At 43.9% G+C, this 121896-nt stretch overlaps 4 protein-coding genes across 7 annotated transcripts; 3 read left to right on the top strand and 1 right to left on the bottom strand.

Annotated features, from left to right (window-relative positions):
* The first annotated feature begins 1189 nt into the window (after window positions 1-1189).
* LOC108154583 (vesicle-fusing ATPase 1) lies at window positions 1190-5192 on the top strand. The gene is made up of 6 exons (XM_033392273.1): window positions 1190-1498; window positions 2123-2211; window positions 2273-2491; window positions 2570-4198; window positions 4270-4428; window positions 4585-5192. The coding sequence occupies exons 1-6, from the start codon at window positions 1490-1492 to the stop codon at window positions 4715-4717; spliced, it is 2238 nt and encodes a 745-aa protein (XP_033248164.1). The 5' UTR covers window positions 1190-1489; the 3' UTR covers window positions 4718-5192.
* A 638-nt stretch (window positions 5193-5830) lies between these two features.
* Window positions 5831-7578, top strand: LOC108164972 (protein tilB). The gene is made up of 4 exons (XM_017300987.2): window positions 5831-5973; window positions 6058-6904; window positions 6975-7187; window positions 7287-7578. Exons 1-4 carry the CDS (start codon window positions 5964-5966, stop codon window positions 7396-7398), a joined length of 1182 nt encoding a protein of 393 aa, XP_017156476.1. The 5' UTR covers window positions 5831-5963; the 3' UTR covers window positions 7399-7578.
* Window positions 7579-9950: 2372 nt separating this feature from the next.
* On the top strand, window positions 9951-22179 carry LOC108162469 (actin-histidine N-methyltransferase). The gene is made up of 3 exons (XM_017297221.2): window positions 9951-11036; window positions 20882-21151; window positions 21216-22179. Exons 1-3 carry the CDS (start codon window positions 10117-10119, stop codon window positions 21736-21738), a joined length of 1713 nt encoding a protein of 570 aa, XP_017152710.1. The 5' UTR covers window positions 9951-10116; the 3' UTR covers window positions 21739-22179.
* Window positions 12178-94362, bottom strand: LOC108162452. 4 transcript variants are annotated; one of them, XM_017297198.2, is made up of 4 exons: window positions 93905-94362; window positions 79677-80258; window positions 15495-17580; window positions 12178-14646 (listed from the first exon to the last, which is right to left on the bottom strand). In XM_017297198.2, exons 2-4 carry the CDS (start codon window positions 80010-80012, stop codon window positions 13457-13459), a joined length of 3612 nt encoding a protein of 1203 aa, XP_017152687.1. In that variant the 5' UTR covers window positions 80013-80258; window positions 93905-94362; the 3' UTR covers window positions 12178-13456. The 4 variants fall into 4 exon arrangements, 3 of the variants coding, with proteins under 3 accessions (XP_017152687.1, XP_033244624.1, XP_017152695.2); XR_001775574.2 differs by having other exon boundaries at window positions 14567-14646; window positions 15276-17580; XM_033388733.1 differs by lacking the exons at window positions 79677-80258; window positions 93905-94362 and adding an exon at window positions 18002-18795.
* Window positions 94363-121896: the final 27534 nt, after the last annotated feature.

The following is a 121896-nucleotide window of genomic DNA, read 5'->3' as shown; positions in this document are numbered from 1 at the left end:
TTCTTTATAAATAATTTTTTCTTAACCCAACCTCAAATTTGGCTCGGAAATAATTGGTCTGGGCAACCACTTTTTGTTTTGGTGCAAACAGCTGACGCAGTCCGATTTGGTTATCAGAACGTTGACAAGAAATACATTTTTGCGCATAACAGCACAAATGTGCATTTAACAGCGCAGACTGTGCTTGTAACATGCGCGTAACAGAACATCTGGGTAAGGACATCTGTTTCCCGCCACATTTAACTCGTACTTAAAAATAATCTCGTTATGTTAATATTACGACTTTCTTGTGTATATCCAGGTGAAAGCATAAACCATCTCTTCAAAATAAAATCCTGGCAGGTTTCATGAGTGACAATCCGGACTTGGAAAGACGATTTGTGAAGGGCGACCGAGCTGTTGTCGATGCCAAGTGGGCAGAACTTTGCGGCGCTCTTTGCTGTTTGGGCGCCAATCAAGCATGAATTGGGTTGGAAAAAGGTATGTGTTCCACAAAAAAAGTAGCACACTACTATGTTAAATTCTACAATTTCAGGTTTCGGAAGATTGGAAGACGAACATCCGTAAGAAGTTGGCCAAGAACAAATTGCAAACTACTCGAGCTACAGGCGGAGGGCCCTACATGCAGCAATTGGTTGGGGAATTGGAGAAGGAAGTGGAAAAACTGTGTGGCCTGTATGAAATGGTGGAAGGAGTAGCTGGGCCATAAGCTTGACCCTTAGCAATTTAATTTTTAATGAGCATGCTGTTACTCACAGTTGGTTACTATTTTCTAATATACTGAAGGTCCACCAACTGACACATAATTTTATTAGTTTTGATGTGAAAACTTGTTGCCATTTATTTCAGAAGAAAGGTGATTGCGATAAAATTATCGTAGTATTCTGTGGCAATAGTTTGCAGAGATGAATAAATTTGACGATTTTCGTTGGACAGTGGGCAACAAAAATCATTTAAATTTCCGTTACAGCTGTATGAGACCCTGCTCACTGACTAGCTACAAATACAGAGAAACTAACATTATTGTGACGTATGTGGCTGCATTTTTTGCCATGTTGAAATTTGGTGTCACATCTCTCGGCTTTTGTGCGTTGGCAGTTTGAATAATCCCGCTTGCGCGCCAGGCCGTCATGCTGTCAGCCCTGTAGCACCTTAGAACCTGACAGCTCCGCGACGCCGCTTGAAGAAATCGATAGAATACTGCGCATAAAATCGTTTCGCCAGTCCCACAGTGCACTGTTACCTTTAATTCGCTTAAGGCCAATCAATTGTCTGAAATCGAGTGATACCAAAGCTAGTTAGTTTAACCGGACATCGAGAAGCTCTACATCGTGCAGTGAAGAACCGTCAAATTTTGGGAAAAAAACCCATTTCTGTTACCAAATTCAGTCGCGAGTTTGTGCCAGGAATTTGAATCGATAATCGGGGAGGCTGTAAACACAAGGCCCCCTTCCAAAGAAAACTTTCGCAGAGCGCAGCAGCAGGAGTCATGTCTTATGTGAGTGCAATTCATAACTTATTTAAGCCTGTAAATATTTTTGTATTACGAGTGTCTGTAAAATCATGGTACTTGGGTATATCTTTCCATCAGCTCAAAAGGTGGCTACAGCTTAAGAATCACGATAATGATTATGTATGTGCTATTGGATACCTATCCTATATACCTTGTACCTGACTGATACTATAGGGATAATTTATTTGTAGAGATTTCATGCTTTAGTGCTTACAACAGCAGAGTTTTCTATAGGTCATATAACTGTCATAGGAAAAAACTTAAGTTCCATTCCATTTATATGTATGTACATACATAGGTATGGTCATCAAATAGTTGTTTCTCAAGATAACTATATAATACATTTTTTATATAATTTTTCTCTTTTGAAAGTCTAAAAATTTTCCTCGAAATATAAATGCACTCTTAAATACTCATAAATACAGGTGGCCATGGAATAATTCGTAGTGATTTGCTGCAGATATAGCAGGATTATAAATAAAATAACCTGACTCCAGTAAAATACAAAGTTTTCCTTTAATATGTACGGCTTTAGCTGGGGTAAAGATACCGTTTTATCAGGTTGCATAGGCTTTCAATGGTACATTTTCTTAATTGGTGAAATTGCAGCGCTTGAAGGCCACCAAATGCCCCACGGACGAGCTCTCGCTCACCAATCGAGCCATTGTCAATGTGGGGGACTTTCCCGACGATGTGAAGTAAGTTCAAAAATCGATTGGAGACGCGTTTGACTACTTAATGCGTTGTTTATCTTAAAAGGTACGCGGACATCTCTCCGGCTCCCGGGCAGCACTTCATCTTTGCCCTGGAGAAGACGGTGGAGGTGCCCCGCGGCTATGTGGGCTTCTCCCTGGTGCAGCGCAAGTGGGCGATGGTGTCCATCAATCAGGAGCTGGAGGTGCGACCTTACCGTTTCGACGCCAGCTCTGATGTCATTACCTGTGTGTCCTTCGAGACGGACTTTCTGCAGAAGAAAACGTGAGTAGATAGATAGGCTACGAAATCGGCAGAAATCGGTGCAAAGAAAGAATCGAATTCTGTTCACTTCCTCCTCAGCGTGTCCCAGGAGCCCTACGACTCAGACCTGATGGCCAAGGAGTTCATTATGCAGTTCGCCGGCATGGCCCTCACCGTGGGTCAGTCTCTGGTGTTCAACTTCAAGGATAAGAAGCTGCTGGGCCTGGCCGTCAAGTCGCTGGAGGCCATCGACCCGAAGACACTGGGAGAGGGCAAGGAGGCTGCCTTGCGCAACGTCCGCTTCGGAAGGATCCTGGGAAACACGGTGGTGCAGTTCGAGAAGGCTGAGAACAGCTCGCTGAACTTGCAAGGGAAGTCCAAGGGTAAGGTGGTGCGCCAGTCGATCATCAATCCGGACTGGGACTTCGGTAAAATGGGCATCGGCGGCCTGGACAAGGAATTCAACTCCATTTTCCGGCGGGCCTTTGCCTCGCGAGTCTTCCCCCCCGAACTGGTCGAGCAGCTGGGCTGCAAGCACGTTAAGGGCATCCTCCTCTACGGTCCACCGGGCACGGGCAAGACCCTGATGGCCCGCCAGATCGGAACTATGTTAAACGCCCGCGAGCCAAAGATCGTGAACGGACCGCAGATCCTGGACAAGTACGTGGGCGAGTCGGAGGCCAATGTCCGAAGACTGTTCGCTGAGGCCGAAGAGGAGGAGAAGCGGCTGGGGCCCAACAGCGGCCTGCACATCATCATCTTCGACGAGATCGATGCCATCTGCAAGCAGCGTGGTTCTGTGGCAGGGAACAGTGGAGTGCACGACACCGTCGTCAATCAGCTGCTCACCAAGATTGATGGTGTCGACCAGCTGAACAACATCCTCGTAATCGGGATGACCAATCGTCGGGACATGATCGATGAGGCCCTGCTCCGACCGGGCCGTCTCGAGGTCCAAATGGAGATCAGTCTGCCCAACGAGCAGGGACGCGTGCAGATCCTCAACATCCACACCAAGCGAATGCGCGACTTCAAAAAGATCAACGATGATGTCGACTGCAAGGAGATCGCTTCCCTCACCAAGAACTTTAGCGGAGCCGAGCTGGAGGGTCTTGTGCGTGCGGCCCAGTCCAGTGCCATGAATCGCCTGATCAAGGCCGATGCCAAGGTCACCGTCGATCCCGAGGCCATAGAGAAAATCAAGGTGAATCGGGATGACTTTCTGCACTCCCTGGAGAACGACATCAAGCCCGCCTTCGGAACGGCCCAGGAAATGCTCGAGAACATGGTGGCCCGGGGCATCATCAACTGGGGCACTCCCGTGAGCAATTTGCTCGAGGACGGCATGCTGTACGTCCATCAGGCCCAAGCACCCGAGTCCAGCGGTCTTGTTTCTGTGCTTATTGCCGGTGCCCCTAACTCGGGCAAAACTGCGCTGGCCGCCCAGCTGGCCAAGATGTCAGACTTCCCCTTCGTCAAGGTCTGCTCCCCGGAGGACATGGTCGGCTACACAGAGTCGGCCAAGTGTCTGCACATCCGCAAGATCTTCGACGACGCCTACCGTTCCACTCTCAGCTGCATCGTGGTGGACAACGTGGAGCGACTGCTCGACTACGGTTCGATTGGGCCGCGCTACTCCAATATGACACTCCAGGCCCTTCTCGTGCTACTCAATAAGCAACCGCCCAAGGGCCGCAAACTCCTCATCTTGTGCACCTCCAGCAGGCGGTAAGTTCCCGTCCGTCCCCCACGTACCTAATGCACTCGAATGATCTAATTTCTGTACTCGTTCTCCCCAGTGAGGTGTTGGAGGAGATGGAAATGCTGACCGCCTTCACCTCGGTGCTGCATGTGCCGAACCTCTCTAGTCCTGAACACGTCTTGGCCGTTCTCGAGCACACTGACCTCTTCAACAAGGGCGAAGTCCAGGCAATTGGCAAGAAGATGGCTGGCAAACGGTAAGAATATAAGCGGCCCACATCTGCAACATTCCGTTTCTATCTGTTTGCTTGAAGATTCTCGTATTTTGTTATTTGGGCAGTGTTTAAATAGCGAGGATGGGATATCCATATGTGAGCCTTTATAATGAGAGATACCGTTTATCTGTTTTCCAGCGTCTTTATTGGGATTAAGAAGCTGCTGGGCCTGATCGACATGGCCCGACAAACAGAGCAGTCGCAGCGGGCCATCAAGTTCCTTTCCAAGATGGAGGAGGAGGGCGGCCTGGATATGGTGGCCCGACAATAAGCCGTCACCCTTCTCTCCTGCTGTCTCAATTATTAGCTTCTAAGTGCAATGATGGGAAGGAATGTCGACTCCAAATACTCGTATAGACCGCTAAAATTATACTCAATACACATATATGATCCCACAAATATCCGAGCTAGGATGGTGTTGTTTGTTCGGTCCCAGTCCAAAGAGTTTCCCGTGTCCTGTGCCCCAACCAGAGCGCAATCAAATCGACAGATATGTGAGACCCGTGACCTGATAATGGCTGATGGAGCGAAAGATTATTCAATTATATATCATGGCCGTCTAACTCGTTAATAGCATAATATATTCACTCTCGTTCGTTTTGGCAGCAGGAGGACAATCTTTCTCGTTATTATTGATTAGGCCGCAGAGGCCACGGAGGAAGAGATGAGCTTGAAAAATAGGATCTTTGTGAAATACCTATAAGACAGGCTTATCGATACATACATATGTGTATGAATATGTGCTTAGATACAATGAAATATGTACACCAAACTAAATTACAAGTTAAATATTGTTAATCGTCAATGTTATAGATATACCTTAAAGGAGGAACGACGCCGAAAGAAGCCTGGATAAGGAACAGAGAAGGTCGTTTATGTATGTACAATACGCTAAGATTCGTTAATAGCTTAATAATCTCTCTTGCTAATTAATTAATTTAATATGGAAATTTATCCAAGCATAATATAATTACTACCAAATATAATATATTGTTCACCGAAAATGTTATAAATATATCTCCAATAAAGAAAAACAAAACTACATACTAGATTCATTTCTAAAGAGTCTTGGAGTTGACTTGAATCGCTGAGCCAAAGTCGGATAGGAACAAATATGGCAGATCATCTACCATTCAATAGCCATAAATAATAGCCATAAATACGCTTCCAGGAACCTATTTGAAGATGAGTCGTACATTTTCGAACATGTCTTACAGCATTGCCTCGAAGTTGCCGCAAATAGCCAGAAACTGCCGCATTTTGGGAGTGTTGCACAAAATAAAAAAATTGGTTTGGGCACACGATACTTGGCAGAGTTGCCTTGGTTGCCAGAGGGATACCTGTGACAGATGCGTAGTATTCGCAGGATTCCTGAAATAGAAAGGGACGGAGAATAGCAACCACCTGGCAACGGAGTTGGCTATTGCCTCATTGTTTTGTTGTTTTGGTGTTTTGATATTTTGATGTTTTGATATTTTGTTGTTTAGCTGTGTTATATCACATATCACACATCGAAAATGGTGCGCAGTAAGTAGACCACAGTTGCCATTGCCGTGATTCCCAGTGGCAATCAGAAACTAGAAACCGCAGCTGACTTCGATCCTCTCACAGTCACGGAGGAGCTGGTGCGCAAGAAGTCGGAGCATAATGAGCGGATGATCAGCACGCTAGAGGAGATATCGCTGCACCAGGAGGACATCGAGCGCATTGAGCATGTGCAGAACTGGTGCAAAGACCTCAAGATCCTGCTCCTTCAGTCGAACCTCATTGCGCGCCTGGAGAACTTGCACAAACTGAAGCGACTGGAGTACCTTAACTTGGCCGTGAACAACATCGAGCGCGTCGAGAACCTGGAGGGGCTTGAGTCGCTCAACAAACTGGATCTCACTCTCAACTTCATCGGTGAGCTGACCGGCGTGGAGTCACTGCGCGGTAACTACAATCTGCGGGAGCTCCTGCTCATCGGAAATCCTTGCGCGGACTACCCGCACTACCGCGACTACGTGGTGGCCACCCTGCCGCAACTGCAGAGCCTCGATAGTCAGGAGATCACGCCCTCGGAGAGGCTGCAAGCCCAGCGGCAACTCTCCCAGCATCGCGCCGTTATTGTGCAGTGCCAGGCGAACCAGGCCATCGAGCGGGATGAGCAGCGAGTACGCGTGGCAGAGCAGCAGGCGGCGCTGGCCGATCAATGCGCCGACATTGAGGACGAGGAAGAGCGTACGCGCACCTTCTGGAACGCCAAGAGCGAGCACTGCCCGGAGATACGCACAGAGATCGCCCGCCAGCACCGGCTGGGCAGGGAGAAGCACGAGCCGAAGTCGTCACAGCCACATGCCAAGCGGCAGCCGCATCTCTTCGCCCCCTGCGGACGTCCTTATAACCTGAACCAGGCCAAGCTGCCCTTCAACTTTCAGGATGAGCCGGCTCACTACTCGCTCCAGCTACAGGTGTACAGGTGGGCAGCTTCTTCGATTTGCTCCAATCCCAGTTCATGCTCCTCATAACGTGTTCCCTCTTGTCCACAGACATCTGGACACTGCCCTGATCGATGTGGATGTCCAAACCAACTACACGCGCGTCATTGTCAAGGGCAAGATCTTTCAGATTGCCTACAACGAGGAGGTGCAGCCAGGTGAATCCACAGTCCAGCGATCTCAGACCACGGGCCATTTGATGATTCTACTGAAGAAGCTGAAGGTCAACGAAATGCTGACCATCAAGCGTAGTCCGTCCAAGGGGTACGTCCAAAGCATGACATCTGATATGTCGCGCGCTATGACTGTCTGATCCTGTTCTAAACGGATCCCTTTCTCTCTCTCTTTCTTCCCACTGTGCAGGGCTGTACACACTGCTAGTGCGGTGCAGACAGGACACGATCCGGTGCCCCTCCGCGGCGCTGTGGACATTGCCAACATTTGTCCGCCCGCCGATCTACCAGATTTGATTTAAGCCAAATCTGTTTTTCTTTTAACGTTTTAGTTCAGCAGTACTACGTATTGGGTTCTGCTACGTTCATTATCACTCATTCAATCAGTGTCCTACCATATTATTGTTTTGTCCATAGTCCAATTTTGTTACACATACACACGTAATACAATAAAGAGAGAAATATAAGGAATGTTTAACGAATATCTGTATGTACATTTACACACATATGCATACATATGTACATATATGCATATTGTTGTTGTGGAATTTTTATTTGAAGTACATCTTTTGGTAAGAGCTTACATAAATACATTTCCCGACTTATTTATATACCATCGTACGTGTTATAAAATAAGTAAGATATCTAAACAATGCATGAATCCGAAGAGCACAACGAATCATCTTGGGCGTTCCATCTCTTTCGTTCTTTCCGATAGATGTATCTATTGCTTCTATCTTGTTCTTTTTTTTGAGTACGAATTGGCCATAGAAACAAATTTATCTGCAGAATACACTCTCTCAAATTTAAAAAGCGTTTCAGTCAAATTATATTTCTACTTTCTAGACTATATTTTGCCTATAATAAATAGATTTAATATCAATTTTCAGTCTAGCAAAGCTGTAACACACATAATATATAAAAATATGCCTGAAACCTATAAGTTAATATTAAGCTGTTATTTGAAAGACTTATATATAAGGAATACTGACTTAAATTTACTAGATCCAAGCAGCAATGTTAATTTCGTAGAATTCCAGAAAATGAATTTGGCCGTTAATGTAAGCCTCGAAGTGTCAAAATTAGAAAGAAATTAAAAATATGAATTTTTCCACAGTCATTTTTCATCGAGTTGAGTATACAATTAAAGAAAAGGTTGCCTTTTAACTAGAAGGTTTTTAAGCTTCTCTCATTCCTAAACCCTGAAGACATAGTCAATGGCCAATTATCAGATTTCCTCAACTTATTAAAGATCCGCAGAGAATCGATAATGAATTTGTCCTCTTAAAAAATGATGAGGTTCTTTTTAGTTTATTAAAAACACACAAAAGCCCTGTCCATTTCTGGTATACATTAGGACAAATAAAAGATTTCAACAATGAATTAAAATATGAATAAATTTTAAAATTTGCACAAGTACTGCTTATATTGCCAGTTTCGAATGCATCATGTGAAAGAATTTTCTCCGAAGTGAACTTAATAAAAACAAGTACAAGAAATAGATTTAAGAATATAAATGTTTCAAATCTTTTATATGTGACACAAGGTCTAAGGAAGAACAACGGTTGCGAGAATTTTGAACCGAACACTGAAATGCTGTTAAAAAATTCCAGCGACATCGTTAGTGACGATAGTAATTAGTATATTATTAAGAATTTATTATTATTAATAAGTCTTATTAAGACTTAAGATTATTAAATGAAATGAATGAAACAAATATTTCGAATAGGCCAATCAAGTAGGAAATAGATTCACCAATCCTAAAAAATGATGTGGGCATGGCTAAATCTTCCATATAGCTGATATTCGACGAAAGATCAAAATTGAGGGAATCGTTGTATTTGTTAAATCGGTAATGGCCCGGTTGACAACATTTAAATCCTTGTCGCTCACATTCAAAAAAGTTAGATTTGGCGCGCACCACTCGTAACCAATCGATAGTATCGATAACCGAACTTGAATCGGGTAAGGACCTCTTTTACCCGATTGACAACAATGAGTCTCATTCCATGCACACATACCTTGGGGGAAATGGATGTTATAGAATTGTGAATATGTTTGTCATCCCAGGCAAAAACAATTTATTTTAAATATATTTTAATATTATTCGATATTATTTTCAATATTTCAACGATATTTTAAAGTTTATTTTCTTCTTGTAGGGACCAAGAATAGGTATCAGGATCGAGATATATATACAAAACACTCATCATGTACATGAATATGTCTAAAAAATGTCAATTTGAGAAAAGGTCTTTATTAGTTACGTTTTATCTTTATATCAATATATATACTTTCATATAAAATTAACAAAATAGGGTATACAAAGGCCTATACTACGGCTTACACGCAATATAGCGACTCTTTTTTTGTTGAACTTTTTCGTTTAAACCTTTTTTTACAATAAATACAAAAAAAGCAAGGATTAAAAACTATCCAATCTTGTAGAAAATTTATTCATTAATGGGATAAGACTATGTGGGCATTGCTGAGAGATTTAGTTAGTCAGCATTATTCAATGGAATATCAAAATTAAGCAATATCCTTTTTCGTTTGTTTTAATTGACCTATTTCGCTACTTGTTTTTTTTTTTTACTTATTTCGCTAAAACCATTTTTTACGCAAAATGCAATAAAAGCAAGTATTAATCAAGCAATCATCAATCGATTAAAATATGATGGCATGGCTAAATATTCTATATAGCTAGTAATATTCGACGGAATATCAAAAACGAGGAGTATGTATATAAAATAGAACTTGAATTCGTCAGTTTATTTACGGTATATTTTGAAAATGAGGCGGTATGTTTTGGTATATTTCTGAGGGTCGGACGGTATATTTTATCGATAAGTCCGCGGTCATACTGCCCAGCTGTTCGGCCATACACACGCACGTGCTGCAGCGTCGCCTTCTTAACTTGTATTTTCCATATTTGGCTACTGTTTTGGGACGCCGTCCCCTCCGCACTCCACACTCCGCACACCAAAAGCTGCTCAAACATCGCCGCACAAGCCGCCGAAATGGGCAAGAACAAGCGCAAGAACAAGCAGCAGCAGCAACAGCAGCAGTCGCCGTCACTGGCCCAGACGCCAACGCAGACGCAGTCGGAAGCAGCCTCTGGATCCGCTTCGGGGACGACCTCGGCATCGGGCTCCGCTGCGGGTAATCAAACAAGCGACAGCCATAGCGTTCAGGACAAGAACAAAATCGATGGAAAGCGCTTCCCCAGCCTGAGTGGCCAGCGGGGCGAGCTGAACGCACTAGTTGTGCGCCTCTTGGAGCTGGTGGCCATGCAGCCGGCCAATCCTAACGAAGAGTGGAAGCAGTATGTGGAGCTGCAGCTACAGCTGCAGCGAATCATGGTGCTGGAGGAGCCGTTGCAGAAGGCCGTCTGCCTGGATGCCACCGACGACCAGTCGCGCCAGGCCAAAGTTACCGCGTTTAGCGAATGGGCCAAGGCGGGCGGCGTGAAGACCGACTGTCTGGAGATAGCCATCTTTCCTGGCTATCAGCTGGGCCTGCGTGCCACCCAGGACATCGCCGCCGAGCAGCCAGTTTTGAGCGTGCCACGAACGCTGATCTTCTCCGAGGAGCACTTGCCCGAGACCGACCGCAAGCTCTTCTGCAACTTTCCTCTGCTGACTAACTTCAACCTGGCGTACGCCCTGGTCATCGAGAAGGTGCGCGGCCCGGACAGTGTCTGGCGTCCCTACATCGACGTCCTGCCGGCTCGCTACAACACCGTCCTCTACTTCTCCATCGAGCAGATGCAGCGGCTCCGCGGCACCGCTGCCTGCACCTCGGCCCTGCGCCAGTGCCGCGTCATTGCCCGCCAGTATGCCAACATGTACAAGTGCGCCCACATTCGGCCCGACGCCAGTAGCGCCTCCTCGATGGGCGTGCTCTTCACCCAGCACGGCCTCTGCTACGAGCTCTACCGGTAAGTGATCCCATTCCGATCTGATCGAATCTTCTCCGAATTCCTGCAATAATCGATTTGTGGTTCCTTAACAGTTCCCGAATCGCGCCTAAAACACTCTGCTACGATTGTTCATTTAACATGGTGTGTACCTGTTGAAGCACACTGTTATCAGCAATGAAAACCTGCAATGCCTGTGCTAACACATTGCTACAACAGTGCAGCTAACAGACCGGCAATCCAGTCGATTTTGCAAAGTATCTTTCGCACTTCTGCAGCTGCAGCTGTTTGCAACGCACGGAAGGAAGAATCTCCGACCCTATGAAGTGTATATGTACATTTTTATATATCCCTGATTATCATAAATGGGCGATCAGATATAGCCGTCCGTCGCTCCGTCTGTGTGTTTCTATAGAACTTTATCTTGCACTTTGCACAGAGGTCTTTTGAAGTTTTGAATAATAGTGTGGATAATATATCATATCAGTATTCATAAGAACGACCGGTCAAAATTTGTGGGAGAATACGTTTGTCTAAAACTGCCTCAAAATGAGTTTTGAAAGTGAGTTTGCTATTCATCGAGGGCTGTTCAATAAGTCGGCGACTCTATGAATGAAACATAGGTTCTTGGATAAAGAATCATTTTATTTTTAAGCAAGTAGAACTCTTTTTATCTCCTTGCTCTTTGAACAACGTTTCGCCAATTTTGTATCCGGAAATTCGAAAACTCACGGACTGTGCTTTTAAGATGTTCCAGATAGTTGTCGCCCAACTTGGGGGGTATACAATCTTCGGACCGCCGAAGTTGGATTCTTTCGTGGTTTTTTCAAAGCTATTTAGCTTCTTCAGAGAACCTTCTCTGAGCTGCTATATAATACTGCTGCTATAATAACGATCCCTCGATCCAAAGATCGAACCAAAGTTACATTGGATGAGTGCCTCTCAGTCCGTCGGAGAGGTCTGTAGCCATCTGGTTTTTTTTTTGACCTGTCTGAACTATGTACTTTGTGTCGATGTCTCTATGTCTATGTGACTTTACATATACGAATTTCCCCCTATTTGATAGATCTATGTATAGATCTATAGACCTGTAGGTCGTGGATCTGCTTCCCTCTCTGGTGTTCCTCGCTTTTGTGATGGGGAAATATTTGGAAGTCTTTGCCACAGTTTGCTCTACAGTTTATTTCTCAAAAAAAATCAAATTCAAACTTATTTACATACATATTTGAGCGTTCTTAAACATACATATTTTTATATTTATTTGTATATCTATGTATATACTCGTACGGTCGACAGATATTCTAGTGTATAGGACTCTGGAGTGAGCGGGGGGTGGATGGGGGGAATGGAGGGGGCATGGAAAGTGGGGTCGAGGCTGGTTGGAGAAAATCAAAATCAAAAGTGCCTGCAGCTAAAAAATAAATCAATTCTCTTATTGTTCTTGCAGTGCACTGAACATTTATACTATTAGTGTTGATTTAGTTGTTGTTGTTGTTGTTGTTGTGCTTGTGACCACACCCATCTATATATTTGCCCCAATCTAATATGAAATTCCCTCTTTTATTCGAGTATTAAAATTTGGTTTCTTTTCTTTTTTCGTCAGTGCCAAAGAAGGTGTTTCTTTTCGATTCGTTTCGTTTCTTTTCATTTTAATTCCTCTTAATTTTTGTTCGTTTAATATTTATTGTCCTCATAAATGGTTTTGGTTTCTCGAATTTCCTTATATGGTATTCGATTTGGGCTCTGTGCTGTGGATCGTGCGAACACAACTGTACTGTATTTTATCTGGCTAAGATTCTTTGCTACTTCTATTCGATCTATAAACTTTTTCGCTTGGTGATTTAGAAACCCATTGGAATGCCGTGTCCTATGTATGTATGTCCTGCTCGAAGGAGTCGCAATAGTTGATGGTCTATAGTGCTGCGTAGATCTGGTGTAGTTCGAAACGACAGTTTTCCGAGCTTACAGACAAAGTACAGAAGCGTTCATGGCCATGAGACAGTGTTGAGAGGGATGTCTTTGTGATGGGCTTTGTCTCTGTTTTCTCTTCTTTTTTTTTTAGAAATTCGAGCTTGGAGCTTAGGCTTGCGAGTGGGTTCCGTCCCACAGCTATGTAACGCATTGTACATATGTTTATGTATGTGTGTGTGTGTGTATTTTTTCTTTTGCTATGTTTAGGTTACTCGAAATTTGACCACAAAAAAAATGTTTCATTCTTTTTTTCTTAAACTAATCTAATTAATCATATAAATTGTATTCTCTCTATCTCTCTCTCTCTCTCTATATATATATATATATATATATATATATGTGTCTGTGTGGTGTGTGTGTGTGCGTGTGGGGAATCTGTGGATGTATTTATATGTATAAAACTTGGCCTAAACAGCAAAACCTATCGCCGGTGATCGCTCTTTCGATAGTTGAGTGAGCCTGCCTAGAGCCTAATAATCGAACGATTTGCGCAATGTGTCGAAGAGATACTCCTGCACCTCCGGCGAGTTGGGGTCCATGGTATTGAGCTTCTGGTGAGCACTGCGCAGCGACAGGGCCAGCGAGGCGGATGCCGAGCTACTGGAGCTACCACTGGCCACTGCTCCCTGGGACCGTCCACACAGCGCTGCTGTGGGTGGCGGTGCACCGCTCGCGGTGGTACCCGCTGGACCAGCCCCGGCTGTCGTGGTCAGGGAGGTGGCAGTGCTCAAGGTTGACGATCCGTCGCGTGTGAAGAGCATGGAGCTCTGCCGCTGGAGCTGGTGGACGGGCGTGCAGCAGGAGACGGCAGTCGAGATGCTCGCAATGCCCATTCCTGCTCCACCTCCTGCGGCTCCGCCTCCCGATGGCGATGACGCTGCCGCTGCCGCCTCTCCTCTGCTGGAGCCAATGACCAGTTCCTCCATGTGGTGGCGCATCGAGGAGCGACGCGAGGCCGAGGCGCCCGTCTGGGCCATCTGGGGAAGCTTGCTCTTCATCGCGTTGTAGGTCTTCAGATAGCTGCTTTTGCGTCGGCGATGCTGCTTCCAGCGACAGACCACAAAGATCACCAGGAAGGTAGCCAGTGCGGTGATCACAATGGCAGCACTGGCCACAATCGCCGACCGAATGCCGGACGGCATACTAGCGTATAGGGTGCCCAAATGCTGTTGGGACACCGAGGTGGCCGCCGCAGCTGCCGGACTGCGATGGAATCCGGGACCGGAGAGCTCCAGGTCGAGAAGATCGTGAGCCCGGGCCACCTCCTCTTCGATCTCATCGATCACATTGTCGTTCGGTGCCAGCTTGGTGTTGGCCAGCTGCGAACTGTTCAGTCCTTCGCCTCCTGCTCCACCGTAGGGACTCACGCTCAGGTCGATGTCGATGCTGCTGGGCTCTTGCTCATCCGGCTCCGTGTCCACCTCCACCTCCTGGGCACTGCCGTTTCCATCGAGCAGCAGTCGCGGCGGTGGCAAAAAGTAGGGACTCCGCTCCTCGGTCGCCGTGGACAGGGAGGCCAGAGCCAGCGTCTTCCACGAGGGGAAGAACCCGAGCGACTTCTCTCCGCGTGAATGCTGCTGCTTGTGCTGGCCGTTGAAGGATACTCCTGCTGAGGACAATGATGATGCGGATGCGGATGATGTCGGTGCATAGGCCGGTCCTGCAAATAGACGAAAGCGAGAAGCGGAGAGATGGCGGGGGCGGGAGAGCAGACAGACAGATTGGATCAGGGATAAAGCTTTTTTGCGTCTGTGTTTATCTGTAATTGAGTGTGTATATGGTGTGTATGTGTGTGTGTGTGCGTGGCGTGTGCGTGTCTGTGTCTGTGTCTGTGTGTGTGCGGCGGTTGCAGCGAGCTGTCGCGTGTGTTGTGTCTAGGATTGCCGGGGGACATTGCAACAACTGGCTGTGGGGCACACCACCTGTGTATTAATCGATCCATTCATGGGGGTACACTCCCGACTATCGATACATTTTCAATGAGCTATCAATGAGCGATTCGATTCATCTTACGGATTGATAATCGAACCATCATCTTTATCAATTTATTCAGAGTATTGAGAGTTAATGAGCTTGTGTTTGAAATGAATATTCAATATTTAACCGATACTCTTAATTTACGAGTACTACTGGTATTCCTGGCGAGCAGCTCCGCCTGGCTATTGCCTAGAAATGGTCATCGGTCAACTCGGAAGCATCGATGATGGCTATCGATACACCTGTGAGAGGGAGGTGCGCCCCCTGCCAGCCGCCATTCGAATATCCCTCGCACTCCTAGCCGTTACTTACGTGTGCTTCTGGTGTGCTGAGCCGCTGCTGCTGCCGATTGATAGATAGACTGATTGATTGATTGATTGAGAGGCCGCGGCTCAGCACAGCTCAGCACACTCCAAACAAACAACAAAAGGGGGACGGGACACTCGCGCCGACCAACTCACTGCCGCCGCTGGTGCTGCTGGCGTTGCTGCCACCGCTGGCGCTGGCGTCGGAGCCGCAAGGCGGTAATACCTCGGTTGCCGAGCTTCTCGCTGTCGTTCGGCTCGATGTCTATGATTGAGGTGAAGTAGCTGGAGCCCTGCGAGTCCGTCTTGATTTCGTCGGGCTTGACGCTCTTCAGGTCCATCAGGTTGAAGTGGGGGAAGTTCTCAAAGGCCGTGACAATGTCCATGTTGTCCTGCAGCACCACCTTCTGGCCAGGGTAGAAGCGTGAGTGCTCATCGCCCCCGCTCACGATTGTGGACAGGTGCAGCTGGCTGGAGCCGCGCTTTCGGTGCTCGATCAGCTCCTCGAGGGTCATATTCCGCTGCTCGAGCACCTTGAACAGGCGGTTCCCCGAGCGTCGATCCTCGATCAGTTCCAGGAGATCGGTGCGATCATCTACGTCGTCCACCAGACTCACTGGCGGCTGCTGTGCTGGTGCAGACGATGATTCAGTGGACGGTTGTGGTTCGAGTGGAATCTGGGCTTGAGATGGTGCTGGTTCTGGTGCGGGCACTCGTGTGTGGTGCGTGTGGCTCTCCACCTCGTCGAAGAAGTTCTCTAGATCATCATCGTTGTAGTTCAGCTCCTCACTGGCATTGCCTGGCTGCGGTGGTCCCCCTCCTTCTCCTGCTGCTGCTTCTGTGCTGTTGCTCTTCGCCACTTCTCCCTCCGCATCCATATCCACCTGCACATCTTCGATGCTCTCCACAACATTTCCATCGTAGTGGTGGTGGTGGTGGTGTTGGTGAATGAAGTTGTCCTTGAGCCGCTTTTGGCTCTCCTTGCTGCTGGCGGTGCGCAGCCGGTATCTGGGATTGTTGGTGGTGCTGGCCGTGCTGGCTGGGCTGGCCGGCGATGGGGAAGGTGCTAGTGGTGCCTCCGTGTGGGAGGATTCCCCAGACTCCACTTCGACCGAGTCTGGTTCAGGCTCGTCCTGCTCCTGCTCCTGTTCTGGTTGCTGATCCTCTGACTCCTCAATGCTGTTGGCCAGGGTGCTGGTGAAGATGGGCGTGCTCGTGTCCACCTCCTGCGTAGTGGTGGTTGCTGCTGTCGTGCTGCTGGTGATGCTGCTGCCGCTGGTGGTGGCAGACTTGAAGAGCCCCGGAGGTTTCAGGGTGGAACGCATGTGCTGCCTCTTTTTGTACAGCGGCAGGCGAGTGGTGCTACTGCTGCTGGGTCCGACCGTGCTGGTGGCGGTGCTGCCAAGAGTGTGCAAAGTGCGCCTTGTGGTGCTGCTCTCCCGCGAAGAGCTGCCGAAGAGCTTCAATCGCTGAAGTGTTGGAAACTTGGCCCTGGTCCTCAATGACTCCTCCTCGTCGCTCTCGTTGCTGCTGCTTTTGCTGGTGGCGCTACTGCTGCTGCTGCTAAGGTAGGCAGGGGGCAGGCGGCGCACTCCCTGCTTGCTCTGGTGGCTCTGCTTCCTGTGGGTCTCCCCCTGTGGCTGGGCGGAGGAGGCCGGGGCTATGGCCGTGGTCTGGAGGGCCAGCAGGGCATTCTGCTTTCCCTTGAGCAGGTCGTCCAGGGAGAGGTTCTTTTGCTGCAGGATCTCACTCAGGCTTAGGCCGCCGGAGTTCTTCAAGATGTTCTTCAAGTCCACCGATGTCTGCAGCTTGACTCCAGTCGGCGCATCCTGCTCCTTCTTGGACTGGCCGTATGGCCGGCGATAGGCCTTGCTCGGACTGCTCGCCTGGACGTTGGCATCCAGAGGGCTGCTGTGGGTGGGCTCCTGCCGCTGTCGCTGCTTGTCCCTCTCCCGTTCCAGGGCAGCCATTGGCTCCCTGACTAGAGGCTGCTTGCGCCTCCTGAGAGCCTCCGCATCGTCCTCGACATGTCCACGCCAGTAGGCCGAACTCGAACTCGAACTCGAATCCGCACCCGAGCCAAAGCCAGAGCCAGAGCCAGAGCCGGCTCCCGTGTCATCCTCGGTGGCCCCCATGGGGGCCATCGGCAATTGGGGTCGACGCTTTCGCTTCCGCATGCCCACTTGGGCAGTGCGACGACGACTTCCATTGGCGTTTCCGTTCCCATCGTTCCCATCGTTCCCATCGTTGCCATCGCTCCCAGCAGAGCCCTTGCCATCCTCCACAATCAGTGAAACGCCTGTTTGCAGCAGCTGCAGGAGAAAAAGATAGAAGACACGTGTGAGAGGAGTGTTGGCAGAGCACGGGTCTTATCAAATTGCTTTTGCTATTATTATTTCTATGTGTGTGTAGGAGTATGTATGTGTGTGTTCTTATAGGTTTATCGTCGGACTGATTGATGGACCGGATTGATTGATGGCACATCTGTACATCTGGCCCGCATTTTGATTTCGATTCCTCCCCCGTTTCACTTCCTCTTATCCTTGTTTGCTCCATAGATGTTAATGCTCCACGAAGGGGCTGCCGGACGCCCAACCCAAAGGAATAGTAATGGTGATTGACCTTTGGAACTTGCGCATTCAAGTATTGCATTCAACTTATCGTAATTCTTAGCCAGCCACGGCTGCAAGGTTTTACCTTGAGTGAAACGCGATCGGGATACCATTTATGTACCTACATACGCCGTACACATGTGGGCGTGAGTTCTGACCTGGTGGCCGTTGACGGATGCCACTGCAGACTGATGCAGTTTCAGGTCCAGGGTCCGTCGAGGGTTTCCATGTAATGCTGCTACCGATTTGCCATTGCTGATATCCCTTACCGACACACACTGGAGGCGGCCTGTTCTTCCGGCCCCCCCCCGCCCAGATCGTATTCCATCAACTTCGCCGACAACTTTGGAACTGCTTCCAGAGCAACTTCAGGCTCTTTTATGCTCACGTAATTAATTTTCAATTAGGGCTCAGAGCAGGAGCCCAGGACGGAGACAGAGACAGAGCCGGAGCAGGAGAAGGAGCAAGAGCAGGAGCAGGAGCAGGACGATGTGCTGCCGCTCAGGGGCTGAGATAAAGATGTGTATGCGATTTATGATGACAAGCACAGATAATACATTGTGGATACATGCGGGTGTACATATTGTGCGATGTGTATGTATTAAATTGATTAACTGCCGGACGACCCGGGGCCCATCATCGTCCGCATGTAATCAGACTAATGCAGATTCCTGATACATACATACATATGTATGTATATGCAGGCATATGCGAGCGATGTAAATCCATCTTCGAGTAGTGCCCCTTGAGGGGAAGATGGGGCTGGGCTGGGATACAAGCTAATAGTGCGGTTTTCCATTGAAAATTTGTCGGTGAATAGCTTTTGACCCGTGCGTGGCTGCGATGGTTGCATGAATAGGATAGTAGATGGATGGCAGACAGAAAAAAAATAATTGGAGAAATAATTAACCCAAAAGCTAGTGACAAGAAATGCCAGGAAAACGAAACTAAATTGTTGACAAAAAACTTTACTTGGCGACGGCAACAAAAACTCATTACACTGAGAAAAGGACTGTCTGTAAGAACACTGCAAGTTTTCCCCCAGTTGCGAAACGAAACTGCCACACAATGCAAAAATAATGAAGAAAATCGGGGAGCTGGAGAGCCGAAGAGCCGGAGAGCTGGAAAGCTGGGAAGCTGAGAAACGAAGAATGACACAAACACAGAAAGACAAGAAGTCGAAAGAAAGTCGAAAGAAAGTCAGGCATAAGCCTGGGAAAATCGAATCAAGGAGAAGGGAATAGAGAATGCCGGAGACCGGACCATTACATGCATTTCTCTCACGTCATTTGCCGGGACATCTCTCTTTCCTCCACTGTCTGCCTCCGCCTCCGCCTCCGCCTCCGCCTCCTTTCCATCTCCCGGCTTCAATTTTTTGTTCCTTTTGGTTTTCCTGTTTTGGAAATGCCTGAAAGGAGCCGAGCCGTCTGTCTATGCATGCATAATGAAGGTGGACCAAAAAGAGCGACATGAGCCGGCAATCGGATTGTATCGCAGCAGTCTCAACTTGTCCAAAGAACAGACGCGCCAATTTCAGGCCAATCGGAGCAGGCAAATAGCCATGGTTCTTACCCGGGCTTATACACGCATTGACCAGACCAGGGAATTAAATATGTACAGCTGTACATCTAAAGATAATATTTGTGTCACCGAATATAACGACCGCACTGAGAAGCAGAAATATTTTCTGGGGTAAAGGACTGGCTTTGAAAATGTTCCGATCCCATTAATGAATCCAAGGCTTCAAACCACGGCAGAAAGCCAAATCATGGGGGAGAAGACGTCGACAGCTTGATTCTCTTAAAAATGAGATGCGGAAGAGTTTATTAAATCAATATCATCCTTGGGTTGATATCCACGCACAGAGCCATGCGGCATTCGGCATTCGGCATGCGGCATGCTGCATGCTGGGACTGGGGTTTCGCACCATAAGACTGCCAGGACACACACTGCGAGCCTGTCATGCCTGTCAACGGCAGGCGCTGGCTCAGTAGGATGCTGCCAACATTGTTTGCCGTTTTTTGTGGCCTAGGCGGGTTAGGCAGCACACAGTCTTTGGGGTGTAGTAGTCGATAAGTGTCAGGTGAAGCAATGATTTTGTCGTCGATAGGGGTCTCCAAAGGTGGGACAGACACTCAGACAGGCAGCCAGCCCTTAGGCAGCAAGTACAGATATCAGATATGGCCGGACAACAGAAGTCACCAGATCCAATAGTCTGTCTACTTAGCGACTTAAGAGCGCATTCAAGCTCATTTATCCGCTTAACTGTGGCAAAGGGAAGTGGCAGTGGCATTGGCAGTGGCAGGAAGAATGAGACTTATGAATGCTGATTAACTTTTGCCGAGGTAAAGTCGGCTCAAAGAACCTGAAGCCCGCACACTCACTCGAGTCTCTCCAGCACTGGCATTGCCAGCTGATAACTTATTACTTTTATTAAAAATATTCGCCCACTTTCAGTCTGTGGAAAGCGGAAAGTAGAAGTTGTGTCCCGCCATTGGGACACAACAGCCAATACAAAGGAAAAGGTTGAGAGAAAAAAGTTGATAGAGATCCTCGTCCTCCTTTTGCTCCCTACTCCTTGGGACTTTCGCAGAGTTTTTTTGGTGATTTCACAAGCCAGAAATAAATACAGCCAACAGAAAAGAGCCAACTTCTGCCTTCTGCTGGTGTTGTTTTTCTGGTTTCGGTTTCGGTTTTTGTTTTTGCTCTGATTCTGGTTTTGGTTCTGCTCTTGTTCATGGTGATTTCTAACAAAGTGAGTGGCGGCGAGGCCAACCCTTGGCCTCCTCTTTAACCACTTCAAACAAGTTGCTGCTTTTCATAATTAAATTGGAAAATTTATGCACAATTAAATGGAAAAGTTTTCTTTGTGGTCAGGCTGCGGAAAACCAAAAAATGCATGAGCAAAAAGCTTTGCGACTGCTGATTTCTCAGCTTTGCTTTGCCATCCGATCCGATCTCTATTCTCGTGTGACCATCGTTTTTCTCATTTTCGTTGCAGGTGGGCAGTGTCGACGGTGATGACGCGTCAGAATCTGGTGCCTCGTGAGCTTCAGGCCAACGATGACGGTGACGACCTCAGCCAGTTGCCCATTTCGGCCTTGATACCCTACTGGGACATGGCCAATCACAGGCCCGGGAAGATAACCTCCTACTACGACAGCGGTGTCCACCAGATGGACTGCACGGCCCAGGAGGCCTGCAAGGCTGGCGAGCAGTTCTTCATCTACTACGGCGATCGATCCAATGCCGATCTGCTGGTCCACAACGGGTGAGTACATAACGGATGTCCCAATGATCGCTTCTTTAAAGCATCACTCTCTTGTTTCTCACAGTTTCATAGATGTGAACAACCGGAAGGACTACGTAAAGATCCGTCTGGGCCTGGGTCTCTCAGATGCCCTGGTCGAGCAGCGGGCCAAGATTCTGGCAAGACTTAACATAGAGCGGAAGGCGGAGCTTAGGGTGCTTCCGGCTCCCGATTACATCTCCGGCGAGCTGCTGGCCTTCGTGCGCGTCTTCAACATGAGCGCCGACCAGCTGGAGCACTGGGGCAGCGACTTGGAGCGCGCCGTAGATCTGTTGCACATCGACTGTGCTTTGGAGACGGATCATGAGACGCGCACATGGCAGTACTTGTACCAGCGGCTCAAGCTGCTGCTTGGCGTCCTCGAGGCGACTTTCAAGGAGTCGGACGAACTTCAGCAACTAGAGAAAATACAGCTTACGGAGAAGCAGGAGGTTAATAAGGAGCTGCCGGGCCAGGAGATCGATCTACTGGTGGTGCAGTACCGCCGGCTGGAGCGTCGCATTCTCACGGATGCCCTCGAGTATGCCCAGGAGCGGTGCAAGGTCTGAATTGCTCAGACCCCCTAAGATTAACCAAACCAGATGAATTATCTTTCGAGAGCATCACTTACGAAATTCGAGTGGCCATCTAAGCAGGAATAACTCATTTAGCAGTAACGACAAACCGCTTTTATTTAAGGTTAATTTATTTTAATTTCAGTTGGTTTTTTTTGCAGTAGATCTTAGTCGTGAAACCAAAAGAACACTTCTTCATTTATCGGTTGTAGGCGGTATTGATCGACTATCAATTGCACTAAACCGTCTTCACGATAATCTATATTGAAGTCTGTCTCGATCTTAACTCTTTTGTGCACAGCATAAGCCACGCCCAGAAATATGATTATGAATCTAGTTTCTAGCGATTATTTGTTTTGTTTTGTTTGCTTTTTATTTTGATTTCATTTAATATATTTTTTGTTTTCGAAAATAAATATGAAACTAAATACAGCACTGCGCCGTATTTTTTAATAAAACGGGAAAACAAAATTGAGTGAGACCGCACACAGATCCGCCTTCTATTTTCCGAACAGCTATGCCAAAAGACAGAGAGGGCAAAAGCATGCGGCACTAATTGGCTGCGATGCCACTTACAGTGGGGAGCAAAAGTGAGTACATACTCATAATCACTGACTTTCGCCGCCCATAACAGCCAAACGAATAAAGCCAAGCAAACCAAACTTTTTCCCCATATAAATACTTGTATTTTTAACAATTCAACAATAGTTAAAAGAACGAATAAGAATTTTTCAAAGAATGAAAGACAAAAGAAAGAAATATGCGTCTGAGCATGTCGCAATTTCATCGATCTCGATCACAAGAGGGAAGAGATGAAATCAACAAAGATAATTGGAACGGAGTCATTCGTTCCTTCGTCTCTCATTTGAGTACGAGCCATATACTGAATATTACCTTCATCCGAAAGTGCTGATTCTAGCTATGGACAAAGAGTGCGCTCAAATGCGAACATGAGGCAGATCGTATGTGTTGCGCATCAGAAAATTGAGAATTGAGACACCACAAGAACCATTGATCATCGGAGATTTAAAACTTGAACAATTAACGAAAGAATGGGCACCCATAACTAGCTTGCTGACAAGCGGCTTGAAAGCCGAACTGTACCTACGGTTCCAATTCAAACGCTTTTCATTTCCTATTCAATGAAATTTAATTCGATTCGCAATGACAGTCAATAACCTGCAAGGCCAAACGACTGACAAAAAATATCGTATACACGATTGCTCTTCAAAATGAATATTGATAATTTGAATGACCAATGGCCAACTCTTGCCAAAAGACTCTGTTGGGGCGAGTAACAGCGACTCGAACTCATACACGTATAATACTTCACTACGTTTTATTCAAGTTTAAAGAGCTAAAAGCTTATTGATGACCTAGCGCACGCTTGATTGCAGATTAAACAGCCGAGTAACCTCTTATGTTGGAAGAATTGATAAGCTTGCAACTTGTGGTGCATTCCCTACGGATTTGTGGCATATGGATGCGTGTCTGTGGGTATGTCGCTATTCAATTGCCAATAACTAATTGACTTGCCAGAGGTCCAGCTGTGACAGCCTCAAAAACCAATCAATTTGCAAAACTAATCCCCATACACCCTCTCAGATGCCTTCTGGTGTTGTACGTAGATGTAAAATATTTGATTACGATGTGTGCATGTGGGAGTGGATGTGTGTGGCAGGTCAACACTAGTGCTGGCGAAGCAGCAGTCCACCAGGCAACTCTAGTGGGTTAGTGGAATAAAAGTAAGAGATGCGAATATCAGTAGTAGTATCCTTTTGAAATGGGCCCATTAATTTGTTCTAGAGGCCATGTGAAGGCCAGTATGAGGGTATGAGGCTTATGAGGTTTGAATTTCTCCGAGAATCGAGGTTGTTTGCGCATAGCTTCCGATTAAAGTTCCTGTGCGCCCCTGTTGGACGCATCTTTCAGTAATGCCAACACCGAGTCGGCGAGTCTTCTTTTCCTTGCCCGTCAGAGAGCCGTTTGCAGTTGCAGTTGCGGGGCTCCAGAGTCTCGATGGCCGAGGGTCACCATCTTGCTTCATCGCCTTATGATCTCTTCATGACTAAATTGGGAGTTTTATTTTGTTTTGCTCATAATGGATCCGTATTGTATAAGAGTAGTGTCAAGTCATGTGACTGAAGCAATCAATGCTTTTTTGGAAGTAAAGCTAAAGATGCTCGTCGTTAAGATTACACATATTTCCATGTACTTGTCTACGAGTATATTTTTGAATATCTCAGGACTACTCTATCTAGCAAGAATGATTAGACTCGGGCTTCGACACTAGCCCATCTCAACGAGAGCCGGAGAGTCAGGTTACTAAATTAACAGCATAACGACAACCAAAACAAGAACAATACACTCCAAATAGCAGCTCCAAGTGATGTTAATAATGGAACCAATGAAGATGGTGATTCGGAGAATGATTATGATGATGTTGCTGCGGCTGAATATTTGGAGCTGAATACGAAACCGTAGAGGAGAGCTGCCAAATTGCAATAGCGCACACTTCGGGAATGTCATTAAAATGACTCGACGACCCACAAAACCCAATTCCTGAATGCAGTTGGCCCAGTCCAGGGGCACTACTCTTCTTCTCATTCCCCAGGAACCCAGGAACCTCGACTGACATTTGATTTGACACTCGAATAGCTATTTTCCGCATTCAAATTTCGCGTGCCACATCCAAACACCCGCCGGAGCCGCACCTGCCCCACTCGACAGTTGCCACAGAGTTGGCACTCAATTTTCACGCTCGTTTGGGGAAAAGGTTTCCTGAGTGGGTGGGTGTGGGGGGGAAAAGTGTTTAGGCAGTTGATTGAAATATTTGAAATATTCGAATGGGCTGGCGGGGAACTGGGTCGGGAGGGGCATCGGAGGGAGGGGCGGATGGTCATGGGCATCGTTATCGATTCGGTGAGATTCGGAACTCTGAACTCTGAACTCTGATCTCTCCCTCTCTTTTTCCCTCTAACTCTGCTAATTGCTTCCACAATTTTGTTGTGCCGGCCAAGCAATTAGCAAATGGCAAATGTCCTCCGATCCCAAACGACTCTGCCCCTCTCCAAAACACTTTCCGCCTCCCCATTCGGGTGGTCACAATGCAAACTTAAGCTGCTTAAAATGTATGCACAGTGGGTCATAAAAATGATGACCGCCCAGCCCCGAACAAAAGGCGAACCAAATTGTTGACATTGCGTGTGCCACAGCACCCACCAAGCTCGTGCAGGGTGCTCCAGACAGAAGTATCTCCGGTATCTCTGCTGCCTTCCAGTGTTTTCTGGGCTGGAACACGAACATTATCCGTAATTATCGGTAGTTTGCTCTCTTTTTTGTTAGTATTTAACGCCTCGAATATGAACTTATGAAGTATTCAAACGCTCGGTTCGATGCTTGTTGGTAACTGAGTTGAGTTTGCATAATATTTATTTAGACGATCCGTAATGCCGATGCTAAGGTGCTTAAGCAATCATTGCCTTTGCTCTTCAATATCGAAGGCAAGCTAAGATTCTCTGTCTTGGTAGTTCAGGTTCTTGATCCGACCTCGAATTAGGTAATCGTTCATCGTTCATCGTTCATCGCTCATCGTAAGATAACGATCGTGTTTGTTTTTCAGTGATTAAAGTTTTTAAAAATGGCACTCCAAAGAACTTTAAAATACATTTTCTTTGAGCTCCTTGTGACTGAGCTCGTATAACTTTGTCGACACCCTGTACTTGAATGAATTAGTGCCGGATAGTGTTCGAGTGTCTTCCTGTGTATGTTTCTCCTTGCGTACGAGTATACGCGTTATTTGTTCGGAAACTGTTGCCAACGGCTGGAATTCCTTTTGTGTGTGTTTTGCCTTTTATTTTGTTGTCGGAAATAAAGCTAGGCGTGCTGCCCTCCCCACTCACGACTCACCACCCACAATCACACGCAGCCCCATAGACCCGTGGTTAGGAGCATGTTTGCTTAAATCCATGCTCTGTCTCTGTCTCTCTCTCTCTCTCTCTCCCTCTCCCCTCTCCCTCTCTCGTTCTCTGTCTCTCCCTGCAGAACTGTATAACTGTACAACTGTACAGGGGTACCTCCCCCTTAAGCACTTAAGCGCATTTCCATAGATTTTAAGGCGATTTGATTTTCAACGCTCATTTGCATGCGACCAATTGATGTTATCGTTGTCACCATAGTGTTGTTGCCGTAGTGCTCATGTTTTTCGGCTTGTTGCTGGTTGCAAGTTGCTGCTGGCTGCTGCTGGCTGCTGCTGGTGTTGCCATTATTAAGTTATGCTCTCTGGTGCCGCTTTGTGTGTTGTCAATTGATTGCATTTATTTGCTCAACTTAAACGTTTCGAAATTGGATTAGTTAGCCTTTTGACATTTGCAAAAGTCAGAACAACAACCGAAAAAACAAATATGAACAAATTTGATCTTCCCATTGAGGGAAGCCAACTGATGTCAGGATGCATACTCGCAAGAATCGGCTCTTAGCTCGATGTGGAAATATTGGAAAAACCTTAATCAATCAAATCATTGCACAGCCCAAGCGATTACAAAATATGTACCATCGCCTCTAACAACGTCTGTGCGAGTCCTCTGAAATTATCTGTTGTCGCTTCGCATTTTTCTAACTCTCTGCCCAAACTGTCGCCCTCTAACTGGTTGTATTAAGCCATCGAACAATAAAACCCTTAATTGAAATCTAACAATCTAAACTCAGGACTCAGGAGTTGCCAAAAAGATGCCAAAGAGATGTATAATGAGTAGTGCTGGTGTGCGTCTGTATCTACATATGTTATCTGGAAGTCTTTTAGTAGCACAAAAGAAGCGCTGCCTATCCTAATCCAACCCCCTGCACTGGTGTATTCTTTATCACTTGATAAATCTCTCCATGTCCAGCCACACCTGTATGTACATAGTCCGAGCTAGTCCAACCAGCACAGGTGGCTCTGTTACTCCTCTGAAGCCAGGCTATGTCCATTTCATAGTGAGCAAATTTCAGAATCACATGTTCTTCTGTCCACGTGTCTCATTGTGTAAGCACTCGTAATTAGTGGTCTCTTGCTTCTAGTTTCAATGCATTCGAGGCAGATTACATTTCAGTCTTTGGAGCATTTTAGTCAGCTATAGATATCTGTGGGCATCGTTCTTTGCTTGCCCGAGATGGGATTATCATTAATTGAAAAATTTTCCAGGCGGACTTGAATATTTGCGGGATGTCGATTTAAAATTTTGGCTGTGTTTACTTTTTTCCTCCACATCGTTATCCTGGCCAACCGTAGTTTCTGCGCTGTCTTTGACTTTGGCGTGCATTCGACTGGAAAATAACGACCTGGAACATTAACGACTAGCTGGCATTGCCATGGGTAAACTGTAAGCGAAGAGTGCATTCTTACAGGCGTCTCAGAACTTTATATGTATAAGGCTGTTACAGATTAAAGTTATATATTCGGATGAGCTATTATTCTACAGCCAGTTATCGTTCCTTGTTTCACTTCTGACATTGCTCTACATACTTTAAAGATGGTCTGCAGTTCTCTGGCGCACTTTGCACACATCCATAAATCTAATAAAAAACGGCAGGCCAGGAATCCCCCCACACTGTTGGCAGCGGCGCGGAATTGGTTCTAGTGCTTTTGCTGTTCTGGTTCTCCTCGTTTAGCTGCATATTGCCTTGAAGGCTGGCGAACCATTCAAGTAGATTGTAATCTGCGTAAGTGTAAGCGCCAGGAGGCGCAGCAGGTGAAGCAGGTGGAGCAGATAAAGGCTCACAGTATGCAACAAAAGGTGACAGGTCAAACAGATCTAAAGCCAAACACAAATCCTTTTGTTTTTAAACAACTGATTTGTTTCGTTCTCGTGGCTTTGGATTCTAAGAGTGTTCCTTCCATGTTGTCTTCTTTTTGTGCAAGTCTTTGTTCCTTTTCGACATTTTGAATTGCATTGAAATTGCTTAGGGACCTCTCATGCATATTCCGAAACGCATCTTGTTGCTTACTTTTAGGCACTCGGTCCCATGAAGCAAGCATGAGGCAGAGGAGGGGCAGAGACAGAGACAGAGACAGAGGCAAGGGAAGAGAAGAGACAGAGACAGAGATAGAGGCACTGTCAGATGGCTCTAACAAGGTTAAGTTGAACGGAAACTAATTTGCATAGCACGTGACTGTACCCCACCAGAGTTGCTGCATCGTGTTTGTTTGCAATTAACTCGGCCATTGTTGTCAGCATTGTTGCTGCGCGAAACGAAGCAGGAGAATCGCGACTAGCAGGAGAAGAAGCAGTCCGAGGAAGAGAAGCAGAAAGGAGGCAGGGAGAAAAAAGAGATGGAGATTCCTGCACTTTACATCGGCAATACCCACGCAGCGAGTGCTACTTATTTTATTTGCTAATTGCAACACTCAAGACAGGCCAAGTGCAGGAGACGGCAACGACAACGAAGACGACGGCGACGACGGCGACGACGGCGACGACGACACGACGACAACGACGACAACGACGACGACGACGACGACGACGACAAGTGCTCGACAAGTTTGTTGCAACAAAGACAACGAAGACGAGGCCAGTGGCAGTGGTTGTTGCAGAAACAGAGGCCGATGCACAGGCAGCAGGCAAACAAATTAAAAGTGACGCATTTTCCTCACTTCGTCTTCGCTCGCCAAGTCTTCTCCAGTTTCTCCTTAAACAGGTACCCTGGATTGGGGGAGTTTTGTTAGACGCAAGCCACCCTCTGCAGACATGTCTCTACGCACATGTATTTCTAGATCTCAGGAAATATGTACCTATAAATGCCGGAAACTGATTCGCCTTTTGTGTTTCAGATTCGAAAACATCCTTTTTATTTGCTAAACTCGTTTAGTTGCTAGCCATCTACAGAACTACATAAACGGTAATCATCCCTTTCCCCAGTTTGTAGAGGACATTCCACCAATGGGTAATGTGTAATGGGTAATGGGTAATGGGTAATGGGTATCTCTTTCTACGACACCCTTTTGTTGCAGCTCTTCATTTTTATACTTTACCTTGTCTCTGCTTCCAGTAGTGGCAGCAACAGCATTTACATAATGGGAATGGAATGAGGTAAAACAAAAACAACAACAACAGCAACAAGAACTGGGGCTGCACTTGCGTAGGTGCTGACGCCGTAGGCGTGGCATTAACCTAAAAAGCCAGCAACAACCTGACGACGTTTGTTTTCTTAGGACCCTTGAGATGGCCAGAATTCAGAGGCAAAGAAAAGCTAGCGACCTGAAGTGCAGGGGACGCGAAAAGCGAAGGAAAACTCGCAGTTCTGCTTACTATTTGTGAGGGTAATTAACATATATTTTCACTCAGCTCAAGCAGGGCGTAGGGACAATTTGTGGATCATTGCAACGCAATTAGCATTTTAGGTTTAGATTCGCGAAATGGATCCATTCATTCTGTATGATCTTAACTGCACAGGCCGGGAAAATCAAACTTGCTGGGTTTGCTTCTCGTAGGCCTACTCGTACAGTAACTGTATTACGTTCGTATATGATGAGATGTTCTATATAAGATATACCTCATGTATGTATATACTCGATGCATCACTTAGCAGATCCTCAGCTGTTGATGCATCGTCCCCACCGCTGACTTATGGCATGAGGAGCATAGCTCGCTGATATAAATTAATTATTAGAAGAAAGAGTGAGATCTATTCACATTCTTGGGAAAAATGGAACAAATTTGTAGGTGCTAGAGAGCTTAGGAGCCCCGCGCACTTCGGGGAAGAGAATTTCATGAAATGGTCAACACCATTTCCCATTCTCTCACACATATCTTAGTCGCAATGTTAGCTATAAAACACTTTCCCCTGGTGCTTTTTTATCATAAAAGATACACAAGTAGATAGTTTGTACAACGATTGATTTCCAAAATGTTGGTAGCTTTCCTCGTCATCAAACACACAAATCAGCTATTCCCCAGACGCAACAACCTGCGTCTGCCAGTGTGAACGCCTGTTCTGTGTCATTGCGTCTATTCCGATTTCGATAGGAAACGCGCCTAGTGTAAAAAGGTGTAAAAAGGTTTTTTAGCCCTTTCTTTGTACAGTTTGCGGGATTTCTTCTTTACTGCATGAATATCATCGATGTTCTCCGCCTGACATAAACAACAGTGTCCTAATAGCCTTAAAAGATTGGCAGGAAAGGGCAAAAATAAACGAATATTTCGAACAGACGCACCTGCGTTCGAAAAGGACGCAACGTTTTGCGACCACTAGTTCCCCATATCATTCTTATCTTATGTAAGAAACTGTGTCTCCGGCGAGACGCAAAGGTCCATGACGCAGCCGTAGCCACCTATCAATCATTTTTAGCTCCAGAAAACATTTCCCACCACCCATGCTCTCCCGTTTATCAGCATTTTGCAAAACTTTCAGATGTCACTTAAGTGACGATTAGGTCCACTGACAGTCTGTCAAGAACGAGGGATTCAAGAGATTGTCTTCGCTATGTTAATAGCACGATGACCTTTGAGGGAAGATGGGCCAGAAAGATGGGCTCCACAAAGGGCCTGAGAACATATTTTTATTGCGTATTTTGGGCCGATTTGAACTATCGAAGCATGCACTCGAATGCGGAGAGCTTACATGCATAAGTCATGAATAATAACGTCTTGGGCCGGTCAAGGGGAAGGCATATTTCCGCATACTTTTGGACCTCAATTAATAATTGAAACGACTTAAGCATTTTAAGGGCCAGACCGACTGCCGGCCACGTGCATAAACACTCTCCATAAATCGTTCAGTTATGCCCAAGCACAATTACGTTCTGTCAGGACTGCCCTGGCCCAAGGAGAATTGTTTCATTTTGCTGTTAAATCTGTAATGTGCACATTACGCAATCAAGCAACAAAGCAACAAAGCAACAAAGCAACAACGCAGCAAAGCAGCAGCAGCAGGAGAGCCGCACAACATCCTTTGGGAGCAGCAGTGGCAGCAAATTGACAGATCTAAGGGGATCCGCTGGGACGGACTGGGTGGGGCAGCGTCCTCAGCGCGGCTTCATCTGACAGCTGTCTGGCAGGAGGCTCTCTCTGATAAATGAGCGAAATTGCACAATTTTTCACCTTATGACAGCTTTATAAATATTAAATATTTATTAATTGAAGACCATTAACGTGTTTTCCCAGAACCCAAGCACGCATTGAGGCTTGCCGCACTTGCTGGAGCAGAGTAAAATCCTTTTATACGATTCATTTATTTGTATTTTATGTCACTGATTCGTTGATTAGGAAGTTACTCATTCGCTATATGACCTCTTGCTATCCCCATGTATTTCTTTTTAGCAACTTTCCATCTCTGGATGAGTTCGCTACCTCACTGGACAATCCATGTAGAATTTAATCACTGACTGATCGTCTCAGAAACTGCTTTTCACGGTCCCTCTTGGCTCTAGATCTCATTGTTCAATCTCTTATTCGAACTTCTCTACGTCCATGCAGAGTCTGGTTCAATAGCCAGACGAGACCCATAACAAATAATCGTAAATAACTGCCTGGAAAAAGAGACGAATCTGCAACAAAATGGCGTCAACTGTCATTTCCGCTTGTCAAAGCAGAAAAAGCAATATGGCCTCTGTCCGCTGGCGAGGGCCCAGACCAGCCCAGACCAGCCCAGACCAGACCAGACCAGACCGAAGCAAACCAGGCCAGATGGGAGGGAGGTTGAGGTCTTCATTAACTGCAGTCAGACTGGGGGGCGTCCTCAGTCATGTAACACATGAGTCACGAACACACACGAGCACTTTGCTTGCGGTGTTTTAATTTGTTTGCCGCACATTAAATCAATTAATTTATGTACATAACTCAATACATTCTAAGTATTAAATGCGATTAAATGCTTAAACGAATGCATAATTGATTAATCGCTCCACTCGTTGCCAACGATGAAATATCTTTCAATTCTCGAACACACATATTTGCATTCTGAGCAGTGGACGACCGAAAAGAGAGCAGTCCAACGATTTATGACCACGATTAAAATGACAAAGTGCACCTATTTGCTGGATTGATATTGATGTTCGCGTTGATGGTTGAATTGTAGTGGAATCTGTGCTGTTTTTACGCTTTTTCAGTTTTTCAGTTTTTCCGTTTTTCAGTTTTTCAGTTTTTCAGTTGTGCATCAAGCTCTGAACAGGCCCGAACAAGTTGGGGCCTGTCACTAAAGGGTTCCGATTTCGATTGACCAAGCCAGAATGAAGCCCCCATAAAGTATATGTTTTGTTGTTCTTGATCAGCATTAAAAGTCGAATCGATATAGCCAGAGAGACTGCTAGTACTACTCAGGGACTACTACCTTCGTATAAAAGGTTTACCCCGCTCTTTAAAGTGCAAAGGTCAGTGACGAATATTGGTCACTAATTGGACGATAGACGAGGGGGGGCCGAATTCGTGGCCCACTTTTAGTGGTTCAACATAGCTCGTACATTTTATATTTACATTGCATTGGCTGCTCTGCTCTTTTTATACGAAACCGGGGCTGATGCACTCTCATAATAGAGCATCTATTTCTCGTTAATATTCTAGGTGGGATCTACTCTGACAGTTGCTAATGGACAGATGACAGTCTGACACGCTGTGCTTTGCACAGAACTGACTGAAATTACGATCCAGGGCTTTGTATTGACGGAGACAGTAAAGAAATATGTACATATGTATTTTTTAATGTTCTAATGGTTTCTAGTGTTCTCATCTCCGTATATATCATAAGAGTATTGACCGAACTTTGTCATATTCATTTAAATAAATACTTTGCCATTTGCACTGCCTCGTCACTTCCGTGACATCTGGGCATACCGTTTTCTTTGAAGCAAAATGCCTCGTGTACTTGAGAATGGGTTCTTTTTAGCACGGCTAGGAACAGCTGGCCTGCTGGTTAAATACTGCTTCAAGCATTCAACATTGGTTCAGTCTAATTCAGCGTTTATCGCAAATGAGTACAAACGTCCGGTGGGGTGTTGTCTGGCGATCGAAACTCCCGTGTCCCGACTCCCGAATCCCGACTCCCGACTCCCGACCCTGAACGTCAGGCAAATGTGGCGTGTTAAATATTTAATATTTCAATTATGAAACAGCAATGATAAGTTTCAAACACAAGTCCCTCTCCCCATTAAAAACCACACACACAAAGGGACAGCGTGGAGTGGGGGGTGTGCCAGGGGGGGTCAGCACGTGTAATGTGGGCCACACACGGCCCCCTTTTTATGCGACCTGGAAGGGAAGTCCGTCTTGAGCAGCAGCCACGCTGACATCCCGTGCTGTTGACGTTTTTGGTCGGGACTGAATAATTTAAATACGTTTTGAAAGTGAGGCAACGTAAAAACCGCAAGCAAATTACTGAAAATTGACCGCACTTCAAGCAAGCGGAGAACACACTAAGTCGCATAAATACTCGTACGCCCGCACACACACAAATCTGCAGTCGCAAATGTGCGCTCACTGTATAAAATACAATTTAAATATTTAATTGCGACCACAATTTAAGACCGTGTTAAAGCGAAAGGCAAAGTAAGAGTCGTAAAAAAACGCGCCGCATTGTGGAGCAAAATGTTGCAAGAGCCATGTTATTACAATACCCTTACGTGGTCGTGGTGCTTGCACGACCGCAGCAGAGTTGGTACAGATATGGAGATATGAGGACATGCAGATATGCGGATAGGGAGAGGAGCTTAGGATTTCCGGAGGGATATACTTATGACGCTGGGATAACCCCAATCCAAGACACCTACTTGAGGCTTACCTCTCGCTGCCCACACTCTTGCCCCTGCTGCTAGGGCATCCGGAGTGCTTTCACGCCCGACACTTACACAGTTTCGTCTAGCTTTGTGTTTCCTCTCTGCGTTCTCGGGGTCTGCTCCGGCTCAGGGCTAAAATATATTGCAAAACAACAGGCGCACGGAAATCTCCATCGCTGACCTACAGCATGATAGGCATGGGGAGGGGAGTGCGAGCGAGAAAGTGGAGCGAGAGCCAAAGTTAATGAGAATTTTGAATGCAAATCATTTGCCGAGGGCCGCGGTGCCTGAGGGTCTGGGGTTCTGGGGGCACGCTCTGGCGTGTTAATTGTCTCCTTTGGCATGTCGATTGGGGTGGCATTTTGTTGCTTCTTGTTGCCCGGCCGCCTTGGGGCATGCAAAACATAATTAAATGATTTCCATGGCCAGTGCCCCCAGTGGGTGTGCACTCTCCAACCCCTCAGTGCTTTCTTTCCTGCTGCAATGGGAGACCTAGAAACTTCATAGAAACACAGCCTCCTACTTCCTGCTTCCTGCTGCCCTGTGCCTTCTTACCGGCTGGCATACGAGTATTCATTTAAATTTCAATTTATGCTGCACTCGGAGACGGAGTACGTCCACCCGCATACACAAGTGCGCCCTATAGAGCTGAGTGCTTGCAGCAGCTCCCCTTTTCACCACCCCCCCGGATCACGAAGTGTCAGAACGTCGCTCAGCCCTGGCGAATGCTTGCAATAAGATATGATAATGTGGCCAAAACTTTCCCTGGGCCCCGTGCTCCCTTGGAGCATCCAGCGGGTTAATGATGTGTGCATTTCAGTTGGTTAAGCTGAGTACCGTTAGCGATGCATGAGCCTGGGCCTGTCTACGTGGGAGGGGTGGTGCCGAGGATTGCCGAGGACTGCCTCGGGTTGGATGGCGATGCAGAAGCAGATCGGGAAATCCATGTATGTGGAATGTACCTGAATTCCAGTTTACTTGGGGATTGGAGCATACACACGAAAAAAAATGTGTTGGAGTCAAAAGTCTCAGGGTCTTTTGTTCCTTTTGTTATAAAAAAATAAAATATTATGTTTCAGCCCGATTCGATAATGTTCAGAGGTGCCGACTTGAGGTCAAAACTAAAATAAGATCGATATTTGGCCAATGGCCTTTGCCAGCTATACTATAAATCGCTCTGATCGGATTGATTTTTCTTTGGGATCTCGAATATTAAAATGTAATCCAGCCCCCAAAATTTCAGATCGATTTGTTTATATCTAAGCCAACACACTAAATAGTGAACATACACGTGCAGTGTATTGAAATATCGAATTGACACAAAATTCATGGGGGATTGGGAATGAAATTAGGAGTAGTTGATCAAATCAGAAAAGCCTGTTGTGGTACAACTGTGTCCAATTCTGGGCGCTTAACGGGCAACTTAACGGCGCTACATTCCGCCTAGAGAAACTATTAGACAAAAGTCTCTTATACCTCCCACGCGGACATCACACCAGGGAAATACATTCGCGGGCAGCATTTGAGTCATGTGCCAAAGCTACATCAGGTACAAACGTTGCACTCTTTGCAGTTCTAAAGATTTCTGGAGCAATATTGAACAAATCAATTTTAAGTGTGGTGTGACTGATCGGTACGATGCAACGCATCTAAATGACAAGAAATGCAATAATTAACTTCTGTCAAGTGGAATTGAGAACACTCATGCGCGTACTGATTGCGTTGAATTGTTGGAGCTAACTCTAATATTTTTGGGATCGGTTCCGAAAGGTCGTTTTTCCGACTCCCTGGACCAATGCCCCATCCACGCTAGATGTACATATGTATAGGCGATTTATACCTTTAAAATATATATTTTTCGAGAGGAGTTTAAGTTGGCAGCTCGAGAAGAAAAATATTTGCGCGACAGTTCTATTTTTATAGTGCGTTCTTATATAAATTATTAGTTTCGGTCAACATTAGCTGTATAAGCTCAAAATCTGGACTTTAAATTTATATGTGAAATGTACTTCTATGAAGAATTTGATCCGAAAATTGCAAGCGTCGTTTTAAAAAAGACTTGCAGCCATTTGTGATATTTATCTGATGACAATATCGCACTTGCATTGTTTGACCTTAAAGTTACTTTCATGGAAAAAAACGAGATATGGCGAAGCAACTCTTGACACTTCGGGTTTTTAAAGAAAATAATTTTCCAACGTTTATTACAAAGAGACTATCCGATTTTGTGACACCTAATTCTTCAGAATGGCATAGTAATGAAGATTTTCAAAATTCTTTAAATATTTTAAAACCACTTTTAAAAAGTGGTTAATGATACAACCGAACATGCTGTTAAACTCATGCAAGACTATAACCAAATACTAAGCAAAAAATAGATGCGTTTCAGAAGTTGCTAAACGTCGGAAAAGAGTATGATAGTCAATATCCCCAGAATAATAAAAATGCCTTAATATAATAACAAAGCTGACGGTTAACTATTTAGTGTTGAATAGCTGCCATAGGGACCATTGGCCAAATATCGTATTTTTGAACTTTGACCTCAAGTCGGCACTTCTAAACATTATCGAATCGGTCTGAAACTTAATATTTTATTGTTTTAAAACAAAAGGAACATTTGTAGCCCCTGAGAAATTTGAAAATTAAACTTTTATAAGTGAGCGCAACCCTAATATACATACATATGTTAATCACTGTATGTCAAAATTAATCAGTCATACATCAAGGAACGACCCTCAGGTCAAGTGTACGCCAAGCGTACAACAATCGAACCACGTTATTAAATCTTTTTCCAAACATAAATCAACTATTTAGTAAGTTTTAGCTATTCTTTGGTATTTCCATGAAATGACAGAACGGTGATGAGCGCGACCGCTAGTTATGTGCTAATTTTAGTCCAACAAATATTTAAGCTGTTTCCGTACCGTTCGTTGAATATCTGAATCTCTCGCTATCTCTCGTTCCACTAACGAATCCCATCCGGTCGTTATATCTCGCTCACTCCGTCAGGGGGCGCACACGGGACGAGTGCAGTGTTTGAGAGATAGAGCGAGAATGTGCCAGAAAGTCATCCACGGGAAATTGTTATCTTCATTCGAGCTATCAAATTGGTCCGATCTGATTCTGAAATCTATTAGGTAAGACTATCGTCATTAACATGACGGAAATGCCCATACACTACATACATATGTATGAATAATGTACTTTACGGAGTCGGAAATATACACGAAAATATTTAACAAGCCGCTGTGCTCTTTGGGTACGTGGCGAACATCGGACGTACATGAAACCAATATAAAACCAGCACTACAGACAGAAAGTCTCTTTCGTGCAGCCAGTTGGGTTCCCACAACTGCCAGAGCAATCATCGTTTGTCGTTTATCTATAACCATTTTGCCATTTAACACGATTATAATTTAGAACATTTCTAATAGACAATAAAAACCGAATCCGATTGGAAGGGAAAGCCCAGGACAGGACAGGTCAGGAGGAAGTACACACAATTAGACACAGGCAGAGAAAGACACGTTTAATACCACAATCTGAAGTCAACAAATTTACGTATCGATTCACCGCTCTTCACGTCCCTGGCGAATCGATTTAGATGCATTTTTCATACAAAAATGGTTATTTTTTTTCCCCCAATTCAGGAAAACTTTATGCCGGGCCATAGCCAGAATCCAATTAAAAGGGAAAACAAAATACACAGACACACTTATGTGTCTGGACACTTATGGTCCATGATAATAATATTAATTCCTTGGCCATGGACCACAGTGCGTATGAGTGAGCAGAAGCATTGGATCGGTGACAAGAGAGAGGGAAGGAAAGAGAGAGAGACAGGGACAGAGACAGAGAGACGGAGGAGAGGAGCCGCATGCGGTGGAGATACAAATTTCAATTAAAGTGTTGCAATAATAACAGTCTCTATGGCAAAGGAAATTATAGGACAAACACACGTGCGGTAGTGGGGCCTGTCTCTCCGAACCCTTTTTCACACCGACACCGAAACCGACACCCCCCCCCCCCCCCCCTGTCAAATGGAAAAGAGTGAGTGAGAGAGCAACAACAATTGACAGCAACACACATAAAAGCTTTTAAATCTTAATAAATCTTGCATACAATTTAAAAAACACACAGACAAAAAATAAAAGCGAAAGGCAAAACACGTAAGTGAAGCAACATGGGGCACAGTTCAAGGAAGAGCTTTCCACCAGCCGGGGAAGGGGATGGAGAGGGTAAGAGGGAGAGGGATATGAGACAGTGAGGAGGAAGTGCTGCGACTGGGACTCGTTGATACCGCTACTCTGCCTTTCTTTCCTTTTGTGAATCTGTGTGTATTTCCGTTTTTTTTTCATTTTTTTTTTTTTTTTTTTAACTTTCGTGGGATCTGAAGTTGACACGGCACGGAGTGGGGGGCAGAAAGGAAGTCAAAGACCTCGTGGTTGCATTCTCGTTCTGTCATTAAAAAAAGTATACATAGCACACATACATGCATACACATATGTATGTACACATGTGTATGTGTGCCTCTCGCCCGTCTGTGTTTGTGTGTGTCTTACCTTGACAACATCTCGTAAATGTTGAAATGTATCTTGGGTATTTTCATTCTTGACTCTCTGGGACACCCTCCGCTTGGACCCATCAGCACGAACATAAAATATTTAAAATTGTATACAATTTTTAAAAGGAGAAATCTCAATAAGAGAGAGTGAGGGACACAGGGGGAGTACGAGAGAGAGAGACCGGGAGGTTGCTTGAAAAGTAGTTTCAAAAATTTTGTTGCCCACTTTCGAGGCGCCGCCCCCCGACATATCCTTCTCCGCCGAAACGGGGACGGGAAAAGCAAGTTTCATTTTGGCATTTGCCCCTCAATGGAGGCGGGCACACATACATAGCTCCATTCTTGCCACTTGCCTCTTGCCTTGTGTATATATTTTCGCCACTAAATGCGTCACATTTCGCATAAGTGATGGGATCGATTTCCGTTGAAGTGAGAAATGAAGAAGAGGTAGACGCCGAAGAGTGGCGGCAGTACCAGCAGAAGGAAGGGATCGAGGTATTTTGGGCGGTGGTAAAAAATCTCCAAGTCAGATTCTGGCATGGGTCCATTGAAAAGAATCGGAGCGAAAAAAAGTTGCCAAATATTGTCAACAGTTATTGCATGCTGGGGCGCTGGGACGCTGGGGCGTTGGGGCGATGGGGCAGTGGAATGGCGCAGGAGGCGTGGTGTGCGCGGACAGGGTCTTGGCCTCACAACTATGCGGCCGTATACAATGTATATGTGTGTATCTGTGTGTGCAGCTACACCTACGCCTTCAGGAGATGCTCCATCTCCAGTAGCAGCGGAAAATAAGTCAAAAGTGCCATAAAATGCTTGCATAGAGTTTCCAGGAGCTTGGTTTCCTTCCTTGCCTTCGTGCCTGGTGCCTGGTGCCTTCCTTTCGCGGCACCCAGTTCTTTCCTTCACAATTTCCTCCATTTCCCCAAATACATCCCTCTCTGTTTGCGTTTCTGCCGTTTTTAAACACGCCATATATTTGGTTCTTAGCGGCTTCGGAACCCAACTAACTCGTAATTTTTCTTCATCTCATTTCCACTTTGCTTTTTTTCGGATATTTCCTTTGTTTTGTTTGTCAAGAAAGCGGAGACAGCAAGCTCAATCCGACAGAGTGCAATATCCCCAGCAAATATTCAGAGGAATCATCTGCTAAAGACGGCTAAGGACGGCTACCCAATCTGCTGCTGGCTGCCGTCTTCCTAATCGTCCTTCCTTCAGCTGAACCAAGGGAGCCAGATCCTTGATGGCGGGATCAGTGGATGAAAGGCGGTTGCACCGGTCTAGAGGGTGTTGTCGAGACCCTGGAGATTAAGGCCCAGCAACAGCCACGATTTCGATGCTTTATCATCGTCGGTGTCTTCGGTGTTTTCACCGGATCCTGCCAGAGTTCCCGGCTGTGCATCCCGGTAATGCGCCTCGGCCTTGTGTGGACTCGTGCTTAAACTATTCACCCTATCCACAGATTCTTCATGCATGGAATGAATCGTTTTTAATTTCCCTCCATAAGAAGAGAAGCAAGTCTGACGCAAAGAATGATAGAAGTATTTCGAGATTGTCATCTACTCCTTAACTGTTTGAGAACATTTTAAGTCCGCACCTGCAACATCTCTGCAAATCATCTGTATCTGCAGCTCAGCATAGATTTATAAGGCGACGATCAACTATCACTTATATTATTATTGAAGGCTTTTAGGACATTTACAGAGAGATGTAAACCACTCTCTTCTAGCACACAGACTGAACCTGAGATGGTCTCAAAGAGTGCTCTTCAAAAGCTCTATCTCTTCACCAGTGAAGTTTACATCTGGAGTGCCGCAGGGCAAAAATCTAGGCCCCTTACTGTGTACACTCCGCAGCAATGACCTGCCTTCGGTGTTACCAAACTCTCGAGTACTCATGTATGCGGATGATGTTAAGCTCTGAGTCCAGGATACGGACATTTCACTTTAATCTCGCCTGCAATCCGATCTCAATAACTTTCAACCATGGTGCTGTGAAAAATTGTTGCCCTTAATGCCTCGAAATGTACTGTAATGACATTTCATCGTTTCAGCCCCTTGTTGGCTCCTTACACCCTATGCGGGAGTTCTCTTTTTTGATGATATACTGGTTTGGTGTTATACTAGATTGGATGACGCCTATATAACGAAGACTCTCCATATCTCCATAGTTCGACCTATTTTATCATACGGCTCCTGTGTATGGTGTCCTCAGTACAAAGAGCACCAGGACCGTATAGAATCAGTCCAGAAACACTTTGCTACTAATCAAATTTCCATCCAAAGTTAATCGTTGAGAGTGCTAGGTGTGACAACTTAATCAAGGGTGACGTAGATAGCCATGACTTGTTGAGTCCCATATTCATTCACGATTCCTTTTAGATCCACTAGAAACAATATACCGTTTTCCCTTCAGTTTTGTAGATCGAACTATTCCTTGCTTAACCGTTTCGGGTATTTCTTAGTTCGGATTATTATTCCATCTACCATATTATTACTATGTAGGTTGCTATTTATATTTCGGGAATTGGCAATACTAATGCCAATACGTAAAATCTGGCAAAGCCACAATAAACTTTGTCATATTCTAGAACATATGTACATACAATGTTTTTATGTACAATTGTTTTTTGCTTTGTTTACAATCAGTTACAAAAATTCATTTGGCAAAAAAATGGAAATTTTTCAAGATGGCTTTCGTTGGATTATATTTCACAACTTTCGACGTGGGTTATCCCAACAAGAATGTGTTGATTAACTTAGTTCTTTGTATGGCGAGAAAGTACCATCAAAAAATACAGATTATCGCTGGTTTGCTGTTCAGCGATGACGAGTCCCGTGAAGGTCGTCCAAAATCAGTTGTTGTGCCACAAAACATCGATGGTGTGCGTGAACTGATGGTGCACGATCGACATGTGACATATCGTAAGATAGAGGCATCCTTGCACCTTAATTGCACTTCAATACATTCCATTTTCCATGAACACTTAGTTGTAAAAATAATATTTGAATACCTTTCTCGTGTTTAGTAATTTTATTTGTATTTTGAATGCATGGTTTTCTATCAGCAGGATTATTTATATTTTTTCGCGATTTTTAGTGTATCTATCTTTTCTGAATGTTCGCGATTGGTTAAGCTATACGCGTTGCGCGTCATGCGGCAGCGCCCCTCGATCGGTTGGTTAGAAGAAGAGCCGCGCTCCTGCCTTGCTCCGCGCGTAACAGGCTTCGGCTTGGTGTCGCATGAGCCACTTGATGGTGCAGTCATTGCACATCAACGTCCAAGGATTGAAAGCCCCAACCATGTTGCTGTCTGCACATATCATACGAAAATTAAATTTATCATGTGGTGATTGAGTCAACAATCTAATTTTTTGATCCATGCGACCTGGTATCCTTTGTGCAAGCCATAAGTATATGTTAGATACCAATCTGCTATCCCAGGTTTTGTTGTTCAACAGCAGTAAGGCGCCCCTACTGTCCATGAGTATTGCCGCCTTTCTACAGGATGTTTTACTTGCGTTGTAGCCATAAGTTCTTTATTTACAGAACGCAGTCCTAGCCTTCGCTTCTTCCTTGTCTGTTTCCTTTTTGCTGTTTTTTGCAAACGTTATATTAATGTTTAGGTTCTTCAAAAATGTCGAATGCTCATTGAAACTACAAAAATTCTTAAAAAATAATCGAATCAGATCGCATTGGTTCTTATTACTACATAAAATATATCACATTGAACTAAATTACTAACTGATACCAGTTTTATAATAGACAAATCTAAACATTTTTAGATACTCTACACAAAAGAATAACTGAAGCTGTACTTCCGAAGTATGAAAGGTTATGCTCTGCTTTGAATAACGTACATAACTATATATTAAAGACACAAACAACTCTTTCCATTTTACAGTACTTGCCTTTAACTGGTAAACGTTGAATATACGGGGCCTCTGCCCCGAAAACCAACCAACAAAAACAACGAGCCGGAACGTTGTGAGTCGATGCTAGGGCCGCTTCACATTCATACCCGATACTCAGTCCCCTTCCACCAGAGGGCGCACACTGCACGATGGAGAGTATATGAGAGAGAGAGAGCGAATGAGATTTTCGTCAGGAGTTTTGTGAAAATGAGTTTCCAATTAGGATTCTCTTCGAGTGGAGTTAAAGGTTCCAATATATTGCATGTCTGATGTGCAGTCCTTTTATATATTTAGTTAGTTGTAGATGTAGTTGGAGGTGTGGAGGTTATGCTCAATGCAGGCTTCTTAACGATTAGTAGCATAAGTTATAAGATAGTAAATGCCGGGTATGTGTAGTGTGGTTTCGACTGGTTATGAATCAAACGTGTTCTGGCATCACATTTGGCAGGTCACAAATTGCAGCAGCTAAAACAGGCATCGGCATAAGGCAGGGACTTGCACATGTCACATAATAAGCTGAATAAAACTGCCCTTAACGATCGCATAAATCTTTAACTGGCCCTCACTTCACTCCACGTGCCCCAACCTCTTCCTGCCAGAGCATTGCGCTTGTGTGTGTGGGTTTCTTGGTGGGTTGTTTTTAATGGCATTATGTGCGCACTTGGGTGGCGCCTTAAAGCAGACAACGAAGCTCCTGAATTTTTGCTTGTGCGAAGGCAGCAAGAGGTGGTCTTTATTTGAAATTTAATGACCGCGGTGCCACTTTTGGGGAGCGACAGTGGCAGTGGGATTCTGACGGATGCAGCCGGATAGAGCCTTGGAAGAAGTTTCCTCACTTTTTAGGTTTCGTGTCAAAGTGAATGCTTTAACCAGCCATGCAATTTATGTTGTTGAAAATGGGACGTCTATGAAGGTTTCTATCTTTAACTTATATCTATATAAACATATAGATATCTTCATACACACCCCCTCGTTTTGTATCAAGGGAGAACGTTGTGAGAAGCTGCTATGGCCGCGGCTCTACACTTATACCCGCTACTCAGTATGGATCCCCTCCGCCAGAGGGCGCTCACTGCACGAGGAAGAGTGTGTGAAATAGAGGGAGAGAATGAGTTAATGCGTGGAAGACGTTGCGTTGCCACTGCAGTTTCATTTGTTCCTACTGGCTATAAGCCTGATCCTATCAAAATCAAATTCGGCAATTTGGTAGATGAGAATGTGAGTATATGAATATACATATATCTGCACTTTATGGGTGGGAAACGCCTCCTACTGGGTGTTACACACATCCACTTCCACCACAAGTCGAATACGCACACATACCCCTATACTCTTTGAGTATCGGGTATAAAAATATCAGGTGCAGTTATTCTGAAAATATTTTAGATTTGTACCAAATCAATTGGTAGTCGCAGCAGCTTACTGAAGTCAGTTAAATATTCCTTTCTCAACCTGAAAACCGATCACTGGCTGCGGCTTTTCCATTACATTGTAAATTCTCAAAAATTGCTTCAATTAAAAAAATACTCTTTACTGAATATGAAACAATTATAGCTCGTTAATATTGTCAGACTTTTAATATTGAAATAAGTTCAATTGGGCTTCCAATATTAGCTGGAATGAAAAATGAATTCCATACTTTTTCAGCGATACCTTTAACGAGCCTTAATTAATAGGTCTGTACGAAACAAACATAAAACAGTAAGAAACTAATATTTTTATTTGAAAGAGTAATTTTTCCCAACCGTAAGCCGACAGGTACTCATTATCATTCGAATTTTCGGTTCCTACACACAAACCTCTGAAAAATACTAACAAAATAAGCAAATAAAAAAGAAACATAACGATAGAATAAAGCTAAAATTTTGTATATAATCTTAAAAAGTTCTCAGAAAAAGTTCGATTTTGTTGCATCGTGATATTCAAACTTCGTCAACTGCCCAAAGATACCTCTAATTCAGTCGCCCTTCAGTATGCCCTTCAATGGTCATCCTGGATCTCAGAAGTACTGACAGTATGAGACAATGAGACAATGAGACAGTATGAGCTCAATCTGCTCTAGACGAAATACATATCTCTAGATTTAGGTCTAGAGAAACGACCACGAGCCGTGCCCTTGGCATAAATAGGGCCCTACGCTAGTAACTATTTTATCCATTTCAGCTTGCTAGTGGTTTAATAACTTCTGAACGAAAAAAGATACTTTATTGAAATAAACTGTGTTTGAAAGTTAAAAGCTAAAAAATCCAACACCATGCACGGATGCATGGTGCTACGATTCCTGGAAGCGTTACAAATTGTAAATTACCAAAAAAACCTGTAAGCATTTAACTCTGTTGCCGGTACATGTGGAGCATATGGAGCTGTGGAAGAAGCTCCTTAATACCACGCTGGCTGAAAACCATATGAGTTCGATGGAAACCACCCCCGAAGGCTACATGGAAAGACCACTGCGGGATGATCACAGCCCTCTCCGAAGGGTTCGACTACAGAAAGCACTATTGAAAGATCACTCGAACAGCTTAAGCACCCTAAAGAAGCCCGATGGACGCTACACCAACAACCCATGGGAATCCGACAAGCTATTGCTGGTGACCTATTTCATAGGTTCTTAGCCATGCACACGCCGGTCAATGCCCATACGCACAGGACAGGACAGCCACAGGACAGCCACAGGACAGCCACAAGAAAGCGGAAACCTATTGCGAGCAGGGGATGTCCCCCTCCTACCAGGTGCTCCAATGGGCTGCTATGGTGCAATGGGCTATATGAAGTCCATGCAAATCCCTTGAACAAGACACGGCCCTGCGACATGGAACAGGGGCCACATTAACTGGCACCAACCCTAGTCCGCCTATTCAGGACTCAGCTTCAATCTTGGATATATGCCAAGTAATTAGACTAAGACTAAATGGCTAAAGTCTTGTTGCTTTTATACCAAAGGCAGGGAAAAAAGACTCCCAAAAACAATGGAGAAAATCATGGACCAGCATAGAAGGGAGGTAAATCTCAAGCCACAATTCGGCTATCAAGCTGCCATGTCAACAATGACCTCACTCATAGCCAGAAGATAATGCCCACCTCATTGTGGGTATTCCCTTTTCTTCTCCGGGTATGGAAAATAGCCAACAATCTCCCAGGCAGCGATTCATGCGTTAGAAGGATGCGTTCGCGAATGCCTAGGCAGACGAATGCGAGGCACTCATATCTATATTTTCCCCGACAGCCAGGCAACGAAACTGGTCGATAAATATTTCCGAGAGATCAGTCAGGTACCAGAGAATGAGCGGGACGAGGGAAACTAAATGGCAGATGCCCTTGCCAAGAAAGGAGCAAATAGCAAATAGTTAATCGGTCCCGAACGGTTGTGTGAATAAGGACGATATTCAGACATTCAGACGAGATATAATATCACCTGACAATAATTAAACTAGCGAAGGCAGACTCCTGTGGAATCTGTGCGATGGAGCACCCCATGTGAATAGCCTGCACTCTACAGATCGAGCTCTCACCATTCGGGGAGACCCACCACAATACCCCCCAAGGTGGGTCCACATGATCCTACTGGCCGGTACAAAGATCGATAAATGGTCGAAGTGCAACAAGGGCTTGCCATAATACTAATACTGGAAGGCAGTACAGTACAGTATGTGCATATAAATTGTGTAAATTGTTGCACACTGAAGTTTGAATGCCGATATCTGTTAAACACGAAATGCGGTCTCTTTGAAGTTTGCGTTTTTCGTAAAACTGTACAAAATTTCGACAAAAGTGGTCGATTCATTTTTGTTCAGCTGATCTGGGATAAATACCAACTGTGCGCTTCTTCCCAGGCTCTCTTCTTTGATAGTTATAATATATATGTATGTATATGTAATATTACAGGCTTGTAAATAAATATCCCTTAAAATATGGATGGATGCTCAGCAGACGTTGCTCGGAGTGGGAATAATGATGGAACTTCAGGGTATATGTATTAATTTACCCCAAACTTCAAGCTCTCAAGGTTTCCGAAGCGTAGTTTTTGCATTTATTCCTACTTCGTTTTTTGTTGCCTACTTTTGCACACCATTAATTCAATTTGGAGCGCAGTAATGCATGTTCCCCAACTTCCCCTTGCTCGTTTTTCTGTGTGTGCCTGTGTGTAATTGCGCACACTACGCTCAAGTTTTAATATTCATGTGTGTGTGTGTGTATGTGTGTGTGTGTGTGTGCGTGTGTGAGCTGCCAGTGTATGCAACTTTAAATACTTATTTAATTGTGTTAAGTGTCATTTACACTCTTTTCGCCTGCATTTCGCCTCGCTCCTTTGCATTTTGCCGAGCCATTTTAGCGGCAAATACTTTTAGCTAACATTTTAATTTATGTTGTACACGCCACACCCTCTCCACACGTACAGAGGAGGGGGGAGAGGGGCAGAGAGGAAGAGGGGAAGCCTTCGGTGGGAGCGGTTTTGGAGCTTAGCTCTCGAAATTAGTTTTAGTGCCAAAAAGTTTTGGGAATGTCTTCATTACGCGAAGATAAACGCCGTCATTCATATAAGGATATATACATATACATATGTACATGATATGCATAGAGTGTGTATGTCTGCATGCACATGCATATGTATTTCGTCTCAGCTCGAGCTCGAGCTTGAGTTTGAGTTCAGGCGAAGGAATAGTCAGGGATAGTCGCACATGGTGCCTGGGAGTCCTTCACTCGTACTGTCTTTTGACTTTCTCATTTTTTCCCATTTCCATTTATGTTTATACCTAGTGCTCGTGGAATACAGGAGTATTATAGATTCGTGTAAAGGCAGCAAGAAGCGTTCCCGACTCCGACTCCGACTCCGACTCCATAAAGTACATACATACATACATATGTGTTTGCGTGTGTGTTTGAAATTCCGATTTTATAATATAATCTTGATCAGCATCGGCTCTCAGAGACTATACGAGCTGTTGTCTCAATGTAGTTTAGCAGACGGTGCGTTTTCATGTCCAAGCTGTAAGGCAACACCTGGGTACTCTTACCCATCTGATAATACCCTTACCGATACCCCCATCGACCAGAAGAGCGAACGGAATGGAGGAAATAAAAGAAAGGAATGACAAAATCAAGAGCTGTGCCACAAAAAATATGACCAACATTATAATATTGTGCATGGATGTCTCTATAAATGGTCTGGACTCAACCCAAAAATGGTTATGACTTAAATTTTATTTGAATTTTATGTTAAGCACTGTTGCACGCTAAATTCATTGCCATCAAGATTTATGTACATAATCGGATGTACATATTTATTGTCTCGTGTGCAATTGGGCCATTGTGATGGTCAGCAATTGAACCAGCGCTTTTGGTCAACTTTGATTATAATTTTCTGTGCTGGGCAAGCGAGCATCTAAACATACTATACTGAATAGTATGTACATGTAGGAAAGGCAGTAACGAGAGTACCATCAACACAGAGAGAATAGAGAGAATCGAATAGAAACGAGGATCGAGTAATCGGTGGTAGTAGAGTTTGAGCTATGAGAGAGAGAGGGTGTGTTCTCAGTGCGCGGCATTAGTGAAAGCGAGAGAAGAAAGATTATACAACGCTGTATAAGATTAAATATAAGAAGAAAAGATGCAATAAAGTTATAATCTATAAATGAATCCGTCGGCAACCATTATTACCAGAAAGTAACCTACAAATCAAATACAACCGGGACGGGATCGGGATAAGTCTCCCCACATACATATGTGGGTTGGTGTATTGTTTCGTGCGCAAATCCCAACCAAATGATAATCAGATCCCTAGACACAACGAGCAGCAACGATGATCTTATCGCTAGAAAAGCGACGAGCAAAGAATGAGTAATCCCATAAGAGAGAACGACGGTGAACGGAAGATGAAAAAACGACGCCGGGAACGCGAGAGTGTGTTCACAAAAAACACCTAACGAGTAGGACTCCGTAGACAGTGGAACGAAGAGGATGCTGTACAGAGTGTGTGCTTAGCGAGTGTCAGTGGAGCTCAGCAAATCGGTCTCTGGAAGGTGCCCGACTGCACCTGACCTGTACTCTTGGGAACATTTTCATTGGAGGCGAGTATATTTGCGATATTCAAAATATGGCTTAGCACCCAAATTTCTTTGCCTCGAAAGTCTCCAAAGACAGCATATTTTTGGATTGTTGGTATCCGGCTTGTTGTGAATTTGATCCAATGATCCTTAACCAACTTCCTCTCGTTCATAAGAAGGTAATTGTCTTGGCACTGCTTTTGGCTGGTAGCTAGAGCTAGTCCCTTGCAATCTAGCTAATTCAAAGTTCACTCGCAATTACCTTCCGCGCTCCTTAATATACTCCCACGGGACTTGGAAGACCTCAATTATTCAGGTCGTTGGGGACAACTCCTCCAAGGTCTCTCCTTTCTGTACATTTTGCTGTCCCTTTCTCCTTCTCTCTCTCTCTCGTTCTCTCTCTACCGCATTTAATTCCCGCTCTATTGCCTTCTCTATGAAGTTCCCCCACTATCTCTGGCTCTGATTTGTTGCGAGAGCTTTGCAATCGCAAATAACAAATAGTTGAAAGGGCAGCTAAACATCATTAGGCCAGACCTCTTGGCCCTCTAATTTGTTGCACACATAAATTAAAAGCCGGGCTAATAAATAACGGCTCATTAAACACGCCTCTACACTCACATATACGTATACAGAGAATGAATATTCTCTCATAGAGATAGAAAGCGGGAGAGAGAGAGAGATGGGGCAGCCATTAAAATGAACTTCCTTTTGACTGTGGAGCTTTTTTCGGGGGCGGCTAACTGCTTTCAATGAAATCCCAGTTCCACCGACCAGGCCCACTCCCACGCCCATACCACGACTTCTGCAAATCGCATATTTGTTTATGCAAATTGAAATGGGCTCCGGTGGCATTATTGTTCCTCACACACGGCCAGTTCTGTTAGCCGCACGGAAATCCAAAAACAAAGGCTGACCACTAATTATAAATCCGGCCAAACCTCTGCATGTCGCTCTGCTCTGGGCTGTCTGATCCCTTGACTCGTTTCTTGTGCAAATTTTTCATTAATTTGCAATTAAAACGCATAAATTACAAATGCAATCAATACAAAATGCAGCGCCAACAAACCTTAAATGTCCTTACTTTCCACTAACCAGCCACTAACCAAACAAGCAAAAAACTTGAAAGAAAGAATAAGACAGGAATAGCTGATCGATTCCAATGCGATCAATATCAGTATATGTACTAGCCATCTATGGATACCTTGAAAGCATGGTGAAACCAAATCTAGTTCTGCGACTCGTTAAGATCGTACAAATCAATTGGCCTATACTTTTTAGATATAGACATATAGACAGTGCATATAGACACTGTAACGACTGGCCACAATGTGCTGGTGTGACCAGCCTCCTGTTTAGACACTCCGCCGTTGAGCACACTCTTTGTTTTGGGGCAAACTTGAATTTGTTTTTCGCACCCGGCCAAATGATTTGTGTGCTGGGCTTAGTCCGAGCAGTTGCTGACATATGTTGATGACTGTGTCCGGGTGCGTACCCATATCGGTGTGCCTTGTTGGCCAAGGCAAATCCGTGCTCGTGGGCTTCACGAGCATATGTGCCTACATATGTACATACATATGTACATATGTATGTATGTACAGATGTTCGCAGAGCGAAAGTACAGATGGAAGCATGAATTGTGGGCTTATATAAATTATAATTAATTGAGTGCATTTCACTGGGCCGAGCCAAGTCAAACAAGTCAAATGGCTTGAAATAATTAGTTGTAACTGGCTGCCAGACACTGCTGGGCAACAGCAGTGGCAAGAGCTGGAGCAAGAACATCCTGCATTTGATGATAAGCAAAAACTAATTAAATGTTGTTTATGCAAAATTAAATGCAAGAACGAATACTGCGCATAGGCCAGAGTGCACGGTGGAGTCAGTGTAGCAGGGAGAGCTGGAATGGAAATATACTTTTGTCACGTCCATAATTACATAATGTATTATGCAAATTTTGCATAACAATTTGGCAAGGACTCTTTTGGACTCTGGCTCTGGCTGTGGCTGTGGCTCTGAGCAAGGAGTCAGGCCAAGGCAAGGCAACGCGAGGCAAGGCAACGCCAAGGAACTGTCGACAGGAACACTGGACAGGACAGGACACAAAAAGATGGAAAAAGCACTGTGCTAATAGCTGGAGAACTTTCTTCGCCATGTACTACTCCAATTCTTGCTCTGTCGGGCTACCCAACCCTACCCTCTGTCGTACCAAAGACTATGCAGTACTCTACAGTCCTTGGTCGTACCCATCTGCGGGCGTAGTCAACTTTGGCGAGGTTAGCGGCGAGGGAGCCATTGCTTGGGTATATGGCGCCCGCAATGGCGGGTCAGGGCTGAGGGCAGGCGTTAAGCATAAACGAAGTTCCAGCTCTCTTAGGGAAAAACTTAGGACTGGCTTACATCACGCAAGGCGATGCCAGTGGGGCTACTTCGTTATATTATGTATGGTATATGGTATATGGTATATGGTATAAGGTATAAGGTATAAGGTATAAGGTATATTGTTCACTGTACGGGGGGAGTGAATGGAGTTTCAAGTCAGTTAATAAAGAGATTAGGTGATGGTTGTTTATTCTATCTGATGTTGGGAAGCTCAAATTTGAAATCTGGTTGGATCTTCTACACATCTTCTCTGCGGTGCAACTATCAGAAGGGAATCTCTTGGGGAGGAAAGGGTGCTGATAGGAAAGGGTGCGTGCCACTGAGTGCTCGCCATATTTAAATCTGGCCAATCTTACGTGCAAAGTTTCTATTCTTGTCCGCTTATTGGCCATTAATCCAGACTCTATGCTAGCAAAAACTTGACGTATCACACGTAATGACAGATTAGCTAATGTAATGCAAGGAATGTGCCGCAGGAAGGAATCCAAGGGGGGTGAAAATGGCGGGCACCGAGTGATGCAACGAGGACAACGAACAAATTGTAGACTAATGCATTTTGCATATTTTCCAGCAGTAATAGCAGCATCGAAGAGAAACTAAGTGGATGAGGAAAGCCAGACGAAATGAAAGAAACAGAACAGCACGGAACAGAACGGAGCACAAGAAACGCACGAAAATTTAGCGGCGCTTACCAACACTAGGCAGAAAAGCCGAATCGACCAAGAGGAAGTAGTGGCTGCAGGAGGCGGCCGGGTGCAGCTATGAATATGCAAAAAGTGCAGCAAGAACTGCAGTACAACAAGGATGATGACGCCGCCCACGTCGTGTCTTTGTTTTATTAAGTACTTCTATTATTTTCCTTTTTTCGCTGCTCCGCACTTTGCCTGCAACAGCAACAGAAATAGCGACAACGATAGCAGCAACGACAGCGACAACGAAAACGACAACGACAACAGCAACAGCAACAGCAACAAAAACGTTGCCCAGAAGCAAACTTTGTGTTTTTGTTGAAATATTTTAGGCGGTAGCAATTTCAGCTTGTGCTCTTCTCCTGCTCCTTTTTTTGATACCCTGGCAGAGATGATATGATATGATATGCCTTCGAATATATGTACGTTTGGGTGAATTCATAAAAGAGGAAAGGTGTGTGGACTCTTGGTCGGCCCTAACAGACGAGTCGTTTTGGCCATGTCCCAAGATCCATTTCAAGTCCCTCCGCCCGAGATACAAGTACGGAACCACCTAAAAGGATGCCATATATGTATGAATGTTACAAGCTATCCGTCGGAAGACTCGAATTTCTGTATCAAAGATTATCCATAGAGACCAATTTTAAAGCTAGAGTCTATCCATTTCGTTCTTACATTACACAAATCAAAGGAGAATTTTGTTGTTGTTTTAATACAATTTAATAAAAGTGATCAAAGTCACATATAACAGGATAACACCGCTAAGGATTACTTAACACTTAGCATCTCGCTCTCAAGGAAAGCTTTACTTTAAGAAACACGATTACACTTGTTTGATTTCAGCTTTAAAACAACAATTGGTCAGACACAGAAAAAACATACAGACTCGGAGGAAACTAGCACCACACGTATTTTGCAGGCCTTTACGAGTGTTTTCCATATTTACAATTCGCTTTGATTTCGCTCTGAAGGAACCACAGGACCGCAGCAGCGCAAAGCCGGTCAATATTCCCGGTTAATGTTCGAAGGGTCAATCAGCTGACCTTAAAGTTATTTTATATCGGACTTTTTGACCATAGTGCCCGGGAATGACGGGCGTGCTAAGGTATCCAATGCGTCGTTTCCGCATATGGGCTCTTGTTCTTGGGGTTTTTTGTTGGAGCGCCGTTGTTCTAGCCAAGTTAACACAAAAGACAAAGTAGCACAAATTTGCAGCCAGGCCATGGGACGGTGGCGCAAGGAGGGTGCAGGGGATGTCGTAGCTGCTGCTGCGTCTTAGACATGCATGGCGCTAGGCAGTAAATAGAAAGGCGCCAAATGAAAGGGTTTCCCAAATAGAGAGAGAGAGAGAGAGAGAGAGAGGAAGACAGAGAAGAGAACAAAAGAATCAACGCTTAACACAATTTTTTCCCACTCGTTCCGCTGCACCCCCGCCCCCGTCTGGCACTGACGCTCTTGTGAGAGTTTTCCTTTTGGTTTTCCTCCTTTTTTTTTTTTTTGGTGTCACAGGCAGAAATAGTGTTTGTCCCACTTGGGAGGCCTGCTCCACATGTTGGCTGAGGACTCGAAAGGAGGAAACACGAGGATGTCGCTGCCTCTGCCTCTGCCTCTGTTGTTGATAGAATTTATTTAGTTATGCACACCTTCATTCCAAGTCCTTTTACGTGCTACACGAATAAACTTTTAAGTGCATGTGTGCATGTCCTTCCTCTCCTTCTACCACTGCCTACCGCTGCAGTTGTTGGTGTTGGTGATATCAAAGCAGCCGAAACCAATGAAAACAAAACATTCAAAAAAAAAGCTCGGAAAGTTTATCGACATCGGGGCAGACAGATCGAAGAAGCTGCCTGCCATTATATCGCCTGCCATCTGCAGGATGGCCGACAGTACCCCTCTCTGCGAGACTCTCCTTCTCCTGGCTTTGGGGCTCGTGTCTTCCAGTGCTAGATCCAACCCGCAGGAAGTCCCAATTTAGCTTGAAAATCGTATTTTAGTCTATTCTAGTGGACTGGTGGTAAATTTAGCTGAAGCTGACGCTGTAGCCGTGTCACGGCCAGTTGGACCCTGCCAACTGCCACCTGCCGCCTGCCACACATACACACATACACACACATACACAGCACGCCCACAAATACAAGTGTCAGCGGGGGAATACATGAATGCCAGGCGAGGCCCAGATGGGGGCTCATAATATGTGCTTAATTATCGCACAGAGATATATATGTATGTCTGTGTATGCCACATATAAATACGTCTGCATATATCACTGACCATGACTAGGCCAAAAGGGAAAGGGCCGAGAGCAAGTGCGTGGAGGGTGGAGAGGGGAGAGCGGAGAGGGGAGAGGATGGTGACGCGCGACTGCAACCTGTGCTCAAGTTTGTTTAATGTAAGCAAGTGTTGCATGCAAATATTTGCTGCTCCCTTCCTCTGCCGCCATGCATGGAGGCAAATGTTAAATAATTTATTAGGCCCATGCCCCCACGCCCACCATGCCCCCCAATGCCCTACAGCCGACCTGGGAAAGCCAAGTCACTTGGAAAATATTTCGAATTTTCTTAATTGCTAAAAATTGTAAGTGTTTGGGTGTGTGTATGAGTGGGTTTCTGTGGCTGCGGTATCGGTGTCGGTGTCGGTTTCGGTTGAGGTGTCGGTTGAGGTGACAGCAGACGGCAGAGTGGTGGAGTGGCAAAGATGGAGAGATGGAGGAGAGGACTGCGAGTGCGAGTGCGAGTGCTGCTCGGCATGACTTTGATTTTTGCTGGTCAAGTCGATGCCGCCACTGCACTGCACTGCACCACTTACGACTGCCCCCGCCCGAAACTTTCGAGAAGTTTGTTTAGCTAATATTAGGGAATTAGTTTAAGGGTAATCGGGCAGGGGAAAGGGGAAAGGGCAGTGTCAGGGGCAGTGGCAGTGGCAGTGGCAGTGGAGCCTTATGAATAACTTATGGCTGAAATGACTCAATCTGCTTATTGTTTACAGTTGAAGAACGGGGTGGACGAGGCAAGGTACGTGCCACACTTGTTCTTCTTCTACTGGCCCAATGTTTGGCACAAATATTTGCTTATTAAACATTCAGTGGCCTGTCGACCGAACTTTTGCACTTGACGGGTGGGCGAGGAGTAAGGAAATTGCATTTAAGATTTATAACCTTTAAGCAAACAAATGGTGAGCAGAGGCAAGGGAATCCAGATGGATAGGGCGACATAGGGACACCAGTCAGAGTGATTCCCAAACGATTTCCATAAACATTTGTCACTTTTGAACAATGACCTAGGCCAAGCTAAGACCATACCATTCCATACCATTTCATTATATTTTCTACCTTTTCCATTTCCATTTCTATATGTACTACATACATACATATGTAGGTGCTAATGTATGTATGCATGCAGGAGCCTACTCATGGAGGATGAAATGAAGAGCTAATTAACAGAAAGAAGGAGGTGGAGTGATCGCAGGAAGGGCAGGGGGAGGGGGAGTGTTAAGCGAGGGAATGGACTGTGTTGTGTGTCAGACAGCTGCTGTCATTTCTGTTACTAATGTAATGGAAATAATTTAATTTTGACATCGAGTCGAGAAGTGCTTATTTATGAGCCCTCAATCTTCAGCCGCAACAACAGCAACAACAACACAACGTACACAAACAGCTGCAAAGACAACAACAACAACAACAGCAATAGCAACAATAGCAACACACAAACAGATGCAACAAAAGCAACAGCAAACAGAAAGAGAAACAGAAACAGAAACAGAAACAGCCATCAACAATGGCAACAAAAATTGCATAAGCTAAACCGACTTCCCACTGACATCAACGTGGTCGTTGGGGGTGGTGTGCGAGGGGTGGGGCATGGGGGAGGGCCAGATGGTAGGCTTTTGAAAATTCTGAAAATGTTGTGCATGTATGGGTCTCTCTTGCCGTTTCCAGCTCTGTGTCTGTTCCATTTGTGTTTGTGTGTGTGCCTGTGTGTGGACAAAAACCGTTAGCAACATAAAACACCAGCAACAACAGGAACAACAGGAACGGAACGTGAACGTGAACGTGAACGAGCAGAAGAACAACAACCACACACGTCCAACCGTGAGGCCCGAAACGAAAGCTGTGCCACACTGGGCCGTTGGGATGGCAGGAACAGTGGAAACGGATGTCAGAAAGATGAACGATGAAAGACGACAGATAGATAGAAATGGCATATATCGAAATGATCATCGCGAATCGTTTTGTGGAAACAAATGATTATCTTTTTTAAGAACTAAAGAAACTGTTAAAGATAGATTGAATATGGGCTTTTCCACTCTGGCGTTACGTTTTATGGAAAAAATAAATATTTTCTTCTTGAATAATTAATTACTAATTACTAATTAGGTAGCCCTATGCCCACTAAAAAATAACAATAATCGAACCAAAATATGACCTGACGATATGCTACCAAGGCCAGAAGTGTCTTTGTTCTTTACTCATAATGTTATCTTGGCATGGTGGACATTTTGGCGGAAATACCCATTCACGCATTGCTAGGAATGTTCTAGGAGTCACGGCTCAATTTTGATAGATCTGGATTTTCATGTTTTCCTAGCGTAGCGTTTTTCCAACTACTTTGAACCACTGTGCTTATTTGTGGACGGAGGCGAAGCCAGGCGACGGCGACGGCGACGGCGACGAGCGGGTAGACCGCATTCCAAAAGCGGAAGTGGCATTGTTAAGCGGTTTATGTGCCACATGTGCGTGTCCGTCTGTGCTGGTATTGATGCACAGTCTCCGCTCGACTGTCTCTCTCTCTCTCTCTCTGTCTCTGCATCTCTGCTTCTCTGCCTGTGTTCATCCGTCTCCTGTTGTATCTCTAGTTGCTGTTGTGTTGTTGTGCGTTTGCATGCTAAGCACGTATTTCCGGCATAGTCTTTGCATTCGTTCTAACCTTCACTTGCAGCCGTCCCCCCCGCTCTGTCGATCCTGGCCCATCCGTTGTCCATAGCTGTTGTCAATAGCCGTTGTCCTGCTAGTGCCTCCATTTGGGATTGGCTCCCTGGCTCCTGTCTAGAAACTTCAACACTCTTCCATGTCATGTTGCATGCCTGCCGCCGAGTCTGCGGCTTTCTTTTTTATTGTTCCTGAACCGCCTTGATTGTCTTTGTCTTGCTAACTTCGGGATCAGGGCCTTTGCTACAAATCGCACCACATCCAGCGTGTTTTTATGATGGATGCAGTGAGCACTCAGGCCCTGAATGAGTGCGTGGATGTTTGTTGGTGTGCAGTCGAACTGCTAAATTGAGCAATGATTCCCTCTGACTGAGCCCCAGTTGATTTGCCAGATCGTACTTACACTTGAGGCAGGGGGTTGAGTGAGTGGCATCGTGCCATCTGCAATTCATTGGGAGAAGAACAGAAAATATTACGCATACGCCATGTCGGACCTAAAGGGGAGATAGCTTCTGCCACTCCAACGAGCGAATAACTGTCTGGTTAGGTTCGGAATGCCATAACAATAAATCGCAGTAAATTCAATTGATGCCAGAGGGAGGAGTCAGAGCAGAGAGCACAATACAGAATAAAGAGAGAGAGAGAGAGAGAGAGAGAGAGAGAGCGCGAGAGCGAGAGAGAGTAGAATAGAATCCTTTTTGCACTAACTAAATTCAAACACTTAACGCCTTCCAGCAGATGCCTGCAGTGGCTGGGAGCCTCCATCTGCTTGCCATAGACCAGACTATGGCTATGGTCTGTCCACTTCTGACATTCCGCTGAAACCGAAGCAAAATGAACAGAAACAGAAAACAAAAAATATAAAGAAGGAAAGAACGGAAAGAAAGGAAAGAAAGGAAAAAGAAAAACGTTCAAAAATTTACTCAATATTGCGCACAGCTGAAGCCCCGGAGAAAAATCCTCAGTCCGACAGAAGCCAAAACAAAGAAAAAGTGGCAAGAAAAAGCAACTAAAGTTAACACGGTCCCCACCCCCATTTATATATGTATGTGTGTAGTATAAATACACATGCGGCTGGATGTCAGTGTGTGTGTGTGCAGGTGAGTTTTGGTCTTTCCAGTGGCGCCTCGGGGTCTGAGGAGCGGAGAGTTCGGTCAAATGTTGTGCCTTGAGGAACAGAATGTTCGAGGCAATTGAATGGCAACTGGGCCGGTTACAGGGCAGTAGCCAATCGAGTAATTGACCTACCAAGTCGAAGTTTGTGCACAAGGCGCCAGGCAATCAAATATGATATTTGTAATAATATTTAAAGGTTATTAAACAGGCCATTATCCGCCAGCAATTGGTGCATGTCTACTCCGCTTTAAACGATTTTTGTTGCTCATTTTTATAAGAAAGTCACGCTAAATTCATCTTTCGTCGTTTTAAAAACTGCAGCAGCTCACTTGAGGCTACAAAAGATAACGGAAAGAATCGAAGATTTGGATCATCCTGCGTCCAGAGCGGAAATATAGACCCCACTAACATTATATATCGAAAATAATCAATCGACCATCATAGCTGATATTGATGATAATTTCCATTTATTACATAGCCCATAGTCATGTGGTCGAGTTTTGAATAATTACTCAACTCCGGAAAATCATTGATCCCGGTAAAAAAGAGTAAAGAGGCATACAGGCAGAATTATAGGGAAAGTCTATACAAACATCTCCTAAATTGGAACAACACCTTGTAATCGGATAATCATTATAGACAGAATGATGTGGAGCCTCCAACCTCCACACAGATTAGTTTAGCAGTACAGGGTGATTCTTCATGACTGTATGTGTGTGCATATATATATATGTCTATGGTTTAATGTGCCATATCTTAGTATCTTAGTGTGCCGCGACTTAAACTTAAACAAACTGGTATTCATTGAGTGAGATGACCAAAGTATTCTCTGATCCTTTTTTCAGTTAAAACAGTTTTTAGATCGCTGCTAATTTGGTTCTAATATGGTTTTTATACCGGTACTAACAGAGTACGGGGGGCGAATTAGTGTCGTAAAGGAAGCATTCTTCTTTGTCGGTTAGTTCTTAAGTGACTATAAGAGCTATAGCAACCCAATTTTGTACCCAGACTCAAATAATATTATTGCGAAACATGGCACGAATCTGTGAGGATACGCGGAAACCGAAAATGAAAATTCATAAGGTATTTTCGTATCTTATAGATTACAGATTTCAATTTGTACAAGATAGATTCATCCCCATGGCCGGCATAAACAAAACGATTTCCCTGCGATCGCGGTCTATCTTTTCTCCTGTCTCTTTCTCGGCCGAGTGAGCAAGATGTAACGTCTGATCTGGTCAAGTCTGTTGACCTGTTGACTTCTGTAGCACATCAACTGAAGAATTTCAGAATGAACTAATCTCCTAAATTTCTCAGCATTCCAATCTGTACCATAGTCACAGCCCTTATATTACATTATATTCGTTTAGTCATCCTTTGTTTCTGCCTTGAGGTTAGAGAACTATGCTCTTCATGCACGCAGGGTATCCATTGGGTCGTATTCTTAGCTTAGCTGAGGCCTCTCAGCTTTTCAGTTGGTATCTGAATTTGTTCTGAATTTTATTTTTAATTTTGCTGAACTTTTTTCTTCTTTGTCGCGAATTTTATATGTGTGACGAGAGACAGTTTGATTTTGGGGTCATTGCTTAAATGGTGGATCGAATTGTGGACCAGACTCCCATCCCTCTGGAGGAGGTGGGGTGGGCGTAGACGTGGGTTGAGAGCGCTACAGGCTTTGTCGAAAGTATTTCCGTGTGTGCACGTCAGGCCAGTCACTCGAGCAGTCAATTTGCAGCGGACGCTTTTCAATTACAGCCAGACAGATCGAAGTGAATGGCTATCTAGTAGAGGGGGAGAAACACCAGCTGAGAGGGGGACGGAGAGAGAGAGGGATGGGGATACAGAAAATATGCTAAGAGAGCCATACTCAAATTTACATTTGTCACCAGCAAAGTGGGGCACACAATATGGAGCAGGCCAGGCGGAGAAGCATGAGAACGAGGACGAGGATGAGGATGAGGTCATCGAGAGTTGCCAAACTAATGTCCTTGTGCCTTGCCTGTGTGTATGTGTCTGTGTGAGTGTGTGTGGATTATGAATCCTTTTATTTGAGAATATGACCATGGTGGTCATGGCCAGGCGTGCTCATTGCCGATTGCACACACAGATGCCTGCCATCGAAATGGCACTTTTGTGTGGTCGCAAATTGGCATTAATGCGGCTCAATCGTGGCCCACTTTCCAGGCCTCAAACTCTTTACGACCCCGCCAGTGCTGTACCACCTGTCAGGTTGAATTGTAATTGTACTTACTAGGCTCGATCGGTTGTTTTCCTGCTTAATGCTTTGCGGTGGGAAAAACGGTTCTAGGTAGAATCAGGAAACATAAAGATCTCCCAACACTGAAATAAAGCTTTAAGTATTGGAGAGTTCTGAAAAGATGTCAGCTAAAGCCATATTTCCAGCACTGTTCAAAAATGATCTGTAAGTGATATGTTACAATGATTACTTTCCACAGCAATTGTGCTAATCTTTTTATGACCGCTACTCAAGAGGTATAAGTAAAACAGTAATACATCCATTGAAACGGAAAGATTTCGTTCGATACTTTGTTCAAATGTTGCCCAAATATTTGCAGTATTTATGTATATTCTTTCCAGCACACTTTCGGCCACTTTTCCGCAGCTAATGAAGAGGCAATGGGCCTGTTAATGCCTCATTTACACATTACTGGCTATCATCGTGGCCAAGGCTTTGTACATCAACTTAAATTGGGTTTTATGTTAAATTCTTGCGTCCTAGGGTTCTTTTCTGCCCCAACCTCGTTATGCCGCTTCTGCTTCGGCAAGTAATTCAATTACAAGCGGGATAAATCCATTAATCATACGAATATTCATTATAGCTGGCCCACGCACACTCGCTGCGGTGGGAGACACTTGAAGAGTGCGTGATATGGGTGGATCTGGGTGGATGTGGGTGGATGTGGGTGGATGTGGATGAGGATGAGGCTCAGAGAGGCAAATGCATTTACCGCACAACTTCCGCCGCAATGGCGACCCATCGACAAAAAAGCGGAAGTGCAGATTTCTGACAGCTATGCGTGTGTGTGAGCGTGTGTCAGTGAGTGCGGTTCCAGGCGGACAACACCCGACATTGTCGTATCTTTAGCATTGTGTGTTGGCATCAGTTCTTCGTTTCATTTCTCACTTCCGCCCCAGTTGCTGCCTGGCTGAAACTCATTCCTCTTATTTTTCGATCCACCTTCATCTTTTCTGGAAATTAATTGAAAATTGCTTTACGTGCCGCTGTGCGCGTGGATCGAATCGAATGCGAGCTCGTGCAAGTGCACACGTAGGCCACATTAATGCATGTTTTACAATCGAACACCCCTCTTTCTCTTTCTCTGCAACAGCAGCAGCCACAGAAACAGCAACGGACCTGGCCATTCAGCCAGCCAACTTTTGTGGAAAACTGTACTAAATGACACTCGCCATAATGCATTTAAAGCACTCGTAATTTTATTCCGAGTCTGGATGTATTTTTATTATGGCCATGATAATACGATAGTCATGTGTGTCTTCATTGGACTCTTCTACTCCTCTGTGTCCCTACCCTTAATCGAAGATTTTCATGGGAATGAATTAAGCCTCCGAAGAGGCAGCTGCTGAAGTTTCAGTAGTGGCGGTTCCTTCTCGGTTTACTCTTTATTGAACTTCGTGGAGATATTTGAGCAATGGTGTTTCTATTATTTATTTGTTAGCAAGAACTGGTACTGCCGAATGGTGGCTCGTAGAGAGTTCCTTTGCCTTATCCAGTGCCTGTTTCCAGCAGACTCAGCTAATCCTGCTATAGACCCTGAAATGCAGTTCATTTTTGGCGGGGAAAGCTGCTTCTTTCGAACAACCCTCGCTGGAGTAAGATGGCCGGGGAGCATTGGCAAGATGATGGCTTTCTAAGCTCTGCCCAAGAGCCTCTGCTCGTTAGGGCGTTTGAAAACTTTTTGGCATTCGGGCATTCTGGCCTTCTGGCATTCGCATTGCAATTTAACGTGGTATTTAAATGTCAATGGGAATTCTTTTCCCACTTTCGTTTTACTGTTTGCTGTTCTGTCGTTTGTTGGGTTTTTGTTAGCCAGATCGTTTGCATGGGCAATAAAAAAAGTTTCGTCGCCAGCACTGCCATCGTCTGCCATCTTCTCATGTGCTAAGAAGTTTTTCGGGGCCAAAACCAGAACAACAAAAGTTCACACGCTGCGATGATGGGTAAGAGGTGAGGCCAAGGCCCTCAGAAGCTCTGAGATAGCGAAAGTAGGGAGTAGAGGAGAGCGATGGGGTATCGGAAAAATCACGCCCATTCTACGACCTCCCTTTGCCCCAACCCAACGACATGGATGCTCCAATTGAATTTAAATGAAAAATCCCTATAATTGCTTTTATTAATGGCCCTGACGTGCGCTTGGTCCTTCGAACAAGCTCGAGTTTCGTTGGCTTTAAAGTGCGGGTCCTGTCAGTTAGCTCCGAGGAATCCGAGAACAACTTTTGCCTTGCATAAAGGAAACCACTGAATTTCAATTGAATATCGATCAGTCAGTCAGTCAGTCAGTCAGTCAGTCAGTCAGTCAGTCAGTCAGTCAGTGTGTGTATGTGAGTTGCTGTTGCTACCTGCCACTGCAACTTCCTGCATCGCCTGGCGATGGGAATTTATGCTATGAACTATGCATAGCCTCTACGACTGTCTGGCTCTTCTTCTGTGTCGCGCTCTCTCTGCTGCCTTCAATCTTCATACCTATGTTTCTGAGTGGTTTTTCGGTTGTTGGTAGTGCGTTAACCCGTTTTTATACCCAATACTCAAAATGAGTATTGGGGTATATTAGATTTGTGGTAAAAGTGGATGTGTGTAACGTCCAGAAGGAATCGTTTCCGACCCCATAAAGTATATATATTCTTGATCAGCATCAATAGCCGAGTCGATTGAGCCATGTCTGTCTGTCCGTCTGTCCGTCCGTCCGTCCGTCCGTCTGTCCGTCTGTCCGTCCCCTTCAGCGCCTAGTGCTCAAAGACTATAAGAGCTACAGCAACGACGTTTTATATCCAGACTTCTGTGATATGTCACTGCTGCAAGTATATTTCAAAACTTCGCCCCGCCCACTTCCACGCCCACAAAGAGCGAAAATCTGTGGCATCCACAAATTCGAAGATACGAGAAAACTGAAAACGCAGAATCGTAGACAATGACTATATGTTCTAGAGTGTAAAATCTCAACCAGATCGTATAATTATCATAGCCAGAATTTCTCGCTCTGTCTCTCTCTAACACACAGGTTTCATGGTCGGTTTTGCCAATTGCAAAATATGAGTTCAAGGATCTCAGAACCTATAAGAGCCAGAGCAACCAAATTTGGTATCCACACTCCTGTGATATCGGACCTTGACCGTTTCGTGTCCAAATTTCGCCACACCCCCTTCCGCCCCCGCAAAGGACGAAAATCTGGGGCATCCACAAATCTCAGAGACTATTAAGGCTAGAGTAACCAAATTTGGTATCCGCACTTCTGTTAGATCTCACTATAAAACGTACATCTCAGAATTTCGCCCCACCCCCTTCCGCCCACACAAAGGACGAAAATCTGTTGCATCCACAATATTGCACATTCGAGAAAACTAAAAACGCAGAATCATAGAGAATGACCATATCTATCCGGTTGCTGAATCTGGATCAGACCGGATAATTTGTATAGCCAAAAGCAAGAAATCAATTTGCAGTGGCTACGCAGCGCCCGACGTCACGCTCAGACTGATTTTCTGTCTCTCTCGCACGCCCTCTTTGTCGTGTCGTTTAATATTCGCGCCGTCTGCCGGAAGAGAGCCATACTGACTAAGTATCGGGTATAAATGTAGAGTTGCGGTGTCCGCAGCAACTCACAACGTTCCCCCTCGTTATACCTCCAACGTTACTCAAACGTCAGAGAGTAGAGGAGTGTATTATGATTGTGGTGAAAGACCCAGAAGGAAGCGTTTCCGACTCCATTAAGTATACATATATATTCTTAATCGATATCAATAGCATCAATATACGATATAGCCATGTGTGTCTGTGCGTTCCTATGAGCGCCTAGATTGCCTACTGACCGAGTAGCGGCAGAAGCCGCGGCTCAAAACGTTCCCCCTCGTTTCTGTTTCTTTTTTTATGCTGTTGCCAAATACTTATAAGCAATCCATTTCCTCCTCTTTATCTGTCCCTCTGTGTTTCCCCCTGTCAGGGGGACACTGTCTGTCCCTCTGTCCTTCTGGCCATTCATCTGGCTTAATGTCTCGCTGCTGTTAACCCTTTTCCAGTGCTATCATCAAAATCTGTCCCTGTGAAGAGTTGGTCTTTCTTTGATTGAAATGTTCCTGTTGTTCATCCATTGAGCCCTGAGAAATAAATTAAATTAAAGCCCATATTGGATGGGGATATGTTCGGGACAGGAGAGATACGCCTCTGGGCATATACTGCCATCCCATAAGACACTTTTGGGAACCCAAGTATCACAACTATTGCTTAGCTAGTTCAAGCAGCAGCAACTGCTTCTCCAGGGCTAGTGCTGGAAGATGAGGTATTCCTAGGAGATCTCAGCCTCCAGAAGCTGATTTTTGACATATTCTGTTCTTTATCTTTCCTGAGATCGACTTGAGCAGCAGCATTAAGTCAGATATACCCCAGAGATAATACCCCAAGATAATGAACACACAGTGTAACAGCAACAGGCAAAAAAACATTGGCATCAGAACCAACCTTTTCGAAAGATTTGAAACTCCAGGTTTTTAAACTTTCCTCGGAATCCGACAGCTTTATTTTACAAAAAATACTAGAAGCAAACTACTGAGCGGCGTTCCGGGTAATTATGATTCTGGAAATGTTGGAGAAACGGCTCGTTGGCGACAGCTTAGTCGATTATCCAACGATTTCGTTAACGCCTAAGAAATAAAAGATCGAAGTTCGCTTTGGTTGTTGTCAAATCATAGGTAATTGGGGTCAAAGCGATCATAGTTCATGTGGCACACTCATGAATCATTCAGATTCATTGACTCATTCAATCCGGCCGAGTGTGATTCAATGTGATTCAATGCGATTCCACCAAGAGCAATGCAATGACTTGAACAATTATTGACAAATGGCCGGGCCGGGATCCGTTCACAGGAGGAGGTCTGATTATGTATTGATGGGTCTAGATGCTGACGGTAACTACAACTGGCAATCGCTTCATTAAACCTTAGGTCACACACACACACACACACACGCGCACACACGTACACACAAATGAGAGTACGTAGATACTCGTGCATATACAGATACAATTGTAGAAGTCATTTTCGTTGTCAATTGGACAATCCACTCAATAATTCAGTGCGTTGTTCGGATGCAAGGCACTTGAAGCCTCAACTCAAATCGCTTCCTTCGTCTTCCTTCCCCCTCTTTCAGGCTGTCTTTTGCCTTTTCTTTCTCTATCCCTACCCCCCTACTGCTCTGTTGTGTGCCCCCTCTAAGGCTGCGCTTTATAAATCTTTGCTTAACCCACAAGTTTTTGAACTTTGGCCAGAGCTTGTTGACCTGGTCTTGTGTGGTTTGGCCTTTTCCCTTTTCACTTTTCCCTCTTCGCTTCGCTTCTTTTTTCTCCTTTTCGTCCTTCTCGTCCCGTCTATGTGCCCATTTTTTCTTGGCTCAACACCTCAAGTCAAGTGAAATCAGCTGTCGTGCAGTTTTAAGCAGCGTATGAGCGATATTTTCGCAGGATTGATGGGGTGTATATTGAAGTAGCACCACGGTCGAGGTCGGCTACCCCTGCTTCACCTCCACCTCTGGACACGCTCTGGTGGCCATTGAATGAACCCAACGTTTATTCCATATTCCATATTCCATATGGGGAGAGATATATAGCGAAGTGAGTTCCGCTCCTGAGAGAGGAAGGAAAACCTGGTGTTGTCGGGAAACCGTGTAAAGAGGGGGTAGCACAGGACAGGAAATTTAATTACAAGACAAAATGTCGACGATATCACGTTATAAATACAAAATGCAAACATATACAGGGCACATAGAACAGGCTAACAGCCAGATGCACAGATACACAGTCACAGACACAGATAGAGATAGAGATAGAGATAGAGATACGAATAAATAGCTCGCCTGTGTGTGCCCGTTGTGTGGGATAGAGGGGCGTGCTGGGGGACCGGGGGTGATGTACGGGTATATGCACTAACATGACAGTTTGCTGTTGATTTCGCTGCCGTTGCAATTGCAGTTGCAGTTGCAGTTCTCCGCTGGGCTCTGGCCCTGTGCACCTTGCTGGCAATATTGGCAACAAATTTTCCGCGGTAAGCTTACACACAAACGACAACAGACAACGACAGACGTATGAAATCCCCCTAGGGTGTTAGACGAAGCGGTATCAGTGGTTTTGGGAGTGAGGCATTGCCTATTTTTCAGCCATTCAGCCATTCAGCCATTGAGCCATTCAGCCATTGTTCAGCCGGCTGGCGTTGGCCTCCAGTTCCACCTCCGTTTCCTGCACCAGCTTCCACTGCAGCCTGTAATACACTTCCCCAGTTGAGACTGGCAATTCAGCGATATATAAATATTTATCGAAATAATCGATTCAAACAATGTTTCCATGTTCTTATTGCAAACTGGAAAATTTCTTAACACAGTTGATTAAGCCCGAAAAATTTATTTTTAAAACCAGGCAGAAGGAAGTGCCGCGTATCGGGAATGGGCTTATACAATGTGGCAGTGTATCCGGCATACCCCTCATCCCTCACCCGTCACCCGTCACCCGTTACCCGTTACCCGTCACCCTCACCAAACCCACACCAGAGGGCGGCAAATATCTGGTCTCGTTCTCATATTTGTAAATATTTGCATTTTTACGCTTGTCGCCCACTCGAGCGTGTGCAATCGAATTGCATCTCTGCAACGCACACACATACATATACAGAATTGTGCCTGTATACAATGCCGTGCGAACAAGATATGCTATATGCACATACATATAGTAGAATGTATGTCGGCCTGCCCCTGCCCCTGCCCCTGTCCCTCGCCCTGGGTCCCGTCTCCGTCCAGCAGCAACGAAGGTTTGACCAACATTTAAATGAGCGCTAAGCTGAACGCCAAAGTGTGAACGGGGGCGTGTGTGGAGAGCAGGAGGAGTGGTAGCCCAAGGCGGTACAGCAGACGGGCTGGTGCAGTGAAAGAGGCAACCAAAACCACCCAAAAAAATTTGAGCATTTTCACAGCCATTTTGAAAGGGCAGGAGGAAGTACTACAGGGAGTACAGCCTTAAAGTGCCATAAAATGGAACGTTTTATTCAACTGCGTTTTCTTTTAGCTGCTACTCATCTATTTTCTGAAACCCGATACTCAAAATGAGTATTGGGGTATAATAGATTTGTGGTAAAAGTGGATGTGTGTAACGTCCAGAAGGAATCGTTTCCGACCCCATAAAGTATATATATTCTTGATCAGCATCAATAGCCGAGTCGATTGAGCCATGTCTGTCTGTCCGTCTGTCCGTCCGTCCGTCTGTCCGTCCGTCCGTCTGTCCGTCCGTCCGTCTGTCCGTCCCCTTCAGCGCCTAGTGCTCAAAGACTATAAGAGCTAGAGCAACGATGTTTTGTATCCAGACTTCTGTGATATGTCACTGCTACAAAAATATTTCAAAACTTCGCCCCGCCCACTTCCGCCCCCACAAAGGACGAAAATCTGTGGCATCCACATTTTTAAAGATACGATAAAACCAAAAAAGCAGAATCGTAGAGGATGACTATATGTTCTAGAATGTAAGATCTCAACCAGATCGTATAATTATTATAGCCAGAATCAAGAAAACAATTTCATTCTTTCTCGCTCTGTCTCTCTCTAACACACAGGTTTCATGGTCGGTTTTGCCAATTGCAAAATATGAGTTCAAGGATCTCAGAACCTATAAGAGCCAGAGCAACCAAATTGGGTATCCACACTCCTGTGATATCGGACCTTGACCGTTTGGTCTCAAAATTTCGCCACACCCCTTCCGCCCCCGCAAAGGACGAAAATCTGGGGCATTCACAAATCTCAGAGACTATTAAGGCTAGAGTAACCAAATTTGGTATCCGCACTTCTGTTAGATCTCACTATAAAACGTAAATCTCAGAATTTCGCCCCACCCCCTTCCGCCCCCACAAAGGACGAAAATCTGTTGCATCCACAATATTGCACATTCGAGAAAACTAAAAACGCAGAATCATAGATAATGACCATATCTATCAGATTGCTGAATCTGGATCAGATCAGATCATTTTTATAGCCAAAAGGAACAAATCAATTTGCAGTGGCTACGCAGCGCCCGACGTCACGCTAAGACTGATTTTCTGTCTCTCTCGCACGCACTCTTTGTCGGGTGGTTCAATATTAGCGGCGTCTGCCGGAGGAGAGCCATACTGACTTAGTATCGGGTATAACCGTAGAGTTGCGGTGTCCGCAGCAACTCACAACGTTCCCCCTCGTTTTATTTGCATTTGTTTGGAATCCCTGAAATGAAACAAGTTTTAGCCGGCAATGTAAATACAATGTACGTACATTTTCTTAAATATTTGCATTTTGCTTTAATTATTTGCAATAATGTTGTTCCGTCAGTCAAAGTCCATTGGAAGCCCATTCGATGTCCATGGGCAAAGCAGGCCTCTGGATCGGATGCGGCTCCAGATGCCTCCATCTCTATGGGCAGGAAGTACTCGTACTCGTACTTGTCTGTACATATGTATATGTATTTGGATCCATGTGTTTGTTTACAACCTTTTGTGCTAATGAAGCAGTTTTTCATAGCCTCCCGTCCAGGGGATTACGTTACATTTTTCCAGGTTTAATGTTCCAGGAGCAACTTGTAGCCTTAGTCCTTTTGTTTGAGCCGAACCGTATGCATACGTATGTATGCGTGCTAACTTTTGTCCTCGGCCCTCTATCCAGTGACCCTTTCTATCTTTTTTCATTGTCGGAACCTATTCAATTATGGCCAGCTCCTGGCTGGCCTCTGGCTTTGTCTTTGGGAACCTTGGTATCCAAGCAGGCAGCAATATTTGCACCCTGCTAAATACAACACGAACAGTAGACAATGGGTGGTCAAGAAGTCGAACCCTTTGCGGAGGGGTGGAAGCAAACAATGAGCGGTTGGTAGCCCATTTCTCCTACCATGGGGTATCAGCATCCAGACCGAGAGCCACTTACCCATGGCATCCAAGACTGCCGCACGACATTGTGTCCCCTCCTCACTAGTCCTTGGCGAGAGGCGGAGTCCGAGGGTCAGAGTGCAGAGTGCAGCCAAGGCAATCCATTCGAATGTAACGTGGTAATTATGCGGCGATCGGACTCAAAAGCTATCGGATTATTTTACAAATATTAGTGTCCTGTACGGATTGGGGGTGGAGGGTGGAGGGTGTCGGTAGTGTATCCTACATGTCATTAGAGGGTTGGACTTGTTGTGTACCCTGCATGGACAGGGAAACAACTCATCTGGGAATCGTCATCAAACTTGTGGAGATCCTATTCCCTTTTTTTTCTCTAAAACAGCTGTTCTCTATCCATATGAATTCTAGATCTTTATCCTGGTGCTGATGTTGCTAGAGTCACCCATCCTCGGTCTCACATAGTCAATTTGCATCATTCTAACAGGGTCATCCTCCAACCAGCCGGCTGTAGTCCGGGCCTGGCTGTACCCCCACCTGATGCTGATGCTGTTGCTGATGGTGGTGCTGGTGCACCTTCTTCTGTTCGTTGCATACTTTTTGGACTGCAGCTTGTTGCTGTTGCTGTAATGCCGTGAGCTTATGGGACTTTAGTAGCGCTTATCACATGCCACCAGCTGCAGCTGCAGCTGCAACAGAGGCAGTAACAGGGGCAGCCGCCACTGCCTCAATGTTTTCATATGCAAAACTATAAAACAACAGCAGCAACAACAAAGGGAAACCCACAAAAAATACACTTTTTATTTTTGCATATTCATGCTGTTTTACGCCCTTACCACAACCCCTTAAACCCTGCTCGATCCACTGCCAACGCCAACGTCGCCGCCGCCGCCGCCGCCGACCGAGTCCCCGCTTGACTCTGCAACTTTTGGCGAAACAAAGTCAAAGGATTTTTGTTTAGTTTTTTTGTTTGTTTTTAGTTTGTAACTATTTCGCGTTAAGTTTATAACGAAAAGCTGCAAATTGGTTTGGTTTTCGGATTTTAAACTTCGCTTTTCGGAAAAAGATATATGTACCTACAACTGTAGGCTGGAACATTCGCTGAAAGCAGTCCCTACTCGGGCACTTGGAAGCCCCTGCTCACACCCCTTCATGAATAACTCAACTGTTTGGTTTCTTGGCCCGTAAAAAGGCTTACCTCCGTCAAAAGTGTACGGTAATCCTGTTTCACTGTCGTTGACTCGGAGGCTTGTGCCTTGTCAAAAGTCAGTGCCCACCGCGCTGGTACCCCTGGCCACTGCCAAAACTCAATAGAGGAGTCTTGGATGCTCATTACATAGTTTTGATTTATTTCATCGACAGTCTATTGACAAACTCCAAAACTCTCAGCTACTTTCTGAGTATTGAGACTCCATTCCGCTAAGACAGCGGTCGGCACGCACATATTGCAGTGCGCTTGTGTGCATAGACAGCAGGTAAAATAGTAAATAGTAAACGAGGGGGAACGTTGTGAGTTGCTGCGGACACCGCAACTCTACAGTTATACCCGATACTAAGTCAGTATGGCTCTCCTCCGGCAGACGCCGCTAATATTAAACGACACGACAAAGAGTGCGTGCGAGAGAGACAGAAAATCAGTCTGAGCGTGACGTCGGGCGCTGCGTAGCCACTGCAAGTTGATTTGTTCCTTTTGGCTATAAAAATTATCTGATCTGATCCAGATTCAGCAATCTGATAGATATGGTTTAGATATGGATATATAGATAAGATTTAGTTTTCTCGTATCGTCGAAATTGTAGATGCCACAGATTTTCGCCCTTTGTGGGGGCGGAAGTGGGCGGGGCAATGTTTTGAAATATTCTTGTTGCAGTGACATATCACAGAAGTCTGGATCCAAAACATCGTTGCTCTAGCTCTTATAGTCTTTGAGCACTAGGCGCTGAAGGGGACGGACAGACGGACAGACAGACATGGCTCAATCGACTCGGCTATTGATGCTGATCAAGAATATATATACTTTATGGGGTCGGAAACGATTCCTTCTGGACGTTACACACATTCACTTTTACTACAAATCTAATATACCCCAATACTCATTTTGAGGATCGGGTATAAAAAGTGTTATTGCGTTGGTGCCGATCACTGTACGTGTACACGTGTACTTGAGCGGCAGCACAGCAGCAGCGCACTTTCCTATGCGACCCCTGCGCTAAGGCAATCATTGTCTGCGACGCAATTACCCTGTCGCTCTTTCTCTTTCGTACCCACACACATTGCCGCAGAGGAACGCGCTCAAGCGCGCTCTTTTTCTACTGTCCCTATTAATCCTCTCTCACTCTCTCACTAGCACCTGCCCAGAAATGGGACAGTGGACAGTGAACCAACGGTAAATTGTGAAGAAGGCAACGGAAGAGAACACTGCGAACAATTTCGTAGTTCACACCTAAGAATACACTGAGAATGATTATAATCCGACATATATATGTATATGTATGTTTTCTTGATCAGCATCAATACCCGATAGAGCCATGTCCATTTCTGAGTCCGTCCATAAAGTTTAACCCACTGTGGACCGTGAGTATTTGAATGCAAATAAAATAATGATACTTGATAAATGAAACTGAAATATGTAGATAACAACAGCGATATGTCAACACACCAGTCCAGCAGTCCAGCTAACCACGGGCCCTTTGTTGTTTTCAAAATAAAATTTTTATTCTTTATGCATAGGCAATAGCTATGGAGAAACTCCGTGTGGAGTAAATACTTGTAACAATCAAATGAATCCTTTTGTTATTTTATATAAAAACAGCTTTGTAAGCTAATAATTGGGCTTTAGAGATCTTCTTTTTGTCTGTCCCCAAAGCAAGGCGCGAATGCACTTCGCCTTGCAATTAAAAAAACTCCCATGTCCAGTTTTTCCTCGGACAGAAGAGAACACCCGTGGAACACTCATGGCCCACTTTTGGACTTCGCTACTGGGGGTGGGCTACTTTCGTTCTGGTGGCGATAGCGAAGCAATACAGGCCGCAGCACAGTGAGTGAAACTGCCAATCTAGCTTGTAAAAACTAGTATCGTCGAAAGTGTTTTTCCTATGTGTATTATGTAAATCAAAGAACTTTTTAGATCCAATTGTGTTTTCAACTTTTAAATAATTTATTGTACTGAATCATATTTTGGTTGGATGGTTCTATATTAGGATCCGAAAGCAAGCTTAAAATTCTTAAATTCTAAATAAAGTGACCTTTTTGGGGCATTGGGACATTGAAACTAAACAAAAAAGCCTAGAAAAAAGCCTAAAAACAATGGTTTTGTGAAATTTTATAATCGAACTAAACCAAATTACCAACTGATTTTAGTTTTAGACTAGACACTCTACAAAAAGGAATACCTATAACTGTGAACATACGAAATATTAATGGGTTGGGTTATAAATATTTGTTTTTAAAAAATGCCAAAACACTTCCTATTCAACAACAAAAATAAATTTAAAACAATTCATTTATTTGAACAATATCCAATACCCAGTGAAAATTCGCCCAAAATTCCTTTTTGGAATTGTGGAGACATTGAAAGCGTGCAGCTCTATGAATATCGATGTTACTACTAAGAAAAGCACTTGATACTCCATTATGTATTTTTAATCACAGAGATCTTAGAGAATCTAATTCGAAAATTGATTTAATTAAAGCTAATTTGTCCGTTTCACCCACTGCGCGCAGCGGAAAAACCAACGCTGCGTTTGGGCCAATTTTTGGCCGGATTAGAAGTCAGCCACCCTTGGCATTGGGAGAGCGGCCGAGGCCCCAATCAGCAGAGTGAAGGCCAACACAGGGTGTCCAAAGCAGCGAAGCCGAAAACACATCGACGGAGTGCATGCGTTGTTTCGATAGTTCTGTACGGATCATGTGCTAAATTGCCGAAGGGAGCAATTTTTTTCTAGGTGCCAAGTTTCTTGTGCCGTACTCTTCTTCAGTGAAACCCCCTGTAGTCTCCTTGTGTCTCATGATAGCTGGGTATTCCATATTTGGTTACTTGGCCGATGTTCGTTTGGTAAAATACTTAGATATTTTTTATTTTACCGTTATTTAAGATGAGTATACAATCTTCACAGCAGAAGATCAATTCAAAGCTGATTCTTTCATTGTTCTGGTTACACAATAAAAGGAGGTTGATTTACTAAATAATTAGTACCTTTGACATTCCTTGGATATTTTGTATATTAGCTCATTGTCCTTAGAATTAATACCACTAAAACACTAGCCACTACTACTACTAATACTACTACCTTCTACAACAACAAATACAAAAGTTGTGGCGAAATTGAAATAACATTAAAAATAGTAGAAAACTTCAACCTTGGCTCGCTACATCTTCAGGTGTATCCACTCTAGAGACACTCGACCAAATCAAAGAACTTGTAAATGGTCGTACTTCTCTTTTTAAACCATTAATTTTTGTGGATATCGGCGCTGCAGATGCCGACCTTAAGTTTTACAAGTGTGCAAAGTCAAAAATCACGCGTTTGAATTTAAAAAAAATGATTTTGGTGGTATATTTCAAAATCGAAGTATGTGATTTTCTCATCCAGGCCCTCGACCTAATGTCTAGTGTCTAGAAAGTACATTCAAAGGTTCTAATTTTGTCGCTCAGTATTATTAAAACAAACAATAAATGTTTACTTTGTACTTAATTAGCTGGTAAAAACCGCTAAGAATTAAACGAGAAATTACGAGACCGTCCTCTTATCAATTGTTTTAAGTTTTGCCAGAAGCAACAATATCCACGCGTTTTTAGTAGCTCTGCAAGAAATCCTAATCGCTGCGAGTCTCGGTGCCACCTAACCGGCAAATCTTTTGAAGGAACGGGATCCCAGCAAACAGCTTACACCTGCTATTCATAAGGTACTTGATCATGGACCAGATAAAAGCGAGTGTCAATCTGTCCTAATTGGGGAATTGGCGAAAGAAGCGCAAGGATCAAAAATAGGGCATACCATAGAAATAGGTACACGAACACCTCCAAGTTTTCTTTTTGAATGCGACAAAACGCAGATAAACTGTTTAACGTCCTATCAGCTTACTCGGATCCCAAAATTTCAGTATTAAAACATGTGAGAATCATTCCGAATCAAAATTAAGAGTATGAAATGGTTTCCCTATTTGAATACATTGAAAATGGCTAAAAATCGAAATCATTATCGAAGCCACCATTTTGAGAACACCATATTTTTCACACGGACTATTATACGTGGCATGTTCTCTCGTGGAACTGACTGAGTGTAACGGTTATTGTAGTGCTACGTTACGACTCGTTTTTATACCCGATACTCAAAATGAGTATTGGGGTATATTAGATTTGTGGTGAAAATGGATGTGTGTAACGTCCAAAAGGAATCGTTTCCGACCCCATAAAGTATATATATTCTTGATCAGCATCAATAGCCGAGTCGATTGAGCCCTGTCTGTCTGTCCGTCCGTCCGTCTGTCCGTCCCTATCAGCGCCTAGTGCTCAAAGACTATAAGAGCTAGAGCAACGACATTTAATATCCGGACTTCTGTGATATGTCACTGATACAAGTATTTCAAAACTTTGCCCCGCCCCCACAAAGGGCTAAAATCTGTGGCATCCACAATTTCAAAGATACAAGAAAACTGAAAACGCAGAATCGTAGAGGATGACTAAATGTTCTAGGGTGTAAAATCTGAACCAGATCGTATAAATATTATAGCCAGAATCAAGAAAACAATTTCATTCTTTCTCGCTCTGTCTCTCTCTCTCTAACACACAGGTTTCATGGTCGGTTTTGCCAATTGCAAAATGTGAGTTCAAGGATCTCAGAACCTATAAGAGCCAGAGCAACCAAATTGGGTATCCACACTCCTGTGATATCGGACCTTGACCGTTTGGTCTCAAAATTTCGCCACACCCCTTCCGCCCCCGCAAAGGACGAAAATCTGGGCATCCACAAATCTCAGAGACTATTAAGGCTAGAGTTACCAAATTTTGTATCCGCACTTCTGTTAGATCTCACTATAAAAAGTATATCTCAAAATTTCGCCCCACCCCCTTCCGCCCCCACAAAGGACGAATCAAAAGGACGCAAAATCATAGAGAATGACCATATCTATTCGGCTGCTGAATCTGGATCAGATCAGATCATTTTTATAGCCAATAGGAACAAATCAATTTGCAGTGGCTACGCAGCGCCCGACGTCACGCTCAGACTGATTTTCTGTCTCTCTCGCACGCACTCTTTGTCGTGTCGTTTAATATTCGCTGCGTCTGCCGAAGGAGAGCCATACTGACTAAGTATCGGGTATAAATGTAGAGTTGCGGTCTCCGCAGAAACTCACAACGTTCCTCGTCGTTAATAATATTTCCCTGTTTTTTTGTACATGTGGGCACTTCAAGGATATCGTACAGGCCATTTGTAGGTAACTTTATGTCCTATAAAGCCCGCTATATTTTAAGTATCAGGCGAGGATTTAACGGACTGTGCGGTATGGATAGTGGAGATCTAGGAAGTATTGGTCATTAAGTGGAAAGGGCAAATATACGGGGTGCCAAAGTTAACATACGAACATTCTCGTTTCTTCTGACGTTTCCCACATCAATGTTGTGCCCCCTCTCTAAACAAGTGCGCGCGAAACTGAGAGAGATAAGTGGTGTGCCCTGTCCATGTCCTATCACAATCCGACCCTCTTGTCATTTAGGTATAAATCAATACGTCCCCTTTACGAACAGCCATACAAGAACGAGTGTGGGAGAGAGAGAGTGCCTCGAATCAGACATTCCGACTGGTTTTTATAGGGTATGACATGGGTATGACACCCCTTACCAAAGGACGAGTAGCTTCGTAAGGACCTTCTACCCTTCATTGTATTATTCATGTGCTAAGGGCCCTATCCCTGCCTAACCAATGTTTATGAAGAACCATAGTTGGCCAACTTGTTGCCATCAGTCAGTTTCGCTGATGTTGATGGACTGAGCAGTATGAGATGTGCTGAGGAGTCTGCACAAGACGACGTGCTCAAGACATTAGCCGAGCTCCTTCCCGCACCGCACACTCACACACTCTCCTCATCTTCTGTGGCTGTGACGATACACACACGCCACTTCCGCCTCCACTGCACGTACGCGGCACTTGGCCCTACTACTTGTTACACGGATAAGAGGCCATCCATTGGCACGCCGACGCTCGGCCCTAGCCCGAAAAGCTGCCCACGTGGGTGGAAACATTGTTTTTGTTCCGTCCTCTCTTCCACACAGACACAATCCCTCGCGTTCGCTCTGTCCCTCTCCCCGTTTCCTTCTGTTGTTGTTGGCAGCTCATTTTTGGGCTGACATTTTCGTATTTAAGTTTTCTGCCGCCATTTTCTTCCGCTTTGCGTGATGCACGTACTCTCTCTTCGCTCTTTCCTCCTCCTTCTGTCTAAGTGTGCGGTCTTTCTGTATTCGCCACTTCGCCAAGTCGCCCCTTCCCCACTTCCTGTCTCAGTCCACCATTTCTGTTGGTGTGTGTTTTGCACTTAATACCATTTTCACTCTCTTTAATGATGCTCAATTTTGTGCGTCATTAATCTTTAGCGATTTTCAGATTTTCCGTTGACTGAGGCGGCGTCTCGATGGGGCTTGCGCTTACCTTGCCCTCCTCCCACTTTCTTCGCCCACCCTCCTTGTCTCTCTGTCGGCTGTCCCAGCTGCTTTCCCTAATAATTATGCTACAAAATATGTAATTACAGTTTCAATTTGATTCGCCGCAATCTGCCACAGGTTGCGCTGCCAAGAAATTGTTGACGTACATTTATCACGCCCAATTAGGACTTCAACCTTACGAAAGGACGCCAGGACTGCTTTCCAGGGGTGTTCCTACACCGCAAGCTTCTGTGGAGCTTCTGCGTACATGGGCGCCGGACTTTTAAGCAGAACATCACGTAGCAGCAGTCCGTGAGCAGTCTAACCTCAACCAAGATAGGGCGGATGAGCTGGCTGTGAAAGCCAGCCTTGAATTGTCACTAAGGATCAGTTCAGCTCTTATACTCGTGTAAGTATGCGGCAATCCTGGCTTCTATGCGGCCCTGAATAAGACAAGAGTCATCCAGCGACAGCATGGGGAATTGTATATCCGCAGCAGCGATCTCTTTGGGTCCTTGGAACAGTTGAACGTCACTGCAAAGAATCAAAACAGGCCAAGTGCTGAACGGAACGATGTGATCCAGAATGCCGTTTTTGGGTTACGCAGCCAAAAATAAGCCAATAATCCACATATTAAAGCGACTGGTGCAGCAGTAAAGTGAATACCCAATTTCTTTTTATTTTCTTGCACTGCCCACTGTAGCACATTGTAATCTACATATACATATGTACATACATATGCTCCGTACGGCAGTAGCCATGATGAAGTCGTACAGAGCGTTTGCAGTTGTACTGCGCAAATTAGGACCCGAAAAGAGAGTGCGTTGGGGGAGCAGACCAGCTCGTATGATTTCATAATGGCAGCTGCCTGCGCAGCCGCTCTCTCGCGTCTTTCTCTCCTTCTTTCGCCTTCCCGATCTGTCGCGCGCTGGCCTTGAAATTTGAACTAAACGTAGCTCGAACCTTTTGCTATCCGTTTCGCTATCTGCATCGAATTATATACCATTTCCAACCAAAAACCGTATTAAAACGAACAATCGTCGATCGCAAGCATACGAAGACAACAGCCGTAATTAAGTACACTCCCGATTAGGTCGAGCTAGTTAAGAACTATCCAAGATAGTACTGTATAGTCAGAGCCCGTTGATGTAGCCACTCTGCTAAAAGTTGCTACAGTAACATTATAGACAAACTTACAATCAATCAGTGATGTGTGCACTAAATCATTCGCCTTGGCCGCAGTAGAATAGTGATCGGGCCGGCGCCATGATTGATGAGCTCTTTCAAGTTTTTTCGATTTTCGATTGCTACGAGCTGAAATTGATTTGATTGCCCCAGCTATCAGCTAAAGACAGGGCAGGACTCATGGTAAGAAGACCCTATCACGATTTGGTCACAATTTTCGGACTGTTGGACTGTTAGACTGTTAGTGTATCCCCCTCCCGCTTTTTTTTGAATGCAAGAATTGTTGCTGCTATTTTATTTCATACAATATTTCTTCTTCGTTCTCGTTTACTTTTTCGTATGTTTTTTTTTGCACCATTTTCTTTTTTAACAACTTTTTGCTGCTGTTTTTATTTGAAGTTTGCAATAAAATAAAAGCCACACAAGACCCCAGACACCATATGGAGCATGGGGATTAGTGGGGTGTGCTGGTTGGCGGGGCCAGAGCCAGAGCCGGAGCCATAGCAGCAGAGAGCGTGGCCAGCCAGAGATTCTGGCCAGCACTGCCCTCGGCCTCAGACACGAAACGCGCAACTATAAAGAAAAAATCCCCATTCATATAATTTACGTGTGCGCCCCAGGGGATGGGTGCGTGAGTCGTGACTGGCACTGGGCCCTGCCAGAGTGATGAAAGTGAGGGTGATATGCGATAGGACATCAATCAGGGGCCTCTGATCGTCCGTCCGGTCCTAAAAAGTCGAAAAATGGTCTCGGGAATCGCAAGACGTTATTGGAGGGATATTATGTACATTTAATGATTCCTTCAAGCTGAATAGAGTGGCCATATTAAACCCGACTTTGGTTATGAAAACATCCTGCATCCCTCTAGCGATTGAATCGAATCTACGTCACCACGGAAGAGTCATAGCTGTAACATGTGTACTATATAACCACTAATATACAGTAAATAGTCCCTGTAGTCGTTCTTGTAGCTCTTGAGTAAGTTCAGCAAAGAGTCCGCGAACGATAGTTCTCACAGCAATTACGGACCATCTCTAGAGCAGACCCAGCTTTGCTGCTGCTTCGGCTGGCTGCATTTTATTTTACCATTTCGTTTCGTCCACGTTTGGATTTATGAATTTCGACTCGCACGACCCATTCCTGCCCTTCCCTTCCCTTCCCTTCCTCTCTTGTCCGGTACTTCTCAGCCCTCCCGCCATCCACCCTGCTCCTCTGAATCTGCAGCCATTCATTGTTGGCCCCGCACATATGCGGTTTTATATATTGACACTTAAAATTTATGGGACTTAAAAATCTACAAAACGCTGCCCCGTTTTGTCCTCCAAAGTTTGTTTAGAGCTTTGGCGTTCGAGCTTCCCCGCGGGATGGAATGGGGGTGTGAGGGGTGAGGGCTGGGTTTGCCCATCACAAAAGCTTGTCCAGCCCAGCCCTGGGTCCAAAATGGCACGGGGAGTGCGAGGCGAGTGCGGGTGCCAGTCAGGGCGGGCGATGTAAGAAGTCGGTGACAGGAATGTTCATGTGGAAAAACTACGCAAAGCAGCAAATCGTGTGTAAAATTAATAGGGTTGCCCCTGCTGCCAGGGTTTTCAGCATGTGCAACTTGTTGATGTTGATGTAGAATTGCAGAGAAGTGTGGAAATGTACCTGGAATCTCGGCACTCCGTGGACAAAAGGGGCGCCATATCGGACAATGTCAGAACTACTATAAGATTTTGATGGAGAGAGATCTGCTTGAACACGGGTTAATGCTTCTCCATCTACATATATAAAGTCAACTATATCTTGATCCCTCCTATCAGCTGATTGCCAGATAGTGATGTCTGATCTGTTGAGTCCGAAGAAAGAAATTGAAGAAGACTAACCTTCATTCTGGGGAGAATAATTGCGCTGAGGATAGGATTGGCAGTCCCGACTGCCGACTGCAACATGACTTTGCCGGACCTCCAACAATAATTTGCACACTTGATAGAAGAAGCCTTCAGGGCCACTTTATTATCAGTCCAACCTAAGACTTCAGCTAAAACTTTCGGTTTCCGTTGTTTCTTCGCTAGTTAAATACAACTTAAAGTCAATGAAAAAGAAATGAATCATTAATGGCCTGAATTGTGTGGAAGATTGATGGGTGGTTTGGTGGCTGTAACGTATCGCGAAGCCAGAAAGCTAGGGAGCCAGGGAGCTAGGGAGCGAGGGGCGCTTTCTATTTCGTTTTCATTGCTGACTTCATTGAGCTAATCAGCTTATTGAACTTGAGTTTCAGTGGCTGGCAGTGGATGCAAGTGGCTGGAGGTGGAAGCCCATCCACCAATCCCCAACCACCAAGGACCGATGGAAAAACGAAAAGTTGGCAATGGGAGATTTTAATTCTAAGTAGCTGCAGCTGCTGCTCGGACCTGGAGCTCTACAAAATCAAATTCAATTTTCCGGGACAGTGCAGATGTGGCCGCATCTGTGGTAGCCCGAAGAATTCAATTAATTACACAATGAGCCGCCGTCCAAGGAGGTTCTTGCGCAATGTTTTCCTTGGAGCTTGGAGGGTAATCCCTAGACTCTCCACTCGACAATTATTATACGTTCTGTCTGGCATGTCTTTGATTGTCACTCACCTGTGTGGGCTGCGTGGACAGCAAATCGATTGTTTCATCGTGCTGCTGATGGGCGAGTCCTGCAGTGGATGTCAGTGGATGTTGCTGCTGTTGCTGCTGTTGCTGCTGCTGCTGCTGCTTCTGTTGGAACTGCTGCTGGTAGTGCTGCTGCTGCTGGTATTCATATTGCTGCTGCATCTGATATTGCAATTGCTGGTACTTCAACTGATGCTGCTGCTGCTGCTGTTGCTGCTGCTGCTGTCCCTGCACTAGAGAGCAGAAATAGAGAAGGATGGCCAGCAAATGGAACGTATTGGCAGCATTTCGTGCTGTTTTATTTATTGCTGACGACAGCATGTTGCCGGTCGTTTCCTCCTTCTGTTCGCTCTTTCAATCTCCAGATATGTGTGCGGATATACTATATCTGTATATGTACTATATCCGTTTTCACTCCTTTCCTATTTGGGTGAGTGGCTGGCAAGTATGCAACACTTTGCCACACTGCTGTTGTTGCCGCGTGCTTGCTTGTCTTTGGCTTCGTTCTGTTTCCTTTCTTTTTGGCCGGCTACCAGTTGCAAGTAGAAAGTTTTTGGGTTTGTGCCACTGCAAGGAAAACATTTCAAACAAGTAAGTTCAACTTGTTCTTAAGTGCCAGACATATACATATACATATACATATAGATATATAAAATATAGAGAGATACGTGAAACAAAACAAAACAAAACACAAAATAAAGTAAAATGGTTGCTCATTGCTTGCAACTCAACGAAAAAAATACTCGCATTCCCCAAACACCCCATGCCTCCTCCTACAGATGATTCTGTGAACCAATTCTTTCGACTTTGTATGTTATTCAGATTTCTCCAGATAACATGCCCTACAGATGCTTTAGGGGCGGGGAGAGCTGTACCTGCAGTGCCTATTCTCATCAGGAGGAAGGCCTGTATTGGAGCACTACGGGTGCAGAGTGTCTCCAAACTAAAAGAGACCTAAGAACCCCAAACACATTTATATATATGCGATATATATTATCAAAACCTTCACTGTTCAAATTAACAGTTGAAGGGATTGCAACATGCATGTTCTCTGGGCGCATCTGAGCGCAGCCGGATCTCAGATCTGCTACACCGATGCATCGATGGGTCCAAGTTGGTGGTGGTACCGGGCATTGTAAGCCCGTCAAGAACCATCAACCATCTTCCAGCGAGGCACTCACATCTCCGTTTTCTCGGACAGCCACGATATCACGATCAAATCAGCTTGGGGCCCACCACAGGGAATCGAAATGGCAGATGCCCTCGTCAGCAAGGTGCGAAGGGGCTATCAACCGGGAAATGGGAGTTAAAGGGGTAAATCAAATACTGGAATGACCAGGCCAGTGAGGGTAGGCCAGTGATTCCTGAGATATCACCTCCAGAAATTGAAACTAGTAGAAGTAGAGCTGGAATCCTGTAAACTCTGTGAAATGGATCAGGACACATCGGAGCACATTGCATGTGACTTCCCTGCACTTCTGGCTTAACTTCAGAAAAAGCACCACAAATAAAAGGCCACAATTCGTCACCCATTTCTGGGGTGTTCCGTAGGATGAGTCCACCTATCAATCTGGGATGTTCCTGAGCCACACGTTTCGATACGTATTTAGCCGATAAATGCCCAATTCAACTCTTAATATTGACAATATTTGGATCCCACGCAAACATATGTATATACCTATGTTTGTATTTCGATGTGCAGACTTTCAAATCGATCAAGGCCAAATGATCAAATAGAACAATTTCTAATTGCGAGTCCACAGCCCACTCAAATGTCGGGCAGAGATGCTGCAATTTCTACGGCAGTCCAGGAAGAAAACTGAAAACTGAATAAATAAATTAAAACAATATGTACAAATGTATACTTATGTAGGTATGTGCATTAAAAATAAGCAAATGAAGTTTTAACAATGTCAGTATAGGGTTCGATTTAAGCAATTGTGCAATGTTATTGTTATGGACATGTTATGCTTTCTAAATTCTCACCGTTCCCCCAAGACGTGCTCTATGTGCGGATTACAGGTGATATTGGGATGTAAAATAGTTCGTGGTGTGGGCTGGGCCCTTAATCAATATTTCGACGGATACGAGTATTCCCCACCTCCAGACAACTCGTTTCAACGGAATTGTAAATTCCAGTTTACATTTCAGTGCAAGTTAATGGAATTCTCAGGCACTATTGTTGGAAAAAGAGAGGTGGCGGAAGCCGGCTGAGAAGGAGAGGTATCATTTTATATTTCATGGAAATAATTGCAGCTTCGGAATGGAAACGGCCGTAACGAACGCAAACAAAAATTAAAATAAAATAAAACAAAAGAAAATGGCAAATAGTGTGTGCAATATCTTCCTTTTCCCCTCTTTCCCCTTTCCCTTCCCCTTCACCATCACCATCCCATTCCCATTCCTCTTTCCCCTGTCTTTCTACTTCAATCAAAGAAAAGTGTGCGTGCAAAAATCAAAAATATAATTTTCAATAATTAATGCAGAAAGCAAAAGGAAATGAAACAATACATAAACCAATTTTTGTATTTTTTATTTTCACTTGCAATCAAAAGTACTTTGGATCGAGATGAAAGAGGTAGCTGAAAGAAGCAGAGGAGGAGAGAGAATTGGGAGAGGCTGCGGAGAAGAAGATGAACAAAAGACAGAGACAGAGACAGTATAAGAAGTGGAAAATTGATTTTCATTTGCTGTGTGTGTGTGTGTGTACAGAGGAGAAAAATCATTTTCACTTTTCCAATTTAAATTGAATGTCGAGTAAGGCGGGTTTGATCATAGCAAAATATTGCTGTTAAACACGGTTAAGATTAACTTTAAAATATCCACGGAGAAGGCATTATGATCAACACCATACATGTGTACATATGTTTGAAACGCACAGAAGTATATTTAGTACTTGCAATTCTTGCACCTACAATACATATTTTCTTGATCGAGTAGTCTTAGTGGATAATACAAGAATACAATAAGATGGAACCCGAATCCCTACGCGATAGAGGCAGCTGCCATGGTAACGATGGATGTGCCTCGGACCCCACAGGTAGCCTTTCCTTGTTATTTTGTTGATGTTGCTTGCTGCAGCCGATAATGATTATGATGCTGGCAATGAGCACGATGAATGGGGGCTGGTGTTGCTGTGGTGTGATGGCGACGTAGGAGGGGGTTTGCCGGTGAGGTTGATGCTTGAAAGGGGGAGGTGCTTGATACGAGTATCTATGCAATAAAAGCTTCTGCGAAAATTGCACTTTGATGTGGCTGGCTGAAGACGGGAAGGCAGTGGTGGAAGCGTGGGGGGAGAGCAGTTTCCATAATGGCTGGCAAAGGCAAAAAAAGCTACTAGCAGCCACACTGTGCCTCCACCTGCATTCCCCTGTGTCCCCCTTCTATCCGACTCCTCTTCAGCTGGGTAATCATCAATTTTGCTTGCAATAATTTCAACTCTCGCCGATAACACCCCACAGCAGACAGCTAGAGATACAGATACAGAGAGAGGATGACACGGTGAAAAATAACCGAATTCTATAGTCGAAATTAATTTCGAAATAAAGATACCCTCTGCATCTCTTAACAGTCTTAAATCACCTTCACACACTTTACATTATTTTTGAATTTCTCTTTTTTTTGTATACCCGATTTTTAAAATGGGTACATACCAGATCCGAACCAGATCGTATTATTTTTATAGCTAGAACGGATAAACAAAACACACACGTTTCATGGTCGGCCTTGCCTGTCGCTTAAGATCAGCGCCTAGATCTCAGAGATCCTTAGAGCTAGAGCCACCAAATTTGGTATCCACACTCCTGTGATATATCACCTGCGCAGGTGCTCAATCAAAGAAAGCGACCGTAGCTATCTGGTTGCCGAATCTGGATCAGAGCGGATCAATGCCGAATGATGAATGAGAGAAGAAAAGGACGCAAAATATCTGAAAACGGCGTTTTGGGAAAAGGAGCTTGTTTATAATGGATCGATGGGTAGTATGATAATATATGTATCTCTCTATGATATTAAAAAGTTTTGGGTCGTCGTCGCGGCTCGTTTTTTGTACTCATATCGACGCGTGCTAGCGAAGCAAGTCCCATGTAGTGTATACCAAATACTATATATGTAAATACTGTAGTAAATACTATAAAGATACTATGTGAAACAGGCATCTTCGCAGGATTAAAGTATACCTCACGTTGCGTGCCGTGCCTTGTGCCTCGTGCCTCGTGCCTCGTGCCTCGAGCCGTGCGTAAAATGAATGAATGCAAACACTGGTATACTCTATAAGAACATACACACAGATAATCGCATATACATACATATGCACATATACATAAGCATATATGGGAATTCTGGGAAAATTTCTTTTTTTATTGGCCTGACCAAAAAGGAATCCCAACGTTCGATGGCAGACAACTTATGACTTCGTTAACAAACTTGTTGTTGCTGCTGCTGTTCCGCCCCTTCATTTACCTTCCCGCAGCCATTGCCGTCATTGCCCTCGAACCAGCCACCGTTCGCGGCCCCGTCCGCGTCCCCGTCTCCTGCCAACCTCCACTTGTTTGGTGTCAATGATAGCGTGAATGATACTTTGTGTACACACTTCATTTGCACAAGTATCCGGAAATGGACATGGCCACAACAGCACAGCGATCATTGCAGCTGGATTCTGGACTCTGGACTCTGGCTTCTGATGGCTGATGGCTGATGGCTGATGGCGGATGGCACACACGCAAATGCTTTTGGCCCCTTTTTCTTTTGATGATAGAGTGAGAGAGATATATCTGAAATGGGCCAATAAGCATCATCATTACAGCAGTCATCGCGAGAGTTAAGATGCCTTGATTGGGCTGTAGCTGCTTGTAAATGGCAACGGCCTTTCAGGTTGGTAACACTTACAATAAGGCCGAGATCATGATGAGTGGGAGGCAGAGTGTAATTATACAATGTTTCTCAAAAACTCATACATATTGACATGTGTATATGTTATGTTGATTAATCAGCAAACGATGAAGAAGGAGAAAGCCGAAGAGTGAAGAGTGAAAAGATGGAATGAATTATATACTTATACCAAAAGAAAGAAGGAGTGCGAACGGGGGTAGGACGGAGTACCGATTCCCTTGCGGTTCTTTGGTTGATCAGTTGCGATCTCTTGGTTCTCCAGAAGGCCTGCTCTATCATCTTGATATCTTCTACAAGCTATGTCATTCTCTTTCCCGGTGTACCCGCCCTTTGAACTTTCGTTCCTTCTTTCTAAGCGGTCCTCACAAGCCCTCATAAAATTGATAAGCAATAAATTGGCTCGGCTAACACACTTTCTCCCTCTTCTTGTGTCCTGTAGTCATCCCTTTTGATGGACCCAATGCTCCTATAGCCATCTCTTCCCGAAGCACTTTAATAGGTCACAAAACTGCGCAGCAACATGAAGAGCAGCAGCAGAGGCTAAGTCCGGTGGAGTCGTCTCGAATCGTATGCCTATGCCAGCGGAGACTTTTGCACCCTGCCACAATGCCAAAAAAAAATGTGCGGAGCATTCCAGGCGGATTGTAAAATTTATGATAAAAACGTGCAACGCTGATAAGACCGTCCTGGACAGAAGGAAGGGAAGCCCGGAAAATGAACAGAAGACAAAGGCTGAAAGCAGGAGGAAAAGGAAAACGAGGAAAAGCCCCACAAAGTGAAGCGGGTTGGTGAGAGGAAACAGGGGGATCAAAGGGAACAGAGGGACTGGCGTGACACCTTGTTGCTCGTTAGGGTAATAGTTCCACAGTCCACACCGACTCCAGTTGATTCACCGCTTGTCTGGCCTTGCCTGGTCGCACAGTGGGCCGTCAGCAGAATGGATGTGGCAGTCATTTTCTGAGCGAGCGCTTTCGATAACGAGAATATAAGCATCTGATATATAAATAGGGTTTTCAAAAATGGACAAAGCAGACAAAGCCCTTTCTTCCCTATCTTCCGCACCTGCTGGAAAATACTGATGCACCAGTCTGGACTTGTGGATCCGCCTTTACATCCGCGCGGATCCCGGCAGGACCCCAGCCCTCCAAGGGAGCCCTGATTCTATACGGTCCTGGAGTTCTTTGTACTGAGGACATTATACACAAGAGACGCATTCCTAGGACATTTGGACCAACTAGTGAGATATAGGGTCATCTAATCTAGTATAATATACCCCAAGTTCATCAACCGGGGTAATTCTGCCGAGAGAACCCCCGCATAGGCTGTAAGGATTCAACAAGGGACTGAAGCGATGAAATGTCATTACTTTATATTTCGAGGCATTAAGGTGTAACAAGTTTGCACAACACCATGGCTGAAAGCTATTGAGAACGGATTGCAGGCGAGATTGAAGTGAAATGTCCGTATACTGGACTGGGAGCTCAACATAATCCGCATACATGAGTACTCGAGTACTCGAGAAATAGTAAGGGGTCTCCAGAAGTAAACTTAACTGGTGAAGAGATATAGTTTTTGAAGAGGACTCTTTGAGACCTGAAACAAAGGTAGCTAGAAATCCACCTCAAGTTTTTGTGCTAGGAGGCAATGATTTCCACAATCGGTGTAAATAACATCCGTCTGTAAGTTTCCTTGATAGCCTTTAATGATTTCATGAAAATATCTTTCTGTGTGAAAAACTTCTGATCAACCTTCGAACGGGTGTATAGAAAACGCTGAGAACGAGAAGATATTGCGTTCTGATAGGAGGAAGACTGTAGAGAAGAGTAATACTTGGCGAAGACAGGCCCGTCGCGAATTCTAAGCGCTGGGAGGCGGCAATTGCAAACGGCCAATGGCCCATAGCCTATGCCATCAGGCAATGAAACTCGGAGCAAACAAGCAGCAAACAAGACTGGCCGGAGCGATGTGCGATGCTGTATGCTGCTGCAACGGTTTCGATACTTTGAGCGGAGCCAGGCCGGAGTAGGCCAGACCGGCTGCCTGATATTTTTGCCCTCTTTTCAGCGGCAGAGCACTCGTGGAGGCCCCTGAGGCCTCCTTGGCGTTGCTGTTTTGATTAAAAGCATCCGTCCTTTGAGCTCTAAAACAGAACCAGCAGGAGAGGAGCTGCACTGCCTCTGCAGCCCCGTTCGTATGTGTGCGTGTGTCTAATTTGATTTGCATTCCAACAAATTTCGATCTCACGCCGATTCTGGCCTTTGGCTATTTGGCACAAAGTACATCGAGAGCAGCGCACAGCTGCAGAGGGCAGATAGCAGATAGCACTGGGCTTAGCTTTTGGCCAACGCTCAAATGGAGCCCTCCTGCAGAGTATGGCACTGGCAACAGCTTGGGGGCTCGGTGAATCGGTGACCCCGAGCGCAGCGGAAAGCTCTCCGACTGGCTTGCAGTCAGGAATCGAACGGGGAGCTTACCTTAATCAGCGCACATTTCTCTGGCAATTAACCTTTTGGCCAAGTGCCCGGATATTCGTGTCCCACACTTGAGCTCCTTCTTTTGTCTTTGTTTCCCTTCTTCCCTTTTATGGTGTCAGACGTTGCGTATACGCAGCGTAAATTATGCATAAATGCGATTGCAGTCTTTGACTTTGCACCAAGATGAAGATGAGTAATGGCAGATGCTTAAAGTTTCTGCCTCTGCCCCTGCCTCTGATTCTGATGACGGTGATGGTGATTTTGATGATGATGATGTTAAAGTATAGCCGAAGGAGAACCATATCCAGAACAAGGACCAAAACTTGCAGCACAAGCAAAACCAAAACCAGGACCAGAACCATTGAAAATGCTTGACAGCCGAGGCGATGGATATTCCCAAACCTAATCAGCACTCAAAATGTGGAACGGGCAGTTCTCTTTCACTTTCTTTCTCAGCATCACCTTAGCCATCGGCGAATCTGTCTGGCTTGAATCGTATATTGAAGTTGGAGATAGAGCCATGGCCCACTTAGGTAAGTGTGGGGGGGGGGGGGGGGGGCGGTAGAGGACAGCAAATCATAACACGCAAATAAGAAAGTGCCAAAGGAGATGGGGATGGGGACGAAAAAGTGGCTCATGGCATTGCCCCAAAAATCATTAATCAAATGAGTGTCTTTCTGACTTTCCTCTATCCCTTGGCTAGGGAAATGAAGTGCCTCAGCCCAAAGCGAACCGAGAGATACACCAACATACTCTCCAGGGTGGAAGCCGTTGTAGCACTGTAGGGCGCTGGGGCACCATCCTGATGCTGTGAGAAAGTGGCAGTCCTTATGCACTATATCTCCCGCCACTTGGAACGAGAACAGATGAACAGATAAGCAGCATTACAAAAGAAGCGAGCAAGAGATACTGGAAAAAGTTGTAAAACTCGAGGTAGGATCAAAGGGGGAAGATGAAATAGAGCAGGTGCGAAGTAGAAAATTAGGAAGAAATTATGAAAATAGTACATCAAGACGGGAAGATACAGAATCCTAAATCAAAATCAGTCAAAGCGCTGTGAGTCGCATAGATGGTATGATAGTTAGAATACAATATATTTTTACGTAATTATACGAATATCTGCCCCTTTTTGGTATCACTGTTCGCAATAGGGATAGAAGGGGGAATTTTGGTAGGACGAGCAGAGCAGACCGCATGTCTCTCTCAATTTTTCTTTCACTTGTCATGAGAGATGGAGAAATCATTGAGAGGAAGAGATGTTATGCGCCCGATAGCTAGCTACATACATATGTTCTAATGTTAATTAGATTATTAGAGCTTTAGAATATTTTCTAGCTGTCCATCCATCACTCCGCAAGAGGTCCCATACTGGACGAGAAAGAGTGTGGTGCGGTAGAGAGAGTGAGAGATAGATTGATGGACGGATGATCCAATACAATCTAGTAGATATGCTTGGCTTGGCGATCGATGTCTGATCAAAAATATTACACTCTATGGGGTCGGAAACTCTTACTTTTGGCTGTTAAATATAACAAAATACACAAGTCTAATGTACCCCTGTACTCTTCGAGCACCGCGTATAGAGAGAAGATTCACATCAGTATGTAACAAGAAATGAATAAGAGGATAATCTGCAGTAGAAGTTGAGAAGATGATAGCAGAAAACGAGGAGAATGGAAGTGTATGGGTGAACATGGAGAAGGCATTGGGAAATTGCAGTCTAGTAGAACAAAAATCGACAGAACTTAAATAGAAAATATGATAATAGACGAGTTAACATAGAAGAAAACCAGCTATCTTAAAATGAAATGTTTGAAAAGGAAAAGAGGTGAAACCAAATGAGCGAGAGATGTTAAGAAAAAGGGAAAAAGAAAACAAAAGATGATGTTAAAGTAAGGTACCAGGGCTCTACGATAAGTTAAAGTAAAAATGGCTTAAACTATATTCGTAAAGATCGTCGTAAGTCGGAATCCCTATTTCTTTTCCACTGAACCTAAAAACGCTGCCCTTTCGGGCTCAAATGATATGCTTCACACGTCTGTGTTGTGGCCCCGCAATCCCTATCCCTATCCCTATCCCTGTCCCTCTCTCTCTCTGTCTATCGTTTCTCTCAGTGCAGTTTTCATTCCCAGTTTCAGAACTTCTCTTTCGTCATTCCGTTCCCTCGTCGCCATAGGCCAAATAGAGCCAAAACTTTTTGCTATGAAATTTATGCTCTTGGTTATTTTTCTTACCGCCTTCTGTAGAGGACACGCATACTAATAGATGCCACACCTATATTAGCACACCGACACACAAACACACACTCATGGTGGCACATGGTGGCGCCCCGACTCCCGTGGCAGGGCTGTAGGGTAGGGGGAACATGTGTTTTCGCATTTAGTTGCCATCCCTCAACGTAACTTGATGAGGTGCAAAAAAGCAGTAAGAGCCGGGATGTAATGGGATGGTAGGGAGTGGAGTGGAGTGGAGATGAGAACGAGCGAAGGGACATTGGACACCGCTTGAGCCCGATCATAGTAATGAATTTCTACTCTATTGAAAGGCATGAACAAGATTGGGGAATACTTTGAGCTGAATTCTGTGCAATGGAAGAAACCTTAAAGAAATAAAAATACTCTCAAGTGTGTAGCATTATTGATAGGCATTTATTGCTGTAATAAAGCTCTCAAGCAATAGTTCAACTCCAACTCTAATAGTGTGGCAAATTTGAGATGTGCTTCTGTCATCAGCCTTACCTTTATGCGTTTGAATTGACCGTGGAATCAACCCCTGAAGTGCTCTGAATATTGCACTGCTTGCACGAGCTATCATGCACATTATCCAGTGAGTGGTTCTAGTGGTTCATCTGAGTTCTAGATCTATAATTACGAGCCGATTTTGTTTGGGATAGAATATACTAGGCCAGAGGCTCACAAGTTTCATACAGTTTTTGCTCTTGTTTATTCTTAAAAAGCATTCAAGATCTGATATTTGAAATTTCTGATTTCCCTTCCTTGTGCAAATGTGTGTATGTATTTATTATCCTAAAGGCTCGTCCCGCTCACTCCCCCCTCCCTGATCGCATTAAAGTCCAAGCTTTTCCATTATTTGTATCCGCAGGCTGTTGGCGATATGTGAGTGCATATCGCATACGAGCCGGCAAGCTAAACAATTTTTTAGTTTTAGTTTTGTTCAGGCAATTTGTGAATTTATTTATAGTCATTTTCAGCAGCAGCACTTTCTGCTGTTGATGGTACTGTTGCTGCTGTTGCTGCTGTTGGTTCGTGTTAATTAAGAGGTAATTTTAATGCTCGGCTGCATACGCTGGCATGTGCAACGGGTGGGGTTGGGTGGTGCTCGTGTGGGGAGGGGCAGTGGATTTCGACTTTCGATTTTCGAATCGCAATTTTCAAAATCGGGCACTTCACAATCTTATTTTCTCGCTCTTTATTTTCTCCCCTTGAATATCTTTTTGGTCTTTAGACAAAGTTAATTGGATTATGTTGAGTTGAATTCAGCGATTCATAATCAAAATTTCCATTATAAAACTTACTCAATCAGAATTGCATAAATTAGGCCATGCAGAGTTGATTCAAAATTACAACAATATATGTATATTTTGGTTTGAGTATCCACACATACATGTATGTCGTTGTGTACATGTGTGCATAATTGTACATGTATGTACATATGTGTGCATGCTGGAAGTATCTGCCATTTCACGTTAAGTGTCAGGGCTGTCAGAACGTTTGACAATTTGCCCTGCGATTTGCCATTTGATTATTTTTCAATTGAATTGTTTCTACCTCGACCGCCCGCTGACCTTTTATTCAGTTTATGTTTTAATTGCAAAATTAATATCAATTATGCTGCATGTCCTCAGTGCTCAGCGAATTCTGTTTCTGAATGCAAGTCTACAAATTGGAAAATCTGTATGCCAATGTATGCCTCCGAAGGAGTTTTGCTCCAGATATTTGAGACCCTCATAGATATGCTCTTTTCCATTGCAGCTGTCGAATATCGGTACCACGTGCCGTGGTGGAAAATTAGTTAAAAATTGAATAAAGCCGAGCTCTTTAAAATGAGAAGAAAAAAATGATGCATTGAAAGAGAAAATCTAAGAAGAAAATCGGCAAATTCAATACTAGCTCTGGTCATTTTCAGGCGTGAACGCTGAATGGTAAAGCTAAATGAAAGCGTCTCCGTTTGATGGAAGGAATGATCGTGAATCCAGGCTACGAGTCTTCCTTCCTTGAAAAGATGACGATGAAGTGTATTAATTGAAGAGTCCAACTGATTTTGTGGCGGCAATCGGGTTCAGTACCTGAGCTGTACTCGGATGCAGTCGACCGAGCATTCTCAAACATTTTTGCTTAGCTGATGATTTTTGTTCCGGGGGAGATTACATTAAAATTAAAAATTCCATCTAAATGTAAATAAAATCAGGATACAAAATACAATGAAATACAAAGGTGGAATGACGAAGGAAGAGTAGCACAAGAAAGGAGAAAGACGGGCGAAAGACGGCCGGACGAACAAAGGGAATTGTGAAACTAAATGAATATGAAGCCATCAGCAGTGCCACATGCAGCAACAACAAATTCCTGGAGTGGTACAGAGGAGGATGTTGAGGCTGTGGGGGAAAATCGAAAAAAGCGCAAAGCGACGAAGCGACGAAGCGACGAAGGCGACAGGCGGCAGCGGAAAAATGCCGCCAAACGCAAATACTGCGGCACAATTTCATTTTTGTTTTTATCTCACTTTTCGTTTTTTTTCTTTATTAATTTTTGTCTGCTTTTAAATCACACAGAGGCATACACGCACACACACACACAAGCCCTGGCAAAAGGGCGAGAGGTCGAGAGGAAAAGACGCTGCAGCCTGCGGGCAAGAAATTTCTTTAAATTTTCACTTTTTCCCCTCTTTGCTGTTGACAAAATATCCCGCAAGAGCAAAAAAAAAAAAAGAAAAAAAACCAAGAAAAAAAAAAAATAGCAATACTTACATTATGAAAATTGTAATCAAATGAAATGACAATAAAATGTTTGCTGTTGCTAAATTAAATGAATCGTAAATTTGGAGTGGACTGAGATTAAGGAAACTCTTCAACCAGAGATCAGAAGGGGATGGGATGGGATGCATGGGAGAAAACACGCACTGAAGAGACCCCGAAGAAAGCATAAAAGACAGCAAGAAATGGAGATAGGAGACCCGGATTTGATAAGCATATACAAATTCGACTGGAAATACGTATGGAAAGAGCTCAGTACAAAAGTGCTCAAGTACTACATCGAAATGCGATAAAATTATGGTTCTTTCCGTTTTATTATATCCTCATATTATTATCTATCTAAAACATAAAAAAACCCATACTTTTTAATAAGAACTGATAGTTTTTCAACGAATAATCGGACAAGGCAGAAGTGCGAATGGAAAACATTCTCCAACGAAATTTGGCAGCTAAAAGTGAAATTGAACTTGGAAGGAAAACTGTTCGGGAATGCCGAATTGGCTGTGAAATGTAAATCTAATGTGGAATAAACAAATTATAAGGTTCCGCGATGAGTTTGGGCCTGTCGTCAACATTCGGGAAGGTCAAGGCGGTTTCACATTTTTCATTTAGAGCCTGTTTAGACTGTTCGATTTTAGAATAAATTCATTAACTCCCCTTCTGAGCCGCAAACAATCTGAAAATTTCGATCGATCAAAATCGATCCTAAGAATGCAAAAAAAGGATAGAAATAATTGTCGGATAACGTAAATTATAAATACGGTCTTAAAATAATATTGGAATCAAATTGTAACACATTGAATGCAATGTAAGCACATACATGCATATACATATACTGTATGGGGATTTCCATGAAAGTATACTCGGTCTATGTATAGCTCTTAAGCCTGAAACATAATTGGTGCTAAGGTTGATTTTGGGTTTTTTTTTTTTGTTTTCCAGGTAGTTGCAAAAGACCAAGGCATTCGCACGGCACAAAACCAGATGTCGTTTTCGCGGCCAACAATTCAAATCCGATTTCAGATGCATGATGTCTCCTAAACTTTGGCCCACAATTTTGTATACTTTGTGTTGAAGAAGGGTGTTGATTGGGAGTCTAGAAGAGTGATTAGATGGTATTCTAGAATCCTGAAGAAGATTTATTAGCAGTGTCATTCCTTTGGGCAGCTTCTTGTAAAATAAAGTGGATTTTGTGGATTCTCGGGAAACAGCAATAGATCTACATATCTAAGCGTATTGTAAATAACAATTATTTTGGTCATACTTCGTATGTAGATACGTATGTTGTCTCTGCATATAAATGGTGCAAACTATAAGAGACCTATCAATTTTGTAAGACTGTCTCACAATGACATCTGTACAGTGTACAGATCCCCAAACACACTCTCTCTCTCTCTCTCTCTCTCTCTCTCTCTCTCTCTCCATCTGCTTCTCCCAAGGGCTTTCCCCGTACTATTGCATACCCACACTATTTCATGATATTCCATACTATGGCATGGCTTCAGGTACCCTTTGAGGGGCTCAGCGATTTCATTAGCAAGGACACACAATGGCATTGTTGTCGCCGAAGTTGTCGCTGCTCCTAATGTTGCCGCTGTCACAAATTTCACTGGCAATTAGCAACAACAGCCTCGGAAAAAATATAATGCCTTTACCGGTTTAATTAGGGGCGCCACAACTGGAATGGGTGGATGGGTGACGGGAGGAGCAAGGGGAGCAGCCATCAATGCTGCAAATTGTCTTCGTTTTCCCCCGCAGCATCAGCAACAACGGCTGCAGAAGTCACAAAAAACTTTCGCTCAAATCAAACGAAAATGTGCACAAAATGAAATAAAATCGTATGAAAAATCACGAACCAGTCAGACCAAGTCCAAGCGGCGGAGACGACGCCAAATGTTGCAAGTTGGTGGCAGGCAGGCCTCTCTTCTGCCACTGCGTTACCACTCCACTGAATGCAGCACAGCAACAAAAAACAAAGAAAACACCGAGCACGTGACAAAAGGAAACAATCCAACTCCAAAGCAAATGCGCGGCGTGGCTCGAAAACCCGCTCGAGTTTTGGACAAAGTCAAAGTCAGAGCCAAAGCCAAAGCCAAAACCAAAGCCGGAATGGCAAGTGGCAAGTGTAGCACACGCGACGCAGACGCACCGACTGCTGGTTTCCACTGATTGACTACTGTTCAATGAAACTGGCTGTGCCACCGAAGATGATGCTAATGTCGATGTCGATGTCGATGTCGATGTTTTGTTGATTTTGCGACACGATAGAGACACACGAGGCACACACGCTGAGCTTTCGCTTGCAACTGAAGTTGCCGTCTGATAATGCCGCCTGCCACAGCGGCGGCAGCAGCAATAACGAAGCCAAGACGAGCCCGAAACCGAACCTGCCACACGAATCTCGGGCCGAAGGCGTAACCGAAGCACAGACGTGGTCCGAACCGAGTCCGAGCGTGAATGCTAAATTGCACACCTCGTTTTTCCACTTTTCCTCAGGCACACACGCACACGCGCACGCACAGCCACACAAACACAAACACAAGAGAACACAGACAGAAGCGAGTGCAGCGTCTGCATATTCCACATTGGGCGGTGGTGAAAACTTGCGCCAAAATATGGCCATGTCGGTACCGTCACCGTCACCGTCACCGTCACAGTCACCGTCCCTCTGCCATCCACCCTCTCCAAGCCCCTTATCGGCCTGGTCTGGCCCGCTCCAGCCGTTGGCAGAGCGGCTGAAATAATTACTGCAATTGCCTGTTCCTTTTCGGAGCATCTTGGGTGTCGACTCAGTTAGCCAGCATCTTGAGGTGACCGCTTCGGCTTGGGTCACGTGGAAGACAGTGTCCAGAGAGGTGGCGGGGTGGAGGTCCGCGTATAAGAGGCCAATACTGATGGGATGCGTCTGAGTTGATTGATATGTATGATACGAGTAGACGAAGAAATGCACATCAGGATACAAATTTGATATGTTGGAATCTAGTATCTTTTTATACCAGATCGAATTATATACGAATATATACATATGTGTATGTATGTAAGTAGGCAGTGGACGCTTAGAATGATATACATATGTAGAATGGAGGGATAAATTAAGGAAAATCTGTACAATAGTCTAGGAAATTCATATATATGCACATACATGTACATATGTATGTAGGTATACAAGAAGAAATGGAGAAAAACATGGAGGAATATCTATATGAATACATGATTACATAAATAGATAAACAGATGGATAGTTAGAAACAGATAGATAAATGGATATAAACCGAGTCGTCACGTGACACTACAATAACAGGTACTCAGTTCGTATATACATACATCCACAAATGTATCATCAACTAATATATCTTATACAATACATTCCTACTCTATTATTCTAGCTCTTTTCATATCCCAAGACCTGCTAAATCTCTCTCTTTCCACCATATATCTAGTCCGTTACATGTGTCTCGATCACTGCGCCAGGAGGCACATTCTGGACAAGCAAGGGCGTGATGTGAGGGAGAGCGTAGCAGGGTGCCGAGCGTTAAATTAATTTGCGTATTTACGTTACGATTAATTGAGAAGGAAAATGTGATTTTCGGTTTATTAAATTGGCATTGCATTTAAATATGGAAATGACCTGAAAGCTAACATACTAAAATAGCTCAGAGTTGCTCAACACAGATCGAACAACTGATGTGGGTCGGACTCCCTCTGAAATGCATTCGTACCTCTTCGTTTGATTGTTGTCAGAACATTTAATGTGTCACATTTGGAATCCACTTATGCAGACCTCGAACTCGAATCGAACATTTTTGAAAACAGAACAGCCAGCCTGTTTCGCTGAATGCCCAAAGGAATGGCGGTAAATCAGCAAGGTTGCCGGCTCATTATCTACAGCGAGGTGTGGTGTTGACAGTGACCGACAGGGCTTCCAACTCATTATCAGTTAGAGCCTTATTGTTGCGGGGGTAAAATGGGAAAACTTCCGGCTGTTGGCCCTCCTCCAACTTGATCCTGAACCCGATCCATTCACGGTCAGCTTAGGGCGTCTACCTTTTTCAATGATTGGTGGGTGGTGGGTGGTGGGTGGAGGGTGGTGAATGGTGGATGGCAGGGAGAGCTAAGACGATTTCAATGCAAATCCCGACACCGGTCCCAGCCCCAAAGCCAAATCAAGGACAGATCGGACACATGACGTGAAACCCCAAGCCAAAACAAACCTCCAGAAAAGAACAGCTCGAACAGGGCAGACAGACACCATGAAAGCACACACAGATGGTGACAGAGATGGGGGAAAAGAGAAACAAATCCAAAGTCAGATAAGATTCTTAGCCGGTACGGACTAGGGATGGGGGGAGGACTGGGACTGGGACGGGCCAGGGCCAGGGCCAGGGCCAGGTTTGGTGGAAGATTTTGTCGGTCACTTTGTTCCTGGTCCCATGTTACGTGCACTTTTATCTATGCGCCGGTTCTGGTTCGGGTTCTGTGGCTCCTCCTGCACCCTGTCCCTGCGCCTGGCAGCAGCCACCTTTCATTTGCTCTGCTTTTCTTTCTTATCGGTCGCAATTTCGTTCACTTGCTCCATTTTATACTTCCTTGTCGACGCCATCCCCTATTTTCTACTAAATCTATGACAAATGTAAACAGTCGTCCTTCCATCGTAGCCTTACCCCTCTCCGAAGTGTCCGGGCCCATGCGGGTTGCGGCATGTGGCACTAACCCAGCTCATCTACTCCTTTCTCCTCCCTCGTCCCATGTTTCTGATTGTGTTCGCTTTCAGTTGGCGTTTTATTTCCCCCTGGTTGCAACTTTAGATTAGAGTTAATCAGCTTAGCGTGTCACTTTGACTATTAGAAGCAATGTGTTCGTCTATGGGTTGGGCTGGGTACTGCTGGCTGCCTGCTGACTGCCTGCTGGCTGTGGGACGATAGAACCTGCAACTGGTTTTAATTATGATTTTTCGATATCTTTCCGCTCTATCCTCGCCACAGGCAGCACGATTTGAGGAAGCCCCAGGAGAACACGCATAGTCCATCGTTGTCATCATCGCCACTACGCCAGCCCACGTCTTGGCTCTGGGACTGGAACCGCGACTTTGCCTGTGCCTTTCTCTGTGCCTGTGCCTGTGCCTGAGCCTGTACCTGGCTCTGAGGCTGGCCCGTAAAACCGAGCTGGGCCGGATGGTGACTCACTGAAAGAATATGCAATCAGCAGCAGTTTTAGAGGAATTAACACGATTCAGACTCCAGACGGCCAACCTTTGCTCCCCATTCTGCTGAATTGTGAATTTTGAACGAATTTCCGAACTCAACTTGATTTCTACTCTCTTTTCACTCTTTGTGATTGAATTTGTCTTATCGGCCTGCTTTTGATTCTGACCCCTCTTCCCCTCCCCGACCCCTTCAGTTGCCTCTGATAGAAAGTGAGGCATGCTTCAAATCACATACGACTAGTTACCCCGCCGCGGCGTCTCCGTGGACATGGACACGCTGCTCCACTAACCAGAGAGGAGGTGGCATCGCCACCGATATTTTCACCGGCCCGATGTCTGTCCACGAGTCCCATTCAAACAGGATTTTCTAGTTGTGCCGACTTAGAAAGTAACAGTGACATGGCTTACAAAGACAGCTGTTTTAACAGATCTGCTGCTACAGCAGCCAGTGCAGCGACATTCATTGATTGCCTTTGTGGCATAAGTTTCAATTTATTTCACTTTGAGTGTGATGGATGGCACCAGCGACAGCCCCGAGCGCGAACGGGATCGGGAACGGGTACGGGAACGACAGACCCAAGCTATCAATTGCACATGCCAACCCCTGGTCCCACCGAGGAAAGGGAAAGCAAAGACCCTTTTGGGCTGCACTTCTACTGCCAAAACAATTGTTGCTCCAAAATAAATCTACGTCATTACACACAAACGCAAACAATAGGAGCCGCAATTGCAATTGAATTGGAATCGAATTGAATTGGAAAATGGAGACAAGATGCTGCAAGAACATGACCAAACGAAGGCCGTGCCTTTGTATACCCTCTCAGATGTACATATCTTACCAATGACAGCTAGCTGTATGTACATATGTACATAAGTGTACATAGGTATCGGGGCTTAAAAATGTTCCATGTACTATAGAGTTAATTCCCGATTCGACCACGTTTCGAGGTTGCGACTTGAGTTGAAAGTTGAAAAATATGATTTATGGCCGATTGTTGCTATGGTATCTAAAATATAATATGTATGTATGTAAGCTTATAACTATTTATCTTAAACAATAAGTTTTATAAGTAAACTGCTGATTGTACAAAGAGAGTCCGGCCACGCACTCTCTCCCTTTCACACTCTTCCCCGTCAGGTGGCGACCCAGGCAGAGCGAGCCAGATATAACGGCTGAATGGCACTTCGTTTGTGGAAGGAGAGAGAAGGCGTAAGATATTCAACGGACGGCGATTGGGTACAGCCATTAAATATGTCATATGTCATATATGGAGGGAATAGGGATAGACGCTCTCTCGCTCTCGCTCACCCTCATCACTGTCATGTCCTTTCTCATGAAAAGTGCAGGGAAATTAGATAGAGATGCGCGGTCTGCTTTGTCCATGTACTACCACAATCTTCACAAATCAGTCTGTCCATTTTGCGAATAGCATATCGAAAGGACAGAGAGGGAGAGGGAGCAGGCGGAGACGCGTTTCCCAACGTTTCGAATAAATTTGTGTGACAAATTTGTATTTTTATTGAAAACAGAACAGGACTTTTAGCAGACAACTAAATAAACTAAATCCTCTGTTGATCTGATATTACATGAAAATAATTTATCGAGTCAGAAATTATTCCTTTTCTTCAATTAAAACATCTGCACGAAATCAGAATACCATCGGTGTCAATAGAAAAGTCAGTAAATTCAAACAACTTGAGGAAAATTGACAAGCAATCAGCTGGTCATTGTACGGTGCGAGTCGGGCGTGTGCTGGGAATGTGGGGAGGATGCTCTCACGAGCAGGAGTGGAATCAAGGATTCGGCTACTACTTGACAAATACTCTGTTCAAATGCTGTGGACACCATTTAATTCCACCATTAATTGGAGCACTAGAAACCCCGAATCGACTGATGGCCGTCCGCCCTGGAATATCCCGCAGGCAGGGATACTCCCCTTTTCTTTTCTGCTCTTCAACCTTCCCCACCGATTCCCACACAATTTATTAGTCGCAATCTTTGCAAATAGAGTTTGATGCTTTTTTAAATTGCGCGTCAAACTGCTGATAAATGTTTTCCAATTGACTTATTGCCGCACACTTGATCTCGCAGCAGAATTGTCCTATCATTTTTTAGTAAACGAATTATTTCTAGCAATTTCTTCGACCAGCTATGGATTTGATCATTAACTCTTGACATTCCATAACTAAACATTTTTTTCGTGTACATTGAAAATAGAGGAGGTGTATATTTAAACAGATCGGAACAATATATCACATAGCTCACATATGAGCTATGTGAAAACCAATTAGAAGCGGAAATAAACAATAGTTCCCATAGTGAACGGCAATGCTACCCATTTGAGTGTGAAACCCCATCAAAGCAGGTTTCCATCGCCCACTGCTAGCAAACCAAGCACGTTAGAGACGTTTAAAATGTAAGTTTATTGAATAATTGTAGTTTAACCAAAAGGGAGATAAAGTTGCTTTACGTATTTTAAAAATTATATTAACGAATACTAGCGACTGCGACGTGACTGACAATCCGACAGATAGCCTTCTTCAAAATAACGGCTTAAAGAAGCTAATCAAAATCTCCACAAGGCTCGAAAGAGAGAAGAAGAGGACGCCGAAAGCCGCTCATGGAGCAATTACCATCAGCCAGCACAAATTGTCAACTGTGCGTTGCTCACCCAAAGCTAAGGGCACCGACCGAGAAAAACATTCACTCTACAGGCAACTGGTCCTGCATCGATCATGGATTTCGGACGAGTGAGATCAGAGTGAAAAACTCTTGAGAGAGTTTGTGACTCAATGACTCCAAAAATGATACCTGCGCTATTTGCTTCAGCGACAAGTTCTTTAACGCAATTACAAGACTTGGTTACAAGGCGGGGCTTGACAAGCCCTAGTACTCAGTCGGTATATATGTACATATATACTTATGTGACCTTATGGTTTATGTAATTTATACCATATATTTTATGTGTCGTTTGGTATCACTGTTCGCAAAAGGGACGCATTGATTTGTTGATTTTAATTTTTTTCTACATCTACATCTTTTCAGTCTTGAGTTCAAACAGTTAATAAAGCTAAGGGTGTTTTAGCGTTCATCAGGCTTTGAGCGAAATTTGAATTATGTTACACTTCACAGGAGTCTGGACGCAACATTCAGTTGTTCTATCTCTTAAAGTCTCTGAGATCTAGGCACTTATCTGGACGGAAGGAGGGACAGACTGGTGAACAGACTGACGGACATGGCTATATCGACTCGCTGATCAATGCTGAAGCTGATCAGTATATACCTTATGCGGTCCCATCGAATATACCCCAATACTCTTATTTGAGTATCGGGTATAAGAAATTCGCGAATATACTCGGAAACTATTTAAGACGTACTTCTTCTTGAATAAATAAATATCAATAGATAAAAGCCACGCAATTAAAAAAAAAACGAAGACGGACGGATGTGTCCTGGAGGAGCTGGTTGATAGGAAAGTGGTGTCGTCCGCGTAGGTGGCTTGAAGACGGAAAGTATAACGGGTAGATGGCGGGCTACGCCCACTTGGGTGTGTAAGCTTGTGTGTTTGTGAAATACAGACCAAGAGCGAAATGTTTGCGGATTTGATAGCGACAGAGTTAGATATCACGAGAGCACGACGAGTCAGGTGGCTGAGATCGATACAAAGACGATGTCGTCTGATGACGCGGGGGGTCGGTTCAAGACGGTGTCGGATTGAAGAGCGGAGCTCGAGTCCAAGACGATGCGCAATGTGCAAATTGCCCGTTCCCTAACACAAGCGAGGCTTCGACAAGAGCGCGATAGATCGAGAGAGCGAGAGTGAGAGCGAAAGCGAAGGAAAGAAAGAAAGGCGCGAGATGAGAACAAGAGAGAAGGCTGCATAGGCTGCTAGAGTGTGCGAGAATATTTACGTATGCGGGTGACAAAGTGGTACAGTGGGCAGTGAAAATAACAAACTGTAATAGAATTTTCTCTACTGGTGCACCACTAGCTATGCTACATGGATTTCTGGCTATGCTACATGGATTGGCGAATATTGAGCTGCGTAACCCAACAGTATCGTTTGTAAAAATCAGGGACCACAAATAAGATTTATGAAAGCAAATTTTACCTAAATAAATGAATGTGAAGGAAATATGTATGTTACAGCAACATGGAATACACCAAAATTCATATTTAAAAAAATTATATTTCCCAATTTGTATGGAAAAAATCAAAAACAACACTTATTTATGATTTTTTTTTTTTTAATAAAAATGAGAAATAACACCCTTTTTAAATTATTTCAATAAAAATAGAAAATTAAAATTATATTTGTTTTTAATTTTAAAAGATATAAATAATATTTATTCCGTATCTTTTTATTATACCATTCCATTTTAGGAAACATTTAAAAAAATTCTTGATCTATGATTCAATGCCTTTCATATAATAGATCGCACGTCTTTCAAGGACGAATATTAATATTAATAACACCATTTGGTTCAAAAAAGTATATGTATTTTGTTTAAATTGTATTTTTGATTTTCAAAATAAAAGATTTGGAATAACTCTTATTTTTAATTTTTAAAATAAAAATCAAAAATAAATCTTTTATATTGAAAAAATCAGAAATAAGTTTAATATTTGTTTTTTTTAAATTTTTTTTTAATTCAAATTAATAATAAGTTTTATTTTTGATTTTTTTAATAAAAATGGGGAATCAATTGTCGGACTCCAATTTTTATTTTAAATCAGTTACGGTCCCTGGTAAAAATCTATGTGTAAACGGTTAAGGTACAGCCGTTTGACCAAACCTTCAAATACTCCATTTTGCCGTTAAATTCCGTTACGCTTTTTGTTACAAAAATACAAAAATATTTTATTTTTAACAGTTTTTAACGATAAAATGGAATTTGGGAAGGGACGTAAGTTTTCCCAAGTTTTGGGAAAAATTTGAATGTTCACTCATGGTCTAAATTTCCCTATTCAAATGCTCATCATTGTTCTTTAATGGTTAAGCACTTATTCTCATGCTCATAATTGTGTTGTTATTGCCTATGTACAAAACCTAGCGGTAACTCTCTCAAACGCATAGCCGAAGCCGCAGCTGCACACGCATACAGCGATTCTTTTTGCATTGGGACCGTCGCATCGTGTAATCTTCCAGTGGAGTTAGTCGAAAATTCTAGTTAAAACCAACCGCACGAATAGTTTCATACTGCCGTCTCATAGACAACCCTGCAACTCATTAAAAACACGTTGTAAAATAAAATAAAATAATAAACAATTCTGTAGAATCGGAGAACCTTGTATCGATGATCAAAATATTTTGAGACTTTAAGATTTTTAACTGAATATACCGAAAGCTTTGGGTGGCTGTACTATGTTTTAGTAGGCGGGAGATAAATAATTGTACGCGTGCGCTCTATATGACTCAATTTCAACGAATATTATATTTGCACAATTTGATCTTTAAGCCTAGCTAACCTACAGTGGCAGTGCGGGGCAAATTCGAAACGAGATTTTATTGCACTCCCACTTTGCCTTAAAAAATTACAAATACATAAAACGGCAACAATATACAAGAACGACGAAACAAAGAGATAATTTGAAAGTTAATTTTATACACCAAAACTTTTGTATGCATAAAACCAAAACTAAATCAAGATATATACAGCTCAGGTAAAAAACCTATAAGCATATAATACAACTCGTTCAAATAACTTTGAAGAAAACTTTACTAAGAAACTAAGCATGCATTCAAAATACATATACCACTACAATTACTAATTACTAGAAAGGTGTGTAAGGATTAGTAATTTAATAAGAGGAAGAGAATTAGTGGTGGATATAATATGGTAGAGGGAATTATAATCCGAGCATAAGACCCTAACCGGTTCATGTAAGGAATAATTCGATCTACAAAGTGGAAGGAACAACGGTATTAAATTTCTAGTGAGTCTGATAGGAATCGTGAAGGTTTTGCGGACCAACAGATCAGGGCTGTCTATGTCACCCCTGATCAAGTTGTGCACAAAAATCACACGGTCAACTAAGGATGGGATGTTTACTATTAGCAGTATACTAGAGTAATATGGTTACGCATCCCAGCTAAGGCCCCGCAAAGCAAAGAGTAAAAAGATTTTCTGTACTGATTCTATACGGTCCTGGTGTACTTTGTACTGAGGGCACCATACACAGGAGCCGTATTCTAAGATCGGACGAACAAGCGAGGTATAAAGAATCTTTGTTATTTAGGGGTCGTCAAATTCCTTTGATCACCATTTTCAAAACCCATGCACACCCATGGCCTTATTTACCATAGTAGAAATGTGTTCAGATAACTTTAACTTGGGGTCTAACATAACACCAAGATCATCCACCAGGGTAATTCTCTCAAGAGAACCACCAAATAGTGTATAGGGAGCCAATAAGGTGCTAGAACGATGAAATGTCATAACTTTGCATTTCGAGGACTGAAAGTTATTTAGATCGGCTTGCAAGCGAGAATGAAATGAAATGTCCTTATAGTGGACACAGAGTCTAACATCATCCGCCTACATAAGTACTCGAGAGTATGTTAATACCGAAGGCAAGTCATTAATAAAGAGTGTGAAGAGTAAGGGGCCTAGGTGGCTGCCCTGTGGTATTGCCGAAGAAACCTTTACTGGTGAAGAGAGGGAGTCTTTGAAGAGGACTCTTTGAGACCTGGAACAAAGATAGCTAGAAATCCATCTCAGGAGGTTGGGCGGAAACCCTAAAAGTACAAGTTTATGCGCTAAAAGGGAATGGTTTACAGAGTCGAATGCTTTACTAAAGTCGGTGTGAATAACATCCGTCTGTAAGTTACCTGGAAAGCTTTTAATAATGAAAGAGGTAAACTCTAACAAGTTCGTGGTGGTTGATCGCCGCCTTATAAATCCATGCTGAGTTGGAGATATAAGTGGCTTGCAGAGATGTTTCAAGTGCGGAGTTAAAACCTTCTCAAACTAGCGGATAACTTTGCTATACCTCTATAATTTTTTGCTTCAGACTTGCTACCTTTTTTATGGAGAGGTATTATAAACGACTCCTTAACGATCGGGGGGAAGCAAGAAGTATCAATGGACAGGGTGAATAGTTTAAGCAAGGGTCCACACAGTGCCTCGGCGCAGTGCCTGAGTACACAACCTGGAACCCCGGCTGGACCCGGTGCAAACACCGGCTTAACTAGTCGAAGATCATGAAGTAAAGAACACTCATTTAACAAGGGACTGAAAATGCCGTTCAAGCTCTTTAAACCGTATGGGTACGGATGACCAGAGTAGCTTTCCTCAGAACAGGTCGTTTGCAAAAATTGGGCAAAAATATCGGCAATTGCCTGATCATTATTTGCCGACGTATTCCGAAATGATAGCGAGGATGGGTGTGCGGACGTTCTACGCTTACTGTTTACGAAGCAGTAAAACTGTTTAGGGTCCTGAGAAAAACGTATCCTGCATTGAGATAGGCAGTTCTTATAGCATTGAGCAGTAAGAACTGAAAAGTTTGACCGAGCTATTACATAGCGAGAGTGAGAAGTAGGAGAACCCACTTCTTGAAATTTTTTATAAAGTCTTGATTTTAAGTTTTTTAGGCTGGATAACTCTTTGGTAAACCAAGGGGGTCATCCAGATCTAATCGGACAAGAAAGCGGGACACAAGAAAAACTGATGTGCAAGTACAAGGCGGACCAACCAAAATCCCTAATGAGGTTATTAAGCTTCGTAAACTCGGCCTTACGAAAGCAGCGGACACGTTCAGGTAGCCTACTCGACCGATCCAATACAGTTGGTCCTATATCTAGCGACACCTCGAAAGTAGGGTGGTAGGCGTCTTCAGGTATAGTGAGCGGAAGGGCTCGGGTCAACAACACTGTCGCCGGATCCGATACAAAGCACAGATCAAGCAATCGACCCAAGGAATTTTTCACATGATTGACTTGAAACAGGGACAGGTCAAGCAAGCCATCAACAAAGTCATGTCGTGACATGGGCACTTAATACTAGACTCGTTTACCGAGGACCAAACAGTTCCTGGCAAGTTGAAGTCACCAGGAACTATCATACCATCTTTATCTGATAGCGAGGGAGAAACAGCTGTTAAAGCGGACAAATGCTGCTTAAATATTTAAATTTCCGAAAAAGGTGGAATAAACGAGCAAGTAATGAATATGGCGAAAGCGGAAAGAATCAGTTTTACACACAGGAATTCCAGTTCGTGTTGAACCTGGACTGGGAAGTGTTGCGACGTGAAGTTAGAGTCCACTGCAATCAGAACCCCTCCTGCACGTCGAGACCAACTGTCCTTGCGAAACGTTGTGTACCGACCTGCTAAAACCTCGGAACTAAGAGTGTCCGGCTTTAACCAGGTTTCAGTAAACACAATAACGTGGGAAGCAAATGCAACACTATCCCGGAAAAGAATGCTGAGCTTACTACGTAATCCTCTAACATTCTGATAGGTTACTAAAAGAGAAGTTAGTTTTTTGGAGGGTGTAAGCAGGACGGAAAGATGAGGATGGCACATTGGGATGATTTTTAGGAGTTATGGGGGGGCCTATTGTTCTTCTTAGCCATGAACTCCTTCACCATCAAATGCTCTGGCCAAAATTTGGCAGAAAAAATGGTGCTAAAATCAGTTGGGGAGACACTTATTTTGAATGAAGCTATCTTCCTGGCATAAGAGAAATTAAGCTTCTCCACCTTTATGATGCCGGTCTCGACAAGTGTTACAGTTGTGGGCGCCTCCTGCGAATCAGTTTAAGCAAAGCTGTTTTTGCTTAATATAGCTGGAACGGGCATCCGGTCTCATTTAAAGGAATTGAGGGCATACTCGGATCGGACGGTTCTCTTCGGAGTAAGGATCACTCGTTCTCCGCTTCGGATCCACAGTTGTTCCGGACGAGTGAACCCGCCTGGCACCAGGGCTCCCTTGGGAACGGAATGGGTTGAGAGTGCCCTTTGAATTGGCTGAAGTGAGTTTGCTCGCTCTGGAGTGGGCCTGAATGTCCATGCCTGGATGGCCGTCCTCGGTCACCTCGAGAGAGAGGTACCTCTCCGCCAGGAACTTGTCCATGGTGTCCCAGGTTGAAATTTCGGATTTGTGCGTCATATATTGTTCCCAAATCTCCAAGGTCGTCTTTGGCAGCTTCGCGGAAATTAGATTTACTTACACTCCATCAGCGAAAACGCTGTCTATGGAGACCTCGGAGTGATTGAGTGGAGCTCTTTCAGCGCAGCTGCTGACTCGGTACGGATTTGGGGCAGGCTGAAAAGGATCTTCAGCTGAGCCTTGAGCATCAGCCTCTTGATCTGGAACCGCTCATGGTGGGCGTTCCAGGCGGAAGCGAAACCCTCGCTCACTATTGAAGCCTGTGTCACTATATCTTGGGCCTCACCGCTCGTTTTTTTTGTTGAGGTGGAACAGTTTTTCCACTGAAAACTACAGTGTCGCATGGAGGGAGGCGGTTCAGCACTTGAACGGCCATTATATTTTTTATTGCTTAGAGTTTACAGTTCAACTATGAACAGTTAAACTGTGTACAAATAAGAATGTGCAAATCTTAAAATTAACTGCTACTGGAAAGTAGACTAACACAATTCATGGCAGAAGAAATTTAACTTAAATTATTCATTAGAGAAGATTTGACTTTGGAAGCGCAAGTATCAAACGAAACGAGGGGGAACGTTGTGAGTTGCTGCGGACACCGCAACTCTACGGTTATACCCGATACTAAGTCAGTATGGCTCTCCTCCGGCAGACGCCGCTAATATTAAACGACACGACAAAGAGTGCGTGCGAGAGAGACAGAAAATCAGTTTGAGCGTGACGTCGGGCGCTGCGTAGCCACTGCAAATTGATTTGTTCCTATTGGCTATAAAAATGATCTGATCTGATCCAGATTCAGCAATAGATATGGTCATTATCTATGATTCTGCGTTTTTAGTTTTCTCGAATGTGCAATATTGTGGATGCAACAGATTTTCGTCCTTTGTGTGGGCGGAAGGGGGTGGGGCGAAATTTTGAGATACACGTTTTATATTAAGATCTAACAGGAGTGCGGATACCAAATTTTGTTACTCTAGCCTTAATAGTCTCTGAGATTTGTGAATATCCCCAGATTTTCATCTTTTGCGGGGGCGGAAGGGGGTGTGGCGAAATTTTGAAACAAACTCGTCTCGGTCCGATATATTAGGAGTGTGGATACCAAATTTGGTTGCTCTAGCTTTTGTAGTCTCTGAGATCTAGGCGCTAATGTTTTACTCTAAGCAAAGCCGCCTATGCTACGTGTATGTTAGAGAGAGACAGGGCGAGAAAAAATGAAATTGTTTTCTTGATGCTGGCTATAATAATAATACGATCCAATTCAGATTCCGCTGTCTTAAAGATATGGTCATTCTCTACAAATCTACGTTTTTGGTTTTCTCATATCTTTAAAATTGTGGATGCCACAGACTTTCATCCTTTGTGGGGGCGGAAGTGGGCGGGGCGAAGTTTTGAAATATTTTTGTAGCAGTGACATATCACAGAAGTCTGGATCCAAAACATCGTTGCTCTAGCTTTTATAGTCTTTGAGCACTAGGCGCTGAAGGGGACGGACAGACGGACAGACGGACGGACGGACAGACGGACAGACGGACAGACAGACAGACAGACAGGGCCCAATCGACTCGGCTATTGATGCTGATCAAGAATATATATACTTTATGGGGTCGGAAACGATTCCTTCTGGACGTTACACACATCCACTTTTACCACAAATCTAATATACCCCAATACTCATTTTGAGTATCGGGTATAAAAACAGGGGTCGGATTGATGCATCTTTAAAGTGCACAGCAATTGCTTGTGGGGTAATCCCAATCATAAGTTCGGTTGTCGATAGATTCGGAATTGCAGAAAGTTACATTGCTTGCGAAAGAGCAGAGCAAAAAAAACACTCGAACACTTAGATTGGTCAGCGTTACAGTAAGTTACAGGAAGTTTACGGTCGAGGCATGGAACCTTTAATGTCGCTTCGACTCGCTAGAGTTTTGAATTCACATATAGAAGGCGTTCACAGGTTATCACTCACAATACGATCAAATCCAACGATGAAAGCGCTTCCATGTGGTCGATGAGGGTGGCTGAAAACTTGTAAATATCAGTAGATAGGCGATATGCGCGATTATTATTATCCACACGAATTTAACTTTTAATGTTAATCCTAGGGTCAGTATAATAGTGGAGTTCCAAAGTATTATTCCAATATGAAGAAATGCCTGGGCATAGCCATGGCCATGATCGAGACACAGAATGACTTTTTCAGCAACGCAAACTGTATTACGGCACCGGAAATCGTCCTCTCCTTTAGCGTTACTGTTCATATGCGGGCGGCGTCAGCGACGTAGAAATGATGAAAGTCTCTGAAGAGGGAATCGTAAACTTCACACATAAATACATATGTATGTCACTGCACGTGTAGGTATAAGCCCATCGACCGTTTTTCACTTGTGAAGGCCGAGCTAGGCTTGTATTTGTGTGAACCCACGCCGGTACACCCTGCGGTAAATACAGTGATGCTCACATGTATGCAGACGCCAAGCCGCAAGAAGATTGGTGGCGAAGACGGCCATACGGTAGTCGATCGGTACGATGGGTACTTATATGTGCGTCAAGTTGACGAGAATGTGATGGGTACGGCTTACGGAACTACGACCGGCGTTTCGTACGGTATTACGTACGGCCAAACCTATGGTTAGGTTTAAAAAAAAAAAACGAACTTTAATTTTCCGTTGGCCGGCAGTTGCGGTACAATTTCACTCACCCGATGGGTTTGGCCTTCGCTTCATAAAAGTAGGAATGGTCGGCTGATCTTTTGACTAGATCTTAGCCACGATGGACACGCGGTAACGGTCGAGGTTAGAATTGTTCCTTCTTTTCACTGCACTGACTTGGGTTTTTTCTTCAGACGTCCGTCTGGGATCGCGAGTACAATTGAAAATACAGGCACAAGCCACTCTCCTTCCGCTTGAGCGCTTGGTTCTCTCATTCCCTTTTTCTCACCACACATTTTTTGCTTGCGCGTAACTGCCCTAAAAGTGCAAGGTGCATGTCTAAGGGAAGGGGAAACCGTGGGACGGTTGTGCAATATTTTTGTTGTACAGGCGCCACTACAAGTGTCAAAGATTGGGATTGTGGCGGGAGCCCAAGATTGAGATTGTATATCTTAAAAATCAATTAGGCGGAAGCCAAAGATTGAGCTTGTGGTGGGAGCCAAAGATTGAGATTGTTTATATCTTAAAAAGAACCAATTAGGTTGAGGCCCAAGATTGAAATTGTTTTCGTATTAGAAAGCCAAAGATTGTTTACAACTCGTATAAGAGCTCAATAGAATTGGGTACGTTAACTTATATCTATTGTACGGTGGCGTTTTCAAGGCCAAAACATCGAAAAAAAAGAAAAAATTAATAATCCGAAAAAAAACGAGGGGGAACGTTGTGAGTTGCTGCGGATACCGCAACTCTACGGTTATACCCGATACTAAGTCAGTATGGCTCTCCTCCGGCAGACGCCGCTAATATTAAACGACACGACAAAGAGTGCGTGCGAGAGAGACAGAAAATCAGTCTGAGCGTGACGTCGGGCGCTGCGAAGCCAGTGCAAATTGATTTGCTCCTTTTGGCTATAAAAATGATCTGATCTGATTCAGCAATCTGATAGATATGGTCATTATCTATGATTCTGCGTTTTTAGTTTTCTCGAATGTGCAATATTGTGGATGCAACAGATTTTCGTCCTTTGTGTGGGCGGAAGGGGGTGGGGCGAAATTTTGAGATATACGTTTTATAGTAAAATCTAACAGGAGTGCGGATATCAAATTTGGTTACTCTAGCCTTAATAGTCTCTGAGATTTTTGAATATCCCCAGATTTTCGTCCTTTGCGGGGGCGGAAGGGGGTGTGGCGAAATTTTGAAACAAACTCGTCTCGGTCCGATATATTAGGAGTGTGGATACCAAATTTGGTTGCTCTAGCTTTTGTAGTCTCTGAGATCTAGGCGCTAATGTTTTACTCTAAGCAAAGCCGCCTATGCTACGTGTATGTTAGAGAGAGACAGGGCGAGAAAAAATGAAATTGTTTTCTTGATGCTGGCTATAATAATAAAACGATCCAATTCAGATTCCGCAGTCTTGAAGACATGGTCATTCTCTACAATTCTACGTTTTTGGTTTTCTCATATCTTTAAAATTGTGGATGCCACAGATTTTCGTCCTTTGTAAGGGCGGAAGTAGGCGGGGCGAAGTTTTGAAATATTTTTGTAGCAGTGACATATCACAGAAGTCTGGATCCAAAACATCGTTGCTCTAGCTCTTATAGTCTTTGAGCACTAGGCGCTGAAGGGGACGGACAGACGGACAGACAGACATGGCTCAATCGACTCGGCTATTGATGCTGATCAAGAATATATATACTTTATGGGGTCGGAAACGATTCCTTCTGGACGTTACACACATCCACTTTTACCACAAATCTAATATACCCCAATACTCATTTTGAGTATCGGGTATAAAAAGGGCGAACACCGAGGTAAGTGGAGTGTCATCTACGGACTCTTGCACTTCAAAATACAAAGTTACGTTATCGGTTGAAACTCGTGATTATAATAAAGGTCCTCTATATATTGAAGCAATTATTCTTCCGAAACTGATGAAAGTCTTACCATTAAAGTCTTTCAATATTGACAAAACTAAGTGGCAAGAATATGTGTTGGCAGACCCTAACTTTAACAAACCAAGTAGGGTAGATAGAATTATTGGGATGGAAGTTGGGGACTTAGAGCGGTTCTGGGAATTGGAAAGTGAAAAGAATGACGTAAAAGAAGATGTTTGCGAGAAGCATTTCTTGGAAACAACAAGAAGAGATGGGAATGGTAGGTATGTGGTTAAAATGCCATTTAAAAACGAAAAGGATCTAGGCGATTCAAAACCACAAGCTATGGCGCGATTTTACAGTTTAGAAAGAAAGCTCACCAATAATAAAAAATTAAAAGAAAATTACATAAAGTTTATGAAGGAATATAAAAGCTTAGAACATATGGTAGAGTCCAAAGATGATGGGAAATATTATTTACCCCATAAAGGAGTCATTAGAGACAAAGCTGAGGGTAGTTTTCGATGCTTCAGCAAAAACCACAAACAATAAAAGTTTAAATGATAACATGTGGGTTGGACCAAGAGTCCAAAAAGAAATCTTCGATATTATGGTGAAATGGCGTAAATGGCCATTTGTAATATCTGCGGACTTTGAAAAAATGTACCGGAAAATTAATGTTGATAAAGGCGATCAACAATATTTGCATATAATTTGGAGGGATAATCCAAACGAAAAGTAAAAAAATTATAAACTTACAACCGTTACGTACGGTGCAGCTTCAGCACCCTACCTAGCAACCAGGGTGCTTGTTGCAATAGCAGAAGCTGCAAAAATCAAGCAATTAGTGAAATCATAAAGAATGATTTTTATATGGACGACCTGATGACAGGTGCCGCTCGATACTGGATGCTAAAAAGCATGTAAAGGAAGTTACCCGGGAGTTTAATAAGGTTAGGTTTAACTTAAGAAAGTGGATAACAAATATCCCAGAAATTATAGAAGGCGTTAGAGATAACCAAGAGAATAAGGTATTAACCATTGAGGAGAATGAATCCGTCAAAACATTAGGACTCCAATGGGAACCGGTTAAAGACGAGTTTAGGTTCGATTTCCATTATGACTTTGGCTAGCAGACAAAAATTGGGATGAAGAATAATCAGAACAGGATACTCGGGAATGGCAATAAAGACAAGTTTATCAGGTGTCGAACTGACGATGTAAGAAAAATTAAAGAAACTGAATGGGGACATGTTAGAACAGAAGACAATCCAGCAGATGTAGCATCAAGGGAGATGCTTGATGCGAAATCTACGAAACATTGGCCAAAAGATGAAATTGAAGAAAAGGAAAGGAGAAAATTAGTTGTTGGCACAACAATTGTAGTAGCAAAAAATAAAATTTTTTATGAATTATTACAAAAATATTCGTGTATGCATAAACTAGAAAGAGTCATTGCAAATTGAGGTTTATTCAAATCAAAACCAAAAAGAAAGAGTTTCCTCCATTTTTGACGGTGAAGGAGATTAAGAGCGCCAAAGTATTAATAGTAAAACTGCAACAAGCTATCCAATGCAGTTCCGAAATAGCTAGCCTAATTAATAACGAGGTGGAACGTTGTGAGTTGCTGCGGACACCGCAACTCTACAGTTATACCCGATACTAAGTCAGTATGGCTCTCCTCCGGCAGACGCCGCTAATATTAAACGACACGACAAAGAGTGCGTGCGAAAGAGACAGAAAATCAGTCTGAGCGTGACGTCGGGGGCTGCGTAGCCACTGCAAATTGATTTGTTCCTTTTGGCTACAAAAATGATCCGATCTGATCCAGATTCAGCAATCTGATAGATATGGTCATTATCTATGATTCTGCGTTTTTAGTTTTCTCGAATGTGCAATATTGTGGATGCAACAGATTTTCGTCCTTTGTGTGGGCGGAAGGGGGTGGGGCGAAATTCTGAGATATACGTTTTATAGTGAGATCTAACAGAAGTGCGGATACCAAATTTGGTTACTTTAGCCTTAATAGTCTCTGAGATTTGTGGATGCCCCAGATTTTCGTCCTTTGCGTGGGCGGAAGGGGGTGTGGCGAAATTGTGACACAAAACGGTCAAGGTCCGATATCACAGGAGTGTGGATACCAAATTTGATTGCTCTGGCTTTTATAGGTTCTGAGATCCTTGAACTCATATTTTGCAATTGGCAAAACCGACCATGAAACCTGTGTGTTAGAGAGAGACAGAGCGAGAAAGAATGAAATTGTTTTCTTGATTCTGGCTATAATAATTATACGATCTGGTTCAGATTTTGCACTCTAGAAGATATAGTCATCTTCTACGATTCTGAGTTTTTAGTTTTATACTATCTTTAAAAATGTAGATGCCACAGATTTTCGTCCTTTGTGGGGGCGGAAGTGGGCGGGGCGAAGTTTTGAAATATTTTTGTAGCAGTGACATATCACAGAAGTCTGGATCCAAAATATCGTTGCTCTAGCTCTTATAGTCTTTGAGCACTAGGCGCTGAAGGGGACGGACGGACGGACGGCCGGACGGACAGACGGACAGACAGACAGGGCTCAATCGACTCGGCTATTGATGCTGATCAAGAATATATATACTTTATGGGGTCGGAAACGATTCCTTCTGGACGTTACACACATCCACTTTTAATACAAATCTAATATACCCCAATACTCATTTTGAGTATCGGGTATAAAAAGGAAATTGAAACAAAAAATAAACAATTAAGCTTATATCCGTTTTTAGACAAAGATGGGTTGTTACGAGTTGGTGGTAGATTGCAAAAGTGTCACTTCACATCTCTAATTATCAAGAATGCACATAAAGAAACATTGCGCGGTGGAATTAATCTGATGCGAAACTATATCCAGCGAAAGTTTTGGATATTTGGGCTAAGACATTTCTTAAAGAAAAAACTTAACGAGTATGTCACCTGTGCTAGGTATCGACAGAATACTGCAGAACAAATTATGGGAAATTTGCCGAACCACAGAGCTACAATGTCGCACACGTTTACAAATACAGGGGTAGACTTCGCCGGTCCTTACCATATCCGATTCTCTAAAAACCAGGGGCAAAAATCGTATAAAGGATATATTTCCGTATTCCTGTGCATGGCGACAAAGGCTATTCATTTGGAAGTAGTCATTTCAGCTGCACTTAGAAGATTTTTCTCAAGAAGAGGAAAATGTGCAATAAATGTGGAACCAACTTTTTGGGAGCTTCGCGCAAAGTAGACGAGGAATACCAAAGAGCCCCTAAGGTCAATATAAAAGTGGTGCCAATATTAGAAAGAGAACAGATCGAGTGGCATTTCATTCCCTCCCTCCCTACCTCACTTCGGAGGTATTTGGGAAGCTGGGGTAAAATCAGTGAAATATTACTTAAAAAGAGTAATTTGGGACAATAATTTAACCTATGAGGAAATGGCAATTCTATTATGTGAAATTGAAGCGGTACTAAATTCACGCCCTTTGTATACAGCTACAAATGATATTGACGATCTGGATGTATTAACACCAGGCCATTTTATTATTTGAAAGCCAATATTTGGCCCGATTGAGACAATTTCAGAGGAACAAATCGGGAATCTTGATAGGTGGAGATTAATTCAGAAAATGAAAAGAGAATTTTGTGTTAAATGGAAAGAAGATTATTTGCACACACTACAATAAAGAAATAAATGCAAAATAGGAACGCAGAATATTAAAAAAGGACAGATTGTATTAATACAAGATGAAACCTGTCACTGGGTGACTAGTTGACCCTTAGGAAAAATAGAAGAAATACATAAAGGTAGGGACGATAGAGTCAGAGTAGTAGTAGAGTCAAGATGGGTTTATAAAACGACCTATAACTAAAATTTGTCCGTTGACTGGAGTTGAATCAGAAGAGCACGACTCAGGAATGACTCCAAAAGAGACCAGAAGTACTTGTAGTAGACCTAAAGTATTATGTTGCCAAGTATCAAATGCTGCCAGAGGAAAGGTGAAGGGTCAATTGAAAAAATGAAACGTTCAACTTCGATATATTTGGACCCGATGGGGGACGTTGAAGTAGTCGACCCATCCTGGGATTTAATTGTTTATTATAACATGGACCCGTATTTTCAAATGATAAAAAAGGGGAAAGAATTGATTGGAAAATGAGAGTTGTGTGTGGTAAACTTTATACTTTTGAAAATCAATACAATAATGTCTTAAATAACGAGGAAAGACAAATTGCAGACTTGTAGGAAAATAATAAACTTTTCATGACTCCGGAGAATAAAAGAAAGAAGCGAGCACCATTTGAGTTTATGGGCTTTATCATATATTTTTTGGGATAATGGACGCCGAAGATAGGAAAACGTTGGAATGAAATATGAAAAATTTATTAGAAAACCAACATAACCTAGATTTAATTAAGAAACAAACATCAGTAGTAGAGTCAACGGTAAATATCCTCAAAGGAACTACCGAGGAAATAAATTTGAACTTTGGAAGTATGAGCGCAAGGGTAGAAAACATAACGGAAGCATTAAAGGAAAGTTTTTATGTGTACAAAGAATCTATAAATTTCTTTATGGTAAAAAAACCTCACCTCAACAACGACCTCACTAGTTTGCGGAATTCTGGTTCCAACTCGTGGCTTTGGACTACTTCTACCAGCCTTAGAAATGAGACCTTCAGTTCTTTAGCTGATAGTACGACCTCTCGACTACACTGGCTTCCTTGAAGGAACCGATTATCATTAGTATGCCATTATCCGTAGCAATTTCTCAAAAGAGCATCTTTCAATCAACTCGATAAATGTGTTGCCAAAAACTACTTGTTCTCCGAGCATTCCATTTCTGAAGACAACTCAACCTGATGTAGACATGGCCACTCCTCAGAATTCCTGAGAAGAAATTGTGGACCATCAGTCCACTTTGAGCACGTTACACCGTCTACGTGTGTTCCTGGTGACACTAAATCGGCTGGGTTTTGCTGGACGCCAAATCACTCCACTTGACGATCCCTATTGGCCACAAACGTTGCTAGCGTGGCTGGATACTGTAATGTGCCAGAAATTCATATTCGTAGAGGTGTGAGATTGTATGTACGGATGGAGGTTGTACATACTTTTTTTTTTTGACGGTCAGACACCAATAGTATAGCAGGATTTCGGAACGTGTACCTCTAGCTATGCTCTAACTAGCTCGCCGGAATGTCGTGGGATCTTTCCTACTCTCCTATCTGCTATACGAACACATTCGCAAAGATGTTTTAGGTACACTTGATTTAATGTGCAAAAGGAACTCTACAAAAGAAATCAAAAAGAAAATAATGTGAATTTTAACTAACTGTTTAACCGACTACCGACAAATAGTCAGGCTATATTCCGTCGCTCTTGGGGAACTCAGATGACTTTGACCCCTTCTCTACCCTCCCTACCTTTGTATGCCGTTTAATCGACAGCATAACCCTAATCGAGCGCATCTCTATTTGATCATCGGACTTCCTCAGGCTCTACTCAGGACAAACACGAAAGGTTTAATGTTCCATTATTATCTACTAATTATTATTTAATAATTCAAAATTTAAGGGTTTGGACTTCATGGTTTTCCAGATAAGTATAAACTTAGCATAAAGTAATTAAATAAAGAAGGAGGAAATAGTATCCAGTTATACCTAATTATATGTGTATATGTATATAGGACTTATGTGTAGAGAATATGGCGTAAAAGAAATTAAATTGGAAAGAAGAGAAAAATATGATAATTATATAACTAGAAGGCAAACGTGAAAGAAAAATTAGTAGCCGATCCGCTTTAAATTATGGATATGGTTGTTTCATATACCGGAATAGAAGTTTTATAAGACAGATATATATTTCGAAAATACTCGAGAATTCCGTTTAAGGAAGTTTCGTAACTCACTCATACTTTATACGAATTATCCGGCGTGTCCGTTGAGCTCAAGGGGCGACGTAGGAACATATTCTGAGGAAGGGAGAAAAATTATGAATATACAGGTCTTCACTTCTAATTCGGATGAAACACCGATTTTCTTTTCATTTCCATACCCGTACGACGACGATTTGCCACTCAACGGCTGATCTTAAAAAAATGTGGTTTTCATTTTCGCTAATTTCTAATTATGGGTAATTATATACATTATTGGTTTTTTTTTTTTTTTTTTTAAATCTAGACAATACAAAAATAGTTAGTGCGTAGCCTAATCTTTAATAAATGGAAAATCTCATGACGAGACTCAAAACTAATACTTTGGTACATTTTCACACGACGACTATTAAACGGCAGTGTGGATCGCCGCAGAATAATGTTTTATTTTCACAGTTTGAGAGCCACTCCACACATTGCGAAGAACTACATGCGAAAGCCTTAGCCGCGCGCTTAATTCATAAGCGAGAAGGGTGACGAGGGCGGCATATTAGTTTCTCCGAACTCGCAAGAAAACCATTCTTCTCGTCTTACTCAAAAATGTACTTCAGCTCAAGTATGCATCCACATAACTTCGGGTTTCACTCTGGTATATCTTTGAACGGCTCTTTCTGGTTTATTTGGTTGTAGTTATCGTTGGTTTATGTAGATGCTGGTTCCTGGGAAATCCGAGGTCTTTCCCAGATCTACTAAGAAATCGATGGACTTTGACGACCTCGTTCTTGGAGGGGGTTTTTCTCTCCCAGTGTCGAACGTAGTAAGATTTCCAGCCCTATGATACGAGACTGTTAAAGCTGTGTCACTATTGTAAGGTCCAAATACCTTTTATTTTTCTTAATCCAAAAGGAATAATGTAGTCCACCAGAACTTCAATTTACTTGGCACGTGTTTGATTGCACAACGTTTTCAAATTCACTTGTATATATATATTTGTATAAAAAGACACATCCGAATTCGCGCAGCTTCACTATAGCAATGATCTAGCCAGAAGTTCTATTACTTGCATTAGCCCTTACGATCGGAACTTTACCTTCCACAACCAACGGGGTAATCGTACGATTTTAGACAAAGCTTACACCTTGCTTCCCTAGATAACGGAGTAATCGTACGATGCTAAGCAAAGCTTACACATAGCTTCCACGACTAACGGAGTAATCGTATGATTTCTAGTAAAGCTTTAAAACATAACTCCCACAGATCCACGCTGCTTCTCTAAATTAGACATTAAGCTCTTCAATGGAAGCTTTAACTACTGCTCTCTTGTAATTGATCTCTTATCTTGTTTTTGTAAAGAGCAGAGTTAATGTTAAACGCGAGGGCCGTACTTCCCAAGCTGTTCTCTGGAGTTTTAGAGTCACAACTGGCCACTACACCACAGTTGAGGAAGCGCTAGTTTTAACTGGCGAAGCCTAAACGGAAAAAGGACAGTTGCCTAGTGTTTCACTTGTATGTCTTTGAGGTGAAATATTCCTAAGTTTTTACCCTGTTCGTTCTTCAGTTGATAATAGGATGAGCCAACTCGTCTAGATACCACGGCTGAAATAAAAACCGGCGCTAACTTTGCATTGAACTTTTTAATAGCATTGCTTTGGCAGAAATTGCGGGCAAGTACTGGCTCTCCAACCTTAAACTCTACTTTCCGACAGCGTAGATTATATCGCCTAGCATTTTGTTCATGTGACTCTTTCACCTTTTTCTTTGCCGATTCGCGAATAATTTGTAGTGCTTCCGGATAACTAATGCGGCTATCCACCGATAAGAGTCTTAAGCGGCGAAGCAACTCATAGTCTTTGCCATTCAGAATCATATTTTGTCCAAAGGTTAGGAAATAGGGCGAGTACCCGGTGCTTTGGTGAATGTTGGATCTGAGAGCAGCACTGATTTCCGGTAATTTGGTATCCCAAGTGGAATGATCCCGGCTTATGTAAGCTCTTATAGCTGCTAACACCGATCTATTGAGTCTCTCACTGGCATTCGCCTGTGGTGAATATATCGCCGTACGAATATGTTGTATCCCAAAGCGGGTTAGAAAAGCCTGAAAGGCTCCAGAAACGAATTGAGATCCGTTATCTGTTAATATCACCTCGGGGACTCCAAATGTACAGAACAAATAATTTTCGAGGTAATCGCACACCCGATTGGAAGTAAACACCCTAAGGGGGCATAGGAAATGAAATTTTGTGAAGTGATCTACGATAATAAGTAAACCAATATGCCCTTTCTTGGATCGGGGATATGGACCCAGCAAATCCATATAAAGCTTTTGAAACGGACGATCAGACACCATTGGTTTTCCCATGGGTGGTTTCAACACGGTGTTCGGGTGTTTTGTGTGACGACACACTTCACAATGAGTTACATACTCACGTATTTGCTTGTTCATTTTTGGCCAAAACAAATATCTTTTAATCTTTTCGATGGTTTTCCCTACTCCACTGTGAGCGGCATTGGGCGGATCATGAGCCCGCGAGATTACACCTTGGGTGAGTTCCCTAGGAATCCACAATTTCCAAGATAGATTATCTACACCATTATTTCCCTGATCAGGTTCGGTTCTTTTGTAGGCAAAATCATTGAGAATCTTCAAGTCTGGTAATTTGTGTTGCTTAGCACAAATATTATCAATTAAGGTCATATATTCTGGTGATTTAAATTCTGCGGCAGATAGATCAACTATCGGACCCTGCTCTTCCATTTCAGAAACAGTAATTTCCTCTTTACGCGATAGGGCATCCGCTACCACGTTTAGTGAGCCCTTCCGGTGCGTTATCTCAAAAGAGAATCCCTGTAGTTTTATGGCCCATCGAGCTAATCTACCAGACAACTCCTTCTGACGCATAAGCCATTGTAATGAGGCATGATCGGTTATCACCTCGAATGCCTGACCTTCTACATAAGCACGAAACTTTTTAATTCCCTTTATCACCGCTAAACATTCTAATTCCGTGACTGAGTAGTTTTTCTGAGCTTTAGATAGCTTCTCGGACATGAATGCTACGGGTAATTCTTCTCCTTCTTCGTTTTTCTGAGCTAACACACAACCAATTCCTACAGTACTAGCATCACATAACAGCAAAAAGGGTTTTGAGAAATCAGGAGTAGACAAAATGGGAGCTGACGTCAGGCACTGTTTAAGTTTTTCAAATGCCTGATTGGCCAAAGGGTTCCACGCATACGCTTTCGGTTTTTTTAATAGTTCTGTGAGGGCACAACTTACCGTTGCATAATTGTCGACGAAACGACGGTACCACCCAGCAAGACCAAGGAATCGTCGCAATTGTTTTACCGTCTTGGGAACGGGGAATTCTTTAATAGCTTTAATTTTACTCGGATCCGTCTTTACCTGTCCGTATCCAATGATGAACCCCAGATACTTAATCTCACGCATGCAAAAGTGCGACTTGGCAATGTTTATCGTAAGATTAGCCTTTCGTAAGTGTACTGCAACTTCTCTCAGTAACATTAAATGGGATTCGAAATCGTCTGATAAAATTAGTAAGTCATCGAGGTAAACAAACACTCTCGTACGCAAGTTAGCAGGTATTACCTTATCCATTAAACGACAGAGGGCTTGTGAGGCATTGGTTAGACCAAAAGGCATAACTTTGTATTGATACAGCGGTCGGTTAGGTATGGTAAACGCGGTGTATTGGCGTGAAGACTCCTCTAGGGGAATTTGCCAACAAGCATGCTTCATATCGAGTCCCGTTATGTATTTGGCAGGTGGCAATCGACTGAGTATCCCATCTATATGGGGAAGGGGGTATGCATCTTTTCGGGTATATTTGTTGATCTCTCGAGAATCAAGGCATAACCTATTCTTGTTCCCTTTCTTTACTAGGACGCAATTGCTACTCCACGGACTACTTGAAGGTTCTATCACGCCCAGCTTAATCATCTTCTCTACTTCTTCGAACATCACTTTCTCTTTCGCGGGGGAAATGGGCCAATGTCGTTGTTTGACGGGTACTTCGGCATTGATTACCATAGAATGTTGTATTAGGTGTGTACGACCTAGTCCGTCGCATTCATATGACGGGAAGGTTCTTATTACCGCCTCTAATTGGTTCCTTTGTTCTTCATTTAGGGAATGCATTTTAGGCGTTTCCTTCATAATCGTGTCGTCTCTATTCTCCAAACAGCTCACAGTTCCTTCTCGGGTCAATAATTGGGATAGAAGACCGAAGTCTTTCCAAAAGTCAACTCCTAAATAAACATCTTGCTTTAAATCTGGTATGATAAAGAACTCTACTTCCTTAACTATTTTTCGGAATTCAATCGGAACCACCAATTTGGACACTACGGTACAAGCTTCGTTGCTGGCAGTGCGTATGGTTCCCAAACACTTCTGAGATTGTGGGTGATGTGCTAAAAAGGTTGCTGCTCTCCCACCCAAACAACTAATGGTTGCTCCTGAATCCAGCAAAGCCTTATAAGTTTGCCCTTCGATCATTACCTCCGTGTACAATCGGTTATCTGAACTCAGAATAACTGCTGAGACTAAACGTTTTCGAACAGATTGGACCTTTTTCCAGAACGCTCGTCTTCGGACCGTCGATCGTTTGGGCTTAACTATCAATTTAAACCACGTATTCACATTTTCTGAATCTAACTCTTTGCTCTCCATCGTTTGAGTCGCTACATCTATACCTGTACAAATTTGGTGTAGTATCATATCCGGTTTTACGTCAACTACCCCTTCGGAAAGCCCTCTTAAGGTAGTTGGTTTACTTTCGTTTAGTTGCTGTTCTTGGTCGGATGTACTGACTGGGCTCCGGTCGGTACATCCCGTTTCAAGTTTTTCGATGGGTTATATTTGACGCATCGAGGTTTATAAATATCCTTAGCACTACACCCATAGCAGAAAATTCGCCTTTCTCCTAAACAATCTTCAAAACGATGCCCTTCCTGGTCGCAGTTCCAGCATACCAGTTTCTTACGATAAATCTGCGAAACGTCTTCTTCCTCCATATCTTCATTGTCCGTAAGTATTTCTGCTACATTCGGTTTGCTGAATTTACTTCGTGGAAAAGGGTTATGGTTGTCTTTACAGAAGTTTTCATGCTTG

The sequence above is a fragment of the Drosophila miranda genome, chromosome XL (genome assembly GCF_003369915.1).
Source record: "Drosophila miranda strain MSH22 chromosome XL, D.miranda_PacBio2.1, whole genome shotgun sequence".
NCBI lineage: Eukaryota > Metazoa > Arthropoda > Insecta > Diptera > Drosophilidae > Drosophila > Drosophila miranda.
This window is presented reverse-complemented; position numbering and strand designations above follow the sequence as displayed.

Bases quoted from the DNA above. Each gene is read 5' to 3' on its own strand.
- LOC108162469 (XM_017297221.2), top strand. From the start codon at position 10,117: ATGGGCAAGAACAAGCGCAAGAACAAGCAGCAGCAGCAACAGCAGCAG. The intron at 11,037-20,881 runs GTAAGTGATCCC...TTTTCGTTGCAG, and splicing joins CTCTGCTACGAGCTCTACCG to GTGGGCAGTGTCGACGGTGA. The intron at 21,152-21,215 runs GTGAGTACATAA...TGTTTCTCACAG, and splicing joins GATCTGCTGGTCCACAACGG to TTTCATAGATGTGAACAACC.
- LOC108164972 (XM_017300987.2), top strand. The intron at 6,905-6,974 runs GTGGGCAGCTTC...TCTTGTCCACAG, and splicing joins CTCCAGCTACAGGTGTACAG to ACATCTGGACACTGCCCTGA. The intron at 7,188-7,286 runs GTACGTCCAAAG...CCCACTGTGCAG, and splicing joins AAGCGTAGTCCGTCCAAGGG to GGCTGTACACACTGCTAGTG.
- LOC108154583 (XM_033392273.1), top strand. The intron at 2,212-2,272 runs GTAAGTTCAAAA...TTATCTTAAAAG, and splicing joins GACTTTCCCGACGATGTGAA to GTACGCGGACATCTCTCCGG. The intron at 4,429-4,584 runs GTAAGAATATAA...TCTGTTTTCCAG, and splicing joins AAGAAGATGGCTGGCAAACG to CGTCTTTATTGGGATTAAGA.
- LOC108162452 (XM_017297198.2), bottom strand. From the start codon at position 80,012: ATGCTGTCGTCAGCAATAAATAAAACAGCACGAAATGCTGCCAATACG. The intron at 17,581-79,676 runs GTGAGTGACAAT...TTTCTCCTGCAG, and splicing joins TGTCCACGCAGCCCACACAG to CTGCTGCAAACAGGCGTTTC. The intron at 14,647-15,494 runs GTATTACCGCCT...GTCTATTTGCAG, and splicing joins CGAGAAGCTCGGCAACCGAG to GACCGGCCTATGCACCGACA.